The sequence below is a fragment of the Notolepis coatsorum genome, assembly GCF_963971535.1.
Source record: "Notolepis coatsorum genome assembly, chromosome: 18".
Lineage (NCBI taxonomy): Eukaryota > Metazoa > Chordata > Actinopteri > Aulopiformes > Paralepididae > Notolepis > Notolepis coatsorum.
Genome location: NC_140182.1, coordinates 20,383,035 through 20,489,560, shown reverse-complemented (window position 1 = coordinate 20,489,560; position 106,526 = coordinate 20,383,035). Strand labels below are relative to the sequence as shown.

Sequence of the window (106,526 nt, the reverse complement as noted above, 5' to 3'; positions counted from 1 at the left end):
AAGACAAACTCTAACCTTAACCAACTTCGAAAGAGTGCCTAAGCTTAACCGGTGTAGAAACAGGCGTCACACGATTGGGCGCACATGTCACAGAAGTGGCCAATCAGAGAGCGTCTCCGCAAAATGCGGCTACGGAATAAAATAACGCACTGCTGCCCATTCCCTCAGCAAACAGACATAGGTGAAAGGTCAGATAAAGCAGATTACTATTTCAACATTGTTTACGAACCTTGAACGAGAAAACGTGGTACTAGTTCCCATGTCTCCACTGTAGTTGTTGTAGCAACTTCTTCTCTTCGTATAATTGTAAGCCTTGTGTGTCTTTTATTAAATTATATTTTTGGTTTGACACTAGTCACATGTACGTCATATCACGTGACATCGTTTGCAATGCATTTTAAAGACACAGCACCACAAGTAGGGGAGGATGAAGCTGTCAGAACAACTCTTGTATGAGGTTGAACAGGAACTATTAGAATATATTAGCAAAGTTGTCATGCACTTACTGCACAAAAGACACACCAGGTTAGACATTTTTTAATGGTGACTGATAGGACGAGGTTACATAAGCCCTCCATATAAAATTGTATGGCACCAGAATTTCATTTTCTGTGCTATTTTATTTGTCATCATGATGCAGCTACAGGATAAATGAAATTTGTAACTAATAACTACACAAGTGACATTCCACATTGCTGTACACCCCCCCCCCCCCCCCCAACAATAAGTGATCAGGTATTATTATTATTATTATTATTATTATTATTATAATAATAATAATAATAATAATAATAATAATAATAATAATAATAATAATAATAATAATAATAATAATAATAATAATAATAATAATAATAATAATAATAATAATAATAATAATAACATTATTTGTATAGCACCTTTCATACAGGGTATTGCAGTTCAAAGTGCTTTACATCAGTAAGAAATAAGACATAAAATCAGTGTTAAACAAGCAGCAAGAGCAAAGCATAAAGTGGGATAAAATAATGCAGATATATTAATCAAATATTGGTTATATTAAAAAAAAATAGTTTATTTAAGTTTATTTGCAAAAGGGACAGTGCATATTAATCAACATTAAAATGTAAATACGCCAGAATTAGCCAGAAGGCTAGATTTCATCTGTAGTCCCTGGCCAAGATGTTAAGAAAGGCATCAACCTAAAGTGATTTAAACAGATATATAGCATATAAACAGATATGTGACTTTATTTGCAATGGGGATTTCAGAGTAGCCCATATTCCATGAAAACGCCTTGTGTGTCCTTTTGGATGAACACCTACCAAGTACCAATGGAGGTATCATCCTCCATGTTACTAGTCCATGTCCCTGAAAGAAACCACAAATATCTCAGCCATGGCTTTTGATTTCATACATCTATTTTTTTTTATCCCAAGGAGAGAAAGTTCTGAAATCAGAGGGAGGATTCAAGATGATCTTATAAGATAATATATATATATATATATATATATATATATATATATATATATATATATATATATATATATATATATATATATATATATATATATATATATATATATATATATATAATATATATTATTAATAATATGCCTAGTAGTTAGAAGACGACTTACATACTGTACATACTGTATATAGAGGTATACTGAACAATTGTTGTTTACACTTGTGTTTACTTGACTTCTTGACTTTCTATTTTTTACTTATTATACTTATTTATACTATCTTATTATTATCTAGCACACTCTTAGGAGCGAAACAGAAAGAAACATTTCATGCAAAGTATTCTGTATTTCTGTATGACAAATAATAAAGAAACTTGAGAAACTACTTATTTACATAAGAAATCCCCCATATTTTATTTTGTTATTTATTTTTATTCATTTAACTTTTCGTAATTTCTCTACGATTTTTGTTTGTATATATATATATGGTTTAAATGTGTTTAATACAAAAAAAAGTTCTGAAATCTCTTGATACTATGTTTTATTTTGTAGTTAATTAATTGGTGGGCGGGCACAGTTGTAAAGACCTGTGTCGGGATTGGACAGTTTCCCAGTGAGGAGGTGTCGCCGTGATGTGAACGAGTCGTGTTGATTTCAGAAGTCATCATGGCGCCCACTGCCTCAGTCAAAGGTAAGAGAGTTGTCGTTCTCTAACGTTACTTAGCAGGGCAACGTTTCAACCGTTTAACCTTCCGTCCACGGAATTTGATGCGGGTTAACGATTAAATCCTTTACTGACAATGATTGCTTGCCATTCTCTTCTATAACTAACCACAATTAGCGTCAGCCAGTTGGCTTGCTAACATTGGGCTAGCCTGATGATGAAGGTAGGAAAGGCAAGCAGAGCTAATGTAAGGTTAGCTTAGCCACTGATACCTTTACCATTGCAGAGGCGTCATGAAGTTAGCTCTAGTTAAATAAACAGATGTGCATCATGCATCCTACCTGTCTGGGTTATTATTCTAGTTAATGTAGCGTGAATGGGTTCTTTATCTTAAGACATCTGTCTGGGAGGAAGCAGCAGGCTCTGCGTGATAAGGACTGGTCCCTGAGCAGAGCCAGCTCACGTTAGCAGGTTGTTTGCTTCATCCTCTGTCTTGTCATCTGCCTGCTGCCACCATGTTGATTATTGTTTGACGCTTTGGAGCTATATTTGCTAAGGAGTGGACACAACTAATCGCATCATGCGTTTGGTTTTTACTAGGTTAGTGAGATATCGAGGTAAACAATTTCGTAGTTTCCATTTCCAATCTCGTATGTATTATGGTCGCTATACGTCAGTGTTTTATTGTCTTTTTTACCCCGTTGTTGTATCCAGTGGCAATCTGTCAGAATGAGTATCTATGAGAATACTACTATTGCTTGCTTAAAAAAAAAACAAAAAAAACGTAAAGATTAAAACATGCATATCGTCCTACTGTATGCTACAGTCACAGAACATAGACATCATTGTCACCTTCGTCGTCATCATCATCTTCATCATCTTGTCCCACACAGTGTTCAGCTGATTCTCTCAATTTTCACTTCAAAGACCGCCCGAGAGACAGTGCTCCATCTCCTCTGTCTCACTCTGACAAAAATGCCAATTCTACAGTAAAATATCTACAGTAAAATGAGACCGAAGCCACATCGTATATCTTTCTCATATCTATTGTCTACTACTGATGGGTGCATCCCCGAGGTGGCAAGGACAACTGCCCTACCTCGTGAATGGGTAGCGTTACCATTTAAAACATTCAATTTCACATACATGCATGCATAAATTGCATACATACATCAGGTATTGACTGTAATGTGATGATTATGTGCAGCACTGGGTCGCCTGTACTATAGTGCCCCTCTGGCAATTTGAGGTCCAATTGGTGCCTTGCTCAAGGGCACTCTGGCTGTAGTGGTGGGTACTGTACTTAGATGGTCATCCATCAGCTCAACTGGAATACACCCAACTTTATTGAAAGTTTGGCCTGATGGTGGCTCTAGTCAAAAGGTCACAGGGTCACAAATCAACAGGGTTCTTCCTGTTGGGGTCATGAATGTGCTCCACAAATTAGAAAATATTTGAATGGAAGCAATTCAAGTTCACACCCAGGATCGGCTGTGGTCGAGGTGATTCCATAATTTCCTTAGTGTTGGGGGATATAATTAGGGCTTGGAGGTATCCCAACTATTAAGGTACTGACTTCACTAGCTCCTTTAAGCTATATAATGGAGGAGAAAATGATCCAGCCTCTTTTGGTATATGCTCTTTTAATTTTAGGATTTAAACACTAGGATCTAAAAGACAGCTTTCAATTCCACCCACACCCCCGATACAGCTCAGGCAAGTTGTAACCTGTGTGGTCAGTCACAGAGCGTCAATCTGAAGCTGAGATTTGAGGTTGGTTTGTCATGCAGAGGAAAGCACACATACTGTAGGCATATGGTTGTTTACTTAATATTATATTATTATTGCTTATTGCTTAATATTGATAGTTTGGTGCAGACAGTAGGCATATAGTTGTTTAGTTAATATTTATAGGTTGGAGCAGACAGTAGGAATATAGTTGTTTAGTTAATATTCATAGGTTGGTGCAGACAGTACAGTAGGCAATGGCATAGAGTTGTTTAGTTAATTATAGGTTGGAGCAGACGGTACAGTAGGCATAGAGTTGTTTAGTTAATATTTATAGGTTGGAGCAGACAGTACAGTATGCATAGAGTTGTTTAGTTAATATTTATAGGTTGGAGCAGACAGTACAGTAGGCATAGAGTTGTTTAGTTAATATTTATAGGTTGGTGCAGACAGTACAGTTTAGTTAATATTTATAGGTTGGTGCAGACAGTACAGTTGTTTAGTTAATATTTATAGGTTGGTGCAGACAGTACAGTTGTTTAGTTAATATTCATAGGTTGGTGCAGACAGTACAGTAGGCATAGAGTTGTTAAGTTAATATTCATAGGTTGGTGCAGACAGTACAGTAGGCATAGAGTTGTTAAGTTAATATTTATAGGTTGGAGCAGACAGTACAGTAGGCAATGGCATATAGTTGTTTAGTTAATATTCATAGGTTTGAGCAGACAGTACAGTAGGCATAGAGTTGTTTAGTTAATATTTATAGGTTGGTGCAGACAGTACAGTAGGCATAGAGTTGTTTAGTTAATATTCATAGGTTGCTGCAGAGTGCAGACCAGACAGTACAGTAGGCATATAGTTTAGTTAATATTTATAGGTTTGAGCAGACAGTACAGTAGGCATAGTTGTTTAGTTAATATTTATAGGTTTGAGCAGACAGTACAGTAGGCATAGTTGTTTAGTTAATATTTATAGGTTGGTGCAGACAGTACAGTAGGCATAGTTGTTTAGTTAATATTTATAGGTTGGTGCAGACAGTACAGTAGGCAATGGCATAGAGTTGTTTAGTTAATATTTATAGGTTGGAGCAGACAGTAGGCATAGAGTTGTTTAGTTAATATTGATAGGTTGTTGAGCATTAAAGACGCTCACAAAATGATATAGGCCTAGTCTACAGTTTCAAGTTCATGACTTTTGGCATTCTATTTTAGGGCTGGGTATTCAATTGAATCAAATCAATACTACAACACTACATTTAGTAATTTAGCATTTATCCAAAGCGACTTACAAGTCAGCTGGAATATTGTCTTGCAGTGCCAAATTTGAGTGCTTCACTTTGAGTGCATAGCAGTATATAGACATAGTAGTAGGTAGTAGTATAGGTACTTAGTAGTATAGGCATAGTATGTAGTAGTATTGCATAGTAGGTACTAGTAGTAGTATATATTAGGGGTGTAACTAGTTTAGTAAATTGAGACAAATGGTAAAAATGTTCAACACTTTAATTGTCAAATAATGGCCACCCACTAGTCACTGCCAACATTATTATATCCATCATGACTTGATTGACAAATCAACACAAAGCTTGTTGGATAGTACATAATATTGCCTTGGAGCTGGAAGGTTCACCCTCACAAGCAAGCCTTTTTTTCAGGGACAGCTTTTAGTGTGGCAGCTCCCACCCTCTGGAACTCCCTCCCCACAGAACTCCGCACCGCCCCAACTCTGGACTCATTCAAAAAACTGCTCAAAACCCACCTCTTCAACTTGGCCTTAAACCCCTAATTTCTCACTTTGTATTGTTGCGTCTGTCCACTATGTTTGTTACTTTGTTATTTTCTCCCCCTATGTAAAGCGACCTTGGGTCTTTTGAAAGCCGCTATTTAAAATGAAGCTATTATTATTATACTATACTCTTGCCACTGGATGATATTAGATGAGACTACTGTGTTATTTTCAAAGTCACACCGGTTCAACAATTTTTTTGGAATTTAGGCCAAACCAACCGGTTCCATCATGCTTCTCCCTGGTGAGAAGGTTATCAGGCATTATCTAAGGCAGGGGTCAGCAACCTTTTTGACATGGAGTGCCTGGTTGAAATATAGTTGTAACTAGTGTGCCTCAACAATATTCCATGCATCGTAATTTTTTTTTCTAATAATCAGGTATTTTTAATAATTTTTACATTATTACATTATTGTTATTGTTATTATTAACAATATTATTATGATGGTTGTATCAACCCTAAATCTGAGTTGGGGGGGGGGGGGGTGAATGCAATGCAGACAAACAGCTGCATACAGTGCGACCATTTCACTCACATTTGCCCATTCATTTGTGGACACATCACACACCATCGGTGTGTGTACTGTACGTGTGCTGTCATAGCTCCACCTACAGGCCTAATGGAGAACACCAGGAGAACCAGTTTTCAATCCATAATAAGTTAACATAAAAATAAGTACACAACCACATTATTTCAACCTAATAAAACTATGTTTATTGTCATTGTTTTAAGAACACAAGTTGACTTGGTAATACTCACATTTTGAGTAAAAAAAATGGCTTTTAACATGTGCAATGTTCAATGAAATAATAGAAAAATGAATAATAAAATGTCACAATGGTGACCTTAATAATGTTTTGCTATAAGGCTCTGCAAATGTTACTGAATGATGTAGCAATGTATTTCCAGCTAAATTGAAATAAACAAATAAAGGGTCTCAATTAAATATGTGTAGTGTCACATGACACAGCACACAGATCAGAACACAGATCAGCACACAGGACACCTCAGAAGAACACAGCTTCATCTAACGAGGCGTCGCAAGGTTTAACTGAGGCTAACATGATGGCACACACACAGTGCACACACAAAGCACACCCTCCTCCTCCTCCTCCTCCTCCTCCAATCTCTCCACCAGATCTCTCTCTCTCTCTCAGCTATAGAGAGAGAGAGAGAGAGAGAGAGAGAGAGAGACATGACGCAAGGTTCAGCACCACACACAGTGGACAGCTCCCCTAGCCCTACACATACGCATGCATAATAATAATATATGCGCGATTGTGCGTAATATGCTCTATTATGCGTAGAGCCCTGCATATGCACGTTCAAGTTAACAAGCAAGCCGATGTATAGGAAAATAAACAGCAGCCTACCTGTCGCGACAGTGAGATCCCTGGCCCTGTTTTGCCTGGCTGAGCTCCGTTATTTGGGGGGTGTAATTAGTCACTTTAAGCTGGACACATGCTGCGGAGTGGTCGGTTGTCAATCGACTCCGGGATGTTTTCTGACATTTCATTGATGCGTCGCTCGACACTTCGAGCTGACACTGGGATATCTTTTATCCTTGCTTTTATTTTCTCTTTATTTGGCAAGCCTTCAAACAAAACATCTGAGGTACAGATAAAAGCCTCCTTAATATACTCGCCATCCGTGAATGGCTTTCCACGTTTTGCAATGCAATGAGCAATGCGAAAGCTTGCTTCAGTTGCGTGGTTTTGAGCGCGCATGAACACTTTGAGGGTGCTGGCTTGCTTCCCATACCTGGCGACGGCACGTTTAATAGATTCTGCCTTATCCGCCTGATCCTTGAAACTTGTTTTATGCTTAGTCTCGAAATGGCGTTTCACAGATGACGTTTGGCAAACTACATTTTCCAAACAGAAAGAACACATAGCACGGTCCTTCTGAAGGTCCACAAACCCGTAATCGTCTGTCCACGAGGGCTGGAATGTCCGAATTTGCTTTGATTTCTTAGCGGGGGTTGCCATCATGACACTGCACAGAATGCAACCTCACTGTGTGTTACCTGGCGCGAGTGAAGGGGAGGCCGGCGGGAGGCCGGCTACAGCGGAGCACATGGGAACAGCTGATTGCTGTCATAATATAGGGATGTGCAGAACAGTCGACTTACAAAAAAGAACCTGTGGGAGGATTTCAACAAGAGATATGCGACAACAGTGCAAAACATTTCACTATAATATTTCAAAGCGAAGTAATAAAAAATAATAATAATAATATATATATTTTTTTTTTTTTTTTTTTTTTTTTTTTTTTAATGTTGCCTATGGAAATGGTCCCGCGTGCCTAAGCAGGCACGCGTGCCTAGGGTTGCCGACCCCTGATCTAAGGCATGGTCTCCTCTCCTATAATTATTTTAGGGGACATTTACAACAAGTTAGTATACAGTAGGTCTTCGAGGTCCCCTAAACATGTCTTACGTTTTTGATGGTTATCTGGTCAGATTATGCATTCTAGCAGTCTCTATACCTTTCTGTTTCAGTCATGTTCTCAATGGACCGTTTCTGTGTCTGTAACAAGCAAGCTGCTTTTATCGTACAAATACAATAATTATCGTTGAACAAAATTCAGATCCAACTTTCAGACTAGACGTTACTGATCAAATATGACTAAGATCCAGCAATAGTATAGCAATCTTGTTAAGAATATTGTCAAACATATTTTAGGTTCAACTTTAGGTAGAAAAGATGAGATTTACATTCAAGCCACCATCTTCTACATGCACATTTTATCAAGATATCTTCACATGCACATGCATTTTATCAAGATATCTTCACACGCATTTTATCAAGATATCTTCTTCACATACACACACATGGCTCATTTCAAGAGGGAGGGTTCTGGTCGCAGCTGAACTGCAGAAAAGTCAGGCATCCAAATATTTAGTTTTTCATTGTGACCGGTGACGCCTAGGCTCATTGAAACTCCACATCTCAAACGCACTATATTACAATACTACAGGCTCTGGAACTTCTTCCCCCAAGACATCAGAGACTCAGTCTTTCAATGTTCCAGTCCCACCTCGAGTCAAGACCCATCGCAACTAGACCCTCCCCATCCATCCTTGTTTGTGTTTTGCCCATCTGTTTGTCTTGCTGCCCCTGTCCCGTAAAGTGACTGAGTTCTAGAAAGCTAAGTGTTATATAATAAATCAAATTTATTATTACAATTATGTGGGGACTCACAACAAGAAGAAGGGTTGTGAGTGCCACCCTGGCTGGGACTGGGAGGTTTATCCAATATAGACCTATGAGTATTTGTGATGTAAATTGGATAAGAATGGACTATTTACATAAAGTAGCACCTTGACAATTGATTTACAGAAAGACCACATCAAAAATGTCGTATCAGTGTAATTTGAACTGGGGGGAAATAAATACCGCTATACTGTCAAAAATAAGAATGAGCCTATAACGTCCTGACCTATACTTTTAAATAAACCAGGCTCTAAGGGAACTGTGATGTGAAATTGAGAGTATTATGTTGAGAGCTCTTAACTTCCAAATGACACAGCCCAGTCATTATTGGCCTTGGCAGGAATGGCCTTGAGTCCAGACTTAGTTGTTGGTGAATACAGGTTACAACTTGCAACTTGCATGATGTTTCAAACCCTTAATGAAACACCATGCTAAATAGGCCAAACAATGTTCTGTCAAATTATGTCCTTGGAAAATGGAAACAATGACTTGTCTTGTCTGAAAGGCCTTACGTTTCATAGTAGGCCAAATTTTACTTTGCTGACCCTAATATAGGGATATTACTTCAGTCATATAATACAGGGCTGTACGCTGCGATGATATCGTCGCGAATTGCCCCTTTAATTGGCCGTTGCGATTGGTAAATATTATCTGGGGGCGGGCTTGCGAGTAGTGCTTTCAAGCCTTGGATTCGCATTTCACTCCTAAATTATCCAAGGCGTGTGATGACGCGATGACGTCACTCACGCGAGCTGAGCAGTGAGCACTCAGCAGGTATGATCAGCGGGAACAATCGACTTCTGAGCACTCACTCTGATAGACTGGCTGACTGTCTGATTTAGCTATGAAGAAAAGTAAAGTTAGTATTGCTTCATATTTTCGACGCGTTGTTCGACCTCCTATAGTGAGCCGAACTGAACTGAACTCAGACACACGGAGAGAGATGTGGCATCTGCTTCTCCTCCAGCCCTCTCGCACCCGTGGCTGTTGTAAACACTGGGACCTCGGTGAGCCTGCCAGCCGGCTAGCTACTGATAGCTATCAACAAATGCTCCAGTAAGTCTAGTAGTGCATGATAGCTTGCGTTAGCTTACTGTTCAAAACGAAACGTCCCATTGACCTGTTCCACCCCACGGCCACGGTACCGACCCCTTTTTGACATTATTATCATATATTAGTATTTTTATGAGTGCTGCAATAATTTAACGTTTTTAAAATCAAACGTTTTCAAGTATTATTATCACTACTATGTCACAAATACATGTAGAATGTAAAACGTTAGGTTGGCAATAGTTTAGCAATAGGTTAAAAGTGAGTTTATATCATTTTAAGTTTTTATTTTTCACTCGCGTTTTTGACGCTGAAGCGTAAATGGAAATGTTGAACCATGGGAATTGTAGTTTTTTTGCGGCCATTTTGAAGAGCGCATCGCCAGCTATCTGCCAGCGTCGGAATTTCTCAAAACTACACTTCCCATGGTCCGCTATGGTCGTTCAAAGTTAGGCATTCTGAATGAATCATATCAATAATTGTTATGATTCGCGATAATAAGCTACAAAAGGTAACGTTTTTGACAAATATTGAAACGCAGTCAGTTTCTCCACACTATTGTAATCATGTAGGAATAATTAGATCTGAAATTAGTTACAAAATGATTACACTGTGGGAGAAATAAAAAAGTACAGTCGATTACATTAAATATCTGTATGTTATTATACATGCCTGGTGATACTATATCCAAATTGAACTCGGCCATTTGAAAGATACTATATGTATATATATATAAATGTGCGAATTGGCTATAATAAGGTAATGTATAAGCATATATTCTATATTCTATAATAATATTTCAAATTGCATTGGTCCGGATGGGAGAATTCAGTACTGTATATACAAAACCTTCAATTTTATCATCTTCCCTTTATTAATTTCCTTAGATCTTTTGTACACATGATCTCAAGAGGGTACTGAATTAGCTCAGTGGCAGTTTTTTAAGTTTGGTCATTATTATCATGGTTTTATTCACTGTCAAAGATGAAAAGAAAAATCATAATTCATATTTTCCTTTGTTTCATCAGAATTTAAGCAAGCCTAGTAATAGACACAATATTTATGACACTGAGAATACATTCATTGAGGTCCATAGATGTTCCTAGATACCAAGAATATGCAAATAGCCCTTGTAGAAGTGGAGCAATATTCCATTTACCATAGGTATACATTTTATGCAGATTTCACCTGGGGTGGAACAGGTTTTAAACTAAATAGTTCAGATAGCTCCGTCCTGATATCAATGTCTTATAACACTGAGTCGATGCGTATTCGAGCTGAGGGCACGCTGAATATAGTCAATAGGGAGCAGCTGCAGCGCCGGAGAATCCTGGCCGTAGCTGGAGGCTACAGTATAGGGCCCAGCTGCAGCTCCGGAGAATCCTGGCCGTAGCTGGAGGCTACTCAGTACACACAGACAGTGGAGCTGGTTGCATATAGCGAGCATTTAGACTTGTTGCGTGGTGGCGATGTCTCGCAGATAATACAACTACAAGTATGATTATATCATATATATATTTTATTAAAAAAAAATTATATAAAAACAATCGATATAAATAATGGTAAAATTGTTATTTAAAGATTTGCCCCTAAAAAATATTTTTTGCCCCTAAATTTCTCATTTAGGGGCAAGTGTGCCCCTAGTGAAAAAGCTTAGCGTACAGCCCTGTAATACAGGCCTTGCATTTGGAAAGAAAATGTCTAATTTCTGTGCAATGAGTGGATGGAACATTGGGAATCTTTTTTACTGTTCCACTGTGACTTGGTTACAAGATCCAGTAATAACCAATTTACTACATTTGTTGATATATTTCACATAAATCAACACTATAGCAACCGTTCTTTTGCACATGGCAACTGCCGTTTCTTCTAACATGGAGGAAAATGGGCAGAGGCATTCTGGTAAGGGCCTCTATTAGGCCTGTTGCAATAAGCAATAAATCAATTTATCGCGCAATAATGAAAATTAATGCAATGATTTTGATGGGCGCAATTAATTGCTATTTGCGTGTTTGTTTTAATGAGGCGGGAACCAGTACCTCTCCGTGTGGGGAGGCGGGCCGCTGGCGTTACTACAGAGTACAGCACGGGAGCTCCTGTGAGCACCATGCGTATGTTGGTCAGTAGCAACGCTACATAGCTTAACTACATTTCTCAGTAGCGTGATGGTAGCGTCGCTCCTTTTGAACCAAGTAGCGTTCTTTGTAGTGTAGCTATTTTTAGACCCAAGTAGTGATCAAGTAGTGAACAAACGCTATACGCTACTGCCCGGAGAAACTGGACTGCTAAATAAAGATTAAAGATCTAGTGTTGATGCTATGACGCTTCCTCCTCATCGTTGATTGCCTGTAGTAGCTGCATCTAACGTTAGTAGCTAACGTTAAAACTAACCTAAAGTTAGTTGTTCACCAACAATCTCAACATTTGTTTTATCATTCGCTCAAAAACACAGAACCGGACGACACAAGTTGTCCGCTCATAGGTTCTGCTAGGATAATAACAACAATACTTCCGGTCGGTGGGTTTCAAAATAAAAGAGCAAAGTCTAAAACACCGGAAAAGACGTTTATTTTGTACAGCGTTTTCCTCCACGAGTACTCAAGTACATCATGTGATCAATCGATCTGTTTTTTTTTGCCCATCCCTAGTTTATCCTGTGCTGAAAAGTCTCCATTCCAATAGAGATAGTATATATTTGTGTTTATTTGATTATTGTTGAACTATATTTTAATCGAGAGTAACTGGTAGTGTAGCTTACTACATTTTCCAAGTAGCTTGCCCATCACATAATCCGCGAGCCACAGTAAACAAACGCGAGCCACAGTTAGGGTGACCAGGTGTCCCGCTTTTGGTTGTATACTGCACAGCCATTTTACCTAATGTCCCACGTCCCGCATATTGAGAGGATGTCCCTCTTTTTGAAGCAAAAAATAAAAACATGGGTCTAAAAGCCCCTTCCTACAGTAAACGTAGCAACCCGCCTCTTGTCCACACACATTGCTCTGCTCGTTTTATCATTGCTCTCACGGAGATAAAACTGGGAACGAGGTTACTCTGCTTCTGACGCTACCTCATATCTGATTGGTTAGGTAGTAATTTAGGATATTTAAAATGTCTTCCAATGTTAAATAAAGGTTTATTGCACTTTGAAATAGAGCTGCCGCGGTATCGGTATTACCGCGGTATCGCTGTTACATCATGCCCACCGCAGCGTTGGGCTGAATACCGGCATCACCGCTGTTTTTTATTATATTATTATTATTATTACGCTCTCGTTGGGCTTGCGGCTCTGCAGATATACCCTACTTCTCTGTCGAGATTCCAAGCGACCCTATTGGGTACCAGAAAAGTCACATGAAACACTGCAGACCACAGATTGGTCAGAAGAGATACGCGAAGTGCTTTTACTTCCTGAATCTCAGCCATGAGCCATTGATCAGAGCTCAGTCACAACACGGCTAATAGTACGTTAGCTCCCACCGGAGACCGGAGTGGATTGCCGTCGCTCCTCAGGGAACGAGGCATAATGATTTTACTGCAACGAAATGTTATAATAAAAGCCCTTCGTTCTATACACTTGTCTGATTGAAAACTTTATTAACAGACCGCAGAATGGGTACAACTCGGCACGCTCTGAGCAAAGAAAGGAACTTAGATATTAATTTAGTAACGCTTGCCTTGCTATGGTCCGGTAAATACGAACGTGTAACTATACTAACGTTAATGCCACAAATCGAATGCCTTTGTAATCATAAGTAGTAACGTTATAATAATAATAAGAAGAAAGGGTCGGGGGGGTAACCGGCGGGCGCGCCGCTACCACTCCTGCCCGCGACACCTAGTGAACGGCGCACGACCAGAGGGGAGACTTCGAATCCGTGTTTCACTTTTAATAACGAATGCGTGCTTGCCGAATCCCAAACAATATTCATGCTGCAAAGTCATCCTCTAAAGATAGACATTTAGACTAGAGGCAGGCTATATGCTATAAAGAGTAGACTACTACTAAAAAAAAAATGCATTCAAATTTTTTTTTTTAATTTTTTGTGTGCGTGCGGTTTCGGTAGGAAATATTTTGCAAATTTGTGCGGTAAGGAAATAATCAATACCGCGGCAGCTCTACTTTGAAACGGTTTCCTTGCATTATTATGCTATTATCATTATATTAGTAAAAAAAAAAAGTTGATTGAAAACTTTTGGGAAATACATTTCTCAAAAAAATTATTTCTCTCAAAACCGCAATAATATCACTTATCGCAATAATTTCTGGGACAATTAATCGCCCAGCAAAATGTGTTATCGTGACAGGCCTAGCCTCTATTCTATATCGGGCCCATGGTGCTACATTTGAGCGTCCGAGTAGGGAGTCAACATTAAGATTGGTGTGAGAAGAACAGTGATGTAATCGGATGTTTGCTACTCCCATGCAGAGCATCCATACAGCCACCTGCTCGACACGCTGACTGAAGGAAGTCTGAAGTTCTTCAATCCACAGAAACTCAACGACCCAAGATATGGTGAGTCCGGCATCGCTGTCCTGAAATAAAGATGTAAACATGCATCACAGTGTGGGTGAGCTGGAAAAACTAATGCAGACACCAATTTGAATAAAAGTTACAAGGGGAATAACTGGCATTTCCCAGGCCAAGTGTGTCTGCAATTTTGAAATTGCAAGGGTACAGCTAAATTAATTACCAGGACTTCATAAAGCATTGTTCACCTTTTTATTTAATTTAATTTAACCAGGCAGTTCAATTAAGAACAAATTCTTATTTACAATTACGGCCTGGCGAGATGACAAAAGGACCCCTTGATTAAGATTTTTTATAAAATAAATAGAAAAAAGATTATCCAGATACGACTATTGGACACAAATGAGGCATATCACAGAGGTAAGGGAATAATTAAAACACAAACGAACAAACAACCACATTAAATTACAAGTAATGCAAGACAGGAAGCAGAACAGACAAATGTAAGTGTCAGTTAAAAGGCTGGGTGACAGTAAATAGTTGCAGTTTACCATGATCTTAAACTAAATGGCTGTATGTTTTTTTTCCTTTTTCGCTTTCCCTCTGTGCAGAAGAGCTGCCTCTCTCCATCAGAGTCCTCCTGGAGGCGGCCATTCGAAAATGTGATGGATTTTACGTGAAAGAGGAAGACGTTGAAAACATCCTAGACTGGCACCGGCAGCAGAATGTCACAGAGGTGCCTTTCCCACCGGCACGCATCCTCCTCCAGGACTTCACGTGAGTTTCACCACCACCACGACTTCTGCACAGCCAAAACACAGCTGCAGTAGGAAACTTCAGAGAAATTAGCAAGCGAGTGACTTTTCAAGCCCATGCACGATTGCACGGTCAACAAAGGTTTTCAACAGACTCCCAGATGCACCAGTAGCTTTAAGCTGAATTAAAAAAAAAAAATCTTTCTCCCAACCTCAGGTCGGCAGGTGGTACTTTTTGTCAAGAAATGTGATGGTGGTCTTAGTTTTCCGATGAACCCCGGGAACACCACTTGGTAGGCCAAAGACAACAGCTCCCTGGGTCAATATCAAATGTTTTTGGCCTGCCAAGTGGTGTTCCCGGGTTCACATCGGAAAACTAAGATCACTGCACATGGTTTGGTTTGACAATCAGAGGCTGGGAAATGTTTTTTTTTTTTTTTTTTTTTTATAATTTTACCTCTGGTATTCTGTGGGAAATCTTTTGTTGTGCATATATGGGCTTGAAAAGTGATTCAGAGCTTGCTCTATTTCAGCTGGGCAGGTAAACTCACTCTTGCTCATTTCTCAAAAATTGCCTACTTCAGCTTTAACCTTTGCTTTTATACAATGCCACAGTGGCTCTCTGTTTACATTTTACAGTAGCTTACAGTAGTTTTACACATGTCCCACTAGCATACAGTGCAAGTAAACAGCAACCCATTGAAATCGGTCCATACTGACTGCTTATCTGATCCATTACTTAAAAATTTCAGACTTGGACCATTACAGTATAAACAATGATATGATAACAATAAAGATGTAAACCATTAGTTGTGGGGTCATCCGACCAAACTGATTGCGGTGTAATACCATTGCTATGGTAACATCTTTTTTAGTCTAAAAGGCATAATATCAAGTTGCTTTGACTTCTGGCATGTTATATGTGCCTGTTGGTATTGGATTTTAGTATTTGAGTTGCGGTTCTAAAATATGTTGTTTTGTTTTTAAAGTGGAATGCCACCCATTTTAAGAATTGCCATATGTTCTTCCTTTGCCCCAGGACAGTTCAGTCAGTATTTGTGAACACACAGCACTCTCTCCTAAAGCTAGATATCAAAGAGAGAACTTTATTAAGCCATACAATTTTAGTTTGAGTTTTTACACCCAAATTAAGTTTATATTTTAGAATTTCTGCAAGCTCTGAACCAGAATTAAAACCTCATTTGGGTGTTAAGAGTTCACACAAACATGTTATGGCTTCATAAATTGAGCTCTTGCACCCAAATGAGGCTCAGACCGTCTAGCAATGCTAGAATACCGTAATTCCTCTAATAGTAACCGGGTCTCAAATACAAGCCGGGTCTCTATTAATGGCTGGGTGCGCTCTTGAGCTAAGCAATTATAAGCCGGCCTCCTAATACAAGCCGGGTTACTAATATACTGAGCTGCATACTGAGCTAGTTACTTGATTTCACTTTGAAAACGTTGAAATGACCAGTGACCACCTGTAATTGCACTGTTTACTATTTCATACAGTACTTCTTGGTTTCAATAAATGAACCCAGTACATTTGACTGGGTTCAAACTGACACAAAATGTTGATTTATTCATTATGATCCGTTTGAAAATTTGAAATATAGGCCTCCCTCTTATACAGGCCTCCTCCTAATACAAGCCTGGTACCCGCTACAGTTGAAACAAATACAAGCCGGGGTTACTATTAGAGGAATTACGGTATAATGCTCATTTGGGTGTAAGAGCAGCACCAGATGTTACATCCTAGTGACATTGGGTGGGTGCTCTCTCTTGTTTGTTGTCACTTGTCTGAACTGTCCTGGGGCACAGGGAGAACATATGTGAATTCTGAAAAAACGTGTCTTTCCCCTTTTATGAGATAACATCTTTAGCTTGTACTGTGTATACTGTTATATGCAGTTTTCTGGTATATATTTATTGGTTCTCTCATACAGGGGCATTCCTGCCATGGTGGACCTGGCAGCCATGAGGGACGCGGTGGCCAAACATGGCGTGGACCCCGGCCTGATTAACCCCCTGTGTCCCACAGACCTCATCGTAGACCACTCACTACAGATCGACTTCAGTAAATGGTGTGTTTTTATCTTAAAGGGGACATATTTGTGTCCTTTTCAACAAGTTAACATAGGTCTATACACCTCTGTGTCAGTCCTGTTCTCAATGGGCTGTTTCTGTGCCTGTAACAAGCGAGCTGCTTTTATCGTACAAATACGATAACTATCGTACATCTAGCAGGGTTGCACGAGCCTGTACCGTCAAAATGAAATTCAGATCCAACTTTCAGACTAGATGTTGCAGTTAAAATATGATTCAAGGTGCATCAATGGCGAGCAGCCATCTTGTATGTGCACATTTTATCAAGATATTTGCATACGCACATTATTAACGACAGCAATTGTGGCTGCAATTCTGAATGGCTCGTTTCAAGTTAGCCTGTTGTCATTTAACAGAATTCCGTGGCACAATATCATAATCTTTTCACAATATGATCCCATACCTTATCGGACAGATGTTCCATTTTTGTAGGCTATGCGTATGTTATGTGAGCCGTTATGATGAACTGAGAGCACGGCAGTAGAAAAAAAAACACCGCGTTGACCTGTTGTTTTCCTCGCGGGTTGTCGTGTTCTGTCCACCCAGTGCCATACAGAACGCTCCCAACCCGGGCGGAGGGGACGGCCAGCCCCAGGGGTCTCCTCGTGCCACGCCGGCCAGATGGGCACCCAGGGGAGGCTCTCAGTGTGGCAGCCAGCGGGCCTCCTGCAGTAAGGCTGGCTGTAGTGACCCCCCAGCCTCCCCCGGGGGACCGGTCCAACAGATCGAGAACACGCCTCTCCTCTGTCCCTTCCACCTGCAGCCTGTCTCGGAGTGAGTTCAGCACGGCCCGCCACTGTACCAGCACAGCACTTTATTCTGTTAGATTGAGTGTGTTGACACGTAGCCTACAATAAAGTTGTCATGTTGGGGAGGGAAATTCCCGGAAAATGATATTTCTGAATGAAATGTGCGGTAGATAATAAATGACGAGATAAAATATGAAATGAAATGGTCTGATCTGCTCGACAGTATACTCCCATCTATAATGATAACACAGTGCCCTGCCCGTATGTAATGTATAACATATATTTCTTTGTCTGTAGACCCGAAACGGCGCTGAAGAATCAGGAGATGGAGCTAATCAGAAACAAAGAGAGGCTACGGTTCTTCAAGGTACGGCATCGGACCCTATTCACTGGGAGGGATTCAAGAGAATCACACTTAATTAGACAAATACGTTGAATCTACAGGAACAACCCACACATTTCCCATTATGACAAATCAACGTTGCACAGTGAAAATGCAGTTGTGTGTGTGTGTGGGGTTATGAATTAGAGATTTGGGCCTTTTCAATAGGCAGGGAAAACCTTGAATGTAACGGCTATTGCCAACTTCCTGTCCCTTCAACCAGTGGTGTTCCAAAGCGTTCAAGAACGTGAACGTGGTGCCCCCAGATGTGGGCGCGGTCCACCAGCTGAACCTGGAGTACCTGTCCAGAGTGATTCAGGTGGACGATGGCTTGGTCTACCCGGACAGCGTGGTGGGCACCGACTCGCACACCACCATGGTCAACGGCCTGGGCATCCTCGGCTGGGGTAAATCACATTTCATCACTGTGAAATAACCTGTAAATAAGGGCTGGGCACTAGGGATGTGTCGACACGGGTATCCCATATTTTTATTTATTTATTGATAGACTATGTGCATTTACATTAATCATTGTTACATGAAAATATGTTTGCACCAGATTTAGCAGAAGCTAATTTCCATCTGTAGTCTTATCGGTCCGCTACCAGGCTAAAATAGGGTTTGGGAGACTATCCCCAATATTAAAATCTGATGCAAAGAGACGGCTCTAACACAGAAACTAGTTAATTTGCTGCATTTGTATCGCATAGAAACATGTTCGATCTCGCTAATGGGGCGACAGTGGCTCGGGAGGTAGAGCAGTCGTCTTGTAATCCGGAGGTTCCTGGTTCGATGCCGGCTCCTCCCGGGCAGCGTGTCGAAGTGTCCTTGAGCAAGACACTTCACGAAAACGAAAGATTTATATTCTCCTTTTGGTTCATTACAATTTACTTAAGCATAGTAACAGTATAGTAACAGTATCTGTATTATCTGCTTAAGTTTGTATAATCGCATGTTAATCCATCTGATCACCATGTTGGACTACAGGGTGATGGGAAGTGTGATCTTTTGGGAATATGAGGTAGTGAGAAATCCTACTTTACTATTCTCTGTTTAACTTGAAACAACAGGAATCATAATATAAAATAAAACCATCAATACAAAATATGGGATGGAATAATGGGAAATGTGATGTTATTTTGTGGTGTTGCCAATTCCATTGGATGTACATTGTCATCCTGTGCCAGGTGTCGGGGGCATCGAGTCGGAGGCGGTGATGTTGGGCCAGCCTGTCTCCCTGACCCTTCCTCAGGTGGTAGGCTGCAAACTGGTGGGTTCCATCAGCACCCTCTCTACCTCCATAGACATCGTCCTGGGCATCACCAAGGTACAGCCCCCTGCCTCCCCCTCTTGTTATCATTCATTTAGATGACAGAAGTGTGTAAACGATATCATAATTTCTTCACAATATGATAAACGATAATATTGACTTATCGCTCCAAACTGCATTACCAAAGTAATATTCTATATCGGTGTATTTCTACATTTACTTAACTGAAGTACAGGATTTGACTACTTTCTCCACCACTGCATATAAAACCCAGAACCATCTATACCCTGATGAAGGCCCTATGTAGGCCGAAACATGTTGGTTTCTTTTATTAAATGATCTAAATAATGTGAGCCATTTAATAAAGGCTTTTTAAAATTTGTAGAGCTGCCTTGGACTTCAACTTATTTTTTTAAAACCCAGAACCTCTTCGATTCTCTTTTCTTCTCCCAGCACCTGCGGCAGGCGGCGATCGCTGGGAAGTTTGTGGAGTTCTTCGGACCTGGTGTGGCTCAGCTCTCGGCCCCGGACCGCACCACCATCGCCAACATGAGCCCAGAGTACCAGGCCACCGTCAGCTTCTTCCCCATCGACCACATCACACTGAATCACTTTAGACAGACGAGTGAGTCACGTCGTAAACCGACACATATACAGCTACCACAGCGATACAGAGTTGATACGGAGTACTGATGCCATCCATTCTCTTTTTTTACTGAACGATAGTCTGACACCATAGATTCGTATTCCGTGTCACTGGACAGACATTTTTATATTATACGGTATGTTAACTTTTTTATATTAGAGATATCTAACATCCTATGTGTGAGAGTCACTTTTTTCTTTCTTGCTCCACTTTTTCTTCTTATTTTCTATTTTTCTCCCATCCCAATTTCGTATTATCCAATTCTTCCCTCCCCTGTCTTGAACGTTGCTAGACTATGCCTCCCACTGGTCGGCTGTAGTGAGGATAGAAGCCTTGCATCACGTGTCCCCTCCGGTACACGAGGAGGCAGCCTGTTGCATCTTTTCACCACAGCAGCTCGAACTCTCAGTGGCGAGGAGTAACGCGTGGGAGGCTCACGCTGCCCCCGCTACTTCCTGTTTCGAACCGACCTGTAGGAGTCGCTGTCCATAATGTCCAATCCCCACCCACCGGCTTTCCCACCCTCTAACACTGCCAATTGTTTTAGTATGACGACCGGCCAAGCCGGTAGCACCGCCGAGAGCTGGGCTCGATACCAGCTTATCCTGCGTTAGTGGCGAGCGCCTTGCCCACTGCGCCACTCAGCCGCCTTGAGAGAGTCACTTTTGATTTGATTTCTGACATGTTACAAATGGCTCTTGGAATCGGATATCATTATAGGGGAAATTATCTTGACATGGATTCAGCATTTTTAATAAGATGCTGTAATATGTGAAATATCAAATATACAACAGATGACATTATGACATGCAAACAAGACAAAAATATTTAGGGCTGCCTCTTCTCAGTCTATGTATCAATAAAACTATTTGGACTCAGTTGGCTCTCACTATCAGTTAGTTATTCACTGGTAAATGATAAATCACTTGACCTTCAGTCAACCTCTAGGATTGATAATTAACCTCTTAAGCCCGAGCGATCCGGTACGAGATTGATATCGCACCATAAATCCATCTCTACAGAATGTATGAATTAATGTTGCGGTTTTTTTCTTCAAATGTAGCCAAGAGTAAAGACCCTAACCCTGTCAAAACAGCAGTCAACGTTTATATTTTCAGCACTGTTTGTTTACCAATGATACCAAGTGTTATTAGAAATCTCAGCGCATCGAGTCGGAAAAAGGCGCTTATTGACGCGAAGACTTGGCGCAACCTAACTTGAGTGTAGTAGTAGTTTATTCAGTCATCATCTCACACAATACAATATACACCATCATTTAACAATATTTGATTTTACAGTGACTGAAAAGGTACAGACTGAAGCATATATGCTTATATATGCCTGTCCTATATTCTTAACAAAAATTACAAAAATGAAGACTCAAACAGTATTCTAAAAGAAAATAGCAAAAAAAAACTATTATTCACCCTTGTAGTTTTCAAAAATAGTTTTACAAACCATTTTCTTAAAAACCAAAAGCGAATTACTCGTTCTGTATATCAGCATTGTTCCTCTTTTGAGAGAAGAGACCCAGGGCTTTCGGGCTTTTGAATTTCAAATACCGCAACTACACTTCCCAGCTCACGCCAGCCCCTGTCACTCATCTGACTTCTAGTGAAGCTTTTTTCTTTTCCTTTTTTTTTAAGGATCATATCTCACGGGGTGGAACAAACCTGAACGTTATTGCCATAAAATAGAACAGTTAGTTTCTCTACCTTTCTGTGAACATCTAGCCAAAAACGGTGTTGCAATCTGATGAAAAATGGTGGAGAAATGTACATTGTTAAAAAACGAACTGTACTTAGTTACAGTAGATTTCATTCACGGTTTTTGCTGCCCTGTCAGGGGCGCCTGGTGATACTAAATCCAGATTGAACTCTGCCATTGGAAAGGGGAGATTTAGCCTGATCCATAGATGTGTGACTTGGCCATAATATTCTATACCGGTAATTATATTTCAAATTGTGTCTGGATGGCAGAATTCAGTACTGTATCTACAAAACCTCCTGTTAATAATCTGCCCTTTATTAATTTGCTTAGATCTTGTGTACACGTGATCTCAAGAAGGTGCTGAATGAGCTCAATTTGTCATGTCTGGTCAAGTTTAGCATGGTGTTATTCACCGTCAAAGATGAGGAGAAAAAAAAAGAATTATATTCTCCTTTTTTAGTTCATTACAATTTACTCAAGCCTAGTAACAGACACAATATTTCTGACATTGGGAATACAATCCCTGAGATCCATAGATGTCCCTAGAATGTGCAAGATCAACCTTGTAGAAGTTGAGCAATCTTCCATTTACTTAGGTATGTATTTTTAGGTGAATTTTCTGAAAATATGGCTAGGGCATAAGAAGTTGAATTAAAAAAAAATATGGGATTTGGAACATCATTAGAATGTTAATTCACTGAAAGGACACTGGTTACTTTTGTGTCCCACAAATATAAATACAATTTCATTTTTACTTTCCAGACTTTAGCCAGGAGAAACTTGAAATGCTGGAGGCTTACATGAAGGCTGTGAAGCTGTTCAGAAGTTACGAGGACGCCTCGGAAGATCCCAAATATTCTGAGGTATTGTTAACCTTATATTTTTGTCTCTTATTTTGTATCTTGTTTTATCAAGTGGGCTAGTATCAATAGAGCGAGATTCTGGCCTCAAAGTGAAAGTGGCTGGTGAGCCTCTGCCGGATAGAAACTGAATAAATTTAAGCCATATTCACAGAGTCTGCTTTAGTCTTAGGCCCCGTTTAGACGGAAACGCTAGCAGGTGAATCCGCAAAAATATTTTTTCGGATGTGCCTTTCGTTTATACGGAAACAGCGTTTTTACGGGGTGAAACCGCAAAAAAGTGAGACTACCTTCCAGGGTGGAATTCCTAGAAACGCAAAAGCTTTGCGTTCTCGTCTAAACTGTAAAACCGTATAAATCTGTTAAAACGATGACGAAAGGGTTGTCACGGCTCTGGTCGCGCGTACTGCTTACGTCACAGGTAGCAGGTATGCGCCAGTAGCCGAGACGTAAACAAAGCAAGTATGTCTGACTATTATCAACGGAGATCACCTGAAGGCTACATTGGCAGTACTTTTAACCCTTTCACTGCCACACGACAGAAGGTTAACCCTTTACTATCACACAACCGGCTGTCGTGTGGCAGTGAAAGGGTTAAATACACAAGAATCTGTCCCGCGGCGTGAGTGGACCCACTGTCTGTGAGTGACTCTGCTTTGGTCGAATCACATTCCCCATCCACAGTCTGCGAATCAGAGGCAGAGTAGGGCGGGTCTTCACAGCACGTCATGTGACATATGCGCCAATCGTGTGACAGCGGGGCTACGTCGTTACAGCGTCGTCTGCACGGAGAATTCCACCCCAAAACGCTTGTCTAAACGTAAAATTAAAAGTGAAACCGCAAGATGACTTTTGCGGTTTCTGTTCACAAAACGCTCGTCTAAACGGGGCCTTAGTTAGCCCCATCAAGACAATTGTGTTGCTATTGAAGCATTGTGATTGATGCTTAAACAATAATCTCCACACAGCAATCTCTTACTGTATGTGAGGAGGAAATGCTAACTCAATCTCAGCATAGGTCTGCCCTGTGCTCCTTTCTTGTAAGGATTTTGTACAATCCTTACAAAAGTCAAAAAATGTATGCTCTGACAGTTCTAGTGCAGCTATGATTAATTTACCATTATAATAATAACTATTTGTAAAGCACCTTTCATACAGGGGATTGCAGTTCAAAGTGCTTTACATCAGTAAGAAATGAGACCTAAAATCTGTGTAAAACAAGCAGCAAGAGCAAAGCATAAAGTGGGATAAAATAATGCAGATATATTAATCAAATCATATCAGAACCTCACGTTCCAATAGGCTTCTTGAATTTCTGTAATCTGTTACAAAACATGATAAAGGTCATCATAGTATGCACCCAGCGGATAGTGGGGCGTAGAAATAAAAGTAAAAATAGGTCAAATAATAGCAAGGGTAAAATGAGCAGGCATATAAAATCAGTTTTTCACATTAGGATCTAACATCCCAACAGGCCACTTTGTTTATGGTTTGATTTAGGGCTGGGCGATATGGCCTAAATATGATATCATGATATTTTCTGACCTTTTGACGATACACGATACACATCACGATGTTTTTCTTTTTTTCCCCAAACAATTCATTATGAGGCTTACCAAGACAGTATTTGAGTTTGCAAGCTAACATTAAAGACAAAATAAAATACCTATGCATTTAGCATTTTTATATTACATTTAGATGATTGGATTATTAGATTATATATTGCATATATTTAGCAATGAGATATTATATGATTTAGATATGAAATATGATGAATTGAAAATGGGGGACCCTGATGTAAACAAGACGAAAGTCTTTCTCTGGTCTGCATCCCCTTAACAATTGTATGTATTGAGCTGTACTGTACCCATTCTGCAATATGTTAATAAGGTTTTAAATCAATCAATCAATCAATCAATCAATCAATCAATCAATAGCATTTTTATGAAACTACTGTATATTTGTATGTCTCTAAATGTTTTGATGAATTGAAAAAGGAGGACCCTTATGTAAAAAAGCCGAAAGTCTTTGTCTGGTCTTCATCCTCCAGTCCACTGTACTGTATTGTACCCATTCTGCAATCTGTTAATAAAGTTTTCATTCATTCATTCGGACAGCAAACAAAATAATTTTGATTGACAGTCGAGTCTGCCAATTACGTCACACCGCTTGCACCCGACCTGCTGTTCTTAGCACCAATCGGCAAGCGTGTTGTGAAGTTGTTTACTTCCAGGGTCCTCCATTGATTTTGACGAGTGCTCACAACATAGCTACTAACGTTAGCTCCCCGCGGCCGACGACTAGATTACCAGCGCTCCGCCGGATGACTAAACGAGGCATAATGATTTTACTGCAACGAATGTTATAATAAAAGCCTTGCCATACATCTGTCTGATTGAAAACTTTATTAACAGACCGCAGTAGTAACTTTGATGCAGTAGTGTGTGTGTGTGGGGGCAGCGTTGTTTGAACGACACAATCCTCTTGGTCAAAACATCACGATATCCACGATACGTTTAAAAAGTGTATCGTTAATGAACTGTACCCGATATTTATATAATATCGTCATATCACCCAGCCCTAGTTTGATTCAGTTTTAGTAGAATAGAAAAGACATGAATGATGAAATGAGCACTAAGTGCAGACATACTATAAAATCGCAGTTTTTTACAGTGCAATAAAATAGTTATGGATTATTGTAACAGTTCAAAGTCGTCTTTACCTTCTGTTTGGTATCCAGTCCACAGTTTAAAACCTGACAGTCTTCCCTCTTGTTTGATACCCACTTTGACCCTTCGAACCTCCCACTCAGGGCAAACCTCCCTCTCAGAGCGCAGTTCTTGGCCTGGGTCTTAGAGTTTTAAAGCCTGACAGTCTTTCTTGCTTGATACCCACACAGTTTATTACCTGACAGTTTTGAACCTGTAATAAAAAGCAATAGACAGAGTAAAATAGTGCAGTGCAATAAAATAGTAGAATAGAATAGACAGTAAAATTATGAATAATAAAATAAAGTAATAAGAGAATAAAATGGGGAATAGAAATTATAATAAAAGACACAAGACTTGGTCTGTAAAGCCTTTCACATTTCCTGCTCACGGTCCCAAAACGTCCCGCCTATCTGTGGGAAAACAGTAATTGACTAGTACGGATGTCCAGCCTTTGATATATAAAATAAAAGAGAATAAAAACATAAAAGGGAATAAAACAGAGAAATAGTGCAATGTCAAGGCAGCTGGGTGGCGCAGCGGACATTGCGCTCGTCACCAACGCAAGATACACCGGGTTCGACTCCGGCTTGGGCCAGCCGTCATACTAACTCAATTGGCAGAGTTAGCGGGTGGAAGTCGATGGGTGGTAATCTGGACGTTGTGGACAGTGACTCCTACAGGTTGGTTGGGGACGCCTGCACAGCAGAGACAGGAAATGGCGGGGGTAGTGTGAGCTTCCCACACGTTACACCTCGCCAATGAGAGTCCGCGCTGGCAGGCTGCCTCCTCGTGTACCGGAGGACACGTGATGCAAGGCTTCTATCCTCCCTACAACCGGCCAGTGGGGGGCATATGCGAGCAACGTTCAAGATAGGGGAGGGGAGAATTGGCACAGTGGAATTGGGATGGGAGAAAAATAGAAAAAGTGGATAAAAAAAAAAAAGTGCAATGTCAACCACAGAGAAATAGTGCAGTATAATAGTGTAAAGTCAGTCAAATGCTTTGGTAAAGAGATGAGCCTTTTAAAAATGTCTAACGTATTGACTTCCCTAATATTGTTGGGTAACGTGTTCCACAGTTTTGAGGTGTAGTTTACAAAGGCTGCATCACTGATCTTCTTATGACTCTTTCTCGTGACCTCTAATAGACCTGCATCTGATGATCGCAGTGTTCTGGCGGGTGTGTAGTTTATTATATTAGTTAATTGCAGATTCATACAGATAATTACTTGTCATTCACATTTCACAAGTATATATTCATGTGAGCTTCCCAGAACTTTTATTGTGAAAATGTCTTCCTAGTAAATTTTGGTGGTGGTATCAATTTAGGGTAATATTTTCATCTAGTGAGAATTAACATTTCGATTTCCTTGTTACATTTATTTTGCTTTGTTGCCATTTGTAATTTTCAAAAAAAGATTAAAAGAAAACTTACCGGTAATGATTGTCCAGGTGATCGAGATCAACCTGAGCTCCATCGTGCCCCATGTGAGTGGCCCCAAAAGGCCCCAGGACCGGGTGGCCATCAGCAGCATGAAGGAAGACTTCCAGAGCTGCCTGAATGATAAGGTAACCTGGAACACAAACATTTAAATCCACATTGACTTTTCTTGCGCATCTGCCAGGCATTTTCTCTTTTTCCACTGATCAGTCAGGACAGCCTAAACCCAATTTTTCCATCGTTGACTAAAAACACACTTCTTCAATCAATATCTGAATTGACATTGGGGGGGGGGGGGGGGGGAGTATTACCTATTATGCTAATATGCACTCAAGTCTGTAGCACTCAAGTTCAACACTGTTTGACAAACAATGTTACTTACCCTTAGCTGCCAGAGTTGTACCCTTCCTGGTTCATGCTGACTTGTACAGAACCTGTAAGTTGCTTTGGATAAAAGAATCAGCTAAATGTAGAATGTAAATGTGATTACAATCTAATCTCTCCTGTGACAAAATGGCATCCAATGTAATAAAAAAAAGTCAACCAACGAACTCGATTCTTGTACCGGATCTCCTCTCTGGTAAACAAGAATACCCTGAAGACTCTGGCAGGAGCACTCATTCAGGGGTACTACGACTATGCTTGCACCTCATGGTACCAAAGCACCTCAAAGGCGCTAAAAACAAAATTACAAACATCTCAAAACAAACTGGTCAGACTACTGCTTGACCTTACTCCTAGAACCCACCTCACCCCTGCCCACTTTGACAACCTAGGATGGCTTAGAGTAGACGACAGAGTACAGCAACTTGCAATGGGCCTGGTCTACAAGATACACTACACGACCAAGGTACCCATGTACATGTCAAAATACTTCCCAAAGGTCAGTGAATACCACGATCACAACACCAGAGGGAGCTCCACAAATCATGTTAAACCCAGATTCGGCTCAAATAAGGGACTAAACACGTTTCGCAATTATGCCACATCAATGTGGAACGCCCTACCCAAAGCTGTAAAGGAATGTGGATCACTAACCAATTTCAAAACCTCTCAAGGGACGCCTACGGGAGACTGCAATTCAACACTGGCCCCTGTAAATATCCTAACCCAACCCCCTCCAATGTACAGTAATTTACCTAGTATGGTTCTGTCAATAGTCCAATGTACAATTTTGTTTGTTTGTACAGTGTCCCCCCCCCCCCCCCCCCCTCAATGTACAGTTTTGCTTGTTTATACAGTGTGCCCCCCCCCCAACCACCTCCAATGTAAATTACCCAGTATGGTTGTCAATATCCCAATGTACCCAACCCCCCCCACCCAACCTCCTCCAATGTACAGTTTCTACGTCAAATGTATATACCGTACTTTTCGCACTATAAGCCGCACCTGAATATAAGCCGCAGCAGCTAAATTGAATGATGTGTACATATATAAGCCGCACTGGACTATAAGCCGCAGGTGTTTTATTGTTTAATTACCATATGTAATTAGCATTGGGACACAATACTGTCGGACAAATAACAAGAATTAACTCATTTACAAGTTGTATTAAGTTTAGCAAATAAGGGAACAGATCAATAACATTTCAATGCTGTCAAAAAAGCAATATTTCGATTTTTACATTTTCGGGTTTGGTCACGTCGAGTCACATATAAGCCGCACCGTTATATAAGCCGCAGGGTCGAAAAATGGGGGAAAAAGCCACGGCTTATAGTCCGAAAAGTACGGTACTCCCTTTTCTTGACTCCTTCTGTATCACAAACAGTACTGTATTTGCAAATCTGGTATGTCATAAATGTATAGATGTAGCAGTACTGACTATCTGTATGTCATGTATGTCATATATGTCCTGATGAATTGAAAATGGGGGACCCTGGTGTAAACAAGACGAAAGTCTTTCTCTGGTCTGCATCCCCTTAACAATTGTGTGTATTGAGCTGTACTGTATTGTACCCATTCTGCAATCTGTTAATAAAGTTTTCAATCAATCAATCAATCAATTATAATGAGATTAGTTATTCAATGAGATTAAATTATTTCCATGACGATGATAATGAGATTAGTTATTTCCATGACGATGGTAATGAGGTCAGTTATTAATCACCCCTCTGGAATTACAGTAATATTCACTAAAGAGCTCCTTTTGCACCACCTCATTAACTGGTTTTGTATGTTTTGTTGTGTTGTGTGTGTCTGTGGGAGTGGAGTGGAGTGGGGATAGAGGAGTTGCTACTGCTGGTCACACCTCAGGCTCTGCCAAGAGAGGTCTGGAGAAATCCACAGTATAACATGTTACTAAACAAAATATGTAAACAAAGTGTAATACCAACGGGGCTATTCGACTGACCCAACTCTATCCAAAAGACTAATAGTGGACTAAGGCTTTCTTAAGTTGGGGACGGCCCCACTCAGTTTGGTAGCCTAATGTGAACAGAATTGAGATATAGTTTTCTCTCTCTCTCTCTCTATCTAGGTGGGCTTCAAAGGCTTCCACATATCCAAAGAGAAGCAGGCGACGCACGTTCCTTTCCTGCACGCCGGCCAGGAGTACCAGCTTGCCCATGGCTCCGTGGTCATCGCCGCCGTCATCAGCTGCACCAACAACTGCAACCCATCCGTCATGCTGACCGCAGGTGAGAGGCGGGCTAGTAGAATAATGGAGTTGATGAAATTGGCACTATAGCGTAAAACGCCGATATGTCAGGGGTGCGACTTTGTACACGCGAGAGTCCGATTACCACTCCCAAGGCTCTGCAACTGTCAATCATTCGCAGATTGTGAAATTTATTGGACAGGGTTGTAGCCAATGAGTGTAGCTTTCCAATGATACCCCCAGTCCTTTTGTGCCAATCTGGGATCTAGGTGAACATTTACGAGAGAAAACGGGAAGTGAAAAATACACGGAATGCGTTGCCGTCAATGAGGAAATGGATTGCTGGAGAACTTTATTTTAATACAGTTTACAAAAATCTCTCTAAATCACCCATTTCTGAACGTACTTCTATGCTACCTGTACTACATAAGACTTTAGGCTATGGACCCACTGTGTTTTCCAGCTTATACTTTAAAAAAGAAAATTGGGATATTGCAACTACCGGTACTACAGAAAAACGTGAGTACACAATTACAAGTACAACTCAAGTTCAGCCCTATGTTACTCTATTTCATTAGCACTAAAAGTGATTTTTTTTTTTTTTTTTTTTTTATCCACTTTTTCCTCCCATTTTCTATATTTTCTCCCATCCCAATTTCGTATCATCCAATTCAACCCTCCCCTGTCACGAACGCTGTTTCTTGCCTCCCACAAGCCGGCTGCAATGTGGACTAAGTCATACATAGCACAAGTCCCCTCCGGTACTTGAGGTAACAGCAGTCGCATCTTTTCACCTGCGCAGCTCGATCTCTCAGTGGCGAGGAGTAACGCGTGGGAGGCTCACGCTGCCCCCGACACTTCCTGATTCTACTGCGCAGGCGCACCAACCGACCTGTAGGAGTCGCTGTCCACAACGCCCGATCCCCACCCATCAGTTTCCCACCCCCTAATACGGCCAATGTGTATTAGTATGAACGACCAGCTAAACTGAAAGCAATGTGGAGCGCTGGGCTCGAACAGGCGAGCCCAGCGTCTCTGCATTCGTGGCGAGCGCCTTGCCCACTACGCCACGTAGCCGCCCTACCTACAAGCAATTCTTATATATAAGCATTTCCTCCCTCTCTAAATGATAATGCTTTTGGATGTGGCGTAGAAGGGGCATTCAAATGTTTGAAGATCTGTATGTAGACAAAACATTTAGCCTCCTTTTCCCAACTATCCCTCAAATTCAACCTTCCCCAGCTTTTCCAGCCAGACAGACGTGGGAGACTGAATTATACGTCTCAGGATGAGGAGTGGGATGAGGTTTTAGACAGAATCCATTCATCCTCTCTCTATGCCCGCCACACGCCACAGCCTCATTCATCATATTTACCCGACCAAGGTCAAGTTGTCTAAAATGAAACCTGACATTGTCATGACTGATGCAAGCAGGCCCCAGCATCGCTAATGCATATGTTTTGGCATTGCCTCGCTTTGCTCTCCTTTTGGAAATCCATCTTTAATTCTAGTATCTAAAACACTCTGCACAGACATACGCTGTGTCTCAATTCAGGGGTTGTAGCCTTTAAAGGACCCGGTCTACAAAGGTATGTCCTTCGTAGACTCGCAACTCCAGATGGATAAAGCGATGATTTTAATCCCAGATTACTTCCACTAAGTTTATTAATTTAGCTACTAACTGGGGAGAAATACTAACTGGGGAGAATATAGCCGGATGATCGTTTACGATAGTTAAACCTCACGTTGAACTGAGCGTTAACCCCAGTCCTTTTACAGCCGTTCAATCTCCAAAAACATTGGAGCAAATTTCCAAGCGGCCGTTATTTGGACAAAACTGCTCCAACAGTGCGTGGAGCAGGTTTGTCTTTCAGACATGGATCTCATATTAGTACCAGTTAGTCCCCTCTCCACAGGGAGTCGTTGTTTATGTGCAAATCTGACAAACCTGCTTTCTACTCTGACCAGACACCAGACATTATACTGTGGAGATTTGAACCATCATCGTCTGACTTGAGTATTTTTCTTGATATGTTACTTCCCCTACATGCTCTAATATGACATTGGACCTTTGTTATGTCTCCATTAAAGGGGAATGCAGCTCACTTTATGAATTCACATATCGTTAGCCTCATGCGATAATTGCCTAAGTAATTTTTTGGCCAAATTGAGATTTCTGCCTAACTGTACTCTCCTCACACTGCTACTGTACATCGCCCTGGCTTAGTGCCTATGTCCTCAGCCAATCAGAACGCTTGTTACGTTAAAAAATCCCCATCTGCATAACTCACTCGTGTGACTTGTGCATTTTAACGTTACATACACAGATGGCGATCGCATGACTTAGGCAAGTATAACAACTGCCTTAGTGTATGATATGTACTGTATGTATGTCTGATGAAAAAATGCCTAAGTCACAACATATTTTGTTTAAAAGTCACCTTATTTTGGTTGTTGTTGTGTTTTTGTATTTTTGCAAACTTGTTGATACACCTTGAGGAACTTATTTTCAAAATATAAATGAAAAACTCTTACACATTTGCTGGAAATTTAGTTTTTTTTTCTTTTCCAAAAATCTTGAAAAATGACTTAGGCAATTATCGTATGAGGCTAACGATATGTTCTCCCTGTGCCCCAGGACAGTTCAGTCAGTATGTTCCTCCTGTGCCCCAGGACAGTTCAGTCAGTATGTTCCTCCTGTGCCCCAGGACAGTTCAGTCAGTATGTTCCTCCTGTGCCCCAGGACAGTTCAGTCAGTATGTTCCTCCTGTGCCCCAGGACAGTTCAGTCAGTATGTTCCTCCTGTGCCCCAGGACAGTTCAGTCAGTATGTTCCTCCTGTGCCCCAGGACAGTTCAGTCAGTATGTTCTTCCTGCTGTGCCCCAGGACAGTTCAGTCAGTATGTTCTTCCTGCTGTGCCCCAGGACAGTTCAGTCAGTATGTTCCTCCTGTGCCCCAGGACAGTTCAGTCAGTATGTTCCTCCTGTGCCCCAGGACAGTTCAGTCAGTATGTTCCCCCTGTGCCCCGGGACAGTTCAGTCAGTATGTTCTCCCTGTGCCCCAGGACAGTTCAGTCAGTATGTTCTTCCTGTGCCCCAGGACAGTTCAGTCAGTATGTTCCTCCTGTGCCCCAGGACAGTTCAGTCAGTATGTTCTTCCTGTGCCCCAGGACAGTTTAGTCAGTATGTTCCTCCTGTGCCCCAGGACAGTTCAGTCAGTATGTTCTTCCTGCTGTGCCCCAGGACAGTTCAGTCAGTATGTTCTTCCTGCTGTGCCCCAGGACAGTTCAGTCAGTATGTTCTTCCTGCTGTGCCCCAGGACAGTTCCGTCAGTATGTTCTTCCTGTGCCCCAGGACAGTTCAGTCAGTATTTGTGAACATGCACCACTCTCTCCTAAAGCTAGAAATCATAGACCGAACTCTCCAATCAGTGATGTCCCTGGAATGTAAAATCTGACTTCAACTGGGTGGCCTGCTAATGTTGCTGTTTGTGATTGGCAGGTCTGTTGGCCAAGAAGGCGGTGGAGGCGGGGCTTAGTGTCAAACCTTATATCCAGACCAACCTGGCTCCTGGGAGCGGCATGGTCACACACTACCTCAATACCAGTGGAGTACTACCTTACCTCAGCCAGCTAGGGTAAGTCCACACTACCTCAATACCAGTGGAGTACTACCTTACCTCAGCCAGCTAGGGTAAGTACACACTACCTCAATACCAGTGGAGTACTACCTTACCTCAGCCAGCTAGGGTAAGTACACACTACCTCAATACCAGTGGAGTACTACCTTACCTCAGCCAGCTAGGGTAAAGGCCTCTACATGCTACAGCAACTTCAAAGCAACTGCAACAAAACATCAGCGCGATTTCAACGCGGTTGTTGCAGAGGGTCTTGTAGACTGTGTTGCGAGGATGTTGCGTACATCTCTCTCAAATCTAATCTGAAGAACCTTGCGCTGATGTTGCGTAGCAGTGATTGGTTGGTTAGCGAATGGGGGCGGGGCTGTCATAGAATAATATTGGTCCTGCAGGGAGGCAGGAAGCGTATCCTCCATTGTTGTAGCCAGCAAGCTATGCTATCAATATTAGCTAAATAATTAGCGTCATAGCTGGCCTTTTTCTGAAAACCCAAGCACATATTGTTCCATAGCATACGCCTTCAGTTGATCATGACAAATCCTCTCTTACCTTGACGATTAAAAAGCCTCCATAATTTAGTAAATAAAGCTGTAGCCAGCCAGCTAGCATTGATGCTATACAAAATGCTATCCACATTAGCTACATAGCTAACCAACTAAATACAATGGTATCCTGAGGTAACGTTAAATACAACGTTTGCTAGTCGAAATGACTGGACACACACAGGGACAAGTTAAACATCAATCAATCGGGGGGGGCAGGTGGCGCACAGAGATTACGTTCGTCACCAACACCGAGAGACACTGGATTCGCCTGTTTGAATCCAGCTCCCGGCATTGCTATCAGCTTGGCTGGCCTCTCACACTGATACAATTGGCTGTATCAGGGGGTGGGAAAGCTGAAGGGTGGGTCCTGGGCGTTGTGGACAGCGACCCCTACAGTTCGGTCGGGGCGCCTGCTCAGCAAGGGTTGGAACTAAGGAGAGATAGTGTGGCCTCCCACACGCTACACTCTCCCCGGTGAGAACCTGCGCGGCCAGGTTGGCCTGCCCCAGGCTGCACATGCGTCGGAGGAAAGCATGTGACAGTCTCCGGTCTCCCGGACCAACAGTAGGGGAAAGTACGCAACAACCAGGAAGGGTGGGATGGGAGAAAAATCGAAAAAAAATAAAAAACATCAATCAATTAATTTATTCCAACAGGTAGTTTGAGCTGCATGTGAGCCGAGGTCTTTCTCTCCTCTCCATTGGAAACTAATGACGTTAAGTTAGCTCGAAAAAGCACAGAACCGGCAACCGGCCGACAAAAGTTAAGCTGCTAGCAACAGACACTATAATACTTCCGGTCGGGGGATTTCAAAATAAAAGAGCGACGTCTAAAAGCACCGGAAATACGTTTATTTTGTACATTATCTAACGTTAACACGAACCTAAACTAACTTTAGATTAGTTTAGGTTTGTGTAACGTTAGATATTGTAAAAAATAAACGTATTTACGGTGCTTTTAGACATCGCTCTTTTATTTTGAAACCCCCCGCCCGGAAGTAAAAATTATGCTTATTTTTCTGCTGGTTATCAATGGGTTGGTTGAGAAGGGAAGCGTCATCTATCTAGGGAACCTAGCTACATACGGGGTACAATGTTGCATAGGCTGTGCGTCGATGTTGCAGAAGCATAAAGGCAGACTGTCTGCAACACCGTTGCTTTGTCGATGTTGTGGTGCAGTTGCTTTGAAGTTGCTGTAGCATGTAGAGGCCTTAAGTCCACACTACCTCAATACCAGTAGAATACTACCTGAGCTCAGCCAGCTAGGGTAAGTCCACACTACCTCAATACCAGTAGAGTACTACCTGATAAGTACACACATGATCATATGTGTCAAAATTAAATCGGCAAGTGTTTCATGCAACCACCACAGTGATGGGCGCTCTTTTCCTGCAGGTTTGAGGTGATAGGATATGGCTGTGCCACCTGTGTTGGAAACACAGCACCATTACCAGAAGCTGTCATCGATGCCATCAAACAGGTATTTGTCCACAGGATGTTTTAATACTAGTTTCTGTAGTAGTTGTTCTTTTTCACCGTCTTGTCACCACCTACTTAGTCCCCTCTGCCAGATCGGGATCTGGCTAGTACGTACCTTTGTCCAGGTAAATAAATAATACTAACTGCCTGCTATTGTCAGCTAAATGAATAGCTAACTATTAGATGGCAAAGGCAGATGAGGCCTTAAAGGTGCTATTCGAATATGTGGAGTAATCCTTTTTTTAAGAATTTTTTATATAAATAATATAATAATAAAGGTATTGCCCCCCCCCCCCCCCCCCCCCCCCAAAAAAAGATATTGATTAATATAAAAGAAAATGTTGTTTACATGTTGCAGGCATGTACCCCTCCCTACTTTCCATTTCCCCGTGTGGAATGCACCTGATTGGATAAATGACATGCTGGTGCAGCTCTAGTGTAACATCTAGTGGCCGAATGTTATCTATAGCACCTTTAAATATCCCATATTTTACACTTTTCTTTTCTTTGTGGTTTTAAGTACCACAAACCATGTTTTTTTTCCTCTCACTTACCATTCATGTTGATTGCCACAGGAAACTGTTATCCGTGACGGCTGTGATTTTTAAAATGGCACATTTCTGCTTTTAGCCTTTCGTGTTGCTATGCAAATAAAATCAACATGATCAGTGAGAGAAAAAGGTAAAATTGCCAAACCTTCCGTTTTGCTTTAAACCTGCACTATGCAACTTTTTCAGAGAAAGATATTGCTTCTTTATCTAGCTAAATGGCGGACTTGGGCTGAATAAGAGAGAACCCTCCCAACAGCGATGCATGAAACGCAGTAAAATTGCCCATATTATGAGCTCTCCTGGTTGCGTGTATATTTTACCCAACGGAGTTTCACTTCTGCGTTCGGTTTGCGCGATCTGATTGGCCACTAACGTTTTTTTCAGCGCCAATCGCATTACTCCTAACAATCGCGCCAGCAGGCTGTTACCCTAACCCTAACATTAACCTTAACCAACCAACCCTAACCTTAACCAACTAACCTTAACCAACTTCGAAAGAGTCGCCAAGCTTAACCAGTTTGTTAGGAGTAACGCGATTGGCGCTGAGAGAAACGTCTGTGGCCAATCAGATCGTGCAAACCGAACGTGGAAGTGAAACTCCGTTGGGGAAAATATACAGGCCTCCTGGTTGGGTCCAATCAGTGCCGCAGAATCCATAAAAGCTTAGAGATGGGTTTCTAGACTGACCAATCAAAGCGCTATATAAATGCACCATTTATCATTTACATATCTAGCTTTGGCATGGATTCATTGTATAGATCGCTAGCATGGCTAACAAATGCAAATCTGCCCCATTGTTCTGACCAGGACTACATACCTTTTTGACTTTTGTCTGACAAAACCCATCTATACGGTTTCATTTGTATAACATTGCAATTTACCTAGCAAGTTATCTTGCTTGAAAAAAAAATCTTTTTTGCCATTTTTAAACAAGCTGCAGTCACCTCTCACAACCACAGGGGGCCAGTCCTCCATAGTGTAGCTTTACATTTCAGAAGAAAAACACTGGGTTTCTTACACTGTATAAGATTAGAATACTACTAAAAGGTTTCATATCAGTTTATTCCTAGTTTACAGGAATTCTAACTTCATCCATATACTTTGTTATAGGGGGACCTAGTGGCTTGTGGAGTGTTATCTACCAACAGGCATTTCGAAGGTCGCATATGTGACTGCGTGCGTGCCAACTACCTTGCCTCTCCACCCCTTGTGGTCGCATATGCCATCGCAGGCACTGTGGGTATCGACTTTGAGAAAGACCCTTTGGGTAAGTATAATAGAGATGCCGATCAAGTTTGATACAGAGTCTCGATACCATATTTGTGTTTCCTACATAATACAGCTGCATGGTGCACACTTCAAGTATATTAAAGTTAGTAAAACCAATTCAATGTAGACGAGATATGTTTTGTAATTGAATAGCTTTGCATAAGCCTGCATCACAGCTTTCCCTTCATATATTTTTTACAAAATAGGATTAGAATTTGATTAGGCTTAATATAGGCGAAACAGAATTATTTCAGATCGAATTGGGACATCCCTTAACCTCTTAAGCCTGATCGGCCCGGTACCGGTACGAGATTTATTTCTCGTCATAAATAGATCAATATAGCATATATAGTATAAAGTAATGTTGCGTTTCTTTTTCAAATGTAGCCAAGAGTAAAGACCATAACCCTATCAAAACAGCAGTCAAAGTGTGTATTTTCAGCACTGTTTGTTTACCAATGATTTAAAATGTTATTAGCGAAATATGAGCTTATAAAAAACGGACTATTTAGACGCGAGAAGATGCACTCATGAAATCGTTGTAGTCCTAAGAACGAGAGACCCAGGGCTTTCGATGGACGTCGAAATTTCATAAAACGACACTGCCCATCTCACACCAGCCACCGACAACTGAAGTCCAACAATTTTTCACATCATTTTTCGGACATGATTTTCATAAATACAACGTATATTTTTTCTATACCTTTCTGTTAACGTCTAGAAAAAAAACGCATTGCAATCCGCGTTAATCTAAAATGGCGGAGCTATGGACATTATACAAAAGTAACTGTACTTACAGTAGATTTCATTCACGGTCTTTGCTGCCCTGTATCAGGCGCCTGGTGGTACTAAATCCAGATTTAACTCTGCCATTGGAAAGAGGATATTTGGCCCGATCCATAGATGTATGACTTGGCCATAATGTCATTTATAGGCCTGATATTCTATATTCATATTTCAAATGCCATGTGACCGGATGGCAAAATTCAGTACTGTATCTACAAATCAAATAAAATGTATTTGTAAGGCCCGACAACACACGTTAATGTCCCCATGGGCCGGACACGTCTTCTTTAAACAAGTCAAGAAGAAACATCACAATAAGTCAAGAACAAAACAAGAACACCATAAAGTCAAAAAAAACAATTATAAATGCAAAATAAATAAATGCAACACTCTCAGACATACCCCACACGAAGGTAAGGAAAAACTCACTAAAACCTAGCAAAAGGAAAAAATGCACCACAATGTGGAGAAGAGAAACCTTAGAAGGGACATTCAAGGGGGGATCTCCCTTAGATGTCGGTGATAGTAGTGTTGCAATAAAACAGGTGAACAATTGGTAGGCATGCACTCATGTGTGTAGTGGGATAAGTGCATGTGATACCAACTGAACATTTTGAAAGATTAAAGATAGAGCTGATAGCGATAGCAACTGAACATTTTGAAAGATTAAGATTAAAGATAGAGCTGATAGCGATAGCAACTGAACATTTTTGAAGGATTAAAGATAGCGCTGATAGCGGATCTAGTTGAGGCGAAGGGGCGGCACAGATGGGGTCGCATCCTCCCGGTCTTTATCACAGGACGTCCAACACTCCGGTCATCACTACGAGACTCACAGGGAGACGGGACAGGCGTTAGACAGTTTGCATGATAGTGATGGGCGGACATAGCAATAGATACAAGTGGTAAGCATATGTGAATAGAATAGATATATGTAGTAAGCATATTATGTGAATAGAATAGAAGTACTTAACCCAGCAATGAACGTCTGAACCACGTTGACAGACCACGGACAGAAGACTGTAAGAAGCTGACCCATGGCCTCGTGGTGCACGTAGAACAGTCACTGCAATCTTGGGCAAGACCCCGAGACATCCACCACCTTGGTCAGCACTACGAGACAATGACTCAGAGAGGGGGGGGGGACAGGGGTTAGAGAGTTCCCATGTTTGTAGTGGGCGGAGATGGAGCAATAAATGTAGTGAGCATATGCATACAAAAGCAATTCTCACTTTTGGTCAATGTTAGCATGGTGTTATTCGCCGTCAAAGATGAGGGTGGGGGGGGGGGGGGGACGACGACAAATAATAATAATTTATATTCTCCTTTGGTTCATTACAATTTACTCGAGCATAGTAACCAACACAATATTTAGGACACTGGGAATACATTCCATGAGGTCCATAGATGTCCATAGATGCAAATGGACCTTGTAGAAGTGGAGCAATCTTCCATTTACTTGGGTATGTACTTTTAGGCAAATTTTCTGAAGATATGGGTAGGGCTTAAGAGTTTAAGTATAATCCAATTAGTTTGCTTAATTGTTGTTGACCCACTGAAGTCAATAAAAGAGGATGGGGTTTGAGATGAGTCAATTAAATAGACACAAGTTGAACCGTTGGAAAATAAACTCTAATCGAAGTCTTCAGACACAGAATCATACAAGTCTGCTTTTTTTAACAGCCAATAGGGAGGTGTAGTGGTTACGACGTGCCTTGAATTTGTACAGTCAATCCAAATGATTGAGTGGTAACATTACACACCAACTTAACTGAAAGTACACAACTGCAAGTGCAACTTCAACTATGACTGCACACAACAATTGGGGTGATGGGGAAAGAATTGAATAAATCTAACATCTAAAAACTAATTTACACGGCTATGCTATTGGTTGTTGTCTAAAGGATTTAAATGTATAGACACACGCCTGACATGGTACCATGCTTGCACTGTGAACGGGGCATGAACTGCTTTTTGGTAACGAATGTGTGACGAATCCCTGTCTCCAATAGAAAAAAACGAAAGGCAGGTAGAGGAAGGAAGGTTGATACTGGCAAAAAACAATTTACTGATTTCTACCAACGCATTTCAAACCAAAACAACAATGCCAGGCATATTTAAACAATACAATGTCAAAGAGTGAGCAGTTTTAAGTACCTCAGAGTCTACATATCCGAGGACTTGACATGGACCACACACATTGACAGTGTAGTGAAGAATCCACGGCAACGCCTCTACTTCCTTAGGCGCCTAGGGAAGTTCAAAATGAGTCAGAAGATCCTCAATAACTTCTACTCATGCACAATAGAGAGCATCCTGACTGGTAACATCACCTCCTGGTTTCGGAATAGCACCGCACAAGACCGCAGCAGACTACAGAGAGTGGCCCGTTCAGCCGAGTGCACAATTGGAGGTGGGCTTCCCACTCTCCAGGTTTTTTTTTTTTTTGTATCATCTCTTTTCTCCCTTTTTTCCATTTTTCTCCCATCCCAATGTTAGTCGTTATGCCAATTCCCAATCCCCTTCCTGGTCGTTGCGCACTCTACCCCCTACCGTCGGTTTGGGAGGGCGGAGACTATCACATGATTCCTCCGACACATGTGTAGCCAGCCCACCACTTCTTTTCACCTGGCAGTGCGGACTCTCACTGGGGGAATGTAACGTGTGGAAAGGTCACACTACCTCCCACAGATCCTTCCCTCGCTGTGCAGGCGCCCCGACTGAACTGTAGGAGTCGCTGTTTACAACGACCAGGACCCACCCCACCGGCTTTCCCACCCGCTGACACTGCCAATTGTGTCAGTATTGGACGGTCAACCAAGCCGGAGGTACCGCAGCTGGATTCGATCCCACTGTCTCTGCGGTGGTAGACAGACGCTTAGTCCGCTGCGCTACCCGGCCGCCCCTCCAGGACGTTTATAACAAGAGAATAATCAAAGACTCTAGTCACCAGTAGTTCAACTGCCTCTTTGAACTACTGCGGTCAGGCAAGCGATACCGGAGCCTCATGGCCAGTACAACAAACACTCGCCTTACCACTCACTTTATTCACTTTAGACACTTTAATACACTTTATATCCATCTATTATTAAAGACATTTGCACTACATTCATACTTCATTTGCACCCTACCCCAAGTTTTGTAACTCTGCATTCTACCTCACTGTTACTCATTTTACGCTGTATTGTATATTGTATGTATATGACTTTACCTACTTTTTACTTCTTTATTTTTTTTTACTGTATGTAGCACACTCTCAGGGGCTCATACAGAAACAAGCATTTCATTATAAAGTATTTTCTTCTGACAAATAATAAACAAACATGAACTTTATCCATCGTTCTACTCAATAAATAAATTTTATTAATCAATACTCTGAAAACCCCACCTATTTTGCCCTCTCCTCCGTGATATCTAGTCAGATGTGCTCTGAACCGAGTGGCGAGCGCAGCTCCGATCAGACGGTGTCCTATGTGAAACCCCTGTTCGCTAGCCACAGTCCAAGTCCACCACAATCTGTCCAGTGGCTGGTGGGCATTGATTGCAGTCCCTGATTGTGCCCCATGTCCTCCTGGTCAGGCGTGACGTCGGAGGGGAAGGAGGTGTACCTGCGGGACGTTTGGCCAAGCAGGGAGGAGGTGCAGCAGACTGAGGAGGAGACTGTCATCTCCTCCATCTTCAGCGAGCTCCGGGGGAGGATGGAGGTGAGTAGCGAGCCGTCTCCAAATGGACAGTTTGTTTTACACACGCATGGGTATTCTGATCATTTATTTGGAATGTGGGACTGTATTAAATATAGCTGCCCTTATGTTTGGTGTCATTAAAGGGGCAGTTCAACCCCCACCCCCACATATTACCCCCCCCCCCCCCTTAACCAGAGTAATTTCTATTCATCCAGATAGTTTCCGTGTGATTTGCTTAGTTTTGGAGATATCTGACGTGGAGATATCTGACGTAGAGATATCTGGCGTAATTTCATTGCAATGGTGCTCAATGTCATTTGGCGTGTGGCGCTCAAAGCACCAAAGAAATACATGTGTTAAATGGAGTCATGATTTCTAGACATTAACAAAAGATAATCCACAGACTTTGTTGTGAGCGGTTTCATGTAGGAACTATTTTCTACCGCATACACTCCCCATAATAATGAATGATTTGTTGTTTGTTTTTTATGGTGAATGAGTTATTAGCCATTAGTTGAAAATGCCAAACACCTTATCACAGCAATATTACAAATATGCTTTGGTTTTTAATGAGCATTATATTTAAAGAGGTCAATCGGAGCATGATTGTATTTACTTGTAGAGGGGAAATAGTGTGTGAAACTCTATCTTTACGGAATTTACAGACAGACGCTTAAAGTGATGATCGCTGTTCCTGCTCTCGTTTTCAGAAAGGGAACACATTTTGGAACAACCTTGAATGTCCAGATTCTGTGGTTTTTCCCTGGGATCCCAAGTCCACATACATCCGCTCTCCATCCTTCTTCAACAAATTGGTCAGTCTCACATTTATGACAGTCACAGTATTTGTAGAGGTTGGACCAAGACATTTTTCACTATTTCCTGTTACTGAAATGTTGTTGTTCTTACTGTTGTTAAAGGGAACTTCAAGGTGTTTGATTAAAGGGGACATTATGTGTCTTTTTAACAATTTCATAAAACTCCCTTGAATCTGTGGAACATGCGTGTTAGGTTTTTTGCAGAGAAAGTAATTAAAATCCAATTTAAATATGTATTTTCCAGCACCTCTTTCTTCTCATATTTTATCATGCAGTTTCTGGTGGGTGTAGCAAACACCATTTTAAATAAATGATATTCTTCCCTCCCTGGCTACCCCACACTCAAAATGTTAAAAAGAAAATGACTGCATTAGTCTAGCTCTCGCCCAGAGACGAGGTACATTAGAAAACGTATGTATAAAAAGATACGAGGCGTTTAATGCTACTACAAGATGCCAATAGCTTGGATGTGTCCTTGTTCCCAGGGTAAAGAGGTGCAGCCTCCTCAGGCGATAGAGAATGCCCACGCCTTACTGTTCCTGGGGGACAAGGTGACCACGGACCACATCTCTCCTGCCGGCAGCATCGCCAGGGTCAGCACCGCTGCAAAGTACCTGCTGAGCAAACGGTCAGTCTTACTTTTGTTGTTGTTTTACCTCCATAATATAAATTTTTGTAGATTGTTCTTGTTTTGTGTGTGTGATTGTCGTGACCCACTGGTTGGTCCTAGCAAGGGGCCAGGTGGGTCACAGGATGAAAGCTGATGTTTGGCTCCAATTTCTCTTTTTAAAGACACAGGAGTTGCCCCCTGTCTCTCTCTCTCTCTCTCTCTGTTACACACAAATGCATACACATACCCTTCAACTTTGCACACACATAGCCTTCTATCTACACCATTCCCTTATACTCTGTACATCATATCTATTACTCATATTATGTATATCAATGCTACACTTATTTTTATCTCCTATCATATATAGATACTTTGTTATTGCTGTAACCTAGGTCTCTGTTTCAACATGTCATTCTACAGAGATCTAGGGCAGTGCCCATTACTGTAGCCTAGGTCTCTCTGTGTTGCAACATGTCATTCTGTCAGTAAACTCTTAATCAAAGACTCGCCTTTGTGAATAATATGTTAGAATTATACCATCAGCTGATGAGGTCACAATCAGATTACTGTAGTTTTGTCGACCAAATCCAGCCTAGTGTTTGAGGATGTTTATTGTGGATGTTTTTGCTGTCTGTGTCACATCAGCCTGACGCCGCGGGAGTTCAACTCGTACGGCGCTCGCCGAGGGAACGACGCCGTCATGACCAGGGGCACGTTCGCCAGCATCAAGCTCCAGAACCGCTTCATGGGCAAACCAGGACCCAAGACTCTGCACATTCCATCAGGACAGAGTGTGAGTGAGGCCAGGAAATGTGTCCGTTTGTCTGTCACCTCCACACCATGTTTAGAAAAACCCAAATCCAGCACTTCTATGTATTCATTCATTCATTCATTTTATTTTGTTTCGTACATGGGGGTACAGTTCATCTTTGCACAATATCACCAACATATTTCTTTTTTCTTTTTTAACACTTTGAGTGCCACGCCGGGTTTTCCTTTTTACCCCCTTGATGCCACGGTCCACTTCAATGTTAACGTTAATATCGCCTAATCTATGTTTAAAATTATGGCTATGTGTCTAATCTGCCCGTCGCTTATCAAAGACTACTTTTCCAGTCAGTGCTGTCAAGGCAGATTGGTTTTTTATCGCTTCATTTCCGTTTCAGAGCATTTAGAAAAGCACCCGTTTTGAGATAAAAAACAGTTCATTCTGGACCATTCTATGATAATCGTCTTTTACTGGAATATTCCAGAACGTTGATATTCGTCTGCCTATTTATGAATCGTTTTCAAATAAACGCTAGATGATCAATATTCTACGTGCACGCAAGCACATTCGGGCCGTGCACGGATAATCGCTGTGTTGATTTCCTCTTGGACTTTTACAGTGAAACCGAAAGAGCCCATTTCACAAAACAGCCTATATCTTCATCAACATTTGTCTGATTATCCTAACACTGATAACATAGATTCCTTACCTGACATCAGATGGTATCCAACTGGTATATTCCAATTCCTGATCACCATTCGAAAAAATCGATAAGTGTATGGATCCAACGTGATACAGTAGAACTCCATGATCAGCGGGGCTCAGAGGCTCCAGAATGAACTCTGGTAACCCCGGCTGGATCAGTGGACTGGAAAATGTGGAGTACCGGATTTTTTTTCCCCATCCATTTTCATTGAGTCCATTCCAAAATCCCTTATGTCATCTGGGAGACGATAGGGGGCGCTTTTTTCCACATATGATCGCCGGCGGCGCTCGGGTATACTCGGGTAGGCTCGCGTGATGCAATATGATTTCAGATCGCTAAAAACAAAAAAAATCAGAGAAATCTCGTGAGTGGCTTTCAACATAACTATCGGAAACCCGAGATATCTCGTGTGTGGCAGTGACAGTGTTAACATGATACACCCATGGCTGAAAAGGAGCAGGGTGAAAACGTATGTTTCCTGCCCCCTTCCAAACTTCATATTCATTTTAACTAGTGATGCACCGATGTGAAAATTGTGGCCGATACCGATAACCGATATTAATATTGCTGTTCTGGCCGATACCGATATTTACCGATGTCGATATCTCTGTATAGAAAACACTTTTTTATGATAATCAAATAAAGAGCTATTTTCCAAAACGCATAATTTTTTTTACTTTTGTAACTTATTTTCAGAAATGACTGATATTTTGAAACTATTTAAGGCCAAAACATGTAAAAAGAAGAAAAAAAAAGATTAAAAAAAATGATTTTTTTTCTTTTCTTTTTTTTAATATCGGCCCTATCTTGATATCGGACCGATACCGATGTGTAAAAAAAACGGCCATATCGGCCGATATTATATCGGCGGCCGATATATCGTGCATCACTAATTTTAACATAATGGTCAGCTCAAGTGCACCTTACAGCTTCATACCCTATAATAATAATCATTACCATAGCTATGATAACAATAATAATGATAATATAACCATGAATAATAACAATAATAATATTGCTATAGCTACCAATAAACAAACAAACAAACAAACAAACAAACCTGCGTCACGAACCTCGGATGCATGGAAAAGGGAAAAAAACAAAAAAAAAATTAAATCGGATAGAGAAATGTATACCTGCTGTTCATATGTTCTCATTGTTCTGTCTTTAAAGGTATTTTTTAGTTGGAAAATATTTGTACAGTACTTCAACTCATTATAAAGAGAATTCCAGAGTTTGACTCCCACCACTGATATACACATCTGTGTCAGGGTTGTCCGTGCAGCACACTGATGTTTAAAATGACCTTCCCTTCGATGCTCTCCATTTTGTGATATGAGGACAAACCTGTTTTGTAGATTGGCTGGTAATGCTTTACTTTTGGCCTTGTACATAACTACTCATGTCTGTAACTTAACTAGCTCTTGCAATTTCAATAATCCAGAATTAATAAATTATGTTAGTGTGTTCTCGATAGTCTGCTTTACAAATAATCCTAATAGCTCTCTTCTGTAGGCGATACAGTGGTTTTATATTACTCTTATAGGTGTTACCCCATACTTCCACACAGTAATTAAGATAAGGCAATATGAGTGCACAGTACAATGTTCGCATTGCTTTGTTATCGAATACATATTTAACTTTATTCACAATAAAAATACTCTTAGAATTTTTTTTCCTTACGTGTGCAATATGAGGTTTTCAGGTCAAACCTTCGTCCAGCAATACTCCCAAAAACGCAGTACTGTAACCCTTTCAATATTAACTCCCATCTATTGACAATACAACATTTTCCTCATAAACTTACCGGTAGTTTTTTTCACATTTAATGATTATTATTATTTTCCTTAAACCATTTCTTGAATTTATCCATTTCCTGCCTGATAATGCTTGCTAAAGCTTTTAAATACTAACTGAAACCGAAATGTACATAAACATCTTTAATGAATTTGTATACCCTTTCGTGGAATAAAATGCAGGTCCTTTTTCTTTTTCCCTACTTTTACTTAACTTTTTAATTTGTATTTAGTTGTATTGTTTTACTTACTTTTACTACTGTTTACAAACATTACCAGCTCGAACACACATTGTACACCCTCAAAATGCATGTAAACCTCTAGTTGTCACATACTAGTCCTACTATAAACGAGCTAGGTCAGCTTGCAAAAGTGAATTGAATCCTATTCGGTTACATACTACATGTGTGTGTGTGTGTGTGTTGGGGGTGGTGGGATGCGCCGGCTGTGCCGATAATAACGTGTCCTCCCCGTTGTTAGATGGACGTCTTCGAAGCAGCAGAGCGCTACCAGAGAGACGGGACGCCCCTCATCATCCTGGCTGGGAAACACTATGGCTCTGGGAGCTCCAGGGACTGGGTGGCCAAAGGACCCTACCTCCTGGTAAACACATCCTACTGCTCTGGATCTAAAGGGTCGCTTCACACATCCTACTGCTCTGGATCTAAAGGGTCGCTTCACACATCCTACTGCTCTGGATCTAAAGGGTCGCTTCACACATCCTACTGCTCTGGATCTAAAGGGTCGCTTCACACATCCTACTGCTCTGGATCTAAAGGGGCACTTCACCCCCATGTTAATTACAACTCCATGCAATGATGTGGATGATAAAATAGCAATACCTTGTCTTATAGGGACTGCTACGTTATAATTTCATTGAGCTGTAATTAACACAAATATGACTCGAGGTCCAGCAATAGCATAGCAATCTTGACGTTAACGATGCCAGAAACATATTTAGGTTCAGCCTTAAGTAGAAAAGATATCGTCACACTTAACTACAGCGATTGTGGCTTCTATTCTGAATGGCTCGTTTCAAGAGGGTAGGGTTCTTGTCATGGCTGAACTGCAGAAAAGCCACAATGCATACATTTAAAATGTTCTGTGTTGAGACAACCCCTCATTCTGTTAAAACAATGGAAATTCCATGCTATTACATGTGCTTTTGCTCTTCGTCATTCATTTATTCATCTGGTTGTTCGGTGGTTGACAGGGGGTGCGTGCAGTCATTGCGGAAAGCTATGAGAAGATGCACAAGACCCAGCTGGTGGGAATGGGCATCCTACCCCTCCAGTTCCTCCCAGGCCAAACTGCCGACTCCCTGGAGCTCTGTGGGAAAGAGAGGTTCACCATCACCTTGCCAGAGCAGCTGGTTCCACAGCAACGGCTCACAATCAAGGTAGGGCTATGAAATCACATATATTTAAAATCGTAATGAAATGGCATTTTTGAGCAATCAAGCTTCCTTAACATTACATATTTCCGAGTGAAACAGGATAGACAGGGTTGGGAATCATCAGTGGCCACATAGCAGTATTTCTGAAGCAGGCACCACTTGGCTGCCGAGGCGACGGGCCTGAAGCGTCAGCTAGCTTGGGAAGAGGAGCGTATTAAAAATAAGTCACCATATTTTGGGTTGGAATTTGTGTGAACATGCTGACATAAGAACAAAAAATATTTAGTTTTACAGGCGGGAAGAAATTGGATTTTAATATAGAATTGCCAAAAATCTTGGTTGATATTGTTAAAAATAGGTGCATAATATGACATGGGAAATGAGGTGAACAAGATGTTTTTCCATTTCATTTTAACACTGAGATCAAGTGGTAAATGTGCTAATTTTTATATTTAGAAAGTAACACCAGTGGGGCGCTCCAGTAGCACACCACATAGCGCGCTGAGTCGCGAAGCGGTCGCCCCGGGTTCGATTCCCCGACCCGGTGGCCATATGCCGCATGTCTCTCCTCTATCGGCCCTGCGTGGCCAAAAGGTCCTGCGTTGACCAAAAAAGCTGAAAATGCTATAAATAAAATCTTAAAGTAACACCAGTAACTCAAATACGGCCTCATTTTGCTATGATTCTATCAAAGTTTCACAAACCATAGTGAATATAACTTGTTATACTAAGTTTCTTACAAATTAATGATGCTTTATTTGTCCTTTTTATAGGGCTGATAATCATTAATCTTATGTTGTTGTAACAGATATACACTAGCGCTGCAATTGTGTAGTGCTAATATATTCTCAAAGTTATTCAGGTAGTGGCTCCTCACCTTGAATCTGTTGCTGACCCCTCACACACAGGCCTTTCACACCTGCCGGGCTCCATGCCGAAGCCGGTTCCCGAACCTAAAATCTCGAACCGGCCGGCGCGCTCACACCGGGATTAATTGGTTCGCAACGTGAAAAATTGGTGCTCAGCTGGAACCGAAAAATAGTTAGTTTTTCCTTGCGAACCGTGACATCATCAGTGGGCGTGTCATATTCTAGGCTGTGAAGACGAGTGTAAACTGGGGAAAGTAGAGGTGCGGCATTGCACTCAATCGATCCATTTAACAGGAAGCGATTTGCGACTGATCTCAAAACGAGATTAGATTCAAATGTATTGTTATTATAAAGCACAAGTACAATACACCATCCACAAGTACAATACACCATCCAACCAGAGTGGATATAGAAATGCTCCAGAAATGAATATGCGTGGAGAAAGGCTTAAGGCGCTCCCATAGTCCAGCAGACTGTACACAGAGCAGACTCCGCGGATGTCCGCGCGGACTCTTGAGCTTTGATCTCAGCGGACAGCAGACCCACAGGTGCGACGCTCCTATTTTCTGAGGCGCGGACATCCGCGCCGCTGACTTGGTGTCACACAAAACGCTGCTCGGCGTTTTGGTTGACATCGAACTGCATTAAATGTGACACTGCGCGAGCGATTGGTGGCGCGAGGAGAGAGATGAGCCCGTGAAGCGCGCTCTTTCTCTCTCTCTCTCTGTCTCTCTGTCTCTCTCTCTCTCTCTCTCCCTCCCGCTGATAATGTTCCCTCTGATCTGCCAGTACAGTAGAACAGACAGAATTGTGGGAAATGTAGTAAAACTGGTGCGAGAAATGTAGGAAATAGACCGCGGACGTCCGCTGAGATCTGCTCGACTATGAAAGCTCAAAGAGCCGCGCGGACATCCGCGGAGTCTGCTCTGTGTACAGTCTGCTGGACTATGGGAGCGCCTTTAGCGATCCTCAGCGCGTGAGCGCACACACACAATAAAACACACGCATATACATTTGAAACGTTCCAGCAAAGTAGGCTTCTATTATTCAAATTACTTGTTTTATTGGGTATCATAGTAGTAAGTCCTACTGTAGAACATGACATATTAGCATGACATCTCATTTGTTAATGCCAATACTGGACGATAAGCGCAATTGGCTCTTGACAATTGTAAACTATGGATTAGTCGGTCGCAGTCAACGTTGGACCGTTTAGCTCAACTGATTAGTGCGTCTGCCTGTGGATCCTATGGTCCCAGATTAAAATCTCTTTTTTTGTTTATTTAATTAATTTATCCACTCTGGTTGGATGCTGTATAATGGCAATACATTTGAATCTAATCTAATTTTGAGATTGCTACCTGTTGAGTGGATCAGCATGGTGCAATGCCGAACCTCCGAAGCTGTTTTATATACGGCACATTTAGGGCGCGTTCACACCTACCCTGTTTGGTCCACTTTAAGTGGACCATGGTCCCTTTAGATCGATAGTCCGTTTGGTTTGTACAGGTATGAACGCAAACCGAACTATAATGAGGACCAAACAACCGAACCATGGTCCTCTTGAAAAGTTGGGGCTCGGTTTGTTTCAAAGTGGACCATGGTTCGTTTGCTGTTGGTGTGAACACGATCGAACTTTATATAGTATCTAATCTAGCGCAAATGAGTGACCGGTGCCAAGTGACAGCTTGCGCGCGACCCAACTCAAATGAATGACAGGCGCGCGGACAGTCTCTCTTCCTCTCTCTCTCTCTCTGCCTCTCTCTCTCTGCCTCTCTCTCTCTGCCTCTCTAGACTGGCGCCGCGCGTGGACAGTCTCTCTCTCTCTGCCTCTCTCTTCCTCTCTCTGTCTCTCTAGACTGGCGCCGCCCGCGGACAGTCTCTCTCTCTCTGCCTCTCTCTCTCTGTCTCTGTCTCTCTAGACTGGCGCCGCGCGCGGACAGTCTCTCTCTCTGCCTCTCTCTCTTCCTCTCTCTAGACTGGCGCCGCGCGCGGACAGTCTCTCTCTCTCTTTGCCTCTATCTCTCTCTGCCTCTCTCTCTCTGCCTCTCTCTCTCTCTTTCTCTCTCTCTCTCTTCCTCTCTGTCTCTCTAGACTGGTGCCGCGCGCGGACAGTCTCTCTCTCTCTCTGCCTCTCTCTCTCTCTGTCTCTCTAGACTGGCGCCGCGCGCGGACAGTCTCTCTCTCTCTCTCTCTCTCTACTCTCTAGTCGACTTGCGCCACGCTCGTAATGACAGTATCTCTCTGCTTATAACAAGAGATAACAAGAGACGCTGTCGGCAACTGTTTACGTTTGCGAGTGCTATAGTCCAATAGATGAACGACTTGGCGACAGCATGTCCTTTGTTTACAAATTAGATCCGCACCAAAAAGGGTAGTGTGAACGCAGACCAAAATCAAACAATGTATCATTTTCACATTTGGTCCACCAGAAAGTCCGGACTATCCGCGGACTTTCAGGTGTGAACACACCCTTAGGGCTTAGTCACTGTCGTGTTCATATGGTTGTTTACCTCGGCCTGAGTAACGCCCCCGGTGGAACGTTAGTTCTGCTTAAATAGGTGTAAACGCATCCCGGGCTGGTTCGCCAGAAAGCACCAAGGTTGGTCCAGAATGGAGCCGGAGCTTGAACCGGAGGCCTGCCGGTGTGAAAACACCTACAGTGACGAGACCTTGGGATTTGTAGGTCTGACATACACAACCTTAGTTTCCCCCTTTAAACCAATGCTGCCATCTACTGGACTACAGAAAATACTTTTTGGAAGTTGATTTGGAAAGAATACTTACCTATGGACCTGCAGGCTATTTCAGTTCAAAACACAAATGTATATGGTTTTTTTAATTACTTATTTTAATTTAGATTCATCACTGCTGGTAGAAAAAGGGGGTAACCACTGCGCTCAGACAGGTGCGTAGTCCAACATTAATTATGCAAAAAAGGAGGTAGGGACCGCACTCGGAATATCGTTGTTTTTATTTTCAATTTGTTAAAGGGCACAAAACGTTTTCAGCCATCCGGCCTTCATCAGTGTGCAGGGATTCATCACTGCGTGCTAACACTGAATTAAGTACAGTAATTTCTATAATTACTAATGTCAGATTAACATTACTGATGTTTAACATTATAGTAAGTACATGTGTTTGAAAAATGACAAAATTGACAACAGCCAGCACTTAATAACATTTTATAACAAAACTGAACAAAATGACTATTTACAACATAATGAAGTATTTACATATATCATTCATACATACAAACACCAACAACACCAGTAGGTGTCGTCTTCCTCGTTGTGCTCCTCCCCCTGGACACACATGGTGTGGAACCATTTGTGACAATTGTCGCACTGGACCCACGACACCGAGCCCTCAGAGTCCTCAGGGGGGGTCTCCTTCCTGCACCGGCAACATCGCCTGATCCCGCACCTCCGCCGCCTCTCAATTTCAAGCCTTCGCCTTTTGGCGGCAGTGTGACCTGCAGTTTATAAATAAAAATTATAATAATAAGTATTAGGACACTGCTTGAACAATAGTTGATTAACACGTTAACTGACTAACTCAAAAACATTATGTAACGTATTACATGTGGGTGTCGTGGGTCTGGTGTGGGAGGAGGAGGATGACTCTCCTGATGGTCCAGGAACACAGGAGGCTGCAGACACATTACGGGGAACACCACAAAAACTTTAAATCTGAACGTTATTTCCTGTATGGCTCATTTGACAGACACTATTTCTAGTCCAACATGTAAAAAAAAAGTTGTTTCTAGACACTGTCGTTTATTACACGCTAAACATCGCCCATAATCCAGTCTTTTTCCATAGATCGTGAGATATGTCGCGGTATATGCAATAAGCCCAAATCGTTCTGGTTGTTTGCCTGAAACCCCAAATACTCCCAAATCAAAGGTATATACCATGTACATAATATGTGCCTTCACAAAATCATCAAGGGGGGGGGGGGGGGGGGAGAGAGGGAGGGAGAGAGAGAGAGACCCCCCCCCCCCCTCTTGACTACATTTGAAAAATAAATGCAACATTAATTAATACGGACTTTGTTCTGAAGGATCAGATTAAACCGAATATATATATTTATTTATATATATATATTTAATTGTATTTGTATATCCCCTGATATCCCTTGTATATTCCTTGTACAATATGCATTGAATATCCCTTCTAGTCTACTGAACATCCCATAATAGTCTCCATTCTACCATTGGACGAGACCTTGGTGCCAGGTCGCCATACCCCTCAGACCAGGTTCAATCGTACCGCTCAACATGTATGGACAAGTCCTAGTTCCGCGTAGGAATATGTCTACCGCACCACTAATGGTACTATTTGTTCATAGTGCGTATATATACTGCGCTATTAAAGTAGAGCTTTCTTTTAGTCCAGTTCCTTACCCTCCAACAGAGTGACAGACGCAAAAGCCTCCCCGCGAACCACGTGTGGGCAGTAAGGCCAATTCGGCCCAGTATCGGCATTGAGACATCGTGTATATTAATATTTGAATAGTCATATTTGGCACTATATCGTCGAGTTGGACGTATTCTATTAAGCTAATAATAGTCTATTCATATGTAGTGCCTCGTGCGGTAAGAGTTCTATAGTAATCAGCACCCCCATCGTTTCGGGCATCAGCTGGACGCTTATCCAGGGTGGTTGACCCCACGTGAAGCTGCACCCGAGGAGCTCCAGGCCAAAGAGCGAGTGGACCTGTATATTGGATTATTCTACCGACGACGGCTAGCCTTCCCCGGCTTGGATTATGCTTTGAGTACTTTGATTATTCTATGGATAAAGGCCAACACTGCGGTGTGTTGGAAATACCCCCCCCGGAGAGGACGACCGGTGAGAAGACGCTCTACACGACGAGGTCGCCTCACGTCTCTCCATCGTGGACCGGAGGACGCCGGCCACAGAGAGTCCAACTGCTTTCATCTGTGGATCGAGGATCGCTGGGCACCGGGTCGCACGACTGTGGGCTCTCCCAGGATACCCTCGGCCAGACGGGATACAGCCAGACTCTACCCCCCCCCTCCAGCTGTCCTACAAGCAGTCGGAACCTTCCCCTAGTGTATCCAGCTATATAATCATTCAAGTATCATTGCTATTGTTCCCTAAATATTCCAGGTTGTATATTTGCTTCCTGCGCAATCAGAGATTGGACATTCGATATTGATCTACCTACGAATACTCATTTGCCATAAAAGTGCATACTATTTCAAATCATAAATGTAATTAAGTGATCGTTGTACATACCTTTTGCTATGTATTATTAATAAACGCAGACTTTCGACTTGGTACATTTGTGTTGGATCCGTTTCATCAGGTGGGAGTGTTTATCATAATTATTTATACCTAGTACTGGGTGGCCAGAGTCTAAAGTACAAGAGGTAGTGGTAGTAAGTATCATATCTAACAATACAGTCAGGGAATTGTACCCCTCAGTTACAGACTTTATTAATCTATTTATGACGTGAACTAAATCTCTGTCCGGTACCGGGCCGGTCAGTCTTAAGGGGTTAATATGAAGAGTCATACTTTTTTAACACTGCTAACTGAGTGTTTCCCAAATAACTTAAGCGAAAAGCAAATAAATACCATCCATAACAGCTGTTGAGGTGGAGGGGTGGTGGTCTTCCTCACTCAGTTCTGGGGGGCTTGGTGGTACCGGTAGGCCTACATCTTGTTCCGGTACCTGTGCGGCATCTGGCTCATTGATGGCAGGAGCGGTCAAATCCAAGATGGCATTCAGTGTTTTCTTTTTAGCATAATGCCTGTTTGAATTTTCTCTCCATTGTTTTTTTTTTCTTTCATATTGTTTGGAGGTAAGATCTTCCATTTTCTTGATCTTACCATTTTCCTTTCGTTTTTGATGTCTAGAAATGAAAAGGAAGCATTCCATAAAATTAGGAAAAACATATATGGACAGACCCTACACTATGCAGTGCACTGGATGGCTTATGTATGGTGTGTGTGTGTTACAGTAGGGCCTGACTTTCTTAGAGTGTGTATGCATACGTGTGTCCTACAGTAGGGTTCTCTGTGTGTGTGTGTGTCCTACAGTAGGGACTGAATGGCTTACAAAGTGTGAGTGTGTACACATCCTCTAGTGAGGGCCAGAAAGCTGGACATCCTATCAACTAAATGGCTTGTATGAGGCTTCCTATAAACTAGCATGTTTGCTAATGACTGTACCATTCCCAACCCCCCTTACCTCTCTCTCTCCTTCCTTCTGTACTCGTCCAGCAGGTCAGGGTTGTTGTAAATCTTTTCTCTGAATTTTGTTAGCCTAGCCTTTGCTAACGCTTTCTTTTTCTCAGTGGCTGACTGTCTGCAATGAAACAGGAAAGTTATTAAATTACATCAAAATGAACTGTTGATGATACACTTTATTATTACTATGTAATTACAACGTTATGAACACTTAATGTTGAAGTGTTACCAATTATTACTATTTAATGACAAAGTTATGTGATGTGTTACCAAATTCTCATTGCCGAAAGAGAAGTTCTCATTACTGAAACACCCAGTAAAGTGTTGCGGTATATGAGAAGTGTGTTGCGGAGGATGAGAGGAGTTAGCATTTTTTTGCTAACAATGGAGAAGCCATGATGACATCGGCAAAAAAAATTCATGGTACATGTTAGGAACGTATTAACCTTTGTGTTGATCAAATATTGATGATCAAAACTTTTTTCAAACAAGTAATACTTCATGTTTCAGTAATGAGAATCAATTTTGTCGTGTACAAGGGCTGAAGCAGGAAGTTAGAACTTTTAAGTGTTAACCATTGAGGTGACTTCACTTACCTTGTAGCCATCTTCTAGCTTGTCTTCTTTGTGATGCATCATGGGACAATACAACTTTATTTAAAAAAGAATGTAGTCTTAACAGGAAGGTGAAAACTGTTGCGGAGAATGAGAACTGCATCCATGGACATTATGTTTTCCACAAAAAAATCATTAATTTGTCAATTTAATTGTATAATTCATCATAATTTCCTTGATGACACAAATAAATAAACAATATTAATAAAGTTTTAGAGAAACATTTTGAGTTTATTAAATATAAAATTACGTCAATGTTCCATAGAAATCAATGTGGACGCATTGCGGTAATGAGAATTTACGCACAAAATTTACTACAATATTAAAATAATTAATTGTTATGAGTAAACAACTCATTGTACAAAGAGCACATTTTTATCTTTAATATTATGTTTTGTTTACTTGAATAAATGCTAACCTTTATTTAGAAAAGATCACGGCCATGGTAAATCATTGATTTTATGAGAGTGACCCTCGTGCTAGTGTGGAGGCTACAGGCGGGCAGCTGACTGTGGGAGGGTGAAGAGGGGGCCATGGAGGCTGAGGGGCCGGCGATGGTAAAACCGGAGCCGGTGGTGGGAGCAGCCCCGGGGGACACTCCTTCTGCGGCTGGGGGGAGAGCCGCCACGTGGGGTACGGGAGCAGGCTGTGGGCTTGGGAGTCTGGGTCCTTGCTGCCGTTCTCCTGGCTGCTGGAGCCCGGATCCTTTCATCTTCGGCCCGCAGCTGCTCTCTGTCTGCCCTCAGCCCGTGTTCCTCCAAGGTGGTGGTGAGAAGCTTAAAGTAGTCTTCAATGGCCCCCCTCTTGGTGCAGGCTGCCCTCCCATGGTCTATGGTGTCCGGGATCCGGACCGTGAGGCGATGGTTTTGCCTCCTGGTAGTTGATCCACCACCCCTGGCCAAGGGATGTTTTTGGGTTCCATGGGTGGCGGAGGTTATAGATGGCCAGAGCGTGGACCAGGACCTGCGACCTAATCAGCGGAAACCCATGACTGGCAGAGTACAAGCAGTACTCCACCAGGGAACTCTCATCTGCAGGGGTCAGATGGGTGCACCGGCCGATGTTGCAGGCCAGAGCCACCCTTCCGCTGAGTCTGTCTGTCAGGCTGGACTTAGGGACCCCGAACACCTTGGCTGCCCGCCTCGCACTCAACTTGCCTGCTCTGACCTCTGTGATGGCCTGTCCCATGGCCTCCGGGGTCCACTGCCGCACCTTACTCTTCCGCATTTGGCGGATGTTAGGCATCTGCAAACACACAAAAATAAACTTTATTATTATTGTATGAAATTTGTTTATCCAAATGATTGCGCTGAAATATTACCAGACACACACACAACCTTACCATCACCCAGTTCAGCATGGCAACAATGGCAGCCTCTGCCTCACTCTCTCTCACACACACTCCTCTATTCACCTGTAGAGAAAGAAAGAAACACACAAACCTACCTTGTGTGGCGCTATGCTCACTTTCCCTGTAGTTTCTTTGACTGTTCTGACTCTGAATCTTTTTTATACACACAGAGAAAAAAGTAGTAACTTCTGCAAATTATCTTGCTTCTCTATGGATGCCCCTAACGTGTTACTCATCTCAGTAGTCTCATGTAAAAAATATTTACAACAGGAGTGTTACTCCCCTTCCCCACTAACATCACAACCACACAGAGTGAGTGAATGAATGAAAACTTTAACAGATTGCAGAATGGGTACAGTACGGCTCAATACACACAATTGGATGCAGACCAGAGAAAGACGTTTGTCTTGTTTACATCAGAGTCCCCCATCATGTTCAATTCATAGTGTTGGGAGAGGGAGAGTATATACGTTACTGAGAATCGAGAGGAAACGTGGGAGTTGCATGACGCTGAATACCGCTTACCGGTCGTTTTGTAACACGGGAAAACTGAATACAATCAAATGTAAAAGGATACATCTTCGTGTGTCAAGTTGAACATGTTAAACGCCACTCTCTTGCGATTCACTAATTCAGTCAAGTCAGTCATGTTCGCGCCACTTCTTACTTTTTACAATATTTCTGCGCCCCCTCGTTAATGTCAGACAAAGATATATCTCTGCTTAAGATGACTATGTATTTGACACCTTCTCGTCAGACATAATGCTTGCTGTATGGCGAGTAGCAACATTAACGTGGGGCGAGTGGGGATGATATGGACAACGGTAGGTAGAGGCTATCCGTAGTTGAAAAAACAGTCTAAAGATTCCCGTTTCTTACTACTTACTAGTGCATACGTTCATATCTAATCGTCTTCAGATAACTAAATACTTGTTAAATTTGATATCTAACTTCTAAAATAGTATACTTTCGCAACGCTCACCTTTCGATGGCAAATACCGGTGTTGTGCCGGAAAATAACTGCCTGCCGAAATCCGCCTGCACCCCACGTGACGTAAAAGGCCCGGATGTCACGCAGAATGGGGCGTGGGGATCATGTGGGGAATTAGTGTCAGGCTTAAGCATATTCAGTTGACTTTGTACTTATTTTTATATGTACCTTATTGGGGACATTGATCTAAGTTAAAAGTTATTATTAAATGCTATTGGGTACAATCATTATCGATATAGAATATTGAGTATGAGTTATGACATAGATATTGTACGTTTATTCAGTCCTCTCCTTAGTTCAGTGGTGTGTCTGTGTCAAGGCCAAGGACCTGTGCATTTCCCTAGTTATCTCTGGGCCAACATGTAGCTAAATGGGGTAGGGAAGCAAAAACACATACAGTAAGCTATGCATTTGAACCTAGGTTTGGTGGGGAAATGCACAGATGCCGTGTTTGGGATTGGCCACCGGCCATATACGCCTATGGACAGAGCAGGGCATAATAATATATTCAAACTAATTTACTCTCAATAACTCAACTAAATTCACATGTACAAAACTGTTTAGAGTTTTTGGATATGTGTGAGATTATGTGCGAAATAAATCGGCATTGTTTTTTGGCGAAGTGGCCCTGTTGAGCGCTGTTTAACACATATATTTTTTAAATTACATATTAATGGCAGGTTTCTCTTGTTCTCTTCCAGACCAGCCTGGGAAAGTCCTTCTGCGTCACAGCTCTGTTTGACAGCGAGACGGATGTGATCTTCTACCGGCATGGAGGGCTCCTCAGATATGTTGCTCGGATGATGCTCTAGATTCCCCCGCCCCCCCCAGGCCCCAGGTCTGCTGAATGTGGAACCAGGTCAACCAACTGAAACACAGTTTTCACCAGAGTTACAGACGGTCAACACAGGGGGCAGAAATGACACGAAGGGGGTAACGCAAAGACTAACGCCCTGAACTTGATCAGGAGGTCACAGAAACATCCTCCCCCTTTTTAAGGGAGAAATGAGGATTCGGTTCAGGATCCGCCGAGAGGGCTTCATCTTCCGTCACTAGGCGTAGGCTGACCGTTTCTGACCCGTCAAATCATCCAGACTGAAGCCCAGAAACACACCCATCAACAAAGCGCCAATCCAGACTCAACCAGAAAATACTTTTGTACGAGAGGGTCCATAACGTTGTTGCAGACCACAATCCAATCTACTGAGCAGTCATTTTTGTTGTTGCATGAAGAGAGAGGTCGGCCAACAGGAAGCCAACCCCCGTCACCTGTACATTATTTTAAGGCAACCCAAACCCTGGGTTCCTCACCCTCAGTCTTGAAACTTCACACAAGAAAACATACCTTGAAAAGGCCAATATGGTGCTAGGTCAATGTTTAGTGCTATGCCGTGATTATACATTGTTAAGATCTCCTGTTTTTAGGGCTGTCCCCTCCTAGTCGATTAATTGATTACGTAATCATTCTATTTGGTCATGGGTACAAAGACCCTCGATCAATGGTTCTTTTGGTATTTTTCCCATGCTAAATGAGTTATAGCCCCGAAAGATTATTAAATCATCTCTGGCAAGCGTTACATTTAAAGAGGCACCTGCATTCGTGGTGCATTTATACGTGAATGGTCTGCATGATTGCATGTGGGAAACACAATTTTACAGATTTGTTGATTAGTCAACAAAATCCATATCACTTACTTGTTTTCGGATAGAATATAGCTCGATTCTAGCCTGGCAAGCCAGTCATGTCTTGCAGCACAAAATAAATTGGGCCACCCTTCCCTCACAACGCACTGAGAGACTCAAGCACCCATCCGAGTCTGCCTTATTCCTGTCCTCCTTATCGGATAGGGCAGTTAGACGTGGTTTCTTTCCTCTGAGAAATCGGCAAGCTCTTGTCTGGCTTGCAAGCTTGATTCCAAGTAATGTCGAACCTTGTGGGTCTCGACATTTTCAAATGTGTTCTGTTTTTACCTTTTCAGGATGTTTTCTTTTTTCTTTCTCGCCAAAAAAAGGTGCTCAAGTGGAAAAACAAAAGCTCTTTAGTCCACAAGTAGACATTATGTAGTTTCTTGGAAAATGCTTCCTGGTAATGATTATTTAGATTGGCTTCTCGTCCACTGCCTCCTGTCTCACCCGTCCCATTCCACAGCACATGCTTCAGAAGTGTCTGCACTTGCACTTAATGGACAGCCCCCGCTTACCCGCCCTTTACTGTTTTTGAGAATGGTTGGAAATTCTTTTAAACATGCCTTTTTTTTGCTGTGTACTTTAAACCCACAACGGTCTTCAGTCGTCATACAGTCCATTAATCTGGCCAGCAGGGAAAGTTGGGTACGGTGACCTCATCGAGGGTTACCAAGAATCTTGAAACCAATTTCACATTTTGTTATTGGTTCAGATGTGTCTGCAGTCCAGCACTGGCCTTTTCATGAAAGGCGTTTTCTTTGAATGCAGTGTTTTTTTTTCTTTTTTTTTATCCTAGGAAGCTTGACATTTAGCTAGAGTGCTAGACTATCCTATCCCTTACGTTGCATTGCAGAAGAGTTGTGAACCAGGACGATTGTGATCTACAGAGGCGGGTGTTTTTTTTTGTTTTTTAATAAATGTATTATAACACCTGGCCTGTCCTCACTCCATCTGAAGCTTTGAGTCCAACTCAACTTAATGGGTGCTGTTGTTAGGCCAGGCGTCCTTGCTCCCTTTGGTGCTTGTCATAGAAATGTACGTTGTCATGTCATCTGTATCCTAAATGGAGTTCGATATCAACCAAGTTTTGTCTCTTGTCAGGTACTTGCCTTCCTTAATGAGGTTTACACACGTTTAGTCTGGAAACATTTCCCCACTATTTCTTATCGGCCATGTATGGTTTTGACAACATTTGTGCATGTTTAAGCTGTTGTGACTGTTGCCTGAGTGAGCTTTCTTTCTTTAGATGCAGTGCAGTCTGTAAGTCTTGGGACAGTGATATTTGTTGTTTTGGCTCTGTACACTGTACAGTACAATGGATCTGAAATGGATCAATGGTGATGATGAATTAAAGTGCAGGCTTTAAGCTTTAATTTTATTTTCAAATCTGATGAACAGTGTACTTATTGTAGCCCTTTTTATACATAGCCTCCCCCCCATGAAAAGTAATTGGATGAATTAACAAACTTAAATAAAGTTGTCATATTTAATATTTGGTTGCTAAATACTTTTCAATCGATTACTGGCTGAAGTCTGAAACTCTTAAGTGGTCATTCATGAAATGATTGAGTCTCTCCTGCTAACCAAGCGGAGACCAATGCCCCTCAATACATTTAAAGTAAACCAGACACCCACAAATTAAAGCTGGAAGTCTACACTTCAGTAGCCTGGATCCAGCCTCCTGAATCGCACACTTCTACCCTTTTCCAAATTCCATTTCAAATTCAATGTGCTGGAGTACAGAGCCAAAACAGCAACATACATGTCTCGGTCCTAAGACTTCTCCACCACATTGTAAAAAGCACCATGAGAAGGAAATCAATCCATCCAATGCAACACGTCAGACATCTAGAATGTGGAATGGAACGTTTGCGCCTTTATTCATATATACATTAAAAAAAAATTAGAGGGCATGATTGTGTTGGCTATGTTATGAAAAGTGGTTTATCATAGTAATTTATTGATACCTAAACTCCTTTAAAAAAAATTATAATAATAATGTTCAAACCATTTACTGCCTCAAAATGATTAAACACCCACAGTTTTTAGTTTTTGTGTCAAAGAGTGAGCGAAGTGCCGGCGTGTTGCCTTTTCAGACTGCCAAAGCAAGCTGAAGCAAATCACAAGCTATCCTGTAATGATTGAGTTTTTAGGCTGCCTCGCATTCCATATTACAAACATGCATTTACCATGTCTCTTGGCATCTGAAAAGTACTCTGCTTTTTGCACACTGTCCATTTTTGCACACTGTCCACTCTTGCAGGTTTCAGTGCTTTTAGTTGGTTGTGATTTGATCAGGTACTCGAGTCCAGTGGTGCGTTGTTAATATGGACTGAGCCGGCACGCAGGATAATGACGCCGCGCGCATGCGCATATGTTCCCTCGCGCACATGTATAATAATACACTTTGTTTGTATAGCCTTTCATACAGAAACTGCAGCTCAAAGTGCTTCACAACAGAAGAAAGACAGGCATAAAATGAGCACATAAAGTGCAGACATATAAAATCAGTTTTTCACATTAGGATCTAACATCCCAACAGGCAACCTTGTTTATGGTTTGATTCAGTTTTAATATAAATAATAAAAATAAAGAGAAGATTAATTAATTATCTACTCAGTCCCAAAGTTTGTGATGTAAATATGGAATGTCCCAAGTTGCTGCTGTTTACAGAGTGTATTGTTGTCCAAAGGTGAATGATGGTGAATGAAGGGTTAAATCAAAACTGTTGTCAATTCCAAACGGTGAGACACGTAGGAAAATTAAAGCTGTTCAAATGCTGTTGCTGTTAGGTTAGTGTTACTTGCCTTCCTGCTCCTGGCGTCCACTCCTGGTTTAGCAAAACTAAGTTTGCTTTGAACGAGTGTCTCACTCGTCCTCATCTTCTTCTTGGATGGCATGATCCTTGCAGTTGTGATGGTGAATGAAGACAGGTAGTCAGATACTGTTAACTTATACATTGTATGTGCGGACGTGGTTGAAGACACCGGCCTAGCGGCTATTGTTATGATAATGCAAGGTAGCGCCGGGAGGCAGGTAAACACGACGAGCCGAGTCGAGCGCACCGCGTTCTTGAGTGCACGCGCATGCGCGCACAACCATGCATGTGCGTGCACGCGCTTCTGCTCAAATCTTTAATACTCAGTGAGCTTGCACACCGTGCTACCCCGTCCCATGAACAACGCATGCCTGCTCGAGTCTAGCTTTGCTGTAACACAGCTCTCATCTTGGAGGTGGATTTGACTGAAATGCATCTCTGACTATTGTTACACCCAGTCTGGTAACTCCTTAATAGGACTGATTTGAGCTCCACTTGAATGGTACAACCTCATATACAGCACCTTCGAAAAGTATTCAGCCCCCTTCACATTTTGTGTTGTAGACTTAAAATGATTAGATTAAATGTTTTTTTGCCATCAATCTACATAATACCCCATAATGACAAAGTGCAAACATGATTTTCTTTTTTCTTTTTATTACATTTTATTCAATTTAAATACGAAATTCCAAAAATAACATATTTGCACTGCATGCAAAAACCACATGAGACTAGCATGAATTGCACTCGGCTGTACAGACTAGACTTGTGGCGCAATTGATTTACAGTCAAAAGTTTGCTTAACTTTGGAACATGAATTACCCACTTTCCTGGTGAGCTAGCACGATATGGCCGGTGTGTTCGGATTCCTCATATGATACCATTGTCTTTGCTCGAATACATTTAATCAATTTTAAATACATTTAAAAAAAAAATGTAAACAACTAAATGTGGAAAGAAAGTGAAGGGGCTGAACACTTTCCAAAGTAATAAACCTGATCGGCTTCAACTGGTTTGAAACGTTGACCTGGTTGAAGAACCTGGGTTCCCCTTTTCGCAAGAAAGCATGGGCTGCACAAAGATCCTACACCTTCTCAACGCACAGGTGGCCACGCTGCTGGTATTCATTCACTTGAATCACTTGTACTACTTTTAGGCAACTTAAATGGCGTAAAGGACAAGGAAGACACCAGTAGATGTGGATTGCATTAGAGGACACCTAAACATGACGTTCAAACTACTGGCGCTGCTGTGATGGCTGCCTTTCTGATCGCTCCGACGAGACTGTGCTTTATTTTGTTAATTTTTATAGTATTAGGAGTTTTATTTGCACCAACTGTTGGTGCATTATATGTGTATGACCGTCAGTCAATCATTGACATTGGATTAAGAAAAACTTACCGTTTGGATTGCTCTCTGGATCGGATCGCTGAACAGCAGAAATGGCCCGACGAGATCCTTTGTTATGCCGGCCACGGACAAGTCCAAAAGCCGCCGCGAAGACGAGGAAAGAGAGCCGGGGTCCGGAACAGACTGAGGTCCAAACGACACAGAACCACATTGCCCAGCATATTGTTGGCCAATGTGCAATCGATAGGAAACAAATTGGACGACATCAGAGCAAGGATCCAATTCCAGAGGGACATTCGGGATTGTAACGTCCTCTGTTTCACAGAAACTTGGCTGAGTCCAGATGTCCCGAATCATGCAATAGAACCGGCAGACCACTTCTTCGTTCTACGAAAAGACCGGACGGCATTAGAGTCACTAAAGAAGAAAGGAGGCGGCATTGCCTTCATGATAAACAAGGAGTGGTGCGATTTAGGCAACACAAAGGAAATGTCTAACCACTGCTCCCCAGACCTGGAGTTTATCACGATAAAATGTCGACCCTTCTTCCTCCCAAGAGAGTTAACGTCCATCATCCTCATCGGAGTGTACATTCCACCACACGCGAACACTGAGGTCGCACTTTCAAAACTTCACGACGAGGTAAACAAACTCCAGGCAGCTAACGTTGACGCGGCCATTTTGGTCTTGGGGGATTTCAACAGCGCGCGTCTTAAAAAGGTGCTGCCGAATTTCTATCAGCATGTGACCTGTCCCACCAGAGGCGAGAACATATTAGACCATGTATACTCGCAATTTAAGAATGGGTACAAGTCACAGGCTCTTAGTCCATTCGGTAAAAGCGATCACGCCGCAATTTTTCTTTTGCCTAAGTACAAACAGTGTCTCAAGCGAACGCCGGTGGTCTCGCGAGAGGTTAAGCGTTGGACCGTGACGTCAGTAGAGTCACTCCAAGCAGTGCTGGGAAGCACAGAATGGAGTGTACTCCGTGATAACACAGCCAATATTAACGAATACACCGAAACGGTGATTGACTATGTCTGTACTCAGGTAGAAGTAATAATCCCCACCACCAAAATTAATATCTACCCAAATCAAAAGCCCTGGGTAGACAAATCCGTCCGTGAGGCTCTGAAAGTGCGCACATCAGCATACAACACCGGGCTGGTGACAGGCAACATGGAAGAACACAAGATGGCAAGATACAACGTCAGGAGAGCAGTAATAGAGGCAAAACGGCGTTACAGGGATAAAGTTGAACTTCAGTTTGAACAGGCTGACTCTAGAGGCATGTGGCAGGGCCTCAGAACAATGACAGACTACAAAGGAACCCCCCTCAAACTGAACAGTGACATCTCCTTAGCAAATGATCTCAACTCCTTCTATGCGAGGTTTGAGGCTGTGAATAACAACACCAGCCTACAAACCACGGCAATGGGGGGGGGGGGGTCTGCTGATGGAGACTCAGTGTTCAGGGTAACAGAGCATGAGGTGAGACGGATCTTTAAAAAAGTGGATATCAGGAAGGCAGCAGGACCGGACGGCATCCCCGGCCGCGTCCTAAAAGTCTGTGCCGACCAACTGGCCCCGGTATTCACTGACATCTTCAACCTGTCCTTGGAACAGGCCGTCATCCCCACCTGTCTGAAGAAGTCCACCATCATCCCTGTACCCAAAAAATCTACGCCCGCTTGCCTCAACGACTACCGCCCTGTAGCCCTCACCTCCATAGCCATGAAGTGCTTTGAGAAGCTAGTGAAGGGCTACATCTGTTCCTCCCTCCCCATCAACCTGGACCCTCTGCAATTTGCATATCGCCCCAACAGGTCCACGGAGGACGCCATAGCCCATGTGCTGCACACAGCAGCATCACATCTGGACAAGAGGAAGGGGAACTATGTGAGAATGCTGTTCATCGACTACAGCTCAGCATTCAATACCATAGTCCCCTCCAAACTCATAGCCAAGCTCAGGGACCTGGGCTTGAACTATGACCTGTGCCAGTGGGTCCTGGACTTCCTGACGGGCAGACCCCAGGTGGTAAGAGCCGGCAACTGCACCTCCTCATCCATCACGCTCAACATAGGGGCCCCCCAGGGCTGTGTTCTGAGCCCCCTCCTCTACTCCCTGTACACACATGACTGCGTAGCACAGCGGAACAACAACACCATCATCAAATTTGCTGATGACACAGTAGTGGTGGGCCTGATCTCTGCCAACGACGAAAGGGCCTACCTGGAAGAGGTAGAGAACCTGTCACAGTGGTGTCAGGAGAACTGCCTCTCCCTGAACGTCAGCAAAACAAAAGAGATGATTGTGGACTTCAGGAGGTCGGGGGTCAAGGACTACAGCCCCCTCAGCATCGACGGGGCACCAGTTGAGAGAGTGAACAGTTTCAAGTACCTCGGAGCCCACATATCCGAGGACTTGACATGGACCACACACATTGACAGTGTTGTGAAGAAGGCACGACAACGCCTCTACTTCCTCAGGCGCCTAAGGAAGTTCCAAGTCAGTCAGAAGATCCTTAGGAACTTCTACTCATGTACAATAGAGAGCATCCTGACCGGCAACATCACCTCCTGGTTTGGGAATAGCACTGCACAAGACCGTAGCAGACTACAAAGAGTGACACGTTCAGCCGAACGCACAATTAGAGGGGGGCTTCCCACCCTCCAGAACATTTACAACAAGCGGTGCAAGGGGAAGGCTAAGAGAATTATTAAGGACTCGAGCCACCCGAACAACTGCCTCTTTGAACTGCTGCCGTCAGGCAAGCGATACCGGAGTCTTATGGCGAGCACAGAAAGACTCAGAAGGAGCTTCTATCCCCAGGCCATCAGGCTGCTAAACGAACAATAATCGCTAAACGAACAATAATCACTATGCAACAACCATCAAATGCACACAGCACACACACCCACACGCACACACACACTCACTCAAACAAACAACACACTGCAGCACCCACTCTCCACACTTTAGATCACACAAACACACTTACACTTTATATTTATTGATAAAGGATTTGCACTACAACTCGTACACCTACTGTGAATTGTACCTAAACTGCACCTCGTCCATTTATGCCTTGCACTATATAGTATTGTATATTAGTACACTGCACAGTATTGTATATTGTATGGTAACTACGTCTACGAACATTGTACATATGTCTAAACTGAACACTGTGACCTCTTTTTTTTTTCTTCTAATTTTTACTATGTTTTTATTTCATACTTATCTTGTCATGCACAGTCTCTGGAGCGCAACAGTAAGAAGCATTTTGTACAAAAGTATTCTGTACTTCTGTATGACAACTATTAAAGAAACTTGAACTTGAAACTTGACGTACTGTTCATGTGTAAACAGCTACTCGCATGGAGTCCTTTTCCTCCTCCAGTGTTGAGACATCCTTGATTTGAACCTATAACCCAATCGCCATCTCCATCAAACCACAGTCGGTGACTTTGTGGTTAGACGGATGAATGAATGAAAACTTTATTTAACAGATTGCAGAATGGGTACAATACAGTACGGCTCAATACACAATTGTTAAGGGGATGCAGACCAGAGAAAGACGTTTGTCTTGTTTACATCAGGGTCCCCCATTTTCAATTCAGTGACATTTATGACATAATAATAATAATGCAGGACCTGTTCAGAGGTCTTTAATTGGCATGCAATTATCCTTAATGTTTAGCGATTAGCACACACGGTTACCACACACACACCGGAACACACACGCATGCATTGTTTTTGTAGGATCGCCGATGCGATTAGTCTCTGTGATTAACCCATCCCGTCGTCCTTCCCCCCAAGGGCAGACCAGTGTCAGCGAGGGCCGCGCCCGGGGACCAATCCAAGTGCTCCTGCCCGTCTTCGTCAAGGACACCACAGCGTTAGCGATCTGTTGTTGTGCATGTTTTTCCATTGGGTTTCTCTTATGGGGGGGGGGGGCGCGACCCTTGCGAGCACAGGGAGAACATGCAAACTCCACACACAAAGGCCCGGGAGATGCCCCACCTGGGTACCTGGCATCATGGAAACCTGGTCCCCAAGCGGGAATCGAACCCTGGACCTTCTTGCTGTGAGGCGACAGTGTTAACCACTACACCACCGTGCCGCATACATACACAACATACATGACATTTATGGCATAGGGACATACATGACATACAATACAGGTATATAGTACTGTTACATTTGTGACATATATGATATGCAAATATGCAGTACTGTTACCCATAGATCCTGACAGTGAGTATATACATATGATATATATACATACGGTGGGGAGGGGACTGTACATTAGGAGGGGGTGGGTGGGAGAGAAATATACATAATGGTGGGGAGGAGACTGTCTATTGGGAGGGGGTGGGGGGGGTTTGGACATTTACGGTGGCCAGTTTCGAATTGCAGCCTCCCGTAGGTGCTCTTTTAGAGCGGTTTTGAATGTGGGTAGGGATTCACATTCCTTTACAGCTGTGGGTAGGGCGTTCCACATTGATGTGGCATAATTGCTAAACATGTTTAGTCCCTTGTTTGAGCCGAATCTGGGTTTAACATGATTTGTTGAGCTTCCTCTGGTGTTGTGGTCGTGGTATTCACTGACCTTTGGGAAGTATTTTGACATGTACATGGGTACCTTAGTCGTATAGTGTGTCTTGTAGACCAGGCCCATTGCAAGTTGCTGTACTCTCGTCCTACTCTAAGCCATCCTAGGCAGTCAAAGTGGGCAGGGGTGAGGTGGGTTCTAGGAGTAAGGTCAAGTAGTTGTTTTGTGATGTTTGTAATCTTGTTTTTAGCGCCTTTGAGGTGCTTTGGTACCATGAGGTGCAAGCATAGTCCTAGTACCCTTGAATGAGTGCTCCTGCCAGAGTCTCCAGGGTATTCTTGTTTACCAGAGAGGAGATCCGGTACAAGAATCTAGTTTGTTGGTTGACTTTTTTTATTACCTTGGATGCCATTTTGTTACAGGAAAGATTAGCCTCTAGGATGGAACCTAGGTATGTAATTTCATCTTTCCTTGTGACAATATTGTCACCCACTGTAACTGAGAAGCCGTCGGTCTTGCTGAGTTTGTTATTTGATCCGAAGATAATGGACTCTGTTTTACCCAGGTGTAATGATAGTTTATCAGCGAGCCAGGTGCAGATTCTGCCGAGTTCTGAGCTGACACACTGAGGGGATAATCCATTCAAACCTGATGAAAGTTACACTTAATATTGCAGGGGACAACTGTTTAGATGCATGACTTTCGCCATGCAATATTGAGATTAATTGGCTCCACAAGGCTTGTTTACCGCGGGAGAGCTGTTGACTCGTGCAGAGAAATACCATGATTCTTGTTTTCCCACGGGGAGAGCTGTTGGCTCGTACAGAGAAACAGACAAATAGTGTTTAGATAGCTGACATCCATTGCGGATGCTGAGATTTTTGTTGGATCTTCTGTGTCGGGCTAATTTAACTAATCGCCTCCCTGAAGCACCTCCTTGCAATAATAGAGGCGTTGCACCGAATGTTTCTCTCTCTTCCAACATGGCTGCCTGTAACCATTGGTAACTACTTTAGTGTGCAGTGGTGAAGTTGCTAAAACATTGCAAAACATAAATTTATTGCACTTTTGTTTATATATTTATTGGATATATTGGATACATTTCCTAAACGGGAAGCTCACATAAGTGTCTTCATATGCTCTACTGAGTAATTGGTTGCAAACCGTACATTGTGCATTATGGGTTCCATAGGCCTTGTGCTATGGCTCGCTGATAACAAACTATCATTACACATGGGCAAAACAGAGTCCATTCTCTTCGGTTCAAATAACAAACTCAGCAAGACCGACGGCTTCTCAGTTACAGTGGGTGACAATATTGTCACAAGGAAAGATGAAATTACCTACCTGGGTTCCATCCTAGAGGCTAATCTCTCCTGTGACAAAATGGCATCCAATGTAATAAAAAAAGTCAACCAACGAACTCGATTCTTGTACCGGATCTCCTCTCTGGTAAACAAGAATACCCTGAAGACTCTGGCTGGAGCACTCATTCAGGGGTACTACGACTATGCTTGCACCTCATGGTACCAAAGCACCTCAAAGGCGCTAAAAACAAAATTACAAACATCTCAAAACAAACTGGTCAGACTACTGCTTGACCTTACTCCTAGAACCCACCTCACCCCTGCCCACTTTGACAACCTAGGATGGCTTAGAGTAGACGACAGAGTACAGCAACTTGCAATGGGCCTGGTCTACAAGATACACTACACGACCAAGGTACCCATGTACATGTCAAAATACTTCCCAAAGGTCAGTGAATACCACGATCACAACACCAGAGGGAGCTCCACAAATCATGTTAAACCCAGATTCGGCTCAAATAAGGGACTAAACACGTTTTGCAATTATGCCACATCAATGTGGAACGCCCTACCCAAAGCTGTAAAGGAATGTGGATCACTACCCACTTTCAAAACCTCTCTCAAGGGACACCTACGGGAGACTGCAATTCAACACTGGCCCCTGTAAATATCCTAACCCAACCCCCTCCAATGTACAGTCGTTTACCTAGTATGGTTGTCAATAGTCCAATGTACAATTTTGTTTGTTTGTACAGTGTCTCCCCCCCCCCCCCCTCAATGTACAGTTGCTTGTTTATACAGTGTGCCCCCCCCCCCCCCCCCCCCCAACCATCTCCAATGTAAATTACCCAGTATGGTTGTCAATATCCCAATGTACCCAACCCCCCCACCCAACCTCGTCCAATGTACAGTTTCTACGTCAAATGTATATACTCCCTTTTCTTGACTCCTTCTGTATCACAAACAGTACGGTATTTGCAAATCTGGTATGTCATAAATGTATAGATGTAGCAGTACTGACTATCTGTATGTCATATATGTCCTGATGAATTGAAAATGGGGGACCCTGATGTAAACAAGACGAAAGTCTTTCTCTGGTCTGCATCCCCTTAACAATTGTGTATTGAGCTGTACTGTACCCATTCTGCAATCTGTTAATAAAGTTTTCAATCAATCAATCAATCAATCTAAGTTGCCCTGTTGCATGCATAACTGGCCTATGTATGGATACAATGTATGGTTGGGAACCATTTCCTCAGAACATCATAATCATTGTAGCTATTTGCATCTTCTTTCGTATGGATGATATAATTTCGGACATGTCACTTTATCACTTTTTATTCTGGTACTGGCTACTTTGTTTCATGGTGGCTGGACTGAAAGATTGGACAAGAGCTATCAGTGCACTAATTATTGTTGAGAGGAAAAACACGGCAGTACAAGTGTGGGTGAAAGACTTGCTACCCAACAGTGAATCGGTTGAAAAGATAATTGTCGTGGAATATTTCAAATGAGCCATGACAGTAAGCTCTAGGAATTGGTTAATAAATCTGAATTACAATTATTACCCCTAACAGTCTTAATTGATTTAGCCCTGGTCCCCACATGTGGTCATCATGCTAGGCAAACAGTTAGTGTAGGCCCTTGTCTTTGTTCGTATCGTACATGTAGGCTGGTTAAGTCCATTTACAGATGCATAAAAGACAAAGGCATGCTGCCGTTAATAAAGTGTTGTTTATTTGAATTGGTTAACAAATACCATGTTTTGTCTCTGTGTGCATACTTGGTTCCTTGTACTGTAGAATCTCTGGCTGCCCAACCAGTACTAGAGGGGAGATCCGGAATGTACCAAGTGTGGTAGGGTACAGAAGGGGGTTTCATAGTATGAAGGGAATAGACTTAAAAAGTGCCCTAAACACTATATTTGGTGTTTGTAATGATAGGTCGGTATGGAATAATGTATCCATTGTGTACAGCATTATTTAAGTTGAGAAATAATGTCTGTGCTCCTTGATTGATGGTATGTTGATTTGGGTTTGTCTCTGTAGGAGGAGCTTCCAGGATAATAATAATAATATTAGAACATTTATAACACAATAACAAGTGTGAAAATAACATGTTAGTTTAAAAAAAAAATTTTTTAACTCAACTTGATGCACCGATGTGAAAATTGTGGCCAATACCGATAACCGATATTAATATTGCTGTTCTGGCCGATACCGATATTTACCGATGTCGATATCTCTGTATAGAAAACACTTTATGATAATCAAATAGAGCTATTTTCCAAAATGCATATTTTTTTTTACTTTTGTAACTTATTTTCAGAAATGACTGATATTCTGAAACGATTTAAGGCCAAAACATGTTATATATATAAAAAAAAAAAAAATATTATATAGGCCCCATCTTGATATCGGACCGATACCGATGTGTAAAAAAAAACTGCCATATCGGCCGATATTATATCGGCGGCCGATATATTGTGCATCACACTCAAAGTAAAAACTTAGGATACAGTATTCTGACAGTCCAAACACAGACACATGTCTGTACATGGTAGGTTGTTTGATTTTTATACATTGTGTTTTTTTGCAGGAGCAGTACACAAGTTCCAGGATTCAGACTGTCTGGGGCTGGAGGAAGTGACATCCAGTCAATCTCAAAGAAGCCTCCCTCCATCTTCCATCCATGGCTCATTGGTGGAGCCTCAGGTATGTCTGGCTGGCTCTGCTGCAGGGACCTCCGGCATATGGCTGCCTGGTGGTTAGCGTTTCATTGTGAGGTTAATCACATCCTGGCCTACTGCAACTATCTTCTGAGTATCCTCCTCACTAACTCTCACTCTTTCATTCTCAGTAGAGGGATCCGTTGTCACTCCCGTTGTCCAGGCGATGAAATTGAAGAGCGTATCTGGGATCAGATTTGAGGCAGCCGACATCGTAAGTTGCTGTGCTGTTGGTGGGGATGTTTTCCACTTCTGCAACATGTCAGCTTTCAGTGTCATGGCTGCATGGAACAGGAGTCTTGTTTTATGTGCGTCATCTTTTTCAGTTGTTCTTGTGTCATCATCCTCATCTGATGATAATTCTGACGATGACGTTGTTGTTGTTGTTGCTGCAGTCTTGGCTACTTCAGAGTGGACTACTTGCCGTGGCGTCAACTCCTCAACATAGACAAAGTCATGTCTCGACAGCTTCTGGAACTTCAGAAAAGGATAGGAGTTTTGGAGTCTCACTTTCAAGGAAGCGGATTTGTAAGAGGAGATGTCAATGCCCTCGGTGTCGAGTACAGATTTCTTAAACAGGGCCGTTAACTTTGAGAGCTTCAGCACCTTCCGTTTCTTTAACAACCTCTCCTCCACCACTGTTTCACAGAAGTGCTTGTATCCCGTTTGAAACTGGATGGTCCCTGTGCTGTTGTTTTTCTTGTACAGAAATACTGTGTAATCTCTGTAACATCTGAAATGGTACTTTGCCTCTGCAGAAACCAGATTCACCCCAAGTATGTGGAGGAGCAGGCCTTCATCTTTGCGGGCCTCTGCTGCGTCACACAGCCTACCCGCTGCCAGTGTTTCACATTGTGTAAGATTCTCCTTGACCTTCTTCCGACTGAGACTGTCTGTGAAATATTTCTCACGTCTGCATATTATACATTGGACTGGAAGGAGAGGTGGTTTTTCTTCGTTGGTGGTAGTAGTTGTCGTTGAGCAGAGGAGTCTACTCTTTGGTGGTGGTGCTGTATCGTGTTCTGCTGCGTGTGCCTCTGCGTCTTCTACATTTTAAAAGGGAAACAAAGTGTGTGGGGGGGGGGGGCATAGAGAGTTAATGTGAAGAATAACGTTATCTATTGTAGTAACAATGCTCCAAAATTTATTTATTGTTTTTCTGTTTCCCCATATGCTCAACCCTGGACCACACTACAGATATATTCTAGGCCTAATCTAACCTAGCCTGAGGGTTCCATCGTAATCTTGCAAGCTCAAAGATTGAGTTCTTGAGGCGACTCTGGCCCTGCTCCATATCCAGAACCATTATCAGAGTGGCAACTGCACTTAGGACCTGTATTTCCCAAAACAATGAATATCATGATTGAATGAGAGGCCATGGTAAACGGCACCAGTGAATAAACAATGTTCTGTTTATTCACTGTGCTGTGAATAATGTTCCCTTATATATATATATATTGTTCTGGATAGAAGTGGGGTCAGGCTAATCTGCAGAGCTCAACTTTTGAACATGGGGGATCCTCTCACAGAAGCTGTCCAGGGACCACTCTCTCACACAGCTCTCTACTCTCTGGGCCCTGGACACCCCTGCACTGTAACTGTACTAGTTAGTTACACATCACAAAATCAACATGCTGTTCTCTATTCCAGGCTAGATCTGACCCATATTGATAGTTTTCACCTGAAGGGCAAATTACAGGGCCAGTCCAGTAAAAAAAAAAATACATTAATCATGTATCATATGTTTAAAGTAAATAGCATTTGGTACAAACCTTTTGTGGTCTTTGTCAACTGTTCCTTCCTCTTAGTCTTGCGGGCTATGTTCCTTACATTAGCAAATTGCATGTAGCATTCTCTGTGGTAGCCTTTATTAGCTGGCACGTCTGGAATTGGGCTTCTCTCTTCAATGGTATATGTTTTAACAGCCAATTGTGCAATGTCGCTTTCTGGGCCATCTAAATCAGCCCACTGCAACGCACTGATAATAAATTTCAACCAACTTGTCTCTGAAAATTGTATAATTTTGTTTGGTTGCTTGCAACAATCACACACATGCATGCAGCACTCGATTTTGCGTGATTAGTTTCCCAACTGAACTTTCCCACTGGCTCACGGCCTACTTCCGGTATTCACTGGGTCGCATTTTGATGACGGCGGGCTTGTTTATCCTCTGACGTCATCAAACCCGGTCAGAGCTGAGATAGAGTAGCTAGCTATCGCCGACAACTTTTCTATATTACGTTTTAAATCGCACTTTTCCATTTGAACGGTGAGTTTTTTTTCAGTCTGTGTTTCAAGGAAATAGGTCGAAGCCATTGCATTGCTTGTGGATAACTAACGTTAGCTTGTTAGATAAGATACTAAAAAACGGAATCATGTCAATGCTAACGGTTAGCGTTAGCTAAAAAGTGCTGCTTCACGTTGCTGGCTTCATTCATAGAGTCTGGGCGAGTTAATTTGGTAGATACTTTACGTTATAACGTTAGCGTTACCTTGTTGAGTGTAAATGTAAAAATGGGACATTTCCCTAAATTGTCCAGAGATTTTTTCCCTCTTGTCTTATAAGTTTTGTTTTTCTGTTCTAACCACAGAATTGATTGCAACCTCCAGCAATGGTGAGTTCTCCTGCCAAAACAGTCAAATGCTGCTCCATAGACAATGCATTTGGGAAAGATGTTAAAATATAGGTGACACTGAGAACACACAGGGGAATGCTCTGTTGTATACAGATACATTTCCCGTTTCAGAACAGAATACTACTACAGAATCGAGCTAATTTAATTTGGGTATAAGGGCTCATTCACAAAAATCTGCCTCACATTCATTGTCTAATATGGAGCAGCTCAAGTTCAAGTTTCTTTATTAGTTTTCATACAGAAGTACAGAATACTTGTATACAAAATGCTTCTGTTACGTTCCAGAGACTGTGCTAGACAAAAATAGATAAGTATAAAATAAGTATAGCAAGTATAAAATAGTCAAGTACGTAGACAAAAGTTTTCAGTATATACATATATATACAATGCTCAATGCAGAGTAGAAGTAACTGAGTTACCATACAATATACTCCAGCCTTTATATTTTATGTCATCACAAGTTTGATTCTTACTTCTCTGGTTTCTGGCTTGGGGAGATAGTAGCTCATGTTCACAAATATTGATTCCTGGGCCATGGAAATTACATTTAAATTATTTGAATTATTGTCCAGCAGCCCTACATAGAATGACTCGCCTGTTTTCTGTCCCCTCTCAGTCACGCCGATATGATTCAAGAACAACCATCTTCTCACCAGAGGGTAAGACTTTAGATGCACATTCTTCAGGGTGAAAACACACACACAGCTCACCTGGTCGCCTATTGCTTATTAACAGCGAAGGAGTGCGCCGAATGCTTCCGCGTTTTCCCTGATTGGCTGCGACACGCCCCGCGGCAGGCGCGGCAACCGCAGAGCGGAGCGGCAGAGCTTGCGGCATTATTTAGCCGTAAACCGCCATGATTCTCATTCGAAGCTTAGCTCACCTGGCAGCGCGGCGGTCCGTTGGTTTCAAGTTCGAATCCCATAATTTTTTATTTATTTTTTTAACATGTATTCTTTCGCCGGTTAAGGTTAGGCATGGTTAAGGTTAAGGTTAGGCATTGTTTCGGAGTTGGTTAAGGTTAGAAAGGTTAAGTTTAGGCGCTGTTAAGGAGCTGGTTAAGCCAAAGGTTAGAGTTTGTCTTAGAGAATGGCAATATTCTTTCTATGGTTAAGGTTAAGGTTAGGCATGGTTAAGGTTAAGGTTAGGCATTGTTTCGGAGTTGGTTAAGGTTAGAAAGGTTAAGTTTAGGCGCTGTTAAGGAGCTGGTTAAGGTTAGCGTTTGTCTTAGAGAATGGCAATAGACAGCCTATTTCCGCACTGCCGCTCTCTCGCGCTGCCGCGGTCACATGGTCACATTGTCACATTCTTGCACTCCTCCGCTGTTAAAAAGCAACACGCCACCTGGTCTCTAATCTATGGTTAGGAAACTCCTTTGGTGCATGAAGTGGAGAGTTGTAGTCATTGTAGGAAGACAAGAGGCACCTCACAAACATTCAGGTTTACACACCCCAGCCAACCACCACCACAGACAACCTAAGAACCAGTGGGGAACACTGTGTGTAGTGTACCACTATAAAATATTCCCTTTTTGTGATTTAACCCATTCACTGCCGCACTACCAAACGATTAACCCTTTCACTAATATCACCAAGCCGACAAAACGATCTCATCTGCCAGTGCTGTGTGTGGTTGGCAGGGCGTCTGTACCAGGTGGAATATGCCATGGAGGCCATCGGCCACGCCGGCACCTGCCTGGGCATTCTAGCCAATGACGGAGTGTTGCTGGCTGCCGAGAGGAGAAACATCCACAAGCTGTTGGATGAAGTATTCTTCTCCGAAAAGATCTACAAATTAAACGAGTGAGTCGCTGATTATTTGGGCTTAACCCTCATTTATGCCATCATTGTGGTGGTAAGCTGCTCCACCTAAGCATCAGTTATTCTTATTGTTCTTCTGACAGACATTCACTTATTTTTCCCTCTCATCCTCTCGTCCTGCAGAGATATGGCATGCAGCGTGGCCGGGATTACATCGGATGCCAACGTACTGACCAATGAGCTGAGGCTAATAGCGCAGAGGTGAACATGGAGGCGGAGCTAATACAAGTTTGCAAAACTGCATCTTTTAAATCAACTTTTTTCAATGAAAGTAACAATAATAATAATAATATTATGTTGCATTATTCTTTTTTATATATATTGTATTGTTCTATCTATGTATTATATGCTGCTTGTTGTTGTTGTTGTTCAAGTGAAATCTGAGGCTAAATGTCTAACTGACATTTAGCCAAATGGAAGTCATGTCTCATGGTAAATCTTGGATGTGATTCACGTCTCATGGTAAATCTTGGATGTGATTCACGTCTCATGGTAAATCTTGGATGTGATTCACGTCTCATGGTAAATCTTGGATGTGATTCACGTCTCGGACATGGTAAATCTTGGATGTGATTCACGTCTCATGGTAAATCTTGGATGTGATTCACCTCTCTCATGGTAAATCTTGGATGTCATTCATGTCTCATGGTAAATCTTGGATGTGATTCACGTTTCATGGTAAATCTTGGATGTCAGTCATGTCTCATGGTAAATCTTGGATGTGATTCACGTCTCATGGTAAATGTCTCTGTTGTCCCAGGTATCTGCTGCAGTACCAGGAGCCCATCCCGTGTGAGCAGCTGGTCACAGCCCTGTGTGACATCAAACAGGCCTACACCCAGTTCGGAGGTAGGTGACCAGCTGGCTGGGGCCCAGGCATTCAGCCATGTTCTCCACACAGCCTTAGGGAGTATTTCCACTCCAGAGGTAGTTTTGAAATGGTCCGAATCAGAAGTGAGATTGTTACTTTTGTTGTTTTCATTGATTCTGTTTTGTTTTCACATTGACCAGCGAACCATGTCATGTGACCATGTAGGTCACCATTTTATTAGACATAATTCTGAATCCTAGCAAACATATGTGTCTTCTCATCTCTACTTTAACTTGCACAAATGTTATAAAACGAATTCACTGTCTGTGATTCTGATTAATGATGTGCTACTCTACTGTCACCTGAATTATGCATGTGAGGTATTTGTTTAGGGAGGTAGTTATTTAGTAACGTTATTTGGCTATTTTGAACTCACTGAAAGCGAAAATAAATAACTGATGATGATAAATCAAAGGATTACTTTCACATCTAGGGATGCACCGATATAAAATATTTGGCCAATACCGTTAAACGATAGTAATGTTTCTGCTATGGCCAATAACTGATATTAATGTTTCTGTTATGGCCAATAACGGATATGAATGTTTCTGTTATGGCCAATAACAGATATTAATGTTTCTGTTATGGCCGATAATGGATATGAATGTTTCTGTTATGGCCAATAACAGATATAAAATGTTCTGTTATGGCCGATAACGGATATTAAAACAATCCTTTGCTGCGTCATTGTCACGTGTAAGTAACGTTACCCAAACAAACTGTCGGCCAAAAGAAGAAAAACACACACACACAGACAACAGAGGAATAATCATCAGTTGTTCACAACGTCTCAGTTTTGCTCATCGGACCGCATGTAGGAAGTGCTGAATTCATAAAGGTGGGACTGCTACCAGTGCACCTCAGGGTTGAACAGATTAAACTGAACCACATGTTCAACATAGTAAATGGTACAGCCCCAAGCTATCTGAAGTATCAGATCCATATGGTCCACATGCAGCATGGACACAATACCAGGGCCAGTGTTCGCTCTTGTAAGGTGCCGCGGGTCAAGTCTATGGCTCAGAGCTCATTCTTCTACACCGGGATCTCAACGTAGAACAGCCTTCCACTTAGGATAAAACTGTCAGGGGCGGTTAGGTGGCGTAGCGGAGATTGTGTTCGTCACAAACCCCGAAGCTGAATCCAGCTCACAGCTCCGGGGTTGTCACCAGCTTGGCTGGCCGTTCACACTAATACAATTGGCTGTATTAGAGGGTGGGAGAAGCTGGCTGGGTGGGTCCGGGTCGTTGTAAACAGCGACTCCTACAGTTCGGTCGGGGCGCCTGCTAAGCGCGGATAGGACCTGAGTGGGATAGTGTGATCCTTCCACACGCTACGCCCTCTCGGGGAGGATCCGCGCTGCCAGGTGAAAAGAAGCGGTTGATTGGCTGGACGTGTGTCGGGGGAAGCACGTGATAGCCTCCACTCTCCCAGATGATCTGACTGTGGGGGGTAAGTGCGCAGCGACCAGGAAGGGATTGGGAATTGGCATACGACTAACATTGGGATGGGAGAAAATCGGAGGAAAATGGAGGGGGGAAAAGATCCAAAAAAAAAACTGTCAGGATCTAGACGAGGTATATTTAAAGGTCAGTTTCGCTCATGTCTCTGGGGGAAAATGGCCAGATAGCTGTCAGGTCATACTTGGATTATTGTTTTAATGATGGTATAAGAAATGTGCTATTTTATGGTATTTGGTCAGGATGTTATTGTCTTGTTTTTAGATATGTAGAATATGGATTTGTTGTATTGGACTTTTGCTCTGTGTTGTAGGGCTGCAACTAATGACTATTTTGGTAGTCGACTAATCTGTCGATTATTTTTTCGATTAGTCGACTAATCGAAAAACAATTATATTAAGGAAAAAAAGATATAATTTTTTTTTTCTCTCACTACCTATCTTTGTGAAAGTGGCTTCTCGGCTCTGGTCCAGCTGAAGACAGAGCAGAGGAACAGATTGGACATTGAGCATGACCTCAGAGTTGCTTTGAGACTCTTGTCAGGACCAAACAACATCCCCAGTTATCCCATTAGTTCCCCCAAACTTACTGTCGGTCTGTTATGTTAAGCTAAGAAGTCTTCAGCTGGCTGGACCAGAGCTGAGAAGCCACTTTCACAAAGATAGGTAGTGCAAAAAAAATAAAAAATTATAATATATATATATATTTTTTAATGACTAATCGACGCAACAATATCTCGTCGACGATTTTTCATAATCGACATCGTCGACTAATCGTTGCAGCCCTAATGTGTTGTATGTTATTTGTGTATGTCCTTTGGTCAGAACATTGGGGACCATGCTGGAAATAAGTGTTGTTACTTTTGCATGTCATCCCTTGGATTTGTTGTCTTTGGAGCCATAAATAAAATCTACCGATAATATGAAAAAAAATCACTGATACCGATATGGTCATCAATATATCCTGCATCCCTTATCACTTCCATTCATCTGCATTGAAAAATCGCTGAAACTACTAAATGTACAAATACAGGCGTGTGTGTGTGTGTGTGTCACAACAGGAAAGCGTCCATTTGGAGTGTCTCTGCTGTACATGGGTTGGGATAAACACTACGGATTCCAGCTGTACCAGAGTGATCCCAGTGGGAACTACGGAGGCTGGAAAGCCACCTGCATCGGCAACAACAGCGCTGTAAATCACCAGCTTTATTATTATTATTTTTGTATTATAATATTCTATTGGCAGAAGAATGTAGTATAGTATACATAATAGAAGAACAGGTATTTTCATATTTTACTGTTGTAAAATCTGGCAAGTTAAACATGTAATTAAACGAATCACAGACACAGTGATGGAAATAAAAATCATAATAATAATACAGACGCATAAACGACAATAGAAAAGAAGAGTTAGTATTGGTAGCATTCAGGTAAACTACATGACCCCATTTTTGCTACACAAGCAGCTGTAAGAGTCAAGCGTCACTCATTCACTTCCTCCGCCCAAGGTTTTCCCCGCCGGTCTCGGGATTTGAAATGGCAACCTAACCTTCCGGTCACACGGACCGCCTCTCTTAACATTACATTTAGACTACCTACCACTCCTAGGTAGTCTCCTGTTCTGTCGGGAGGGAGTGTTAAAGAGCTAATGGTTCCCCCGGCTCTCTCTCCTAGGCTTCTGTCTCCATGCTGAAGCAGGACTTCAAGGAGGGGGAGATGACGCTCTCCACAGCCCTGGCCCTGGCCGTCAAAGTCCTCAACAAAACCATGGACGTTAGCAAACTGTCTGCAGAGAAAGGTGAGTGACAGAGAGAAGGTGTTTATTATTTTTCTCCCCGTTTTTCAATACATAATCATAATCAACTTTATTTATATAGCACATTTACAACAGTTGTGACTGTACCAAAGTGCTTCACAGATAAAAACATAGAGCAAAGAAAAAAATACATATACTAAATATAAAAGTGCAGACAATACAAATAAGTGCAGGGGTTCAGATAGAAATACAAAATTAAATATAATAACAAGAAAGAAAAGTGCAGTAGAATACAAAAATAAGGCATAAAAGGACTAAAAGTAATGACATGGGAGGCAGGCTCATCTCTGGTCAAAGGCCAGGGAGAATAGATGAGTCTTAAGCTGGGACTTAAAGACCGTAAGGGTCTGGTCTGACCTGATGTGGAAGGGGAGGCTATTCCACAGTTTAAGGGCGGCTATGGAAAAAGCTCTGTCCCCTCTGGCTTTGAGCCTAGACCTGGGCACATGTAGCAACAGTTGGTCGGCTGACCTTAGGGCCTCAACAGTCATCTCCCGCCTCGACTACTGCAACGCACTGCTCGCTGGCCTCCCGGCCACTGCCACCAAGCCTCTTCAACTCATTCAGAACGCAGCGGCCCGCCTGATCTCAAACCTACCGAAGTCGGTCCATGTCACCCCACTTCTTAGTGACCTGCACTGGCTCCCCATTGCTGCACGAATCCGCTTCAAGGCCCTCGACCTGGCATACCGTGCGGCAAAGGGAACCGCTCCCGCCTACCTCCGGTCAATGGTCTCTAACTACTACACACCCTCAAGACCTCTGCATCTTCTGGCCGCCTCAGAACTACTCCTATCCAAGCTCCGGGAGGGTCATCAAAGAGAAGTGGCCTATTCTCAGTCCTTGCCCCACAATGGTGGAATGAACTACCCACCCCAGTTAGGACAGCCGAATCCCGTCCAATCTTTCGCCGTCGACTAAAGACTCACTTCTTCAACCATTATCTGAAATAAAAAAAAATACAAAATAATCATCTGCCCTTTATTAATTTGCTTTGATTTTGAGTACACTTGATCTCAAGAAGGTGCTGAATGAGCTCAGCTCGTAAATGTTTCACATCTGGTCAATGTTAGCATGGTGTTATTCACCGTCAAAGATTATTTTTATTTTTTTTATATATATAATAATTTATATTCTCCCTTTGATTCATTAAAATTTACTCAAGCATAGTAACAGACACAATATTTCTGACACTGGGTCCATAGATGTCCCTAGATAATTAAAAAAAAAAAAAATCTAACCCTAACTAACCTTACTGTCATGCACCTAATAAACTAACCTACACTGTAGCATGCAACACTTTGATGAACATTGTTACTCAGCTGATAGAGTTGTACCCTTCCTGATGACTTGTCGTACAGAACTTGTAAGTCGCTTTGGATAAAAGCGTCAGCTAAATGTAATTGTAAATGTAGGGCTTTGGATAGGGTGTGGAGATGCAGGAGCTTGGTCAGGTACTGTGGGGCCAGGCCATTTAGGGATGTTAAAACAGGGTGTCCGCGGATCCTTAAAGTCTTAAAGTCTTAAATTTGTTTATCAATAATTAAGGCCTTAGTTTGTCTTAAAATGTCTTAAATCCATCTTTCAGGTCTTAAAAATGCCATAGAAAGTAGGGATGCCCCGATCTCACTCGCTTGTCTCAGACGCACAGGACCTGCAAACTGCCGCTGCTCCCTTGCCCCGCCCGCACCCGTGTAGAGTTTGTAAACACAGAGGAGGCGGCTCCTCTGCTGAGTCTATAGTGCAATCGACCTGAGCTAACGTTAGCTACCTAGCTATCGTTACTGTTTAAACAAAATTACCCAGTCAACTATTCACTTTTAGTAGGCATTGTCTAACGGTATTTAGCCGGCTAGCTACTGATAGCTCCGGATATCAACAAATGCCCCAGGAAGTCTAGTAGTCCATGTTGATATCTCCGTTAGCTTGCGTTAGCTGACGTTAGTTCACAGTTCAAAACGAAATGTCCGATTGAACTAAATAGTTGTCTTAACGTCATCTAGCCGGCTAGCAGTAGCTACAGATAGCTCCTGATATCAATGTCTTATAACATTGTTTCAATGCGTATTCGAGCTGAGGGCTTGCTGAATGTGATATGACCAAAGCACAGTAATGTTACCAATAGGGTCCAGCTGCAGCGCCGGAGAATCCTTTTTGGAGCTGGAGGCTACTAGAGTACACAGACAGTGGAGCTGTTTGCAGATAGCGAGCATTTTGACTTGTTGCGTGGTGGCGATGTCTCGCAGATAGTACAAGTCTAATTATATAATATATATATTTTATAAAAAAAAATGTTTTATATAAAAAATTTATTTCTTTTTAATCAAAAACGATCGGTATCGGAGACTGTACATTTGGAGGGGGGGGGGGGGGGGGGGTTGACATTTACGGTGCCCAGTTTCTAATTGCAGCCTCTCGTAGGTGCTCTTTAAGAGCGGTTTTGAATGTGGGCAGGGGTAAAGTGGGTTTTAGGAGTGAGGTTAAGCAGTCTGACAAGTTTGTTTTGTGATGTTTGTAATCTTGTTTTTAGTGCCTTTGAGGTGCTTTGGTAACAGGCATAGTCGTAGTACCCTTGAATGAGTGCTCCTGTTAGAGTCTTCAGGGTATTCTTGTTTACCAGAGAGGAGATCCGGCACAAGAATCTTGTTTGTTGGTTGACTTTTTTGATACCCTGGGGAGGGTGGTAATAGTTATGTGTTCTGACAGGTATCAGTCATAGTCATGTGTTCTGACAGGTATCAGTCCTATGGTAATAGTTATGTGTTCTGACAGGTATCAGTTCTATGGTGATAGTTATGTGTTCTTACAGGTATAAGTCCTATGGTAGTATGTGTTCTGACGGAAATGTGGCTGTTGCACTTGCTGCTTGGCCCCTGGTATATTTTGTATAGCTATATTTTCTATTTATGTTTGGCACCCCTTTGTTGAAATTCATCCAATCCAGTTACTCCTTTAAGTTCAAGATTTTTAAGTTTCCAAGTTATGTTTTAATAAACATCTTTGGACCAATGTGTCCCTAAACTTAAACTAATTGGTGTCGTTGCATGATTTTTGCCATTTTGTTATTGTGAAATTGGTATTAAATTTAATTCTGAGTGGCATTAAAAAGTCTTAAAAAGCCTTAAATCTGACTGGGCTAAACCTGCAGATACCCTGTAAAAGTAATTTAAAATCAATGCGGTGACGGACGGGTAGCCAGTGGAGTGAGGCCAGGACTACATACACCATATGATTACATCTGATCATATGGTGGTGGTTACCAGCTGTTTTTACATCGGTTTACGCTCTTTATAACAAATCACTGTCAAATGTGTAAAAGAAATTAATAATTCTCATGTTTATTGATTTATAAAAACTATTTTCTTTTTTTTTTAAACTTTGGCCATTCCGCTGGCTCTTTTTTGCGTTTATCGCATTTTCTCTGGTCAAGAATGACCGATAGAAACAGGTTTGAATGGGTACAGATGGGGGAAGACACTCTGAGAAAGATACGGCTGCAGTCCGGGAATCGAACTCGCTAACCCCAGATCCGTGACGAGCACGGTTGTCCCCGGCGCCGAAATAGCGCTCGAGGTACGCGGTGAGCTACTGGAGCTCTGATTTATAAAAACTTTTAATGAACATTGGGGGAAAGTAAATAATCTAGTGAATGCTGACAATTCTGTTGTTCCGAAAACCCTCAGGTTTTTGGATTTCTTTTGCAACAATGCCTTAGGATTAACACCCCTTCCTGACAGGCAGCGACGCGAGCGAGCGTGATTTGCGAAAATGATTAAAATGTATTCGTTTCAATCAGACTATCCTGACCTGCCGCGAGCGACAGCGAACTGAGCGGCGATGTCGTTCCCCCCTCAAATATTCGCTCGTTGTGTCTCTAGTTGAGCGATTACGCGGCCGAGTCCCGCCCCTAAACACTTTTTATTGGTCGAGAATCGCAGGCTGCTTTTGTCCGTGCTTCCAGGTAAATACACACACACAGACACACTAGGACACGCGCCGCGGCATATCAGGACAGTGTCGCGCGCGATTTCGTCTCCAGTTCGCTCGCTCGCTGCCTGTCAGGAACCGGTGTCAGAAGCCGTTTTTAGAGGTTGCTTTAGGTCTAAATGGGTTACACATTTTCTTGGTTAAAAACCAAGAAGAAGAAGAAACTTTTATTTACTTATTATTTACCAAGTACATTTACATATAGCAGAAATTTGTCTTCTGCATTTAAGCCATCTTAGCCCTTAAGAGCAGAGGGCGTCTGTTGTCCAACACCCAACTCCAGTTCTACTGCCACGGCCACATTGATCCACTGTGTCTCTCCATCTGACTGTAAAAAAAAATTGTTGGACACTGCTGATGCCGAGTCCGTTTCTGCCACATCTGTGTCCGTTTTGATGGACAGAAAAGTTCCGAAATGATGGAACATTGGATACATCACCGTATCCGTTAGCAAAGACGTCGTTTCTGCAAACACTCATTAATCATTACACCCTTCCTCATGACTTCCCTTGCCTCCTCCCCCCAGTGGAGATCGCCACGCTGACCCGGGAGAAGGGGAAGACCGTCATCAAGGTTCTGAAGACGAAGGAGGTGGAAGAGCTGATCAAGAAGCACGAAGTGGAGGAGGCCAAGACAGAAAAAGCCAAGAAGGAGAAGGAGCAGAAGGAGAAGGACAAGTGATCTCCACACTGGAGTTAGTGTGTGTGTGTATGTATGTGGGTGTGTGAGAGCGAGAATGAAGGATACACTGCTGTTTTTTTAGGCCTATACTAATATCTGATACCCCATATCAATCCATACAGATTTGTTGTAAGACTTCTAGTCCAAATGCAAGTACAAAACAGGTGAAGCTTTTCAAACATGCCTAGGTTGAGGTAATCTAGTGGGTTCATGAGTGCATGGGCGTTACAACACTCCCTGGAACTAATTAAAGGAAAAGATTCACTGGAGGTGCATCTCCAGCAAGAATTCCCCAAATGTTTGTTTTTTCACCGGTTATTTTGTTTCTCTAATTAAATCCAAATGACTCAAATGCGCATGACTTGTTGATTTATTATTATTCGGCCCTGCATATTATATCATCATGCATTTGATTGAGACTGTGGTAACGATATGCACAGCACACAGGAATGTTGTTGGTGTTTACGTGTCATTGCAGCGGACAACCTCTGATGATTCAATGAAACCATTCAATAGACATAGAAGTTCCAGATGTTATGTGTGGCCCTTCACCAGCATCTTTTCTTTCTTTTTTTCAACAAAGACCTTGCAGGGAATGTTTGTGTAGTTTTCTTTCATCCAGTATGGCTGCCTGTAACCATTGGTAACCACTTTCATAATACAATGCCTAATTTCTGTGCAGTGGTGGTAGAGTAGGTAAACATTGGAAATGCATGATATTACTATTCTACTGTGACTTGTTTACAGATCCAGTAATAAAATGCCAAATTATGTTTTTGTTATTACCGTACTTTTCGCACTATAAGCCGCACCTGACTATAAGCCGCAGCAGCTAAATTGAATGATGTGTACATATATAAGCCGCACTGGACTATAAGCCGCAGGTGTTTTAATGTTTAATTACCATATGTAATTAGCATTGGGACACAATACTGTCGGACAAATAACAAGCATTAACTCATTTACAAGTTGTATTAAGTTTAGCAAATAAGGGAACAGATAAATAACATTTCAATGCAGTCAAAAAAGCAATATTTAGATGTTTACATTTTCAAGTTTGGTCACGTCGAGTCACATATAAGCCGCACCGTTATATAAGCCGCAGGGTCGAAAAATGGGGAAAAAAGCCGCGGCTTATAGTCCGAAAAGTACGGTATTTATATTTTATATTTCTCACATGGCAACCATTGTTTCTTCCATTGCCATGTACAAAACAATGGTTCCTATGTTTCAAGCAGCCATGTTGGAAGACTACACAAACATTTGTGTAAGCCCTCTATTGACATACAGGTTCCAAATGAAATGTGTGTACCATCACCAGGGAAACCTTGCCAAAAGAAAAACAATATTTTCCACATAATTTTGCGCACATCATAAAACTGTAAACTGATTTGCACACATTGATTTAGTTATTGAGAGTTAATGAGTTTGAATATGTCCACCACATGGGTATATGTCACTGTTGGACACTGAATCCTTGTGTTGTATTAAGAGGACACTGAATCCTTGTGTTGTGTTAATTACACAAAACGGGGCCAGACAGAACATCAGACATGGAGGAGATACAGAACAGAGAAGAAGAGGGCGGCTGGGTGGCGCAGCGGACATTGCATTTGTCACCAACGCAAGAGACACCGGGTTCAAATCCGGCTGTCGGCGTTGCCTCCGGCTTGGGCCGGCCGTCATACTGGCTCAATTGGCAGAGTCAGTGGGTGGAAGTCGATGGGTGGTAATCTGGACGTTGTGGACAGCGACTCCTACAGGTCTGTTGGGGGACGCCTGCACAGCAGAGACAGGAAATAGCGGGGGCAGTGTGAGCCTCCCACACGTTACACCTCGCCACTGAGAGTCCGCGCTGGCAGGTGAAAAGATGTGACAGGCTGCCTCCTCGTCTACCGGAGGGGACACGTGATGCAAGGCTTCTATCCTCCCTACGACCGACCTGTGGGGGGTATATGCGAGCAACGTTCAAGACCGGGGAGGGGAGAATTGGACAGCGAAATTGGGATGGGAGAAAAATACAAAAAATAAGGAGAAAAAGTGGATAAAAAAAAAGAACAGAAGAACAAGTTTAAGGAGACATGTGAGGGTGTTGAGCAGCATACTGAGGAGGTACAGCAGAGGGGGCTCATGGAACTGCAGAAGAGACTGGCTCAGGATAAGAAGGAGTTTGAGAGGTCGATGGGAGAGCTTTGGCAAAGAGGATGACTGAGCATAAGTGCTCAGGATCGAGTCTTGTCAGGAGCAGCAGCTTGAGGTTGAGGAACTGAACAAGGGCGGTACGGTGGTGCAGTGGTTAGCACTGTTGCCTCACAGTCAGCAAGGTCTTGGGTTCAAACCCCAACAGGGGGCCTTTCTGTGGAGTTTGCACGAGTTTCCTCCCACACAAATACTGCAAAATGTATGTGCTCCTGCCATTGCCCCTGGCCATGGTACTGGTATTACAACTGGATTTGTTCCCCAGACACTGCACTGTGGCTGCCCACTGCTGCGTGATTACGAAACCTAGCCGCATTTCTCGGAGACGCTCTCTGATGATTGGCACTGACTGACGCTCTCTGATTGGTCACTGACGCGTTTGCCCAATCCGTGACGAGCTGTGTCTTTGACCATTTCCACGTCAAACAGCCTGCAAACTACCTGGCGTTCTATCGCCATGCTCTAAGACAAACTCTAACCATAACCAACCAAGAGTGCCTAAGCTTAACCAGTGTAGAAACAGGGGCAGCTACGTGGCGTAGTGGGCAAGGCGCTCGCCACGAAATGCTGGAGACGCTGGGCTCGTCAGTTCGAGCCCAGCGCTCCACATTTGCTTTCAGTTTAGCTGGTCGTCCGTACTAATACACATTGGCCGTATTAGGGGGTGGGAAACTGATGGGTAGGGATCAGGCGTTGTGGACAGCGACTCCTACAGGTCGGTTGGTGCGCCTGCGCAGTAGAATCAGGAAGTGTCGGGGGCAGCGTGAGCCTCCCACGCGTTACTCCTCGCCACTGAGAGATCGAGCTGCGCAGGTGACAAGATGCGACTGCTGTTACCTCAAGTACCGGAGGGGACTTGTGCTATGTATGACTTAGTCCACATTGCAGCCGGCTTGTGGGAGGCAAGAAACAGCGTCCGTGACAGGGGTTGAATTGGATGATACGAAATTGGGATGGGAGGAAAATATAGAAAATGGGAGGAAAAAGTGGATAAAAAAAAACGAGTGTAGAAACAGGCGTCGGCCAATCAGAGAGCGTCTCCGAGAAATGCGGCTAGGTTTCGTAATCACGCCCCACTGCTCCCCAGACACTGCACTGTGGCTGCCCACTGCTCCCCTGGCAGACACTGCACTGTGGCTGCCCACTGCTCCCCTGGCAGACACTGCACTGTGGCTGCCCACTGCTCCCCTGGCAGACACTGTACTGTGGCTGCCCACTGCTCCCCAGACACTGCACTGTGGCTGCCCACTGCTCCCCTGGCAGACACTGCACTGTGGCTGCCCACTGCTCCCCAGACACTGTACTGTGGCTGCCCACTGCTCCCCTGGCAGACACTGTACTGTGGCTGCCCACTGCTCCCCAGACACTGCACTGTGGCTGCCCACTGCTCCCCTGGCAGACACTGTACTGTGGCTGCCCACTGCTCCCCTGGCAGACACTGTACTGTGGCTGCCCACTGCTCCCCTGGCAGACACTGTACTGTGGCTGCCCACTGCTCCCCTGGCAGACACTGTACTGTGGCTGCCCACTGCTCCCCTGGCAGACACTGTACTGTGGCTGCCCACTGCTCCCCAGACACTGCACTGTGGCTGCCCACTGCTCCCCAGACACTGCACTGTGGCTGCCCACTGCTCCCCAGACACTGCACTGTGGCTGCCCACTGCTCCCCTGGCAGACACTGCACTGTGGCTGCCCACTGCTCCCCAGACACTGTACTGTGGCTGCCCACTGCTCCCCTGGCAGACACTGCACTGTGGCTGCCCACTGCTCCCCAGACACTGCACTGTGGCTGCCCACTGCTCCCCAGACACTGTACTGTGGCTGCCCACTGCTCCCCTGGCAGACACTGTACTGTGGCTGCCCACTGCTCCCCTGGCAGACACTGTACTGTGGCTGCCCACTGCTCCCCTGGCAGACACTGCACTGTGGCTGCCCACTGCTCCCCAGACACTGTACTGTGGCTGCCCACTGCTCCTAAGAAGTTAGTTAGGATGGGTCACAGGATACATTTCCCCAAGGGGATAATGATGTACTGTATAACCTAACAAGGGGCTAATGAAGTACTGTATAACCTAACCTAACAAGGGGATAATGAAGTACTGTATAACGTAACCTAACAAGGTGTTTGATCAGGGGGAAAAGAGAACCATTGTCAAATGCTATACATTGGTAGTAGACAACAACATCCATCCATAGCTGTACTATGCAAAGTTGAACCAGAAATAGAAGAACCCCCTAAAGCTCATCAAGGACAGCACAACTCAATAAGTGTGCTTAGAATAGCCAGGACTTGTGTGTGGACAAAGGGAAGGAGGCAAAATAGCTGAGCTCCATTTTGCCTTGAGAGAGAGGGAGAGAGAGAGCGAGAGAGAGAGAGAGAGAGAGAGAGAAGCCATTGTTGAGCTCCAGACTGGCATTCGGGATGGAGGAGAGGACAGAGGAGGGAAATGGAGAAGAGGTGGTGGAGTCTGGAGGGGGAACTGGTTGCTGTCACACAGCTTGTTGTTTAACTCCAACCAGGCTGCTAAATCTTTGTTCAGTAGATACACAGTGTCCCCACTACTTCATACTACACTTCCCCACTGGGCCTGAAGAGGGCGATAAACAGCCTGACATTGATCAGGCCTTGAAATGAAATTCAAATGAATTGAAATGCCTGCGAACTGGACCTGAGTCATTAATTTCCACTGTAATTCATCATTAATTCATTCATTTATTTATTTATTCATAAGTTCCTGTTCCTTTCTGACCTACTCATTATCTACAATGGAAATGTACTGTGGTAACCTTGACTTCATAATTTCATAATCAAAAATGTTAGATTAACCCAGAAAACTGAAAGTATCTGTAGTGATGGTAAATAGTTCATCACATAGACTCTCAGAGTGGAACTGGAACAAGCAGTAACAGGCAGCAGGGTTGTGTGACATTTTGGGGAGCCTTCAGGCCAACCCCCCATGTTGAAATGACTTACACAACGGCAATTAGAAGAAAACAGTTGGAGAGGGAGCCATTCCAACCCCCCAAGAAACCAAACACCTAGACATGTGACAGTTGAGCACAGCAAGAAGAGACCAAAAGCGGAAATGCCTCTGTGGTTCAGAGTAATATGGTTGAATCTTTACAATAATAGATTCAGAAAATACAAAGTGTCAGTTTGGTAGATGGGGTTTTGGGATGGCTCTTGTGAATTGAATAGTATTAACCTAAGAAGCACTGACTATACTGGGTTAATATTATATCAACACAAACACTATTAAGGCTGAAGTCATCAGACCTCATCATGTTGAAAATCACCGGGCGACACCTCTCTAATGACGACATTGTTTACTCAGTCACACACCACAGAAAAACGGTGACTCAGTAAAACCTAAAGACAGTTGCCTAATCAAGATAAGGTCACAGGAAATAATTGCAGTATATTAGTTTAGAATGAAAACAATGTTGGAATAATAAAACAAGAGTATAGTAACCTATTAGAAAAGTAACTTACAGAAGAACCAAATAGAAGGAAGGTTAACATGATTGATTCATTCAAAGGAGGCCACAGTCCAACCCCCCCTCTGTCCAAAAAGGAGGGGGCTACCCATGGCTGTTACAGAGACACACGACCAGAAGACACCAAATGAGGACTGCCTGTGTTTAGATATTTGTGATTGGTGGAACTAGGTTAAGAAAAGTGAGGTCATGAAATCTATAAGTATTGGAATAGTAAGAATAGAGAGGGAGGCCAGCCAGACCCGCCACACACCGTTACCCAGGGGGTCTGAGTCTGGTCTCCACCACCACCACCGACCATGGTCTACTTTGTCCCTATGTGAGTAAAACTGTATATGGAATAATGTGATAACTAGAGTAAGATGCCTATCTTAGACCCAGGTTTTATCATGTGGTGACAAAGAGTACTATGGTCTTATTTCATTAACATAACATGACTAATATTTATGTACAATACTGTCTTTGATGTAAAAAGCCAACGAGGGCTATTGTGATTTACCTCATCAAATCCTTTTGTACAATCATGTATTATGCTTGAAGTGTCCTGTGTGTAACCAATGCATTATTCCACTCGGCCCACGCTGCAATTAAATGAATATTGGACCATAGCTGCTGGTTGTCTGGTTGTACACACTTATTCTCTACTGGCTAAATTTGGGAGCCCAGATGAGGACCATTGTTTTCTATCACACTGTGATCTTTCCCTTCCTCTAGTTAGCAACCTCACTGTGCTGTAATTAATGGATATTCATATAGGAATATACAACAGTACAAAATGTCAGGTTACTTGGTCAAGAATAACGAAGATGGAGGTTCAATATGTCATTTGTGGCACTTCACCAAAACAATGCAGATTTATTATGCACATAATGTCACATATATCCCAAAACTGTAAACCGATTTGTGCATAACACTTATTTAGTTTGACAGTTATTAAGAATTAATTAGTCTGAATATGTCCACAATATAAGTTACCAATGTATGTTAAAACACTGGAACAAAACTTACCAATAAAACACTGGAACAACACTTACCAATGTATGTATAAAAAAAAATATATATATATATATATATATTATAATAATAAATGAAACACTGGGATGATGATGATGTTCATTGGCATAGTCTGCTTTCCGTGGACATTCCAATTATTGTGATGAACTTTAAAAGACTTGTTCTGTAAATTCATAGTATCGCCACTACAGTACTTCAGACTGCACTACACCGCTGGGCCTGAGGAGGGCGGTAACAGCCTGACACTGATTGGGCATTTTGTTGGTAGATGCTAGATCACACAGAGTCGTCTGCATTTATTGGGGGTCGTCAGTTTTTGGCCAAGCTGTAAATGTTCACCTTAAAAGTTGTTTATAAACCTATCCATATCCCTAACATTAACCACTCCCACTACAGACAAATTAAAAATAAATGTAAACATGTTTTCCGGGGCCATGGGATCTAGCATCTACCCAAAAGTTGTATTTGCTTGCAGAACTGGAACTGGAATTTACCATCTTCTTGAGTCAAACAAGAAGATAGATACCAATTTCCTCTCTGTGCGTTCAGTAGAAAGCTATCCGGCTGCAAGCTAGCCTAGCTTTGCACACATTAATGGAAGCGGATACGGACCACTAGCCTAGCTTAAAACTAACTCTGGTAGAGGTGTTTTTGGCCAACAGAGAGGTGTTTTGGCCCGATAAATAGGCCTTGCTACTGAACACACAGAGGAAATTGGAAATCTATCTTCTTAAATTGAGTTAGACAAGCAGATACCTACCCCTTTTCTTCTCTGTGCAAGCATTAGACTTAGGGAACAGCCGCACCGTTAGCCTAGTTTAGCGTCATTCACTGGAAGTAGGTGTGCCAGTGTAGCCTAGTTCCCAACAGTCACGTACACTCCAAAACGTTCCCGTAAACATGTTGTGACCTGTCACCTGTGTATGTATGTATGTACCACGTGGAAAAGAAAATAATAATTAGACATTTTCGTTTTCTAAGCAGATATATACTCGGATTTTTTTTGCTGAACCACTGCTGCCTAGGCGCAGTGATTTCATCACCTCAAAAGCCCTGTTTTTTTAAACTGGGCTTTTGAGGTGATGAAATCACTGCGCCCAGACAGCAGTGGTTCGGCAAAAAAAAATTCAGAGTATATATCTGCTGAAACCCTCCTTTACACCAGTGCACATCATGCTACTAAGAGCTGTGTGTGAGAAGAGAGGCCTGCAGTAGTAACACATCCTATCTAGGAGGGATTTAGTCATTGACTGGCTGGTTTTAGTTCTGCCAACCGGATACTGGAACTGGAGACGTAAAGCCTATACCACACACACCGCTGTGCCATTGGTTAGATTCTATTGGTGCGGTAATGAGTTTCAACCTCAATCTGAGGTGTTCTTATGTAAAGTCAAAGGAAGATTAAGGTCAGGAGAGGCCTATCTGCCTCTGGACATTTGGTCCTATAGAGCTTAGTGACACAACATGATTTCTGATGCCAAGGCCATTAGCTGTCCAGTGTGGCAATTTGTTTTGCAGAATTGCAACCCAAAAGATAGTTTTGGTGGAAACGCCTTTTAAATGGTTGGTATTTGGTGATGGGACCAAATGAAAGTGCTTTCAACTCGGCTGACATGTGGTTCACAGATAGTATCAGGTGTTCAGCAGCAATACTGAGGTTAAAGGCCCAATCAGCGATCCAAATGAGTAGCCCCCACCATCTAAAGTATGAAACAGGAATGAAGACATCTTTTAATTATCAAGCTAACCTGTTGAGCCTTAAGGCCCCCCTATAGGGGGACCCTGCTTTTCTTTATCATAAATCGATCAATAGAGACCGTATTAGATCCCCAATTATCATATCATGGGGTATCATTGGAAAGCCACACTCATTGGCTACAACCCTGTGCAAAGATTTACTAGATCGCCAAATGATTGACGGAGCTAGAGCCCCGGGAGTCGGGGGTGGTAATGTGTACTTTTGCGTACTTTGGGGCACGCCTCACATATCGGCATTTAACTCGAGAACCGCTGTACGGATTTTGTCACCTGAAAGGGCAATCGACAGGCAACAAAGAAATGCACACCCGATTTTTGTAGCCAAGAGTAAAGACCATAACCCTATCAAAAACAGTAGTCAAAGTGTATATTTTCATTTTTACCGATGTTTTATACAATTGATCGGAAATATGAATTTAACGGAAAATGCTAATTATCGTAAAAACCGCAAGGAAATGACTAAATCCAGATTCAACCCTGCCATTGGAAAGCGGAGCATTTTCCCTATCCATAGATGTATGATTTGGCCACAATAAGGTCAAGGTCAAGTTCAAGGTCAAATATGAATTTATAATTAAAATCGATTATCATTCATTACTGTATCTACAAATCCTTCTGTTTATTCATTTGCTTAGATTTTTTTGTACACATGATCTCAATAAGGTGGTGAATGAGCTCAGTGAGCATTTTCTCGTACCCCAAAGATGCAAAAATCATAATTTATATTCTCCTTTTCTTCATTACAATTTACTCAGCCTAGTAACAGACACAATATTTCTGACACGGGAAATACATACCCCCAGGTCCCTAGATGTTCCTAGATACCAAGAACATGCAAATTGACCTTGCAGAAGTGGAGCAATCTTCCATTTACTTAGGCATGTACCTTTAGGCGAAATATTCAGACTGAGCTCTTGATACAAGCACTAACAAATAGGAATTTACTTATTTATTTTGAAGTGGGCAAGTTCGACTTTTGCCTTGTTGGGGGAGTAACTTCCTGGTTTTTACAATTATTTATTTCAAAGCGTTGTGCTATTTATTTGCCAACGGCGGTTTTCTTTATTCACTCCACGGTTCTTGGTGTTCACGGATCATCTTTTTGGTTTGGCATGTTGTGTTGGTAAATGGATTATGTGAAAGTTCTTCACTGCGCTATAGTTTGCACTCTTTCTGATCTGGACTGTGAAGGAGAAGGTGGAGCACAGCTGAAGAGAGATCCGTTGCTTATTATTATATTTTGTCGTTTGAATGCAGGCCGAGGAGCCTGCTAATAAACTGGACTTAAGATGACCTGGTTGTAGCAGCAGTGTCTTCTATCAAAATAACACAACGCAGAGTGAAACACACTACAAGCTGTATTTCTTGTATTGTGTGTCTGTCAAATGTTTTTTACGTTGGTGAATTTATAGTAAATATAACTTATATTGTGACTTACAATGGGTAAGAAGAATAATGTGACTTTGCCCCACAATTATAATGGTCAAAATATATCCAGATTGCGGCTTTAAAGGGATAGTTGTGATTTCTGGAACCCCAGTCCTGTTTCTTACCGACCACTGAGTGATCTACTTTGTGTGCACTGTAGAGACAAGTGGGCCTCCGCCAGCTAGACCCGGATTATTATAGTTTGGTATTTTTCATTAATTTGCATTTTGTTTTCAATTCAGTTTAGGTTCAGTTAGATTCCAGAGTGGGTTTGCTTGTTTCAGTTTATTTTTTAAGAATGTTTTGTTTTAGTATTTTCTTTACTATTTTTATCGGGGGTCAAGATTTAAGAAGTTCAGAATAGGTATTGTGTAATAATTCAAACACAACACTTTGTGAAGGCAATTAACTCACGTAGTAATGTCACGTAGACGTCCCAGTCTTAATAAACACATGCCTCCTCATTGCTTGCTGTGTTGACAAATTCGACCAAATTCACAAAGACTAAAATTAAAGACTGTATACTGTATATATTTTGGTTAGTTTTACTGTAGGTTGTTTTTGTTTCGTTAAAACTTAGTCAACTATAATAATCTTGGTATAGACAGGGTCTCTACCCTGTTGACTTTGTTATCATCAAATACTATTGTGCTCAGTTCATCTGTAACATTCATCCATACAAAGTTCCAATATTTCATCCTGGTATCGGGCTAATACCCCACCTGTACCAGTGCCCCTCTACATGAACCCTTTCACTACCACACTACCAAATGGTTAACCCTTTCACTGCCATATGACAAATGGTTAACCCTTTCACTACCACACTACAGAATGTTAACCCTTTCACTACCACACAGACGGTTAGTAGTGTGGCAGTCAAAGGTTAACCTTCTGTAGTGTGGTAGTGAACAGTTAACCTTCTGTAGTGTGGTAGTGAAAGGTTAACCGTCTGCAGTGTGGTAGTGAAAGGTTAACATTCTGTTGTGTGGTAGTGAAAGGTTAACCTTCTGTAGTGTGGTAGTGAAAGGTTAACCTTCTGTAGTGTGGTAGTGAAAGGTTAACCATCTGTAGTGTGGTAGTGAACAGTTAACCTTCTGTAGTGTGGTAGTGAAAGGTTAACCGTCTGTAGTGTGGTAGTGAAAGGTTAACCTTCTGTAGTGTGGCAGTGAAAGGGTTAAATTTAAGTAAAACATGATGTGTGGCCTATAAAGTTGATTTGATTTTTACATGATCGTAAACAGTGATAGTTATGGTACTCAGCATTGTGTCCTCTGTATAGTAGTGTTGGATGGTACTTCCTAGCAGAGGCGAGAGCTGCATTGCCATATTTTCTATATAAAGCCTAAATTGGAGATTGCCCACTTTATCTCACATCTCTGTTGGAGACAGTACACATTCCAATGATTGGCCCTTACTCTTAAAGCACCTAGAGTTTGTACTGAACTTAGGAAATCTGCTTTTAGCTTCTGTGCTCTTGACACGTGGAACATCATACAACAAACTGTAAATCTCAATACTTTGCCATCCTTTGTTTAGTTTAAACCATTCCACCATAATCTGCAGTCATTTTAATTTATTGTAAACACCATGATGCACTTATTGTACAAATGCTATGATGCACTCATTGTATTTATTGTACAAACGCTATGATGCACTTATTGTATTTATATAATGCTTGATGTCATTGAACATTTTCACTGTTGAAATAAAGAAGGACATAAGGCTATTGGGGTTGGGCCACTCCTGCACAGCCAAGCCGACCTCGACCCAGACACTGAAAATAGATCTCTAGATCAACTGACCTTGGGCACGTCGTGGCCTGGGAGAGCAGCCAGCGTTAATGTGGCGAGAGATGAGCCGGCTGGGAGATTACCTGCTGAGTCAGCGAGAGGCCCAGCTGACGCAGAACTTTCCAGAACCTCTGCTCTTCAAGAAGAGTTTCTTCAAATCATCCAGTTCATAGTTTAGAGGCGAATTAGTCCCAGCGGCAATGAATCATGAACACACACACACTTAAAAACTCCAATCAACACTGATCTTAAGAGAAGGTACTACAGTAGGCTTTTCAAAATTCAAACACGCAGGCAAGATAAGATGATCAGTTTTATTCTCCCCCCCCCCACCCCCACCCCTACCAGAGACAAAGTATACATGTGTGGATTGTCATTAAATGGTTGCCAACTGTTTGCCACTGTAAACGAAACAAAAAAAAACATAAGCTATCACAAAAAATTTAATTGAGAAATATACATAAAAATAGAACTCTGAGCAGATTAATATTGTAATGACATATCCTAACATAACAGCTTATAGTCACAGCTTTCAGTAGCAAGGAATCCAAGCTCTATGCACATGCAACAATAAAGACCCCCCCCCCACACACACACAACAGTGCAGAAAGAACAGGCTCCCCACGCAGCACAGATCACCATGTTCCTAAGAGGCTCTGAGCTACTGGGATGGTTACTATGGGGAATGTATTTGGGATGTTACTCTTCAAACCACTCAAGGTTCTTCAGTGCCATTTGTAGGTGTTTTAAAGCAGGTTTCATTTATTTATTTTAAAATCACAGCTGTGATGCATCTGAACAACAACACAGAATGGATTCTTTGGCAATTTGTTCAGACTCCCAAAACACTGCAAAAAGAAGAACAGAGCTGAGAGGGTGCTGGTGAGGGTCGCCCTGCCTTCCTGCACTGTTGCATACAAACATCAAGTGTCGTCATTGTGTTTTTCTGTCGTCTCTGTAGTTTTATTACATAGCTAGCATGGGGGGGCCGGGCCAGTATGGGAAGAATGCGTTTAAAGGACATTCTATAAAGTAAGACTGAAGAGTTAGTTCGAGAACATCGCACACTTTTCCTTTAGGCACAGAAAGCCCTGTATCGTCCTTTAAGTGGAGCTTTCAGTTGGAGAAGGGTACTACTGTACAACCAGGCTCTAACCTGCAGGGCTGATTCACACCCACAGGAGTTATGCAGCTAAAATGAGACTCAAACAAAAAGGATCTACAGTAAGTACAGTACATATCTGGGCCGAGTAACTTCAACGTGGGGATTCTTTCCCTCCATCTCTCCATTTTTCACACCTATTCTCATGACCTTTAGAAAAACGACTCTTGTGTGCGCGTGTGTGCGACACGTGACATGCGACATGCGAGCCGATTGTACAGGAATGGAAAAGAAAACATTGAAGTTTCATGTTTTGTCTGGCGCGCCGTCTCAACAGCACCTCAATAATTCACAGGTTGTTCAGCGCGACTGCGTTGCTGACCGCATCACGGTGGAGGCCCGAGGCTGAGGGGGACGCGGTCAACTCGAGGGGCAGCTTTGGTTCCACATGGTGAGAGAGACGAGCGTGGCGTTGCCAACTCCTACCGGGAGGTACAGATGTGTGACTTTTGACCAAACGGACAGAAAGTGGCATTAAGCATCCAGTGAGAGAAGCAAGTTGGAATGATGACTCAAAATATATTTCAAACAAGATGAGGGGGGGGTGAGGGGGGCCTTTCATCCGATCCTGCAAAAAACGATTTCACGTTATTGACTAAAATCATACCAGTCATAATATCCCCTTTAGCTTAATTCCCTTATACTACCCTATTAACGAGGCTTGCTTTGTAATACAAACGTATGCTGACAAACTAAAGTCCAAACTCTTTGAAGGTGCGAGCCGTTGGGAGGACAGACATGCCGCGTCTTTCATGTCTCCAAGACGTCAGCGGGTCACCTTGCTGAGGGCAGCGCAGGGAAACAAGCGGGACAGGAGGGGAGCCAGCCAGAAGGACCATCCAATGAGAGGTGATGGCTTAGTTCATGCTCCGCCCCTCCTTGCTCCATCATCAGGAGGGGAGGTTTGTCTGCATCACCGTGGCGATCCCCCACCCCTTCTGCCATGAGTCTACAAACACTGGGACCAGCCGGTCAGTGGTGGAGGTTTAGGGCTTATTGGGAAGGTTGAGGCGGGTTACATTGTTTGAGGAGGAGGCCGAGGAGGAGGTGGAAGGCCTCTTTGGGGAGGGTCCTGGGTGGGGGTTGGGGTGCGGGACGGGAGGGTGGGGTGGGGGAGTCACTCCTCATCGGAGCTGCTGCTCTCCAGAGAGTAGGCCATGAAGGCCACGTCTGGCCGAGGAGGAACCAGGGGACTGCCTGGCTTCACCATCTCAAAGCCCATGTAGTGGAAGGTCTTGATGATGGACACTGTGGAGCAAACAACACAGAGCTATATTAGATATGGACACTGAAGAAAGTAGTGCCGCACTCCACCATAACAGAGAGCTCCATTAGATATGGACACTGAAGAAAGTAGTGCCGCACTCCACCCTAACAGAGAGCTCCATTAGATATGGACACTGAAGAAAGTAGTGCCGCACTCCACCCTAACAGAGAGCTCCATTAGATATGGACACTGAAGAAAGTAGTGCCACACTCCACCATAACAGAGAGCTCCATTAGATATGGACACTGAAGAAAGTAGTGCCGCACTCCACCATAACAGAGAGCTCCATTAGATATGGACACTGAAGAAAGTAGTGCCGCACTCCACCATAACAGAGAGCTCCATTAGATATGGGCACTGAAGAAAGTAGGTATGCCCCTCCCCCCATAACACAGAGAGCTCCATTAGATATGGGCACTGAAGAAAGTAGGTATGCCCCTCCCCCAATAACACAGAGCTCCATTAGATATGAGCACTGAAGAAAGTAGGTATGCCCCTCCCCCATACTGTAACTATGAAGCATCATCTCCTAATCTGTTCTTAAACAAAAACACTTGGGTTGGGTTCATGGTTACTACACCCCACCTGGGTCTGGAGGAACCCCAGAGGACACGCCTTCAGCATGTAGCATTGTAGCTTCAAGATCTCAATAATTGTATTTCATTTTTATGTCTTATTAATAAATTACATTAAGCATGGAGATCCGTCTTTGAGCCTAAATGACATTGGTTCCACTACAGATGACATACAGATGACATTATCACTACAGATGACATTATCTAATCTTATCCAAGTATAATAATAATAATAATAATAATAATAATAATAATAATAATAATAATAATAATAATAATAATAATAATAATAATAATAATAATAATAATAAATCATGATTCAAAATTCAAATAACGCAAGTAAATCATGATTCAAAATTTTTGTCTTCTTATTCACATATTTGAACTTGGTTGAAGGTCTTTGTATCTTTCAATGAGGAATGACGTATGGAGGAATGCGGCACAGACGCTGCAGAGTAGGGTTAGGGGTTCAATTCCCATGGCAGCCACCCATAGTAAAAAATATATACACTCATGGTACCATGAGACACTTTGGATAAAGGAGTCCTTCAAATGCAACGTTAACCAACTCAGGCTGCGTTCAAAGCAGCTGGGAGCATCTACAGTAGCATATCAAAAAGTGAGAAAAAGTGGGGGGTACATGACTTACGTCGATCCTCTCTGTTCTTATTGAACCACAAGAACACGTAGTTGACTTTGAGCCTCTCCTCGGCAAACTCCAGCAGAGCAGTGAGCCTGGAGAGGAGGAGAAGAGAAGAGAGGAGAGGAGGGAGAGGAGAAGAGAAGGGAGAGAAGAGAGCGGAGGAGGGAGAGGAGGGGAGGAGGGAGAAGAGAAGAGAGGAGAGGAGGAGGGAGAAGAGAGGAGGGGGATGATGCATGGTGTGACTTTTTATTTTTTTACACAAGCGCTGCAACTTTACATAATGATGCAGAGGATAGCGTGCTGGCACCATGCCCATGACAAGCCAAGGTGACACTGTCCCGACACCCATTCTGACATAACAGCAAGGCAGTGGAGTGAGAACACTGTTGATTCATTTACAGCTGCCTCCTCATAGTTGATTAATCAGTCGTTTCTATCTTAGTCGACCAAGACTTTTTTACTACGATTAGTCAAATGTTATGCCCCCCCCAATTTAATTAGTTATTTCCTGAAAGAATTATGAGCAGATCTTTGGTATGCACTATGTAAAGGGGTCCTTCTGCATTGTTGCTTGTGGAAAACTCAATTTTACTCATCGACATTTACATTTGTCGATGAAGTTAACTAATCAATAGGGGCCTTGCACGGAAGGTTTGTGTAGTTCTCCTTCCAGTATGGTAACTACTTTAAAAAAGAAAATGGCTACTTTCTGTGCAGTGGTAGAGCAGGTAAAACACTGGAAAAGCATGATATTATTCTACTGTGACTTGATCCAGTAATAAGACACCAAATTATTAAGTTTCGGACTTAAATAATATAAAGCTCATTTTTGGAAAACGATTTTTTGAAAATCAAATCTTGTTTTTATAAAGAAATAAGTATATCAGACCAGAATGTACCTACTACCAGTAATACTAACATATTGAATGAAACAAGGTAGATACAGTATATATTTCAATTATATTGTTAATGAATTAATAATAATTAGTACAATTTAAATGTAATTAAACTGTAGCCTGGTAGGCTTCTTTCTAACATGATTTAGATTTCAAAGTGAAACATTTTCAGTTAGACTACCTCATTGATCACCATGATGTTAAAATGTGAATAATAACTCATCCCCAGTCCCGACCTTGGTTAACTTGACCTTACTTTCAACCCTCTGAAACCTACTGGTTAGCCGATGGATCATCCAACATTAACAGTAACTACCTTTAGAAGATCAAGCTAGTGCAAAGCCACCGATAGCATAATGAATCTCGAGATTGCAAGGAATCAATTGATACCAAACATCAGCTAAACATCACTTCAAAGTCGCGGTTCGACAGACCTCCAATCTGTCTTTTTCAGGGTGTAATTTGCGGCAAAAAAACTGTGTCTTATATTCGGGCCAATACAGTATTTCTCATACATCAGCGCATAGCAACAGTTGTTTTGCGCATAGCAACTGTCGTCCTTCCATTGCCATGTACAAAACAATGGTTACAGGCAGCCATGTTAGAAGACAAGAGAACCACACAAACATTCTGTGCAAGGCCTCTATTAGTCAACAAATCCTTTGACTATCGGTCAACTATGAATTCCTTGCAAATTGGTGAGAAATGCTCCTACTGTAGAGTAGACTACAGTTTACGCCCAGTGAAAGTAGAACATCATGGTAGCGATCAGTGATATTTGATCTTAAAATTCAGTGCGTGATGGCGTGTCTTTAAGAACTCGACACCCCAATGCTATATGGATTAGAATAATACCAATCAAACTATATGATCTAATAGTACTGATCTCACTAATCAGAATGTGAAGGGGGGGAGGGGGGGGGCTAACTCAGTGTTTCCCATACATATTTTTGGTGGCTCACGCAGCATGCTTACCCTTCTTTGCTGCCCTCCACCAGGACCCCCGCAGGAATCTCCAGGAAGAGGCTGTCTGCAGACAGGGCCGTGTCCCAGCAGGCCGAGCGGCGCTCGTTGAGCTGGTACTGGAAGCGGAGCAGAGGTGGGCTCCCGTTCACCGGGGCCGCCTGGGTCACCGTCAACCGCTCATCCTGAAAGGGTGAATAATTATTATTATTATCAACACAGTAAATAAATAATAATCGATAATTGAATTCCTTAGATGAAAAAAAAAATGGTAAATGGACTGCATTTATATAGCGCTCTTATCCAAAGCACTTTGCAGCTTGTGCCTCACATTCACACACCGATGGTGGAGACAACCTGCCTATCAGGAGCAGTTAGGGGTTAAGTGTCTTGCTCAAGGACACCTTGACACGCTGCCAGGAGGAGCCGGAATCTAACTAATGAGAACCTTCTGATTAACGCTCTACCTCCTGAGCCACCGTCACCACCGTTTTCAGATTCAATTAAATTTTCCCTCGTACATACATACATACATACATACATACATACATACATACATACATACATACATACATACATACATACATACATACATACATACATACATACATACATACATACATACATACATACATACATACATACATACAATACACTAAGGCAGTTGTTATACTTGCCTAAGTCATGCGATCGCCGTCTGTGTAAGTAACGTTAAAATGCACAAGTCACACGAGTGAGTTAGGCAGATGGGGATTTTTTTTAACGTAACAAGCGTTCTGATTGGCTGAGGACATAGTCACTAAACCAGGGCGATGGAGCAGTGCGAGGAGATTACAGTTAGGCAGACATCTCAATTTGGCCCAAAAATTATTTAGTATTACAATTATCGTACGAGGCTAACGCAATGCAACATCTCGCGGGAAATGTGTTAGCAGATGCCCGTGGGTTATACGCGGCCTCCCGAGTGAGTAGTGTCGCAATTTGGTCATGAAAAGGCAAACAAGGGGACTAAAAAAAGAGTGCTTCCATCCATTACAACGTCATGGCCACCGTGATGTGGATTAACTTCACAACTGCCAATACATAGGCTATTCATACACATTTAAAAAAAAAAGGCACATAATTATATGGTTATATACTTCTAGTTCAGTTATGTTACATTGGATGTTCACAAAACATTCTGAATCCATCTATAACTTTTTTATACCATGACCCCATTTTATTTAGGATATTTTTGGCGACCCCACACATAATGTATTGCGTAATTTCAACGTGGAATTAAGGAATATCAAAATAAAAGCACATGTTGTTGAACTTGATCATGCTGCATATCTATTAGAACATTTAATTACAGCACTATGTTATCAACACATTTATTTTTTTACTTGCCAATGCGCGACCCCACTGTCACCTACCCACGACCCCACTTTGGGTCACGACCCGTAGTTTGAGAACCGCTGATCTATAAGATACTGCCACTGTGGGTAAATTAAGAGCGCCCCCTGTGTCTCAAGTGGTACTGCAGGTGGGGAGCGGTTCTCCAGTGGCAACGTTTGAATTTAGCAAGTCGAACAGTGACTAAGTGATTATCAAATGAACACAACACATAGAATACTGCCTACCTTGTGTAAAAGCACGCCCAGAGAGTGATCCCTGACAGTCCCTCGCCCACCCGGGATCTTCAGCTGTGGGTGAGGGGCATCAGGAACACCACAGAGGCCCTGGGGACTGAGGCCTGGAGCTGGACAGCCGGGACCCCGCTAACCACGAACTGCACAGGGGAAGAGAGAGAGAAGGAAGGAGGTGTCAAAACTCATACCCAAAAGGTTGCACACCTTCCATTTTCTCAGAGTGGCAGAAGACCTTCAAGGGCATTTAATGGTGCTGGAATATTCCTTTCAATTCAAAACTGTATAAAATCAAGATATTCAACATAAAATAATGAGAAAAAAGCTACCCATTCCTCTTACAAAATGATTGCTAGCATAAAAGTTAAGACCCTTTCTTGAAGAACTGCGACATAAATGGATATACAGCACAAGACATTGTCTGTGGTATTGTGGAATTAAAACAAATTAACTGGTAAATATCTATTTGGTTTAAGAAGTGAGAGGACTAGCTTAGCAAATCTGACAAACTTTGATAGTCCTGAGCTAAAAGGATTGCATTGGCAGAAAGCTACACTAGTAGTCTTCAACAGGTGTTTTGGCATCAGGAACATATGCCGTAGATATTTGTATTTTCTTTTTTCCTTTAAAGTGACTTTTTCTTATGCGTTTAAAGTGACCCGTTGTGTGTTTGTGTGTGAGAGTGCAGAATGTGTAGTGTGTGTGTGTCATGTGTGCGGAGAGATCAGTGTTCAATGTTCCGATGGCCTGGGGGAAGAAGCTGAGCCTGAGTCTCTCCGTTCTTGCTGCGTGTATGCGGAGGCGCTTGCCTGACAGCAGCAGCTTGAACAGGCTATTGTTGGGTGCAATAAGCGGAGAGTGTGCAGAGAGAGGTTAGCGCCACGATCACTACAGCAAGCGGAGAGTGTGCAGAGAGAGGTTAGCGCCACGATCACTACAGCAAGCGGAGAGTGTGCAGAGAGAGGTTAGCGCCACAATCACTACAGCAAGCGGAGAGTGTGCAGAGAGAGGTTAGCGGCGGCCACGATCACTACTGGGTTATAAAGCCCAAAACATGCCTCCGTTGCTACTCTACCGCCACATTTATGCTTTTATTACACAAAATGGAACTAGCGCATGAACGTAAGAAAGAGGGCTGTTTGACTGAATGTTTCCTCCATGGACTCAAATCCTCTCAGCCGAGCGGAGTCACTTACAACAGCCTGGGATTAAATGCATCAAGTGCAGCACCATAAATAGAGCAAATACCATTTTCATGGCAACCGCTCAGCTCTCCAGGAGCGTGAAGGAGAGCCATGTCATCATCAGCTGATTAGGGAGGGGTGGAGGGCGGCGGGGGGGGTGGAAAGTCAGATCGAGAGCATTAAGCCTTGACGGGCTTCTTCCAACAATCCCGCATTGACCGCTTTTGAAACGAGGACCATGTATACACACATTTATATTCAATAAGAAGAATGCAATACAAGCACCATTTTAGACTCCACACCGTTCTCATTAAAACATCATACATGTTTGTTGTTCAAGCAGTTTGGAAGAAGCCACCTTTGACTTGGCTTTCCAGGAGAGCGATCTCATCGAGGTCAGTGCCGTTGGCCAGACAAGCCTCTTATCCCGAGGGGAAGTAGAACTTTTATATTACGCAGCTCGCAAAGCATGTTTACGGACTCCCAACGCCATCGCCACTTTGGAGATTGGATAAGTGTGCGAGGCGCGTAAACAACGTCACAAATCAATAACCGCGTGTGGTGGGCCAGTCATCGTGTTTATTCCATCACTTTAGTTTTAAAACCCATGAAAGCACTGCTGGTGACGGACCGGGCCACCCTACGACGACGCAGACCAAACTTGGCCCATGGAGGGTCGGGTGGGGGCTCTCCATCTGGGCTGGGCGTGTTGGGGAGAGGCATGCATCACAAACAAGCGCCTGATCTGTAAACACCTCTACAAATAGCTCGTCTGGGTTTTTGGGAACATATATCTTGGTGGCGTTTAGAGTTACAGCGCAACGTTTCAGAGAACGTAATCAGAGCCGGGCCGCCAGTCTGCCACTACAGAAGGGGGGGGGGGTCATAGGATATAGGAGCTGCTGCAAGCGAGCACCCCCTTCATTTTCATTCCCGTTTTCTTTGCTGGAGGGCTGTTTATGTTTTGGTTTTAACACATCTTTGGGGTTCTTTTAAGTAAATAAACTAAGCAAATGTTTAAACATCCTTTCTTGACAAGCTGCTGAGTCTGTATTCTACTTCCTGATAGATAGCTTCCCGTTTCTTTTTTAGACTAGATCTCGTGCCAGTAAAAAAAA

The 106,526-nt window shown here is 42.6% G+C and overlaps 4 protein-coding genes across 4 annotated transcripts in view; 2 read left to right on the top strand and 2 right to left on the bottom strand.

The window, feature by feature from the left end:
• Positions 1-2,081: 2,081 nt before the first annotated feature.
• On the top strand, positions 2,082-60,758 carry ireb2 (iron-responsive element binding protein 2). Its single transcript, XM_084334693.1, has 22 exons — positions 2,082-2,139; positions 14,322-14,408; positions 14,975-15,140; positions 17,068-17,205; positions 17,774-18,001; positions 18,274-18,343; positions 18,582-18,765; positions 19,546-19,685; positions 20,082-20,253; positions 22,747-22,847; positions 27,007-27,123; positions 29,472-29,631; positions 33,092-33,227; positions 35,167-35,251; positions 36,912-37,068; positions 41,436-41,560; positions 42,250-42,354; positions 42,843-42,985; positions 43,616-43,763; positions 46,722-46,844; positions 47,455-47,640; positions 58,388-60,758. Exons 1-22 carry the CDS (start codon positions 2,115-2,117, stop codon positions 58,496-58,498), a joined length of 2,907 nt encoding a protein of 968 aa, XP_084190819.1. The 5' UTR covers positions 2,082-2,114; the 3' UTR covers positions 58,499-60,758.
• Positions 60,759-70,655: 9,897 nt separating this feature from the next.
• On the bottom strand, positions 70,656-74,220 carry LOC311245601 (uncharacterized protein). The gene is made up of 2 exons (XM_084335507.1): positions 73,906-74,220; positions 70,656-73,179 (listed from the first exon to the last, which is right to left on the bottom strand). The coding sequence occupies exons 1-2, from the start codon at positions 74,189-74,191 to the stop codon at positions 72,173-72,175; spliced, it is 1,293 nt and encodes a 430-aa protein (XP_084191633.1). The 5' UTR covers positions 74,192-74,220; the 3' UTR covers positions 70,656-72,172.
• Positions 74,221-74,303: 83 nt separating this feature from the next.
• On the top strand, positions 74,304-85,759 carry psma4 (proteasome 20S subunit alpha 4). The gene is made up of 9 exons (XM_084334552.1): positions 74,304-74,402; positions 74,725-74,748; positions 75,386-75,428; positions 76,409-76,571; positions 76,713-76,790; positions 77,350-77,438; positions 79,981-80,111; positions 80,594-80,717; positions 85,249-85,759. Exons 2-9 carry the CDS (start codon positions 74,746-74,748, stop codon positions 85,401-85,403), a joined length of 786 nt encoding a protein of 261 aa, XP_084190678.1. The 5' UTR covers positions 74,304-74,402; positions 74,725-74,745; the 3' UTR covers positions 85,404-85,759.
• Positions 85,760-97,445: 11,686 nt separating this feature from the next.
• The window catches only part of oaz2a (ornithine decarboxylase antizyme 2a), a gene marked incomplete at its 5' end in the record, with an annotated part of 20,094 nt that continues 11,013 nt past the window's right edge, over positions 97,446-106,526 (bottom strand). The window contains 5 exon segments of the mRNA XM_084335100.1: positions 97,446-99,500; positions 100,744-100,829; positions 102,609-102,781; positions 104,219-104,299; positions 104,301-104,367. Coding sequence (XP_084191226.1) covers positions 99,370-99,500; positions 100,744-100,829; positions 102,609-102,781; positions 104,219-104,299; positions 104,301-104,367 — 538 coding nt within the window. The 3' untranslated portion in view covers positions 97,446-99,369.

What these genes read in the sequence shown, in the direction of transcription:
- ireb2 (XM_084334693.1), top strand. Translation starts at nt 2,115, where the DNA reads ATGGCGCCCACTGCCTCAGTCAAAG. An exon ending in CCTGGGCATCCTCGGCTGGG is followed by an intron (nt 18,766 to 19,545) that starts GTAAATCACATT and finishes ATCCTGTGCCAG; the next exon opens with GTGTCGGGGGCATCGAGTCG. An exon ending in AAGATCCCAAATATTCTGAG is followed by an intron (nt 22,848 to 27,006) that starts GTATTGTTAACC and finishes ATGATTGTCCAG; the next exon opens with GTGATCGAGATCAACCTGAG.
- LOC311245601 (XM_084335507.1), bottom strand. Translation starts at nt 74,191, where the DNA reads ATGCATGTGTGTGATTGTTGCAAGCAACCAAACAAAATTATACAATTT. An exon ending in GTTGACAAAGACCACAAAAG is followed by an intron (nt 73,180 to 73,905) that starts GTTTGTACCAAA and finishes TTTAAAATGTAG; the next exon opens with AAGACGCAGAGGCACACGCA.
- psma4 (XM_084334552.1), top strand. An exon ending in CTGAGGCTAATAGCGCAGAG is followed by an intron (nt 76,791 to 77,349) that starts GTGAACATGGAG and finishes CTGTTGTCCCAG; the next exon opens with GTATCTGCTGCAGTACCAGG. An exon ending in GCATCGGCAACAACAGCGCT is followed by an intron (nt 80,112 to 80,593) that starts GTAAATCACCAG and finishes TCTCTCTCCTAG; the next exon opens with GCTTCTGTCTCCATGCTGAA.